A 142,868-nucleotide genomic window follows, 5' to 3' on the forward strand; every position below is an offset into this window, starting at 1 on the left:
TCTGTATGCTAGACTTTTTATTATGAAGCTTCACATTCATAATCCTTAAAGTGAGGCTTTATTCCAGCGTATAAGCAGTAAATATGCAACCAATAGTCTGCTCTTATAAATAATATCCCTTAGATTTATATTTCAGAAGCTTTGCTTTATCTTAAAGTTTGTTTGTTTTATCCATATAAGGAATACTTTTTTAGAGACCTGAACAGCATATAGTCTGCTGCTGTTGTTTTACCAACTGCATTTCTAGGATAATTTCTTTGTGTGCTCAGGTAGTGCTACCAGTGATGGAGAAGGTAAAAGTACCAAAACGGCTTCATAAAAGGGAACAGAAATCCTACAAATTCACTTTCAAAGTAAAATTAAAAGAGTGGCTTCAATAATCTGAAGTCTAAATGTGCATCCAGCTACTATATAGGTAGACTGTATGTGCATTTACATATAATGTAGCTGGGCAAAGTGGAGTGAATGTGGAAGAACATCAGTTATGGCTGCATCAGGTCAAACTGTCACTCTGCTCAGCTTTGTTCTGTGACCACATAGTTGCTAAGCTAATGGCATTTCCTTTCTAACAGCACCAGCTAAGATAATACACCTGCTGGATATTGTGCTGTGAACAGGTTATCATGGTGGTGTTAGATTTTTTTTTCCTCAGCTGCTGTGCCCAGGAATTTATCTTTTACTCACAGCTGTCAGGTAAATGCAGTGAAGTATGAAGCATGCTATCTCCTTGGACTGCAAGAAAAAAAAAGTTTTAGGCATGAAAATGAAAATAAAACTAAGCTGAAAATAGGCTAAAACTGACAGCGTGGCGACTTATTGGCGACTTTGTGCTGCTAGTCATTTAAACTCACCTCCCACTGGCAACAATAAATAATGACTAACTAATGTGAAATAATGTCTTAAACCATTTAAGACCTTTTTGGTAATGAAACAGGCAAATGAACAATAAAACGGGATAACTATGGATTACATGACTATGTGACACTGATGAACAGCGGGCTGTTGAGGGGATGCAATTCACAGCTTCAGTTAAGATAAATCAGGTAAGAGGAGGAATCTTGGCCGCACACACACAGAAAACATCTTTATGCAACAATTAATCAGAATCTTACATCAGGTGCTTTAGTCTTTTTCTTTTCTGGCACCAAATTACCCCCAAAGACCAAAGTGCGCCATGGAAAACGACTCCCTAATTCCAGATAATTAGGTAAAGTCGTTAATCACAGCAGCGAGTGAACCTTCTGAACCGACCTGTGAAACATCCATCGGGCTCACTAATTGACTGCCTGTTGTCTTGGAGCCATATTTAACTGCTCCATCTAGCGGTCTCTCGGCTGAACGTGACGTCGGAGCGCTGCTGCCTCTCTTCTCTCCCCCATTTATTAAATTATTTAATTTTTTTTGTCACCGTGAGAAATAAAGTGCCAGTGTAGGGCAGCAACATCAGTAGCGCTTTGAAACCGTGGCTGTTCGCCGCAGACGGAGCGCTCTCACTCACTGCGCCGATGAAAGTTGAGCGCAGCACGCTGATGACCTGCGAGCTTCCTCCGGGGAAACTGCATTTGACTGGCTTAACGAGCGCCTGTTCCCATCTCTACACTACACATCATTTGTTGCTGTCTTGAGCTCCGCTGTCCAGCAGGCTGAAGGCTGTGTGTTTGAACCCAGCGCACTCACGGATACGGACTCACTCCGAGGATCACAGGTGAATAAGGATGCATCAGTGTTCCTGTGTGGAGGTTTTTTCTTCTTCTTCTCTTATTTGCTTGTCTTAAATTGCTTGAACGCTCGGGCTTCAGATCAACTTAGTTGACTGTGAATAAGCTAATTTATGTTTTCTGCTCTAATGTTCTTTTGCATTTCCTTGATGTTCCCACTCTCTGTGTCACAGTAAAGCCACCGTGCATGCATTTAATTGCACCTATCACCTAATCCCATGCAAATTAGCTTGATTGGAGAAAACTAACGCAGATTGTCGCAACCTACTGTTGCACCTGTGGCTGTTATTGTAAGTTCATTATGTGTTTTTTTAAATATGTAATATAGGACTGAGGATTTTCTAAGAGAGGTTTCAGACTCTGCTCACACACTTAGGGGTGCACCATCCAGTCAGCACAGCCTTTACCAGCAGAGCCGAGCCGAGCAGGCAGCCGAAACCCACAATCCAATGTATTCATTATTTAATATATTCATAGTATCCAGAAAAGTAGGGGGTAGGGTCTCAGGATTCTATATGTTTTGTGATACTGTAGGCTTGTTGTTGTTATTATTATTATTTGGTAAATTCTGTTCTGATTTGTTCATTTTTTTATTGAAATGCTAGTTCCGTTTTGGGTGTGTTCCAGCTGCATACCCATCACTGTCATCATCATCATCATCATCATCATCATCATCACTTCTCTTTGTTCTTATTGAGAAACACACAAAAAACAGCTTTTTAAATTCTCTTTTCCTTAATATAATTCCAGCCTCAGACTTTCCCTAGTTGGCTTTGTTGCAAGAGCAAACCACTTACCTTCTTGCACTGCATATAACCTTAAAGCCTGTATGACAGTTTTGCAAGGGCTGTTGGTTTGCATGTTTAGGCAAACTTTCTTCTGATTTGGGTCACTAGTAAGATTTACAGTCAGAGGACAAAATTCAATTAGACAGCCCTGCAGCAATCTTTACTCACTGGCAGATGGCTTTATGCTCTTGGATCCTGCCTTAGGGTCCCTTATTGCTCTAATTGGATTTCATCATTTCACACTGTTTATCTGTATGAAAATGAATTTTAAAACGCAGCATCATTAATTCAATACTCTCTCAGCCCTGTCAGATCCAAGCCCACAAGTCACCACCGCCTAAGCATTTCACATCTCATCCCCTGCGATGGGCTTTGTCATAAATTGAAGCAGACCTCAGAGTAAATTGTTATGTTGATGGCATGTTGGGTTGTTGGAGGAGTCTAACTAGGAGAATCTGTAATCTGTGTGCAATAAATGAAGTGCATGCAGTGGCGAGGGCATATTTGTCTGTCTGAGTTTATTCTAGCCCTGAGGAGATGGTTTTCCTCTCAATGACATCCACTTTGATTTTACATAGGGACATTCGCAGGAGTTGCATTCCCCAAGACAATGTGAATATGATGTTTGCTTATCTGGTAGTGCTGCTTGTCAGACATACGTTGTGTACTATACCAGCCTTACACAGAGAAGGAAACAAAAAAGGGTGCTGATACTGTAGTCTCGCCACTGCTGCATCCCTTTCCCATCGCTTTCTGTCACCGTGAAGCGTTTCACTGGGATCAGATTTGCAAATTGTCCTATTTATTCTTTTAAATACCACTCCTATTAATTAAGATTAAATGCTAATTAGAAACAAACAGCTTAGTTGGGGTGTAGAAAATTTCTGGAGATGAGCGAGCTGCCTCAGTACATTTGACCCTATTTATAGCATTATTGCGAGACTGAACAGCCATCAACCGCCCTAACTGAGTGACATCTAAGAAGAAAGTAATAGGGAGGTCAGCCTTTACACAACTCAAGCGCCACGGTTTGTGTTATTGAAACCTTGCCAGTTCAATTTATATGAATAATAGTATCGTATTTGTCAAGGTGGAGCTAAAAATTGCACTCAGATCTCAGGTTGTTGTGGCAGGACTTATCGTCCATATTCGCTCTGCTGTGTAATGAAAACGACAATAATTTATGAGTCATGAATCAATGCGATGGTGAGCTTCACTGAAGCGTGAAGCTGCAGCTAGGCTGAATCCCGTCTTGATTAATCATTGTTGCTGCACCTCAGTGGTCAAACCTACTATGTTCGGTTGCCTGAGATGTAAACAAAACTCTGGCCTTTGACAGAGGGGATTTATAACTTCAGCGACGATAATGACTGAACTGGTGCTGGTGCCAAACACCGAGGCTGGATGTTGAGTCCGTTCACTCCGGCGCAGGAAGCCACAGAAATATTTAAATGTCAGATGGAAGTGGAAGCATGGTCGGTCCTCAAAAGTAATAGCACGGGGACCGGCAGGAGTTAGATTTGCAATTTTAATGGTTGGAGCAGAATAACAAAATGCAATTGTATTATCAAGGGATAATTATAGTGCCATGCAGAAGGTTGGTCCACATTTCTGCAACAGTGAACAGTTAAGTGAGTAGAAAATGAAGTGAACTCCAAAAAGGGAAAAACTATTTCAACATTTGGAGATAGATTTGTCTGTCATTTCTATTGTGTAGAACTGCAGAGTGTGAAAACAGGAAAGGTGCGTGCCTCATTCACACAAGCACCTTTTCCCCCTATGCTGAAATGCTTTCTATCTAATATGTACACACATTGGCAATATAATGAATGCATTGGCAGCAACTAGGGGTTCAGTATCTTGCCCCCGAGTATACTTTGCCATGCAGACTTGAGGACCCAGGGCTTGAACCATCAACCTTTCAATTTAATAGTTCTGCCACATGAGCCACAGCTACTACCCCCAGTCTTTCCTAACCTTGGATTATCTTTTCCAAGGCTTTTTCACACTTGTCATAATGAAACACCATATTGGAAGTTTCAAAGTTTTATAAATACTCCGACTTCTTCTTCAGCTTGTGTCAAAAAATCCTGCACCCAAACAGCACTCTACCTACAAAGCAAGGGACTGCTATGAGGGGAAGACATTCAGGGAGCTCTTTGCTCAGTTCGTTAGGAAGATGAAAGCTAACGGGAGTGGTGGAGATCAAGCTGAGGTCTGGAAGACCAAGACAATGTTCAGAGACAGCCGCCACCTGGATTGCAAGAAAGGCAAAACACAGATGTGTTTGAGGTAGATTTCACAGAAAAAAAAAAGAAGAATTCATGAAAAGAAGACTTCTTTAACTTCACAGAGGTGTATAGGTCGTGCTTTGGGCTTTTGTTGCAGCCAGCGGAATAGGGAGCATTTCACCGGCAGAGGGAAGAATAGATTCAATTAAATACCTGCAAACTCTAGAAGCATCACAGTTTGAGTCTGTAAAAAAAGATGAGAAGATGAGACGAGGCTGGCTTCTACATCGGGGCAATGATCCTGAACACACCTTAAAATTCAGAGTCAAATACGAAAAGAAACTAAAGGCTGTTTGTTTTTTTTCCCATGGCTCTGATAGTCTGTCGGCCTAAATACCATGAAAAATCTGTGGCCAAACCTCAAAAGAACACAGAAGTTGAAGCTTTTGCAAGAATATTTAACAAATTCAGAGTAAATAAATAAATGACTCTTAACTTCTACAGCAAGTTGTGTTACTTGCCAAAAGATTAGCTATTAAGCACTGACCATGCCGGGTGCCCAGCAGGGTGCCCAGCTGTTTCCTCGTTTCTTGATTTTCTCACTCTAACTTTATTCCTAGTGGAAATTAGGACATCTTTTATTCATTTAACTGTACTAACAGAAATTTTCAAGAGGGCAAGCTTTTGCATGTCCCTGTAAAATTCCCTTCAGTTAGATAGACACAAATCCAAGGTTACATCCTCTGTGTATATGGTAATTGTTGCTAACTGCATGCAGAGAATTGAAGGATAGAGCTACATGAAGGCATATCAGCTGAAGTTTGGGGTGGACGAGGGGAAAACAATCTGTAACATACAGTAAGGCAATTCCCATTCTTTTAATATGGACATGCTGATATGCATCCATCTCTTACATCTTCTTATTACCCTGGAATTAAATTTTGGGCTAGCACTTAGTATCTATAAATTTGATCTAATTTATCCAGAGAAAATCACATTATTTAGTATTTTTCCCAGGAAAAATATAGGTGGAAAAAACAACAGGCTGCTTTCGAAGGCACAGTCGAAACAAATAGCGTAATAAATAATAAATTATAATAAAAACGCGCAATATTTAATGGCAAGTTTCATGTACTGTGATGTAGCTATGATCAGTGAAAGTGCATTACAACAGGAGAACACTGTCAGTGCTTTTCTTCTTGACCTATGTATTGCCTGGTTACAGAATATTAATAATTGCATATGTTCTCCCTTAAATATGTTATTTGACCTTATTAAAAACCAATTTGCAGGAAAGTATTAAGGCAGAGCCCTTCCTCTGCTCTAAGCTGGGTATAATGAAGGTAACAAAACACAGGAATGTCCATAAAACAGTGTTGATATAGCAAGCAAGGAAATATTAAATAAGATATGAATATTTAATAGGTTACATCAGCCATGCAAACAGAAATAATTACATTTTATGTGCAGTGAAGTCATTTGCAGACAGTACATTAACCTACAAAGTGACATGAATAATGTTTGGGGATGGCTAAACCCATGAGACATCTAACTCCCTTAGACTTATATTAGCCAGTAAAACAAATCCAAAGACATTTATCTGGGATTTGGATGGTGTAGTGCAATATGAAATGTATTGACAAGACAGCCACATTTTTCTATAGTAGTGCATGATTTATAGCGCATGTGTTGCAGGAATTTAGAGACCCGAATCTGTTTTTATACTAATGAATGCGATGTTGTATTTCACGGGAAATCTGCTTCCTTTGCTGTCAGTTTCCAGCAGAGGTCTTCCTGCTGTTCAGCCTGTCAGGCCTGAGGTTTGAACCGACAACTTTCACATCGCTGTCTGAAAGCCGGCCGACCATAACCTGCTTTAAAGTCCCAGTCATTAAACTTTAATACAATATGACCACTCCAGAGACGTTTTAGTCTTATATTTGAGATATATATTGTATTCCCGGGGTGTGTGGTTTGTTCTCCTGGAGTCTGTTTGCATCATTATTTATTAATCAAAAATTGGACGACCGTCAGATCAAGTCTCAGCACAACAGCAAAGATAAGCTTCTGTTTTTTTATTGGCATTATTATGATGCATGTGTTAGTGTAACTGTTTTGGTCCAAGGCACTGTAATATAATACAAACTGCATGTCTGGGGATTTGAACTTTTCTCATACATATTTCTTGTTTAACTGACTTAAAAAAAAGTCTTTGCCTAGACCTTAATCTCATTTTAGCACCTTATGTCACTTAATAATTGCTTGCACCACTTCACTTGGCACAGTACAGAATCCTGCCACTTGCCAAAGCGATTTAAAAAAAAAAGGGGGGGGGAAATGTGCATCCACTAGACTCTGTGTGGTTCAAAAAGTGACTGCTCTCCCATAAAAACAAAAATATATACACATAAACACACCTAATTTTCCATCAAGTGTTTGTTTTCCAGCGATAAGTATTTGCTGTTAATTGGAGAGTTGCTTTTCCACTTACAAAACTGAATTTCCTTCTTTATTTTGCTCAGAAGTGGGTGTTCTGAAGTGTCACACGTGTGAATGAACTCACTGATACCAGCTTATATAATCTCTGGTATGCTTTTGATTGATGGCTGCAGCCGGTAGTTAGCATAAATCTGAGATGTGCTTTGAGGTCACACCTGTGCAGGGTTTGTGACCGAGCGCAAGAGCGCTGTTGTTACCTCGGCAGGCAAAAACACAGACTTGCTACATCACAATTAGGTCCCTAAAGAGACTATGGTTGCAGCGTGAAAGACACTAGGTGATTAATGCAAATAATTTATGTAATATTCAATGCTGTATTCTGCAGCGACATGTAGACTGACACTGTATTGTATGTTCATGTCACTTCTTAGTTGTGTTTTTTCTCTTCCTGCCAGCACGTCTTAGCGAGCACTGAAGATAGAGCAGTGAAGCAAAAAACCCAGAATTCTTTGCAGAGCTGTAGGCCAAAGATAAATCCATGACCTTTCAGCAAATAGCTTATATGCAACATTATAAATATAAAAAACGCTTGCCATCACTTGAACCTGAGGAGTGGTAATGAAGAAGTATCCACAAAGGCATCTTGAACAGTGAAAATATTTTCAGTGTTTTCAATCCAGTGTGTAAATCTTCCTGACATTTGGTACACATTATGCTGTGTGCTGGAGAATTAATTAGATAGACATTTGGAAAAGATGTGATCTGTATGAAAATGGCAAGATGGCATAAGGATAAGGCTAATGGATGTAGGCAACAACTTGATTTGCCGATGCTGGGAATCTGCATAATTTTGTAAAGAGTTTGTTGTCAAGAGATAAAAAAGATGCTACTGTTTCCTTTTCTTACCTTTAACAAATCCAATAAGAAAAATAAATAAATAAATAAAACCAGAACCAAAACCTGTCTGCGGCTTTTAGTAGCTATCCCATTGATTCCTGAAGTAATTAAATGGGTCTTAGATGTAATAGTTTTTATTTTATTTTATCAGGAGTATGTGTTTTCATAAAAACAGCAGGGAACTGTGGCTTGAAGTAGAAGTTATACAAAAGCAAGTAAATGGTACATTTGTTTAGGACTATTTTCAGCCATGGGTACACATGTAGTTCTGTAGTGAGCACTCACGTCACCAGTGTATATCATCTCTGTAAGTGGATAGTTAGCAACCCTTTGACTGTGTTGTATGTTGGAGGAAGAATGGAAAAGAGACTTAAGTGTGTTCAGTGCTTATTATTGTCTGAATAGGAAGAGAATAAATGTACTGGTTATGGCACCACAGAGAAGCCAGTGAGGATGGATCTTAAAGCTGGTCTGAAAAGCTTGAAATTAATAAACACAAATTGTTTTTTAGTTTGTGAGGATTTTTCATCTATCAACCAAGAAATGTCTTAAACCTTCATTCTTTCTAATGGCCAGCAGGGGGCGACTCCTGTAGTTACATAGTGTTGTATATTAGTCTGTGGGGAAATGGCTCATCTATGATCTTCAAAACGTTTTTAAACGTGTTTATGGTCTAAATATCTAACTTGAAGTGTTACTGGATGGAAAAAGATCTAAATCGTGTTTATGCTGATTACATTCAGTGGCATGTGCCAATATTTTTGTGACTCGTGGTCATGCACCTCTTGATTTTTGTAATCTGGTCCATTAACCCTAAAATGCAGCTGTGTTGAATGCACAAATGTACCATTGTATTGGTTTTTATGGCTGTTTTAATGGTATATCAGTACAGAATCTCAGAGATATATAGATATACTGAAGAAGATACTGCAACAATTTGAAAAGATGAGACTTTGTGGAAAACATTTAAAAAACAAAACCCAAACACTTTGCAATGTCTTTGCTTCCAGTTTTGACTTCTTCGCTTCCTATATCAGCGCTGATGTGGCGGCACTGTCTGAGTGGTGACCTCTATCGTACAGGAGAATAATGCACCTTAACAGCAAGCATAAATAGAAGTGACTGTGTGATGATGTAAAGCATGCAAAGCACAGTCGGCAGTCCAAAGATCTGCATGGGGTTAGGTTAATTGGTGATTCTAAATCAGTCATAGGTGTGAGCATGAACGATTGTCTCTCACTCTGTGTTGGCCCCGTGAGAGAGTAGCGACCTGCCCAGGCTGTGCCCGACCTTTTACCCTATGACAGCTGGGACAGGCTCCAGCCCCACCGTGATCCTAAACTGGCTAACCGGAAACGGATGGATGGGAAAGACATGATGTTTTTGTACATATTGGTCCCAATTAGAGTCATGTTGTGTCTGGTGTTAAAACACCAAGATGCTGACGGCTGAAAAGCACTCAGCTTGAGGCTTCACAGACGTCACAGTGGTTACGGTTGTCTTACATCTACAGCCTATTCACAGGACACAAACACAAACTGTTATTTCATGGCACTTAACCAAGTGCACCTTTTCGCATTGCGTGCCCGCTTAAAGGTTATAAAATGCACCGCATCTTCTTGTTACGCTGCACAGATGAAGTTTAGTAAGTCACAACGCTGACGTTTTCATTACAAATTTGCCACATTTGTGCGAAGTGACAGTGAGAGTTACACAAACTCGAGCAACTTTTACGTAATGAGAAAAGAGAGAACGCCCGCGAGACACGACACCCACATGACTCATTACCAGCTTGTTCACACACCGTACCGACCGCGTTACCTTTGGAATTAACTTGTTGCCGGTTATCCGTGGGAGCTGTTGACAGTGAAGGGCAAATATAGATCTATTGGCATCCTTGTGTCCTTTAACATGATGTTATGGATGAGGTTCTGCTCCCGAATGCCAGCAAAGCCTGAGGGCCACCCAGAGCTCAGTCTGGATGGAGAGCACAACAGCAAAAACCAGCAGCGGTGTTAATGTGACAGCCAGTAGCAGCTGTTAAGGTGGAGAGGTGAGACTGAAAAAAGCCAAATGAGGTCCTTTTTGCTAATGAGGCCTAGGCATTTCTCTCTCTCTCTCTCTCTCTCTTTCAGCTGCAACAGTGTTATCGGTATGCACCTCGTTCTGCTTCCTCTCAGTTCCACAGCAGCTCCAAGGATTCAGCCTCAAACATAGCAATTCAGCTAAAACACTACTCAAATACCACTGGTGTGCCAGCAGTCAATTCCAGCATTTTTTTTCCTTCAGAATGGAGCAGAATTAATGAATATCAAAATGCGTGGCTTAAAACATGCAGACTTTGTTTTCCTCGCAGTAGAATTAATGCGGCTGCTATCTCTGCTGTATGTGTTACCATTTCAGCTCTTCACCTGCTGTTTAGGGCTCCTAAACACTCTGTTGGAAATTAGTTGTGTTCATTGACGCTGACAAACCAATCAATATGGTGAACTATTTCTTAAACAAACGCGGACAGGTCTTAAGTTAATTGTCGAGTCAATCGATGAGGGGTAATCTCACCTTTTCTGTTTAACGAAATAGGCCGCGGATGTCAACTCTTAGACAAGCCTGTCAGACGGAGCTCGGCGTCGAGCTAAGCCGAGCATTTGGTGGGAGTAGGGAAATGAATGGAAGTAGGCCACTGAATGCAGAAAAGCATCGTAGCGGGCATTTGAATTTCAAGGCGGTGCGGTAAATCAAGTTAAGCAGGAGACAAAAACAAAAACATTGACTACAGCTTTTCAGAAATTTGCAGTGTGTGCAGCGTCAGCAGTTGATCCTGGGATTTTCCTTAACTTCAGCTATTGACTCCTGGCAGTGCTGAAAACTATAAGGAAAGAGATGTGCTTCTACTTCTGATTTAAAAACAAAAAACAGAGAGACAGAGCTTTAGAGGGAAACTTTTAATACTCCTCTTTGCAAAAGCTGGCCACTGCAGTCAGCTCTAGCAAAGGAAATTTGTCTTTCCAGACTGATATTATGTTCTATTTTCAAATCAAATCTTCCCTTTGTACAGCTGACTGGGATTCATTTAAGAAAAAAAATCTAGACATTGATCCTGATTCTCCCTAAGAGCTTACGAGCTTACGAGATTCAAGTTGTTGGAGGTTTTTTTGAATCATTTTTCTTTTACTTTATCACCGCTGAGCCCGATTGATGCAGGGAAGTGTTACAGTATGAAGCAGCATCGATTTCCTACAACGGCCCCATGAATGCTCCCTGTCCTGATGATCCAATTCACTGATCCTGCAGGCTTGCATCACACTCAGCGGGGTGTTCGACAGACATGATGAAGCAGTGCTCTGAAGTGAATTTCTTGCCCTGTTCTCGAGGCTAAATGAGACAAAAGCCACACCTTGGATAAAAAGTGACAAAATGCCGAGCACATAACCCCAGTTTAATTTTCTCTTTCCAGATGGACTGGCTCACACCTGAGATGTGAAGTGTGTTATGTGAGCCAAGGTGTTTTCCCACCTCGCTGGTGGTGGGGAGAGATGCTGCACTCCGTTGCCATGACAGCAGAAGTTCTCTTTGTTCTTGGGTTCCTGATGATGAGCGGCGCTCTGTGTAATCCTATCGCGACCTTACCGGTGAGCCAAGAGCGTCTGGAAAGGGTGTTGACCCAAGCTAGGGAGGACAAACATCAGGACAAGCAGACTGCAGAGGAGCCGCTGGGATACATGGCCCAGGAACAGCCGCAGGAAATCAATGCTGTAGGGCCCAACAGGACTGCCAGGTCAAACCTCAGCTCTCAGGCGCGAGGATCTAAAGGCGAGAATTCCCAGGAGCTGTGGAGCGAACAGGACAGCCTGAACCAAATAGACGAAGCTCCGACCAGTGACGTCACCCTCTCCCTGGACGCCATCGATGAGTACGCGTACCCAGACTACAGGGGGAAAGGCTGCATGGATGAGAGCGGCTTTGTTTTTGCCATCGGCGAGCAGTTCACCCCGGGCCCTTCAACGTGCCCTTGCCTCTGCACAGATGAAGGCCCTCTGTGCTCCAAGCCAGAATGTCCCAAGGTCCACCCTCGCTGCATCAAAGTGGACACTAGCCAGTGCTGCCCGCAGTGCAAGGAGAAAAAGAACTACTGTGAGTTTCGGGGCAAGATCTATGCTTCGCTAGAAGAGTTTAAGGTGAGCCCATTAACTGCATTCACTCATTTTTGACATGCTCCAACTTGAAAGAAGTGCTGACAGAACACTCCCTCGCCATGAGTGGAGTTTATCACAGGCACTACACAGGAGCTAGTTACCTCGCCTTGCAGCATGCAAGCAGGCAGGCAAATTTATAATGGCAAAGGTCAGCACTTGTCTTTTATTTCCCTTTTTTTCTCCTCTGCACAATGTTACTGGAGGCTGAATTTAGCAGTGCAGCTTCAGCAGAGTGTTTCCATATTTAGTTTGTTGATACACATGATAAAAGTTACAGTTATAGTAGTGTTACAACAGCACAGCGCAGCACACTGCTGCATGTGGGTGTTTGAGGAAGAAGAAATACACTGGTGAGATGGTTGTTTTATCTTCTGACACCACTTTGAAAGGTTCAGCTCAGGACTGCACCACAGTCTCAGCGTTAGGTCTCATTTATCAGCGCCTAATGCTCCTATTTATAATGGATAGTGTCTCACCAGGTGGTTGGGGCTAATATGGGATGTCTTCCTCTAACTCATGTTGTTGCCGACAGCTCTCTGCTGAGCCAAATCTACAGAAAGCCTCTACTGCCACTAGCCGCATACATCAGCCTTTCTGCTGTGTGAAGAGGGGGTGCTTTGAAACTAAGCAACAGGCAGGTTTTAATGCTTGATTGCTGCATTCTGGGGCATTGTGCTAAGTGCTACCTCACTCCATTTTCACAGTGGAGTGCCATGCGGAGGTGCAAGCCTCTGCAATCTACAGCAATGCTGGAATTAACCTTTGCTCTCTTGTTAAGACTACATGTATATGACTTTATACATGCAGCTGCTAAACTGAGCTTTGCATGGACACTGTAGGCTGCAGGCTAAATGTAATTCAAAGTGCGCTCTGCCTTTGTGCTACATTTTCTGTACTTTGAGATATACAGGAACGCTCGGATAACTCAGTAATTCCTGACTCTGATCACGCGGCGAGAAAATTGGAAGCATCTTCCTTCTTGTTTCCCATTCCTATTGATTTCTCCATATCCCCCTGATTCGATTGTGAAGTTCAATTCTCGACTCAGCCCTTTCTAAAATGAGGCATTCATTGGCAATGAAGTTGAGAAAGATGGGGCTTCCCTATAGATGTGGCTTTGTGACACTGAGTGCACACAGTCTTTAAAGGAGGCAGACAGGCAGGCGTGTTTTGTGTGTGCAGGTTGTGTGTGTTTGAGAGACAGAGAGAGCTGCAGAAAGGCAGACAATTGGCTAAACAGACATGAAATAAATGAATCTTAGACAAAGATGGCAAGAAATCAATTAATATGGGAGGAGTTTATGTCACCTGTGTTTACTTGTGCATGTGATGAACTGTTTGTAAGAGCGTTAATTGATGTTTTTTTTCTCTGCTATCAGGTGTCTCCGTGTGAGAAGTGCAGGTGTGAGCCGAGCGGAGAGGTGCTGTGCTCTGTGGCAGCCTGCCCACAGACGGAGTGCGTGGACCCGGAGTACGAGCCGGATCAGTGCTGTCCCATCTGCAAGGGTGGTGAGTGGAGATGATGATTTCTTTCAACAAGCCAGTTCATTCCAGTGCAGTTGGTATCCCAGTGGCATTGGCATGAAAGCCCCACTAGTGCCAGTTTTTGCTCAAGGGCACCACAACAGGAGTAGCGAGGTAGCAAAGCATCATTTCGCTGACGCAAAGCAGGCAGCATGCTGCACTGCAGTGTGTGCAGTATCTTGCCACATCGGATCAAATCTGTTTAAATGAAGTCACGGCAAAAAAATATGGCTAATTAGCTCTGAGTCGTGGCCTGTTTTTGTGTAAATATTACTTTTTTCTCTGCGTCATTCTTAATGTCATTTCGAGAGTCGTTTGATTGATTCTGTAGCATATGTTCCAAATCCGTCTACTGTCTGGTACTGAGATTTGAGATACGCTTGCATTTTTTGCTGCTTCTGCTGCTGTTGGGGGGGCGGGGGGTGGAGTTTATGATCCCGTTGGTTTGAGAGCTTCGGCCTGCCTGAGAAGAAGGAATTCTGCAGCTCAGAGTCGATTATATGAAGTTGTTTCCGATGATTCCAGACAGCATGTCCTAGATTATGCCCCCTTGTTTTCTTGGCGTGACTCTAATGCAACATGGCAATGTCAGCAACATTGCTTCCTTCAGCAAAAAGAATGATGACTTGCGATATGTATCTCTGACTTGGAATCTTAAAGCGGCGCAGGCTGTCTGCTATAAACAAGAGCAAACAATCTGCATGTGGAAAACAGAACCCGCTGCATGTGAAAGTGCTTCGTCTGTATGAACCGCTTACAAGGTGACAAGCGCTGCTGGTAGTGTCTCTTTTTTTTTCCGGGTAAAACTGCAAGTGAGATATTTTGATTTTCCGGGCGTCTGTTGGAACTTTTTACACATTAAATGCCAAATGGGAAAATTAGAAGTCGATTTGAAACAGATGATCAGATGATGATGAATGAATTTGGCTTAAATGAACAAAACACACACACGCACAAAAACACCTCTTCTTCAGCATATGTCTGCCATCGGTTCATTATCATTGCACCCAGAATATCACATTAGCATTAGTCATGTATCATTTTAAACTCTGGAAGTATTATAGACATTAGAATTTGCATGTAATGAATGTTCATGACTAGTCATCAATCAGAGATCGTCCCGCTCAAATGAGAAGCCTGTCTCACAACCTTCCAGTGGTAGCAAGTTGAAAAAGATTGGTAGTCATAGAGCGTCGCTCGCTTTATTAATATTTGGCTGCTGTAATCTTGGGGAGTACATGTTGGTTCTTTGTTCTTCCATATTTATTTATTTATTTATTTATTTTTGCTGTACACCCACATTTTATATATATGCACATATTGATCATGCTGAGAGTGCTTTTTGGGCAGTTTTGGGCAGTGCTCCATAATTTCCCCCCTGTGAAATGCCCAGTGGATTAGCTGGGCCACATTTGTAGGCACGGCAGTCCAGGAGACGAATGTAGATCCCGTACAGTATGCACAGAGATGTGGCAGATTGAAGAGAGCGGGCATTTGTATTCTCAAGTATCCCCAAATCCACGTGCTCGTTCACCCGATAAGGATTTTCAGTTTTAGGTTGACGTCAGTCCCTATTACCATAAGATTACCACACATTACCTTTCAATGAATGCGGCTTGCTATGCAAGGGATGACACGTTATCTGGCCACAGCTAATACCGTCGCGAGGAATACTGTAGCCCATGGGGATTGTGTGGTTAAAAGTGTTAACTACTCAGCCTGCAAAAACAGTAGGGCACGTCTTCTGTGGCGTTGTTAGAGCTTCCTAAATTGATGACCCTAATAACATCATCAAGTTAATCTCAGCTTGAGCTGGGAGATTTTATATTTTAGCCAACTGACACCCTCTAGAGCTGAAAAATGAAGCCAGTGTAGAAGTTTCGCTCTTTGTCAGGGGCAAGGCTGATGCTGTTTCCTCAATGCAGCCATTGCCGGAAATTATAGAGGGTACAAGAAGGACTGGGAATCCTTTTTTATGGGGGAAAACAAACTTGTCCTGCTCAATACATCATTGTCAATATTGAATAACAAAATGCAATAAAAGTGCTAATAATAGAGGTGATATAACAGGTTTTTTTTAATGGCTGCCCGTTGTTTCCTGATGTGAGATTATTTTTTCTTCTACCCAACAATGAAATAAAACATATTTATGATTGTAACCAGACTGCATTTGGTTTGCAGTTGTGCTCTTTTCTTATGGACAGCTGCATCTCCTCATGCATGTTTATGGAGGCAGGAGGTCTGCTCACAGTTATTTGCATATTGTGATTTATGTCTTGTTCGTAACCCCGTGACACACCATTTTAAAAAGTCCAGGAAACACCCATGCTCCTTAAAGTTAATGCTATCAGCTCAAATGTCTAACTTTGATAGTTATATATGTTTAAAGGCGTGACTGATTTGAGTGGCACGTGTGCGCGGACCCACGCACACGCAGTGTTGCTGCTAGACATCACCTCGGCTAATTGGAGGCACTCTACTGGACCTCTTGATCTGTAATTATCTGACAAATAATACGGCTTGTTGTGTGGTTAATTATACCAACAGACCGTCCAAGATGTCTGTGCTCCAGTTTTTTTGGTTTGTTTTTTTGACTGTGATTCTGTACTGATGTATTTCACATGTACAATTATGCATGCAGCTTGCAAACCAAGCTAAATGGTGTTAAAGAACACCTTTTTCACTTATAACTTCCAAAAGAAAGTGATATCTTTGAAACACTAGTCTAATCTGCAAACAGTGATTGATTGGCAGCTAAGTGCATCTTTTATGTGTAGTCTGTTGCCCTTTAACTTGGGGAAAATTTGTTTTTTTTAACCATATTTAAGAGTTTTCCAGTGGGGGAGTACCTGCTGGTTCTGGAAGCATTATTTCTCCACTCTTAAAAACGTTAATGAAGCCCTCCGTGTGCTTCCACAGAGAAACACAGGAGCCTGCTGCTTGATTTAACATTACAATTATTTGTGTGCTCAGCTGGAAATCTGGTTACACTTGTGCACCATATATTCTGAATTACACCCAAATTGGCCAAAAGTTCAGAGCGATCTGTTTTTACCAAACACTGTTATGTTTAGCTCTGACGATGATGATGCTCAATTTTCAGCTTAGTGACTGGATGTTTCGTCTCGAAATGCGACCAGTGATTTCTCCCACCAGTCGTTTTACGATCAAAGGTCGTTGCTTTTGTACCGATGATTCAGTGATTCATTCATCATGAATGTCCAAACCATTTGTCGGCTGCGTAAAGCCACTCGTTATGTTGTTTAACTAGAAACTGAATTGAATCTGCGAAGAAACATGAGAACCCAAAATTGCTTCCTCCACTTTTGGGCGCAATGAGACTCTGCTCAGTTCCATTATGGAAATCTGGACTTTCCTGTCTGTGTTCCTTAATATAGTGAAGTGAAGGACTAAATGACCAGAGTGCTCTTTTAAACTTGTCTCAAATACTTGTTTCCATGCATATACCTTTATGACATTTAGCTAAAAGTAGAAGCCTCGTCATCGTCATGCAGCGTCTGTCAGCCTGCTCTCAAACTCCTTTAGGGAGCATAATCTACAGGAGCACAGTGATATTTATGAGAATACAGAAATAGGCTTTGGCAACATTTACGCCTCATTTGTGCAGCAGTCGGGCTGCTGTGCTTTTTTTGTTTTTAACTCTAGCAGGTACACTTTTTTATGTATTTTTAGGATCGTGCCAATAATTTACACTTCCTTCCTCACTTTTGCTCTGCCTCCTGCTGGTGTTTTCGCATGTTCACGATAGCTGTGAACATTAGAGCCCAAAGTGTTAATTGACACAGAATCGAGAGTCTGGTATCAGTGTGTGTTTAACAACTTCTTATTGGACGGGGAATCATTTTTGGCTCGTGATTTTGCGACCACGGCTGACGGGGTTGCGGCTGTGCAAACAGGAGGCGTGAGCACTCGACAAACAAACACCAGATATCTTTTGTGAAAGTCTGACTCTGCGCGCTACGCCATCCGCTCCCAGAAAATTAAGATCTCTGTCAGGAACTAATACAAAAATACCCCCAAAAGATGCATCTCTTTGTGGACTTAATTGGACTTGACAACAAAGAACAATAAAAATGTGAAAAATTAACTGGGGGACATCTTATTAAATAATTGGAGGCTATACTAATTAGATGTAAACAGAAGTAAATGAGACATCACTCCAAATGACACCACTGATCTTCCCTTCAGCTCCTCTCAATATCAAAACGATTATCCATCGGATTTCACTTTGTCTTTTATTCATGATGCTTCTTAGCCAGGTATTGCAGGCACCATCATTTAGATGACGAGGATCATCGATTGTCAGCTCCCATCTTGTCGCTGTTGATCATGCAGCACTCGATATGAGACAGCGCCGAAGAGGTGGCTCCGTGATAAAATACAGATGATGTAAAAAGGAAGAAAAAAAAAAGAAGGGGGCGGCGGGGGGGAGGGGGATGGTAGAGGTCGTCGACGGAGAGTTCCTCCTCTGGTTCTGTTGTTTGTCTTGTCTACAGATGTTGTTTGAGTTGTGGGCAGATGTTAAGACCTCCCAGGTTCCGCGGTGCATCCGATGTGTCACATCAAAGCTCGGGCTCATTAATGAGAAAGAATTAAACACTCACCCAGATGACACCAAACGGGGAAGGAGGCTGGTAGTGTGCACAGGAAAGTTTTTTTGTTTTTTTTAAAAAAAGCACCGAAGAGAAGTGAAAATGAAAGAAAGATTAAAATCTGTAGAGATAAAAACACCCTCAGATGTGGTTTCTCGTTCAACAAGTAATCCCTCCTGTCTTTTACCTTCATTCCCCAGCAAACAGCCACTTCGCCTCTTTACCATTTTCCTCACTATTGATAAAAATACAACGAGGTATTTCAATGTTTGATAAGTTCATCAATTATGCACAGGCATTATCTTGGCCTTTTCAGGCATGCAAAATCAATGCTTATGGCAGAGCACCCTGCCTCAGATGTGTTATTCACCCTGTATGCTAGGAGACACTCGGGGAAGAGCCAGGGGAGGAAGATGAAAGTAAGAGGTATCACTAACATCCACCCCAGACATTTGTTCATGAATATCAAAGAACAGCTGTGAATGGGGGCAGGTTCTCATCATTTTTCACTCATTATCTTAAAGCAGTGGAACATATTGCAATTAAATGGTCTCATAGCCCTCAAAAGTTTGTGACCATCATTCGCTCTATGCCATAAAGTTTAATTAAACAGCATCGATTCATGCAAAGAACATCTAGTCAATGCGAGCTGAAGGGGGAAAACATGTTTTCTATACTCTAAGCTGGAGTCTGTCTTTTTTCTCCCTTTTTTAGTTTTTTTCCTCCTGCCAATATGTTTTGACGTGTTGCTTTCCTTTTCTTGGACATATTGGTAAAGACGTGGCGCTTTCCGTTCTTGCAGATTCTGAGCCAAGTTTTCTCTCACTGCATCTGCTTTTGAAGAACGCTTAGAGGAAAAAAAAAATCAATGCAGGAGAAGTCGCTCTCATCTGCACCTCAGCCGTGGCTCCCCTCCCTCTTGTCCTTTGCTCTTGCAGGGTATTGCCTTGGCAACGCACGAGGAAACAAGTGGTGCTCTCCAAGACTCAGACATTAGGGTCAACACTAATCTGGAAGGGGGGGTGTGATAAACAGTATGAACCGGAGCCAAAATCACTTCAAATAGAGCAGCACGAGACACGGTAGCCTGGTTGCCAAGAGGGATACAGGCTCATTTAAACTAAGAAAGGCATGATTCATAGACGGGCCTTTTAAAAAAACAGACATCAAAAAACACATGAGTCAAAAGGGAAATTGTTTGTATGGATATAAAATGGTCTAGTTTGTCCATTTAAAGCATCCCCCATTTCACCCTGATGCCACAGATAGGGACCAGTGCAGCTGACAGAGCTAGTTTCAGTCAATGAATGCAAAAATAATGCTGCTTCATTACTGACTGTTTGCTAAGCCCCTTAGGCTAATGTTGGTACACTTATCAAACACTTCTCACACCATAATGTAGCTTACAGTAATAACTGTGACTAATTTATCATTGAAATTCCAGTAGCATTTCAGCATGTACAGCGATGGATTTCTCGCGGAAGAAAGTAAAAGCAGGCTCTTGGAGAAAGCTACTGTAAGTGTATGAAATATGCACACACATCATATGAGGGTAAAAAAAAATAAGTGAGGCTGAAACTGTTCATCCAAGATTTTTTTTTTATTTTGAAAAAAGGGAAAAGTAAATTAAACCGTAATGAGAAACTTATCGGTCGATGTTTCCTTTTTTCTGTTACATGAGAAAGAATTTAAAAAATGGGGAATACCTGATGAGTTGGAGTATCTAACACCAATCTAGCTGCACTTGCTGGAGTGTGAACTTTCCCAAACCGAATGACGAGCATGAGAACATTATTCTAATTTCACACATTGGCTCCCACGCTGTGGCTGTTCCAGATAATTTTCTAACGTAACCTGTAACCTCACATGATAATAAAGCTAATGGCATACTCCTCACGTTTGGAAAGGACACAAGACTACTACCGATACCAGTCTAACATACACACTAACGCTTATGTTTTTAGTCTTGGCAAGGCTACTTGGAAGGTAGCAGTGACCTCTAAGTTTTACCCTACAGAGTGTGGCATTTATTAGAGCCTCGTATGTGCAGAGGAATCCAAAGCTTTCCTTATTACACGACAAACAAAATGACATCCAGCAACAGACTTTATGGGTAGTATTTGTTGTTATAAATAATGTCATGAGGAAATCAAGATTAATGCATGCACTGGTTTAATTTTTTAGGCAAACGTGGAATTACATGCAGGGCATTTTGCATCTGCTCTAATAAGCTAATCAATTCACAAAAGGTTTAGTTTTTTCTTTCCCCCCCTTTTTGTTTAATTTTTTTTGCTGGACCACAACATTTTTATTATTTAAAGGCCATTTTCTTTCCCATTACTGGACTTTGAGTTATTACAATAGCGAAAGGTCGCAATAATGACGATAATAGTTAGTCGCATTATAGTACTACTGGGTCACTGAATGCTTTTCAGCTTTGGTCTGCTTGTTAAGTGTTATTTTCTACATTTTCTCCTGAATAAAAGTCCATTTTAATGTGACTTGAAAATACATTCTCAGTACAGGAAAAAACCCCATAGAGGAACAAAACGATACAAAAACATGTTCTAGGCCTGATGCCAGACCTTTAAACACGCTGTTTTTTTTTTAAAGGATTATGTAAATGAAGGTCTTGCAGCAAAGACTGTCACCTGGACACTGCTGTGATGGCTCTCGAGGCTCCTTTCTTTAAAGGACATTGGTCACGACAGTCGAGCTGCTCGAGTGCAGCTGCATAGCTTGGCTGCAAAGATCATCTGTGCGCGTACGCGAACCTTCACGCAAGGTGCCACTCCCACAAAACCAAAGAGTCAGCGGCTCTCTAAGCGAGGCGGTTACTTAGAAAACCAGTCTCACCGAGCATCTCTGAAAGAAATTATTCATATTGTTGTGAAATCCCTGCAAAGTCCCCCCTCTTTCTGCCCTTACAAAGCAGCCTCGTTTTTATTCTGCATTTATAATGCAAATGTACCCAAGAAATGCATTAAGATGAGTGATTTCGGCTATTCTTCTCTTTCCATTACCTTATAATGCGGCTGTTTTTAACATGTCAGAATTAAGGGGTGCGATCATCAGGATGTGTCCTCGTTTCTCCATCCATTATCTGGCGCAGTTACAGAGCCAAAAGCCACAGGTGCTAATGGCTATCTCTTTCACATGCTTCCCATGCCAACTTCTAACACGCTGCACTGACAGTTTGGGTCCAACTGTTCATGCACATGCACAGTCCATTTGTCTCTGCCTCTTCGGGTGTTTTTCAAAAGCTCTTGTGAAGCCTGATGTGCCCATAAAACCCTTTTTTTTTGCCACAGTGAGTGACGGAGAGATGGGGATATATTATATTATATTAATGAAACAATGACAAAAAGGTGGTGTGATATGAATGGCAGAATAATAGGGTGAGAGGAATGAGTAAGCACAGCAGGGCTAAATCCATGCATTAATTAACACAAATGAGTGTCATGCAACTGTCAATGACGGGCTTTAATCCCGGCTCCACGAAGGAAGTGCTTTTGATTAATGCCACGAAGTGGGAGATTATTTTTCGCATTTTCCCCCCTCTCTCCTAGTACACCCTTGACATATGCATCCCCTTACTGGAGACTCAGTGCTTTAAATGCAACTAATGATGATGAATCAGTAGCGACAGCAGCCCGGGCCACAGGATGAGTTGTTATTCAGATAGCGTGCGCGCACGCGCGTACATGTACAGACTTATAAACGTGTTGGGGTTGACATTTTGACAGGCCTCGGCAAACTGTTCACATTGATTGATGCGCAGGCTCGCTCCTTCTGGGCGCTGCGTCCAATCAAACGCGGTGGCTGCAGCTGAAAGACTCCCCATTTATCAGCATCTTAATTATACAACAGAGTGGCTCAAGACCTTGTTAGTGTAAGGGAAATAGCCATTGTTATGCTACACCTGTTGTTGTGGAAGCAATTCCCGCAGTGTTTATATTTTGCCGTGCGGCTGGAGAGATAATGGATGATTTATGAGCACTTTTTCTGCAGCCACTAGTCGAGGACGCGGGCACATTCACTAGACAAAAACATTCCCATTACACTTTAGGACCAAAAGAAGGTAATTCTTTCCGATAGGAGGAGGACACTTGTGTTTTTGTATTGTAAGCATGGCAAGTAGATTTCTTTGTACACTCCAGTGTTGCCAGATGGGAAGAAGCACCAAAATGAGTTGGACTACAGCTTTTATTTCCTCTGTCGACTCTCTCGGCTAGTTGTTCAGGTCTTAACAACCACTACCTAACATCAAAATTTCCATTAGCGAGAGCCAATTTCCTGCAAAATAGTTTAAAAAAAGAAGAAAAAAAAGATGCAGTCCCTTGGGGTGCACTTCAAAAACCATATTAAACCACTGTGTAACAGTGCTTAATTTGTTTTTATGCACAATTCACAGTCCAGCCTTGAAGTTGCAGAGGAGAGCAGCTGCCTTCAGCCAGACATATGCTTTACAGTGCTTGTGGTTTAGCCAATCTAAGGAGCGTGGAAAGAAATGTAATTGAATACCTCTCATGTGCAAACCATACAAAAATAAAAGACAGGATTCAGTTGAATGCCTTAATTTCAGAATATGACAGTGGATGAGATAATCGTTTGATTCAGGTTGTTGAGAATTCAGTGTAATCTTTATCCTGATGGGAGCTGGGTCTGAATCAAAGGGCTGTTCTGCTTAAACCATAAGTGGTCAATCAGTAGTCTGAAGAACATTGTAATGATTTCCCAGGAATGTGTATTTTAAGTGGATTCAAAGCCGGTTGAGGATAGATGGCAGAGTGGAAGCTGCATAAATTCCACCTTTAAGAGAAGCGCAAGCCTGAGATCATAAAGGTAAATGTGAAAAGCCTTTCATTTCCTTGCCATCAGAAACGACTCTAGAAAGGGTGTTAGCAAATTCTTGATGCTTCTGTAGCCATTATTTTTTTCCGGGCCTCTTATATTCCCATAACAGAACACTATTTTGGGAAACAGTCAATGAAAAGCCCAGACGAGAGAGCCCATTTTCCACTGAGAGAAATGAACTGATGAGCAGCAAATTCATTCTTTTCTTTGACTGACTGCTTTCAGCTTCTCCTGGATGTCACAAAACTGTCTTAAAGCAAAATAAAAAAAAAAAAAAAAAAAAAAAAACAACCCAAAAAACCAAAAGACAACCAACTGCACTGAACTCCATCTGGTCAATGCAACAGATATAACATCTAAAATTAGCAGTTTAACAATAACTGAAGTCCTGCCCCACTTTCAAACTGGCATGTGTCCCACTGGCCTTCATTGCACAATGTACTTTTGCACAAAAGGTTTTCTGTCACCAGCCTTTGTGAAAAGCTGAATTATATGGCCAAACAATTCTGCCAGTCCTCCTTTATGACTAATTTATATTTATTCCCATCCAAATAATTATTTGTACATGATACTGAAACTTTGCCCTCCATAATAGCAACCTACTTCAGCTTGAATTGCACACTGCATTAGAAACATTAGAAAACAATTAAAAAATATGAATGTTAAATGTATAAAATGCATTCAGATTGCATCAGCAAGAGTGACAGTATATCTGATGTATTGTAGAATAGCACCAGCTAAACCACAGTGGAAATAGAGCTGTTGCTCTGTCCTGAGTGGAACTCTGTGTTCTGTGTACTGGAAATAGCCGGGGTTAAATCAGTGCAATTGTTAAGCATGCACATTTGGCAGCGTCAGAATGCAGAGAACAAACTCCGGTGCTGTTGGTGGTTGATGCAGTCAGTGTATGGGATAATTGGTTGGTTGTAGCTGACTAGCTAACTGATGCATAGGTCTGGACTGCATCAGAGCACTGACTGTCTGGCATTAGGCTGTGTCCTCTCTAGTCTTTAGCCATTAACATTATGTTTTCATAATCCCCCTTACCAAAAACACTCAATGCTGGCATTAGCAAAAATATACTCTAAAACATACTCTCCTTTCAGTTCTTCAATGCAAATAATTCATCCGCCAATGAACAACTCAATGCATTAAGGCATATAGACATGGTCAAGACATCCTGCTGAGTGGCAAAGTCATGGTTGTTGGTGCCAGGTGGCCTGATGTAAGTATTTCACAAAGTGCTGATCTGCTGGGATTTTCCCATCTCAGCCATCTCTATGGTTTTCAGAGAATGCCCAGAGAAGAGACAATACACAGCGAGCTGCAGTTCTCTGGTTGAAATCGACTTTTTGGTGCCAGAGGACAATGGTCAGATGCTTCGAGCTGATAGGAAGACAACAGTGAGTCAAACAACCGCTTGTTACAACCGTAGTATGCAGAAGAACATCTCTGAACAGACAGCACATCAAAGTTTGTGGCTGATGGGCTACAGCAGCAAAGGTCCAGCCTGGTGGTGATGGTGGTGGTAATGGTGTCAGGGATATTTTCTTGGCTCACTTTGAGCATCATTTTAAGACATCGTCCTTCCTGAGTATTGTTGCTGACCCTATCCATCTCTTTACTTCACCACTGTCCATCTTCCGATAGCTCCTTCTGGCAGGACAAAGCTCAAATAATCTCAAACTGGTTTGTTTAACATCACAAATGAGTTCACTGTACTCAAATGGCCTCCACGGGCAGAGCACCTTGGGGATGTGGTAGAAAACGAGGTTCACGTTATGGATCTACAGCAACCGTGTGATGCTGTCATGTCAGCACTGAGCAAAATATCGGGGAAATTTTTGAATGTAGGGTTTTACATAAAGTAAATGTTCCCAGACGTGAGTGAAAACAATGAAAGTATCTTCATGTTGATGCTTAATGTCACTCACCAGATTCAGGAATTGAAATGAACTGGAGGTCAAGCACCAGTTTACCATCCTATTTCATAAATAGGCCGGCTGACACAGGTGTCTGCGAATTTGAGGAATTTATAACTGATTGAGATCCACTGAGAAGCACAAAAGAACATGACTTTCAGTCGTGTTCGGTCTTTGAACTGCGTGTTCCCCTCACACCGAGCAGAGCCCTTGGCCGCTCAAAAGGCAAAAAAGAACCGACAAGTGCAACCTTAAAATGACTTCTGCACGTACATGAAAGGAATTTTCAGAATTTTAACAATTAATCAATCCCCTTGACTATCATCAAGTTTGTATTCGTTTAATCTGACCACAGCACAGGTCCCACAGCATTGTAAATCAAAGGAACAAAGCAAATCACGCATTTTTCAGGGCTCTCAGTGTGAGTCTGACCTCGATAATGTGACACTGTGCCAACAACACAAAAAGAAACATATTAAAAATGGATGAGCTAAATTTGAAATTCCACTGTGAAAGATTTGAAAAAGCCCTGTTGTCTGTCGTGCCCTGTTTTCCTCTTTATTTATTTCTTTTATGTCTGTACCACCTACAGGGCCAAACTGCTACGCGGACACGGCGGTGATACCGGCTGGCCGAGAGGTGAAGATCGATGAGTGCACAATCTGCTACTGCACATACGAGGAAGGCACGTGGCAGATTGAGCGTCAAGCCACCTGCAGTAAGAACGAGTGCCAGCGGAGCTAGAGACTGGCACGGCGACGAGAGAGGGACATTGGCACGCAACACCAGTGCCGAGCCTCATGCACACTCTCAGCCTTTCACCCAGTCTACCGGGCATCAGGGTCGGACAGCACCCCTCAAGCATTTCAGCATTAATACTGTAGTCATTACTGAAACGATGCTTTTATGAAAGTTTATAATCCACACACAGAATATCTATTTATCTATGTATTAAATTATTTATGAATATATATATGAAATATAGGAGTCATTAATGCTGAAACAGTGGAAGACTATTTTTTATAGTATCTGTATTTTATTAAGCAATGTATTGGACCAGAGGTCAATAAAACAACAGAATGTATAGAACACACACAGCTGTCTTTGGAGGTGCAAGCCTCAACGTCTCTTAACCCGCGGTGTCATCCGACAAATCTCGACACCCGTCCCTCTACCACCAAAGTGCAGACTAGACTGTGCGCGATTCATTTTGCAGTGCTAGGGTGCAGACTTGCTGTGCAGGACAGCGCAGTGCAGAGTTACAGGCGAACAACAACGAAGAAAGACGAGTAAATTCACGAGGACTCGACTGTTTCCTGATTTCTTTTATCCTTTTTTTCTGGATGTTCAAATGTGCTTTGATTTGAAAGTGCTTTTTTTGTATTTCTCTCGGTACAGTGTGTTCATGTTTCAAATAAATGCCATTCTGTGCTCTGTAAATGCTCCGACGATACCTGTTTTTTTATAGCTGTGAGTTTTTATGTTGATGGTGATTTGCATTTACAGACTTGCTACCTGGAAAAAACAAAAAGCTCGCAGTTTCACTTGAATCAGCAAATGATTGTCGATGGTTTGTTGTTTGGAATAAATGATCAGAGTATCAGAGGAGCCTTTGAAAGTGACAAATCTTCCCTTTTTAGATGGGAACGTTTTTCGGTTTTGAAGTTCCTGGATGATATCTCTGTGAAAGCTACAAGTAAATATTTAATAAGTTGTCAAAGAGGATATTAAGTTCCTCAGTAATGCAGGGCTTTCATTTCCGGTAGTTATAAGCATCCCAATATAAACATGAGCCCTTGGAAGTGCAGACGCTCCGGAGTTGCCCCTGGATTTCCAACTCCATTAATAAAGCCCAGACTGGACAATTCGATCTCATTGATTCCAATTTGCTTCCAAAATTTGGAAACCGAAAGGTCATCCGACTTGCTGCATATATGCTTTTTTGTTTTTGCCTTCGTTATTTTAGTTTGAAGATTAATCAAACGAATGCAGAGGCGTAAGGGCCAATCAAGCAGCAGATCAAAATGAAGATGAATAATTTAGGTCCAGGTTATGAACACTGAAAGGCAGGCTGGCGTAAACGCGTGCATATGTTGTGTTCACGCTTTCGCCTGTCATCTTTTGCATTAGCAGCAAAGCTGTGTCACCCTCTGTGCAGCGTGCTGGCCCCGCTGCAAAACTTTGATCAAGAGGTTGCCAGACAACGATGTTGCATCTCCAGCGGTGAGACGTGCCTGTCAGACAGCCGAAGGGATCGAGGTAAATAAGCCTAAATGCATGTACATGCTACGTGACAGGCTTCTCTCAGAGCAGCGGGGGAGCAGTGGCACAGATCTATTAAGGTTTTCTGGGTGTCCTTAACTCCGCTATTCCTATGACTGTAAGTGTCCTCTCAAATCAGGCTCATTCATTCAAGGAAAGCTGGACTTGCTCTTGTGCATACAAGTGGTAAATGATTGTGGGATTTTTCTTTCCTATACACGAATCCCCCCCACAACACACACACACTCTCTCTTTTCTTCCATTTAGAGGGATTGCTGCCATTTTTATCTGTATAGTCTTTCATTTTACAAGATAATACTCCCTTATGTGTAATTTCCCAAGCAGCTTACCTGCTGTGACTCAGCCTGTAAAGTAATGGCTCCATCACAGGGCCTCTATCAGTTCCCTTGAGCGTCTCTGTCCAGGTCATTAACATTCAAGATTCTCTTTAAATCACTTCATATTTCAGCAGTTACTTAAGATCAGATCTGTGTATTGGACAAAAGAATTAGGACTGGGCATAAAGTCTGCTCATCAGAAACGAGGCTGGGTGTTTTACTTTGAAATAAAATTCCCAGAGAAGTAGCCATCTACATTTCTTCAAAGACAGGCCATTAATTGGATACATCTGTTAGAGAAACCCATAAGAGATTAAGCCCGGTCTTCCCAATGCTGTAGCTATGTAATTAGGCTTCTCCCCTGTTCTGGACAATGCACGCTGCAGCGCTGAGATGAAATGTGTTCATATTACAGTAAGTGATGAAATTCATTATTCATTTATAGCAATCGGCCGGCTCTGTCATTTGAAATGAAAGCATCGCGTATTTTGAGAAACCAACCAAAACTCTCGGTCAGCGAAAGAAAGTTGAAATCTTCATCGGTGTGAAGACGTGACTTTGAGCGCAGCAATGTGGCATAAAATCAAATGTCTTCCGGAGTTATTGGCTCTTCACAAGAGATTATGAAATATGTTGTAAACTTAATGGCAAATGACACAATCGCTGAGCTGCAGTGTCGGCTAATGAGTAAAATTCTGCAGCATAACACACACCTCTAATTCCTTTAGTCTATTTTATCAGTTAAGCCATCTCTGTAAATTTTTTTCCATGTTAGCTGTCTGTCCTGGTGGCCAGGAGGAATGCCCTCACTGAAATATGTCCCATTGGTGGCTACCAGCGGCTCATATTTTTCACTTATATTATTTTATTATTTATCTGATAGACTTTTGCCCATTTGTTTTTCCAAATCTCATCAGCCTCTGTTGTGCAGTTTTAGCACACCTGATATGCTAATACGTTAAAGACTACAACTGGTAAACGTCAGCATGCTCGTACTATGGTTGGTGAGCGTCAGCAGTTAGCCCCCCAGAGCTCTACCATGGCCATACAATAACACACTTTAATGCTTTGAAGATGGCAGATCTGCAGTAAACACACACTCTAGATCAAACCAAAGCCAGGGCTGGTCCTACCTGCACAGTACCTTACATCAGTGGCTCAGTCGCACTAGATTAAAAATAGCACTGCTTGCTATTGATCATTGCCAGGTGACTGCACTGATTTCTTTTTTTCTGAGAGAGACCAACTCCAAGTAGTCGCAGTGACCAACTGATTGCCCAGAGGTTGAATGTGCAAAACACTTTATATCTGGGCCACCATGTTTGGTTGCAAGGTGACTGCACAGGTTGCGTGGTGGGAGGCAACCTGTTTCCAAACAATCTGGTCTGATTGAGACTGACTGCAGTCACACTCTCAGACAAACTGCCGTCTAATTTATAAATGCAGACAGATCGCCATCAGGTTGGCTGGATGGGTATAATGGTAAATGGACTGGTTCTTATGTAGCGCTTTTCTACTCAACCTGAGTACTCAAAGCGCTTTATACAACTCGCCTCATTCATCACACATTCACACATATTCACACAAGTACTTTTTTCTGTGCCTAAGTGCTTTCTCACTGTGCATTGGAGAACAACTGGCGGTTCAGCATCTTGCCCAAGGACTCTTTGACATGCAGACTGAAGCAGCCAGGGATTCAACCTTTCGATTAGTAGATGACCTGCTCTATATGCTAAACTACAGCCAGTGGTCAAGCAGTTGTGTTTTAGTTATATTCCTATGTAAAAGGAAAGCTGCGGAGCATCTAAGCAATTTTGACTTAAATCACTTTCCCACAGCAACTGTGTTGCTATTTGTGGACGAATTTCTGAAATTCAAACCTGTTTTTTGGCTGGACTCTGAAACTAAGCACTCAACGTGAATTTCTGTGCATGCACTTAGCAACAGATTTGCAGCAAACAGCAACAGATTTGCAATTTTTTGCCAGTTTGTCACAGTTAATCACCATATCATCACAAACAGATTGCATGTAATTGCCGATTTGACCCCATTCCATTGCATACTGAAAGACTTACTCTGTCTTATTGCCATTTTATCGCTGTCTTAGCACGACAAAGTCACTTTGAAGATGGCAACTGGCTGTGACTGATCCCAGACGCAGTAGAAAACACATATTCTACTTCCTGTGATGCAAAAAACCCCCAAAAAATTCTTTAAATCTTTAAGAGAGCTTTAAAAAACCAAAACCAAAAAACCCCTAAAATATCATGATGGATGAGAAACAAAAAACAGGAGGAGCTGCAAGTTCTCCCAGAATAGGGTTATCATCACTGTAGTTATTACAGTGTTTAAAAATGATCAGCATATGTATTCAAATGGGATCCAATCCAGTCATTAGTAAGTATGGGGTATTAGTCTTGTTTAACTTGTCTCTGCTGTCAAACTGTCTTATGTATTTTTCTGCCTCAGAATCATTTTAAAAGATTTATTTTGCATATAGAGAGTCAGTGTAGTCCTAACATTAACCTTATGGTTCAGAATAGGGGCAAGCTGATTAATATGAGGTGATACGTTGATATTCACAAGTCACTAACACTCAGGAAGATTATATAGATTTTAAAAAGGTGTAATAAGATATGTGACATGTGTATGGCTGCATCACATCAAACTTGCAGAAAGACATTAAAAGACTATTTTTAGACCTGAGTCCAGTGTAACAGTGCACTCAACTTCAAAGAACTTTAGAAGACACACAAGGTGCCCGCCTGGGCTCAGAGAAAGTAAAAATGAAAAAGGATGTTGCTACTCTCTGAAAAAAATATTTCATTGTATTTATTAAAGAGTCCTTTAGGACAACATTTTTATTTTATTGTACTGTTTTTTAAACATTTGCTAGGACTGATTATGAGTGTGTAATTTGTCTTTAAATGTCATCATATTAAGAACATTATTTATTTATCTTATACAAAACCAATCCCTGGTACATAAGAGGCAAAGCACTAAAACGTGGCCATTAAGTGGCATTGGATTGTTTATTGTTTATTATGCTATGTTTTTAAAGGTCATGAGCAAATAATGTTATTAATTTCAGCTTTTGAAGTAGATCTACATTCGTCAAACACTTGTGCATTTAAGGGTTTATGACACTCGCTATACAGCAGGGGTCTCAAACTCCAGTCATCGAGGGCCAGTGTCCTGCAACTTTTCCATGTTACAACACACCTGAATAAAAATTTGTGGGTCATTAGCAAGAGTATAGAACTTGACTGCATGCTGAAGTGGTGACTCCTAACCCCACTCAAGTAAATTTAAGTAAATGTAAGTGTTTGGAAAATGATCTACTAAATGTACACTTTTTGCACCATGTTCATTCACTCATGAGCTGCTGTAACAGGAATCAAATGGCTGAATTGCCGCCACCTCAGCATGCAGTCAAGTTCTGGAGTCTTGCTAATGATCTACTAATTGTATTCAGGTGTGTTGCAGAAGGGACACATGGAGAAGTTACAGGACACTGGCCCTCAAGGACTGGAGTTTGAGACCCCTGCTATACAATATGTTGAGCCATTAAAAATTTTTTTTAACAGGGGCAACACATGTTACCGAACATCAGTATACCAAACATATGAAGTGTAAACATGGCAAAACTGCCAATTTACATTTACATTGCCAAGGTGGGTTATGTAAAAACATAAATGACATATTAGACAAGAAGGAGTTAAAGATGGTCACAGACCCGGTTTGCTGTTTAAGATATGCATCAAATGCCTTTAATAATGAAGATTACAGCTGTCCATTTTTTTGCCCACGACTAATGTGTATCCTCTATAGGTACTATTCTTAATTTAAAAACTGACAATAAGGCTCCTCCTGTTGCTTTGTGTAGAATCATTACGTCACATAGCAGAGCAAAACACGACATAAACACAGGTAGTTTCATTAATATGTCAAAACAATATGAATTTTTTTTCACAGGCTGGCGCTTCTTCAAAGCTCAGTATAAAAGTGCAGTTTGATTGAAGCTTTAGATAAAACCTTTTCAGCGCCATATTCCATCTAAAGTTTTAAAAGCACCGGTTTACTGTCATGATTTCTCTTAGACGCACATAAGCCTAAGTCAATGGGCCTATCTGTCTGCAATCTTATCAAAGGCATTAAAAGCTTTGGGAGACAACGATTAGACAGATGTGAAAATGTTCCGTGAGAAAGAGGGGGAAGAAAAAAAGGAAAGAAAAAGGAAGTTACCTGCCTGCATTCATGAAACTCAAGTGTTGGGAACTTTGATATAAGTGAGAAAAGCAGCTCATGATATCTCAGTTGGCTTTGCTTTCCCTTAACGCCCCACTCATCTACTTTCACACTTATTAGAAGTGCGTAATTACGCTGGATCATGTTTTTTGTTGCACGTTTGTCTTGAAACGGGGAAAAGCTAGATGACAGCTGAAGGTTATGAATATTTAATATCACATTTGCGGCATTTATTTCAATTTCAGAGGGAGCAGCGAGCTTTTAACTGGAATCGCCTTAAATAAAAGAAAGCTTGTTATCTGTAAGTGCATTTAGGCTTTCTGCTTAATGCGGGACTGTTATCAACAGTGCGGTTCATTAGCAGATTTCTAAATCTTCTTTCAGAGGGCCACGGCCCTTTGATTTTCTGCTGTGAGAATACTGAGTAAATTCCAGCCTTCTGTGTCTCTGACGGTGAATTTATTCCTCTGTTCTGCACATTAATTTCACCGGACAGCTGCTAAATGCCAGTAAAATGCTCTGAGGATTCTATTTGCACCTTCTGAAAGGATTTCTAAGCACATCACCTCAGATCCATTAAATCCAGTTTTGAATCTCTTGACACTTATGCGAGCCGTCTTTGGAGCCAAATGTAACATTCCCATGTGATTACAACGCTCCTTGATCAATCTGAGTGAATCACTTCATGATTGAGCGCCCGAGTCTCAAGAGTGGAGGGCCTCAAATTGTCCTTTATAGATCTGGTATTATATCTCCAGCTCCCTTCTGCCATTAGCTGGATATTCACATTTTCAATTTCAACTCACTGCCTTGTCTTGCCTCCAAATGAGGTCACCGTTGCAGCGTTGACTCGATTCCCATCCATACCCCTGTGCCACACAACTCAGCCGCTGACAAACACAGCACTTAAACGCTTTTTAAGAGCTGTTTTCTTTTTTTCTTGTGTGATTTTTCTAAGTCGCGTAGTGTATGGGAAGCAACCCATAGCTCGGTTTTGTTTAAGAGTCAAGAAGTAATCTAAGCCTAGGAGCAAGCAAATCTATTTTCTCTAAATGACATGGGTTGGACAGGAGACTGCAGGTTCAGTCTGGGCCTATCCATCACAGACTGTTATAGGCCAGGTAGGTGAGTGATAAGGCTTTAGAGTGTCTCGGAGCACAGTGTTTCAGCATTTTATCCACAACAGGCAGCCCACGCCAATGTGACCTGCTTGCTGAACAATTTCAAGGGGGTGGTGTGTGTGAGTGCGTGGGGGGGTGATCCTCAGTACAGCAGAGCACTCCTGAGCCGTGCACATCTGCATAAGCTGCTGTTAGACTGGAGATGGCACAGTGAATTGTTAGGTTATCATAAAAGAAGCCACTTTTGTCTCAGCCCTGCGGAATACTAAGTGTTTGTATTTGCAACACAACATTCATCCTGAGGTGTTCTCATTTTTTTTCTCAGGCCCTGCTATGGTAATTCATCATCCAGGTCTTGATACATACTGGGAGAGTGGCCGGTGAAAGTATTTGCCACCAGCTCACATGCTGCTTTTCACTCCCTTGGGATATTTTGATTATGAAAACTATAGGGATGTCAGACCTCAACAATGCATATTTTGTTTGCTGCCGCCCTAAAGAACACAAAAAGTCCTGCCGGGCAGTGAAGGCTGAGACTGTGGGTGACAACTCTGCGGCTCTTTTTCTTTCTTTTTATAATGCTTAAGGTTCAAAAGCAGGTAATTTCACCTTGGTCAGAAGGGATGGAAACTGTAGAGGTGGGCACTGTGCAGGTGGTTTAATAATGGAAACAGAGGTCTTGAGGGACAAGTCCATCTTACCGAGCAACAGAGGAAGTCCATTACCTTCCGTGTATCTTTGCCTAATGCAGTGTCTTATTTGTAATTGAAAATCACATGTGTTATTACGCAGAGATCAAAAGCAGAGATTCGGAGTGGTGTCTTCAGACACCTCGAGGCTGAGAAAAAAAATATCTCTAAAAGCAGAAATGATACGAAACAGCCCAGCATCCTTAACAGATGAGCTAAAGTACCTTTTCCTCAGTGTAACCTGTTATCTGTTCATTTCATTCTGAAGTCGATGTTAAGTAAAAGTGCATAAAGTGGATATTGTTACAATACCTTTACCATACGGTTCCTGTTTTTGTTTGGGAAGCTTTTAGCTAGTCATTTCACGTCTTTATTTTTCCTTTTTAACTATATTTTGATTTTAGTCTTAGCAATTGTGTCTTAAGTTGTTAACCTTCTGTATCTGGTAGGTCTGGAGACCTACAGTACGGTGCAAGTCTTGGGGAAATTTTATTTGTTTGTTTGTTAAGCCACTTAACCCTGACCTACGAATCCTTCAAGCATAAAAGGCAACTCGCTTAAGTGATGAACCAGTGTCTACACATAATAAACAAAGTAAGGAACTGGTTATAAATTATATTATTACAGCAAACCATAGTCTTAATTTTTCAGAATGACAATGATCCCAAACACCAGACATTCATTCCCAGTGTTAAAGTAATGCATTACTGTAATAACACAGTGATGTAATATGTTACTGTACTAAATTCAGTAATTACATTACAGTTACAAATATGTTGTTATTCCTGTTAGCATTTCCAACAATCAGCTGATTTCAATTCATGCTCGGGAGGAGAAAAATGGTGGCTCATGCAGCCATTTAAGGAGTGAAGATATAGACATCAATTTATTTTTATTTCACAAAAGGACAGTATGGTAAAGCACAAACAGCATCCAGGACAGGGACAACCGCATTATACTGCTAACACAACACCAGCTCTTTGCAAGCTCTCACATCTGCATAGACAGTTTGCTAACACGAAACTAGCCAACAGCCCAAAGGGATTTTAAAGCTGAGTGCACGCTGACCCCCCAGCCCAAGAGCCAGACCCTGCTCATCAACAAGTAACAAAGCAGTGATGAGCACTCAGACTTGCAGTCTCCATTAGAAGGACTGTGGCGATTGCTTTAAAGTGTCTTTGGACTGGTTTTTATCTTTGCTTTGTCCCCATACCTAAAAACTAAAAGAATTACCATGTGTATAGAGATGTGTGTTAGTGTGCACTGTAGCCTCAGATTTATATTGTTAACTATTTGTGACAGTACCTTTTAAGTAATTTCATAGAGTAACAAGAAAAGAATGTAACGCGTTGTGTAACTAATTACGTAATTAAGTAACATGCTGTGCTGATTTTTTTTAAAAGGTAAGGCAAGGAGCTTGGATAGCTACTCCTTAAGATTATTTAAAGACATGACAAGAAAGCTTGCCTAAGAGAGTTCAGGCTGCATTGAGGAATAAAGGTGGTCATCCTCGATATTGACTTTCAAGCTAATTAAATTAAAACTATGTGTTTGCCTTCTATACTCAATTTCTATGTCTGTTTTCACGTTTCCCATTTTCCTAACAAAATATAAAGAAATGAGGGGTGGCTCAAGACTTTTGCACAATACTGTATAAATGTACTGAAACATTCCACCAATTTGTATGTTTATTCCTAAACACAAATATGTGAATATGCCGTTTAAAAACAATTTCAATTGATTAAAATCTGTCACAGATTTGCATGATTTACACGATTCATTATAATCCTTATTTATTGCAAAGTGGGCCTTTGTGCAGCTCCCAAGTCCATCCACTGTCTGAAAGATGCCATTTTAACTCCTCCCCCTCCGTGTAAGCCATTTGATTCGTTGCCCCTCAAAAAGGCAGGTGGGTGAAGCATCACTCAGAAACAAACTATCTGAACCCTGAGCTTTTTGAAGCCACTGTTTGAAGCCACATTGTAATCTAAACATCCACATTGTAACAGTAGCACATGCCCTGTTTGTCCCTCAGTCAGCCCTCAGCATATATACAGCGCTGCCTTTCCTTTGTCCTTTGCCAAGACATCAGTTGTCCTTCCCTGTTTGCTCTTGTGTTTTCCCCGTATGGCTCTCTGCTCCCCTTGTGTATTTTGGATCTCAGCTTTTGTTCCCTTTTTCATTTGCTATTTGGACTTTGTTCATTTGGACTTCATGTATCAGCCAAATTAAAGGTTTGACTTTGTTATTTCTGTCTGCTTTGGTGTCAGCATTTGCATCCTCGTGTCTAACGCCTCTCCAGACAGAAATGTGAAAAAAGGAAAGATCTGTAGTCCTAATATAATTTATTTAGTTTGTATCAGGAGCAGTGATGTATCAGTAATAATGTTTGACTATTTAGATCTACTGCGTGGGTATTTGTTTTCTTGTACGTTAAATAATTTTAAATAGTTCATTTAAAATAATTGCAAACATGCCAAGCCGGAATCATTTGCCTAATTATTTACTTGTTGATTATTCCTTGTGTTTGTTTGCGTTTATCTTTGAATACTTAATAGCCCTCCATTTTTGGAAGCTTATGGTTGCGCTTCCTGATAAACTAATTCATTACTGTAATGATGTGCCTGAGTCACCCATTCAAGTGACAGAATTGGCCACCAGTTTTTTCCCCCCATGCAGCTAAAGCCTTCTCTCAAAGGAGGGCAGACGCCACCGTTATCCCAACTTAGTCATAATATACAGCTGCTTGTATGTCTGCTGCAGTCACCATATTCATCACTGAAAGTGACATTGCGTTATGCTTACTCTCCCCTGGGGAATGTTAACATTAAACCATCATGCTCATGCGTCTCCATGATAGCTCGGAGAGGGCTTTGCGGGGGGAAGAGGGTGTGTGAAAACTTCCATATTAAAAGCATTATAAGGAGCAGATTTTTCACTCCCACCTCCCTCATGAAAAATGTACAGCGGCATATTCATTACTTCATTGAGCTAACTGAGTGTGACAAGCGGAGAGCTGCAGCAACCGAGGGCCGGGAAGCAGCGCTACAATAAAGCCTTCGGCCACTCTCTGAGGACATGGCTACCCCTGCTGCTCGTGGGAGCTACATCTATGCGCTCTGTTTGGATTTTTCCAAATGGTTGAGGGTGCCACACACAGCATGACACAGACTACACTGCAGCCAATTTGCCCTCTAATCTAATGCATTCATGGTCAACGGGCAGTAATCAATTCAGTGCCTTTACAGTGTGATGAATTTGACCTACGAGTTATGACTTAGGGCCCTTGTGCTATAAATATGGTCATGCATTTTCAGCAGTTTACAAGACATACGGACGAAATCCCAGCCGCGGATGCTTTATGCAACAAACGTCGATGGGGCTCTGTTGTATGAACTCTATTGCATATCATGCATACAGAGATGGCTGGATAGAGGAATTGCTTTTATGAGCTGTGGCCCCAAAGGTATTGCTGCCTATATATCAAACCTTTATGCGGGACTGATACGAACACATGCAGACATTAATATCTGTCTTTCATCTCTTTGCGTTTATCTGTTTAATTTTCTTGCAGCTCCTTCTTCCAGTGATAAACGATGCTGTCTATCCCCATTCTAAAGCATCCTCTCCGCCCCGTGATGATACGCTCCCCACGTGCCAGGTGGCCGCCTCACCTCCTAGCCCTGCCTGTACGATTCTGAGGTGTCATACCGACTCACCCTCAACCCTCTAATTAACAAAAATACTGGCTCTGCTGCCCCGGAGCAGCATCGGCCTATATTGTCTTCAGAAAGCCGGCGCTACATTTGGGAGTTTGCTTTGATGACCCTCTGCAGCGACAGCATCATCGGAGACAACAGCGGCTCTTAATCCAGAGCAACAGTTATTTCTCAGATGAATGCAGACCGTGCAAATTAGTGGCTGCCGCACTATAGCATTGGACCTGGCACCACAGGCGAGATGTGAGATTTAAATTATTTCTGAGACTGTGGAGGAGTCTAGAGAATAGCAGACAAGCTGACTAATAACACAGGATTCAGTAACAAGGGCTGCTCCAATGGTAATGACTGCTTGCTCCAGAAATATCTGATTCCGTGCAAAAAAGGAAAAAAAATAATACAGTCATCTCAAGCCTAGTCTGGTATTTAAAATCCTGCAGCAACAAAAAAAACCCCTCTGAAATAATTGGTAGACAAAAGCATTGGAAGGAATACAGTGTGATGCAGTTATAACCTCTCATAAGGGAAGGATTAATGGAATCCAACTCCAGTAAGTCATGTGGACCTCTAGACCCACATATAACCGAATTCCTACAAAATACTTGAAAATCTGCACACTTCAAGCCACAAGACTGTTGTGACAATGGTGTGATATACCAGAAAAAAAGTAATTTCCAAAAAAAAAAAAAAGCCATAGAAGATTTCACAAGTGTCATTCCTGCTCTCCTTTTGTGGAGGAGCACTGTGTGGGAGTTGGGCATATTCACCAGTCGGTTATCAGAATAACTCTAATTAGGCTATTTTTAACACATCCTTTTCAACAGCTCTTGGGTGTTTACATTTCCTAATGACAGCCCGAGTAAAAATCATCTATCAGCAAGCATCACCATCATCACCACCACTGACACATTAGCATCAGTTCTTTCCCAAGAAAAAAAATGCCACTTAGCCAGGGTGCCTTCAGTATTCATTATAAAGCACGCACGCCCCATCGTGCCTGTAAATTTGTGGGGCATTTATTTACATTTGTACGTTAAATTTCAGACAACTCGAGGAGGCTAATTAATAGGCAGCGAGGCACATAGTATTCCTGTGCTTTTTGGCTTCAGTGAATATGAGACAGCTCTTTCAAAGCCTGCACATTCACCAGATTACAGCCTTTGTAAAAAACACTTTTTGCTTTGGCTGTGTGATTTACATAATTTTCATTTAGTTTACTGCCGGCTTTAAAAAAATTTTTAAAATAAAAACAAAACAGAGCCTACATTTGAAGTCTCTCTGTGCTAAAAGCACTTCAGGCTTGGAAAACAACTTGTTTAGCCTTCATGAGCAAAAATAAATAAATAAATAATTTAATTTAATAATATGTCTTCAGGGACTTCGGTCAAAGTCGGTGTTGGACTTGTGGTCACCTTGGTAGTTCTGAATTCATAGTGCATCATCATGACAGTACAGCTGAGACTTTTATTTTTTGCTGTGATATTTGTAGACTGTCATTGAATTCAAAAGGGACTGGGTTGCTCTGCTTCATCTTACGTCTAGGCTCTACTGCTCCATCTTGTGGTTTCTTGAGGGAAAAGCGGGCAACTTTTCAAAAGGAGGGGGTTTAAACGGCTCCTTACCAATCACGGGAAGTAATGTGGCGTTCTCGGAGGAGGAGACACACAGTTCACTAACCCTGATGCTGGGCCAAGTCTTCCCTTTATCATTTGCCACTAAAACAACATTTGTGTAGAGTATTTTTCCAGGGCATGGCTGACTAAATGTTTTTATGTGGTCAGAGTGATAAATTAGTAGGTGTAGCTTCCAAAAATATAGAAGCTCAGAGGGAACATTATTAGTTATGAAAGCTCCCCTGAAGTGAATCAGCGTGGTGTGGCATCCAGAATGGATACGATGGGATGTTTTTAGACCTTTGCTTTATTATATTATTACAAATACAGAATAATGTGCTCAGGTATGTGGAGCTGCACCTCCATGCTCAGCACACAGGTCTACATGTCAGTAATTTGATCCGAGCAGGAAACTAACCCAGTCTCTGGGCAACGAGCGCTCACTGCACAAACTCACAGGAGCCTTCGAGGAATTTCCTCCCAGGCAGTAATGACTGCAGTTTTGGATCCCTTCGAGCCTTTTTCCTCAGAGCTTCACGTCATCAGGCGGCTGAACTCCAGTTTGCACCGAGATGGTAGGAGAGATAGACCGAAAACTGGACACGTAGGCTCCCTTAGACTTCAGCCCCCCGCTGAGCGTGTCACCCTGGCTCCTTTGCGAGATGATGTCCCCCTGTTGGACCCCTGCTGTGGTCAGCTGAGTGCTGGAGCTGAGGTAGTCCTGGGCCTCAAAGGTCGAAAGAAATTCATAGATTTTGACCATGTCCCCTCTGCTCTGTGGGTCCCTCCCGGTTTCAGAGAGAGGCCTCAAACAACCCCAAATTTCTCAGTGGTATGTGTAGACCTGAGCGAGGACGAGGCCTGGAACTACAGGAGGATCCCCCATGCGGCTCTGAGAGCAAGACTGAGTGGTAAAAAACAAACAAACAGAAGCATATTTTAAATACTGTGCAAGTCAGAGCCTTGAAATTGGATAGTTAATCTATTGTTGAGTGATAAAGGCTTGATTGCTAACAGGGCAACTACCCCTAGAGGGAAAAAAACAAGCTGAAATTTTGTCAAATATGAAGACCTTTTGCTTTTCTTTATCTCATATGGGAGTAAATGCTCCTTTAAATTTGTGCTTCGATGTTTGGAATTACATAACGTTTGACTATATTATATATAGATATTATCTCAGTTGTTTTTTCACGATGCACCAAATGAATAACCAACAATTGAAAAAATTAAGTGTCAGTTTAATATATCGCTTGCCCCCCCAAAGGAAAATCTGCTGAGCTGTTGCATTGTGAATACAAATTAAAAAACTGTTTAAAGAGTAAATTATCCCTTGGCTGAAAAGCTGCAGTATCACCACGCTCTCTGGTCGAGTTTCAAGGTTGTTTCATCAATCTTCTTGTTTTCGTTGTAATGATTATGGATGATGGCTGCGGCAGGGTGACAGATCGAAACACTAGATATTTTATTCTCATAAAAACAATTCTAAAAATAAGTTAAATAATGAATAAATGTATAAAATCTTAATATATTAGGCTCTACAGAAACAGTAAGCAAACAAACAAAACATAAAGCACCCACAATGATTCAAATTATTCGCTGTAGCTACCTGCTGTTGGGTGCTGCAGTGCCCCCTTCTGGTCACTTCATATTAGTGGTCTTCATGCAGGTACAGCGTGAAGTTCAGCGTGGAAACCAATTTTACTCGAAAAATGTTAGACACCTGTTCAACGGCTCATTAATGTAAGTCTCTAATCAGCCAGTCAACACATTGATTATTGTGTAATTACATCTAAAAAACATAGAAGCGCATTTGTGTAGCTTTAAATTGAAACTGAGCATAGGAGAGAAAGGTGATTTATTGGTTGCGACAGGCTGGTATGAGTATTTCAGAAAAAAATTTGAAAGTTTTACAGCAAAACTGAAAAAATATATATATATATTGGAGTATTCTTAACAGAAATTTGTTGTTTAAGTTACAGTGTGTAAAATCTTACCATTAGATGGCAGTAGATTGCAGTCAACGGAATTTTGTTTTCTTTCTCCTCCCAATTCAAGCGCATAATCCAAACTATGGTGGCCACTGCAGAACAAATATGTTTTATTTCTTTAAACTATGTCTTTTTTAAATTATACCTTTCACAGTTTAGTCAGCCAAGAGTAATCAACAACATTATACTGCATCCTGTTACAACCATAGCCAGCTGGTGTGCATGACTGTTTGTGTAAAAGATATTTTTGGACACACTATATTATGGCACATTAAAACAATATAAACACTTAGCAATAAATTACTCATATAAAAAAGAAAGGGCTATGCATGAATATAATATTCAGTTTCACGTTTTTACCCCTGAGTTAACTACTGTTCATTTGTTGTGAGTGTTTGCTGTTAGTCCACTGTTTTCCTCAGCTGTCAGAGAAGTGTCTAATTTTATTTACTCTGGAGGAGGCTTTAACACTCTCTGAATGGGTCCAATGCCAACTGATGAGTGAGTGAAGCTTCTGTACAGTGATAGTGATACTGAGGTGAATTGTTGAGGATATCTTGACCTTTTCTGTCGATAAGAGCTGCTGTGTTTGCTGCCTTTGGTGAAATTTAACGTCAAAGTTGATCTAACTGTTGTCAGACTTGGACACTTAGTGAATAAGAACTCGGGGTAAATGCCATGAAAGCATGGATCCCTACATTTTGTATCAACAGCTCAGGCTGCTGGTGTTTCTTGGCAGACTTAGTGCCCCTTACCTGAGGATTGTTGCTGATCATGCTCATCTCTTTACAACTAATACGGACTCATCTTATGATGGCTGCTCTAGCAGGATAATGTGCCTTGTCCCACAGCTCAGGTAATCTTGAACTGGTTCTTTGAACATGACATTGAGTTTACTGTAGACCAGGGGTGCCCAATCCCGGTCCTCGAGAGCTACCGTCCTGCAGCTTTTAGATGCATCCTTGTTCCCACACACCTGAATCAAATGAATGGCTTGTTATCAGGCCTTTGCCAAACATGATGGCATGCTGAAGAGGTAATCAAACCATTTGATTCAGCTGTGTTGGAGTAGGGATGCATCTAAAAGCTGCAGGATGGTAGCTCTCGAGGACCGGGATTGGGCAGCCCTGCTGTAGACAAATGGTCTCAATAGTCACCAGATCTCAGGCGAATAGAGCACTTTTGGAGAGATTCACATCAGTGATGTGCAGCTAACAAATCTGCAGCAACTGTCAACATGGCCATCAATAATGTTCCCAGCACCTTGCTCAATCTGGACAAGGAACAATTTAGGCAGCTCTAAAGGCAGAAGTATCTATTGTTACCCTAAAAATTATTAGCTAGTAAGCTTTTTGTTTTATAAAATATTAAACATTACATTACTTTAAGCTAAATATTGCTGCTTTTTTTTTTTTTAGCTAGCATTGGCTAGCTCTAAACAAATATTGCTTGGCTCATCATTTTCTTAGCGCAGTACTTTCCACTGTAAGTTAAATTTGTTTTATTCACTCTCTCTCTCTCTTTGACATTTAAGCTCCCATTACATTTTTACAGTAAATATGCAAATATTAATGAAAGCCTTTTGTTTACTAACGGACTTAAAACTGCTAGCGGTGCTAACTGCCAGAGCTAGCTTTTGAAACAACAGCTCAGCTCATTTCATGTCATAATATGGTTTTATAACATATATAAAAGTTATTCTGCAATTAAATTATTACAACAACCCAAAGCATAAAATACCTGGAGCAGCTACTAAAGAGCATTGGTAATAGCTAGTTGGTATGTACATCTCCAGGCTAAATACTGTATAATTAAGCTTAAGCTGGCATTTGTAGTCTGTTGTGTGCTCTGTGCCTGATGGGTAATTAGAGGCACAACATCCATACACATCCAGACTGGGAGCTGGTCAGCAGGGACCATGGCTGTTTGTTGCTCCGGGGCCTTCTTGCAGGGTAATTTGACCTTGAGGGCAGATACTGCTGTGCATAGTTATAGTTCACAATTTGTCAGAGAATGTATTGTTGTTGTGTCATCCTAAGGTTCAAGTGATCTTGTTAAAATTCAACCTCAGTCACTGAGGACACCAGCAACAGTGATGATCAGTAACAATCTGCCTGATACACATCCTGGAAATCAGGTGAGTGATGACTGACTGAACTGGTTTCTGTACTGAAGTGCGACTGTGTGACATCTTCAATTTGCCTGTTTTTGCCCAAATGAGAAATGAAAGACTTCACACATTAACAATTCATCAGTTTTCCCTCTTCAGTTTTTCCTCTGAGCACATTAAAGTTTTGTTGATTTATATACTAAATCTTACTACAGTGCAGACGCTGGAAACATTTTGGTTGAACTAATGCTGTTGGCTTGCTTACTATCATTACACTTCATCACAACTGCTGTATTAATCACTTTCCTATCATAACACAAGCACATATTAAGTATTAAATCAGAAATGCGTACCTCACTTACAGTCTCATCACACCTCACATAATACTGCTTATTATGTGGGCAGGTTTTCACTTTGAGGACATAACCTTGCTTTATTATTTTGTTTCTGAAACTGCTAATTGAAACGTCCATAATTACCTTGACACACATTATTGTTGTTTAAGAGAGGTCTCGCAGTGCTCAGTTATTGCAGATAGGTATTTTGTTCAGTGAATAGAGACTTGATTAAAGCCTGTATTTAAGTAGTGTGAAGTTCAGGATTACAGTGGTGATAATACATTTTTAGTATGGAAGTTAACACATGCGCAGTGAAATCAATGGACCTTCTCAACTCTTTTCTGGCAGTGCAGTGATTGATGGCCAGAATATAAAAAGCTCCAGGGTGACAGATTCATGATGATAGTGTTTTATCAATGTTTTATTAAGTCATCTTCTTTTTTATGTATCTGCTAGCAGCAACGCTCAAGGTCACACATATTCAAATATCTTAGTTTTCAATACGATCCCTGATATCTACAACAAAATAATTGGAACAGCGCAGAAAATACTGCAGGATGAGTAAAAAAATAATTATATCAGACAGCAGATTCCATACAGCTGATGTTATCTGCTTAGATCGGCAAACAACTGATATTGGCTTATTAGTTATTTGGTGATCTAAGTCAGTTTACAGCAGACGATGATAGAAACACCCTGATGTCCACAAGAGGGCACGCTGCAACTTCTCTATTGGGAACACAGGCTTTTGCAACACTGCAGACATCCCAACCAGCTGATCAGCAGTCAGCCAGAGCTGAATCCACCACGATAAGCCTTTTAGTCTTCTTTCCTCTCCTGTACTGCATTGTGCTAGTTTTTTTCCTTTTGCAAATATAGTAATGTAACATCCTCCACATACTTCTACTAGCTAAAATGATATATATATATGCTATAATTAGTTCAAACAGTCCTTTATACTGGAAGCTGGGACTCACGAGAAAGTTCAAGATACAATATTATCAAAAGACTTCCCTCATTATACGATGTTATTGCATTTTTATTTATTTTTTACATTTTGTGATATGCTGAGTAGTACAACAGGTGTTGCAAGTTAGGTCCTCAGAGTTAAACTTTGTCAGTATCTGTTTTATCCAATAAGATAAACTTATCTCACTTCTGCCATATCACACTTTCCATAAATGTTGACATAAGATGAGCCAGTCCGTTATCAGTCTGTGATAGAGTGGGGTGACGTTGGCAGTTACATGCAGTCTGTTTCTGATAACACAGAAATTAAGTGTAATAAACTTTTGACATAACATAGCTTATAGTGTCTGCATAGAAATAAATACACAATGAACAGAAATTTATATTTAACTGTTATATTTGCAACCTTCCTGTTCAAGAGGAAGATAACCAGAATACAACTAGCCGGCAGCCAGTTGAGTCGAGTCCCCTGGAGTTGTGCTCGTGCAGACTGATAACAGAGGTTGCCTTCTGTCTGGTGATCTTCGCAATCGCCTTGCAATCAAAAGTTGTCATGAGTGTGCAACGGCCTCAAGCTCTGAGCAATCATTTGATCACCGCAAGTTGCATGTAAAACAATTTAATGTGGTCACCAGGCAGCCACCATTCTTTGTAGAAAGAAGGATGTTGTCCTATTTCTACACATGTGACCGAAATTAGTTGGCTCTGAATTAGGTGGTAGCTAGAATGTTTTTTTGGTGGAGTCTACGTTATACTCTTATTTCATCTCCCTCTTTAACTAAAGGAGGAAAAGCCAGTTTACTTTTGCTTTGCATTTGCTATTCCTCTGGTTTTGCTGTGTTTTCAGCATTGTGTCAACACGCCTTGTTCTTTTATGCACAAAGCTGCAAAACCAATAGAATCTGAATGCTGCCCGCTGATGTGTAAAAACGTCAAATACTGCGATTGACTCGCTCGGATGCACTTTGGAGTGAATATAGGAATTTGTGTGTCTTTGTTTTGCATTAGTCATTAAGAGAACATCCTGATATTTTGTGCTTTTAGGCACACTCAGCTTTAGGGGTGGTAATTACAGCCTGTTTGTTGGTCACGACTGAAAGATCTCGAGCACTACTGGATGGATTTCCATAAATTTTGATTCAGACGTCATTGACCCCCGTAGGATGAGCCTCATTATCCATTTATGTTTACTTGATGAATCTGAGCTCAGATGAATTTTCACAGATTGTATCAGATTTTCTGCATTTATCAGAGGTAATTTGAAAGATCATTTGGCTGGTGCCATCGCTAATTAATGGTCTAATGCCAGGTGAGAATTTAAGTGAGAAATTATGGTTTTTAATAGCGTTTTTTAAAATAATGGTTTTCAATACTGTTGAGTATAATTATATTAATAATAACAGGTAAAAAAATAAAACCTACACTCATCATTAGATGTGTTAAAAATACATACGTGAGCCTCATGATTTCCAGTTGAACACGACACTGATAAATCTTCTGATATTGCTTTTTAAGGATCCAGGAGTCGGGCCAGATATCTCACCGGCAGTTCGACACTTCAGATACACTTCTGCAACACAGAGGTCAGAACACAGGCACCTTTAATTGGCTCCTTTCAATAACAATAACATTGAACAAAGCTTACCTCCTGATTACTGATATGCGAAGTCCACACACGATGTGGTTGCTTTGAGGGTTATCGGGAGGGAATAGGTTTGATTTTGTGCTCCGTTGATGTCATCAGGGAACAATGCGTCCTCTTGTTGTGTTAATTACTCTTTAATGAAATCATGCAGATGAACTGTAGCCTTGCTTAAAGCCTCGGGGAAGAATCGGCTCCCCAGTTAATAAGCTGTCTAATATATTTTCTGCAACGAAGGAGGCTGGTTAAGAATTCAAATGAAAGCAAATAACTTTCGGGAATCAAGTTAATCAATTGCACTCAAGGCACTCGGTCCACGTGTCTAATGGGCAGAAGTCCTAATTTCTCTGCAGGAGTTATGAGGACGCTGGATGGATTGCAAAGGTACCGCGGCACTTGAAGGCACCAGAAGCAACCCTGGAGAAACTGGCAGACCCAGTGAGTGAGCGTGCCTCACTGAGGCGCTACAACAGCCGACCTCAGCTGTGGCAGGTGAGCCATGGAGAGTGTTTGCATGTTGGCAAACACTGCCGAGGCATGAGCTCTGTTTTCTTGGCCCCAGCAGAGGGCTTCTGGGGGTTTAGATCATTCACACAACTGAGGGAAATTGGATTTTTGGATGGTTATTGTTTCTCAAAGGCAATTTTCATAATAACCCATGCATAGGTGTGCTAATATTTTGTATTTGGTTTTAATAAAAGTGATAAATGTGATTGCAGTTCATTACCTGTCAGTCTTGACCTTTTGGCATACAGTGTGTGCAGCAGGGAGACTGAAAGAAGCAGATATGCAGCTTAATATTTCTTTATTTCTGTAGTTCTCTCCTTTATGTGAAAAGGCCAAAATAAATCTGGTTCTCCTGTCTGGCATTGATGCCGTGGATGCTGCTACATCCAGGAGCTACTTGAACTAACAAATTAATTTTATAGCATGCCCCAAATTTCTGACATTTCAGTTTTTTTTACATCCTATTAAACATGACATCCAAAGGAACAGAAAAACTCCCTCGCTGTGTCTCACTTTCTCTGCAGTGTTTTGACTGTGTATATATATGTGTGTGTGTGCATTTTTCCCACCGCATTGATCCAGTTTGTGTAGCACCCCGCCAGCAAACATGACTGAACACACCCTGGTGAGCCACACTGTAGCACTGGGGTAACATGTTCCTTCATTACAGTGAACACATGCACTCCAGTTTATTTTTGAGCCAGTCTCACATTGGACTGCTGTTTCACAGTAGCTGAAAACCCCATCGTTAGTCTTTTTGTGGGATCAGTTAGAATAAGAAAAATACTCGCAGGCCTATCCTTGCTTCACATGAGTGCGGTAAAGATTTTAGTGTTTGATGCTTTAGTTTAGGGGTTAAAACATAAACACTGCTGCACATGTGTTGTACCTATAGTGTTAAAATAAAGGTGATCTGTAGATCGGTAAATTGTGATGAAGCGGTGATTGTTTCCGTTCTTTCTAAGTCTGTAGGAGCTGAGTGGAACAGGCGACAGCTTCGACTGAGGAATGATGCCAAAAAACCAATATCTTTGTAAGATTTCGTTCATCAGTGGGAGCTCATTTTCTCTTTTAGTCCCTTTTATGATGCAAATTTGTCACACACCTTCCTGTTTTTTTTGGTTTGTTCAGCTGCAGTACATATCCAAGATCAGGTCAGATCCCTCTGTACACGTGAGTATTTTATGTTTGAGCTGCCACCACACAGAGTACTGTACAAAATCTTGGGGTCCTTTAGCTCTTTAATACCTGCCACATTTATTCTGCTGCATGATGTCTTTAACCTGCTGCTACCATGAAACACTGAGCAACTTTAAACAGAAAATGTTTTAGGTGATCATGTTTTGATTCTGCTATTTTCTTAGCGGCGCAGTATTTTGTTTGAATCCAGCTACTCTGCATATTTTCTCTGAGCACTGACCTTCGCGTTCATTACTGAGTGGGCTCTCGTGTATGTGCAGTGGCACCGTCGGCTCTGAGAACATGGATAACATTGACAACATAGATGAAGACTTCCAGCCACTGACAGTAAAGAGGAGCGTCGTTCCTCCATGCATGCCGACAGCACGGTGAGACTCACTGTCATTGTATACATAAAAAGCAGAGGTTTTTTTAATGGTAATTATTCTTAAAACAAAGTGGACTTAGACTGTGAAGCCTGTTAGTGTGTTTCTTATTTATTGATGGACCGGTATGACACTTTTAGAATAATTATGAACTTCATCTAAACAAGTCTGAAGCTTCAACAAATAACCACTAGAGCATTTTAATTGGTTTATTTCAAACATAGTTAGTCAATTTGCACAAGTGTATTCCTATTGGCCAGGCTGAAAAAAATGTCCACCTTGTTGACAGGTGTTTGCTTTGTTCTCTGCTTTCCTGTGAGCGAGTCATCTGCAGCACTCTGCCCGTCTTTAGCCATCATCTGTTAAAATGTCCGCACAGACAGGGAGGAGAGCAAGTCCTAACTTGTTATTCATGCTGTGCATGTCAAGTTAGGATTGATTTTTTTTTCCAAGTCTAAGTGTGGCTCCTCTGTGGAATCGTTGCTGCACCATCAGTTGGAAAGCCAACAAGCAGGGAGCGTCACATTTTTTGCAGGCTGCAGTTCAACAAGTGGAAATAAGACATTCCAGATCTCACCAGATTTCACCTTGTAGGGAATTCTAATCTAAATGATCAGTCATGTCCATGGTGCTGACATTTAGAAGTGTCTACGGTTTTATTTTTTTTATCTGCTGCTCTGAATGCTTTTATTTTGCTCTTTTTTTAGCTTCCTGTATTGTTTCCAGGCTGAAAAAGCCTGTTGGGGCTTTGTACAGTGCTGAAAAGTGATGCAAGGATCAAGGTAGCTTGGAAACAGGACCGAGATACTGTCATGCTGTCAGTCTGTTTTCTGATTTTGTTGTTGAAATCTCAACTTTAAGCACTAAAGATCAGTATGGCGAGGTGGCAGGTGGTGGTCGTCCTCATTCAGGATAAAACAAAAATAAACCAGAAGCAAAAATATGCAGACCTGATGGGTTGAATGCCTTCTATCCCTCTCAGAAAACTGCACCCAGTACACACACACACACACACACACACACACACACTTACATTCATTGTGGTTTTTCTAGAACTGTTTGTTAAGCACAAAGTATTTTTCACAATTTTTTTACATGTCAGGTGTAAAAAATTGTGTGTTTTTTTGTCTCACTGTGTCTCATTTACAAGTTACAGTGTCTGTAACATCTTTTCCTTGTGCCAGCCGAACCACCATCCCTGGCTACACAGGCATGGCTGCCTATGCTGACTCTGCTGCTCCTGCAACTTCTGCAAGCTCATCTGGGTGAGTCTGAATGAAACTCTGATAACAGACTTCCGTTGTTATTGCTAACTGATTATGTCCTATAAAATATGACATTTAAAAAGTATATAATATATCGTCTGTATTGTTTATCTTGTCATCTTGTGAAATAAGTAAGTCATAAATTTGTGGGTTGATTGAGTTTATCATTTTACTATTTTGCACACCTTGATATTTCTTTCTCCCAGCATTTTATCCAGTTAGACAAAAAAAGCAAACATCACAATTCTCCACTAGAGGGCAGTCTAATGCAATCCATAGACATGAGGTTGCACTCTTAACTTCACCATACAGGTGCCCATTATTTACTGGTGTCTATGAAAATGTGACTACAACTCGCCACAGTGGCAGAAATACACACAAATGACAATACTTTCAGCTTACCTTATATATCAAAGTGTAGCCAGAGACTGGCACTGGGCGCACACTAACTCCTGAGGTTAAGTTTGTATCACCCCTAAGAGTCAAACTGGGGACCTTTTAGATGTGGGGTGCACGTGTTAACCACTACACCACAGAGCCAAGAAAAATGCAAAAAATATGCATAAACATGCGTGCAGTCTGGAGAAAAATAAACCAAAGAGCATGAAATTAGTAAAACTAAAAGAGCGGACACTGTTTTAGGGAAATGGGCAGACAAGATAAAAACAGTGTCAACAAAACAGCTAAGAGAAATAATATAAATCCTGAATAATCACTGTTTTCTCATGCTCCTACTTTTTAATTTGATTTGTTGTTGAACTTTATCTTTTTTTGGGTGCTGTACATATTTGAGTGGCATTGCTTAAAAGCTTAGTATACCTTATTTTTTGCATGAGTGGGCAGGTGAGGTGCAGGTTAATGGTCAGCTGGAAAAGGCTTCAGTAATTGGAAATGTTAAAAAACAGATTAAAAACAACGGCCGTCATTCCTAAAGACAGACAGGTAGGAATTTGAGAGATGTTATATGTGTTGTAGGGGAGGATTTCACCGATGATTTTCTAAAATTGAGCAAATTTCATCAAAAGAACCTGAAAAGGTTTATTTAAAAAGGAAATCTTAAGGTGTTTAATTCCCAGTGCAACACTGAAAATATGTGCGTTGACACGAGTGAGCCCCTTAACTGTGCAGAGCAAACATGGCTCCACTCTGGGAGTGTTGGCTGTCTGTTAAGGATGTGCAAACCTGTTTCCTAGTTGGGCCCCAGTTTAGCGAACTTTACCGGCTTTTGGAGCAGGCATCTCCAGATGGCTGAATCCAGAGCAGCTCGTGGTAATGGTGGTTTTTCACAACCCAGATCCATTTTCCTGGTGCCTGACACCCCCCTGCGATCTGTTTCCTCTGCTGATTAGGCTTGGCCTCCCATTTTTTTTCCCCAAAACAGAAAAAAAAGACAAGCTTGGATTGATTAACTGTCTGCTACAACGGTCAGACATCCCCGGGATTTTTGCTTACTAACGCTCACTCATAACAGAAGTGCCTGAGGGTTTTTTTTTTTCTGTCAGTCTGTGTTTCACTACAAAGATTAGCTTTAGGTTCTTAGATTTTTGCGTCATCTAAAACAACGTGTAATTCAGTGACTCACAGATATCATTACATCTTTTCACAGAGCATTCGAAGAATTTGGAACTTCTGTTTTCAGGCACACAGCGCCCCTGTCCAGAACGGTGACCGCCGTGGCTCCCTGCAACCCCTTCATGAGACCCGTGCTTCCTGTCTGGTGCACGAGCGCCACAGCAAGACTTTAGACAAACGAGATGAGAGAGGGCTCGAAGGTGTCAGCTTCCTATTCACGCCATCCAATCTGTTTATATGAATACATCTACGATGATGTGATGTCAGTGAGTTATTCAGAGTGAGTTAAAGAATAATGAGATGCCCCATTATCATAATTTCCCTGATTTAGATGAGTGGTTTTCTAACTCTGGGTAGTGAGTGCGTTGCATTGTCCTCTTAAATATTTGCTCTCTCTCACTGACTCGCTTGCTTGCTCGTTTACTCTATGTGTGTGTGTGCGTCTGTCATGAAGGGCAAAGAGAGGGGCGAAATATTGAGGAAAGTCAGGATTTTTAGCGCTATCATTACGTTTTTAAAAGTATACAAATTACGGCAGCTTTACAGATCCATTATGACTAAACAGGCTAATCTGCATTCAAAATGCTGTCTGTGGGCTTCAGTATATACATCGCTTAGATTTCTGTAGATGCGACTGTAACGCACATTGACATTATTATGATGTGCCTGGCAGCAATAGCTTTATGTCTGCGGTTAGTGCAGCTTGACGCTTAGACAGGAAATAGGGATGAGATGGTTTTCCTGTTTCTCTTCATCTATACTTTGTTTAGATTTACATTTCATGAGGATTTTGTACTTAAGCACAAAGTTGATACACGTGAGGACTTTGGGTTGTGTGATCACTAATACATGCATCTTTTCTTTTTAATTATTGTATATTTAACGTCATTTGTGTTTTATTTAGCTATTTATTGTTGCACTTCTAAAAGTGAGGGCACTCAAAAGAGATTTAAATTAAAAATAATCCAAAAAAAAAAAAAACGTTTTTAAACTGAGAAGCCTAGAAAGTCCTAATTTTTGACATGAAGACTTTGGAGGCAAAAGTTACTTATTGCTTTAATGCTGCTAACCTCACCACAGAACACCAGCAGCTCGCTGGCCCAAGCGAAAGCATGAAAAAAACGTCACCCTCACACGTAGGCCACTGACCTCTGGACAGACACTTTTGACTCCCAAATATAGACTGAAAAGAAATGTAGGCAAGTCTGCAAATATCATCCATTGTGTCTTGTTTAATGACCCTAAACTGCCTTTGAATTCCATTGGTCCTGTTTCATGCTGATATTTGTCCAAAGCAGTCTTTACACAGCGAGAAATATGATATCAGCTCTCCATCAAACCCATCACATACGAAGAACTGCACAACTTCCACCATAGTTGTCAAAGTAACAGAGCATTATTAAGTGCAGTAAGTGCAATCTCTCTCTCTTTTTAAAAGATGTTACCAGTTAATGCATCGCTGAGAAAATTGGTAAGTAAAGTGAATTATGTGCATGGAAAGGTTAAGATTTATCCCTTTTCCTTTATGCTGCTGCGACTCCAGTGAATCTAGAGGCAGCACCCTTCCTTTTGGCACGGTATCAGCTCACGGCTCTGTTGGTGATTGATGTCTAACAGCCACAGATTATTATGCTAAACAACTTATGCTAAAAAAACAGCTGTTAGTTTTGTTAAAGCGAGCCTTTTCAGTTGTAATTACTGTTGTTTTGCATTAATTTTATGACTTTTGAAAGACACTAGAAAGTTGAGGAACATGTTAGGCAATTAACTCCTTGGCTTTCTTGCACAGTTAGATAGCAGGACTCTCTTAACTGCTTAGCTTAGCGTACAAATGCATGAAATTGCAGAGGACAACGGCACCTTTTAAAGCTCACTATTTAACCCCTAATAATGTGGCTGTCTGCAGCCATGTTTCCAGTATTTATTTCACCTGGTGGTACAATACATATTCAGTGTACAACACGACAGTGGTAATAATCTTGAGAGTGAGACGGCCTCTCTGTATAGCACCCAATTTACTTTGTGTTTAAGACCAACAGGACTACGTAAGACTTCTCATAGCAATCATAACTCTATTTGCTAAAAACCTCCTCCTCCTCCTCCAGCTTAGATTTTCCAGCCTGTGGTCTGAATCTCATCACCGGCTCCTTTTCAAAACAGGCTCACAAACACCATGATTGATTCAGCCACTATCCTCCAGGATCTCTCAATGCTTGCCCGGGCTGCAGATTAATTTCCTTTTCCTCATCTTAATTTTTACTCATCGCCGCTCCATAAAAAGGCTAAATGTCAAGCATGCCTGACTCCTTCTAGTGACACGTCTATTCCAGCAGATAATTACCATAAGGAAATTGATGCTTTAGTGTGCAGAGGGGAATTTAATTTACTCTGACATCCTCGCAGCATAATGCATTCCTAAAGAAAGAGAGTTTTTCACTTTGCAATTGACTTTTTAGATAAATTGGACTATTTAATGTGATTATCGGTCTTGAACGTCTTTGACTTATTAAGGTGTTGAAACCAATTAAGGGTTACATGCTGCTCATGCTTCCAAATGTGAAACAGTGAATACTGCTTAAAGATCCATGAAATAAGAACCGTCCGCAGCCTATTGTATGTTAGTCAGCCGGCTACATTGCCTGATGATGTTTTGAGGCTTGCTAGATAATGATATTAATTACAACAACATGGCTTGCTTCAGATTGTGGATTAACCTGAGAGAGCAAAGGGTTCTGTGCAGTTTGAGTCACACTCCATGCATGTCGCATGTGTCATTTTCGATGCTACAGAGTTATAATAACCTTATAAAACCTTGAAGTTTGAGAGCATTTCCAAACGACCAGTAAGAATTGAACAAGTCAGGCATTAGAGGGAAGATCTGAATATTGATCCCACTTCTGTTGGTACTTCTCTAAAATTTTGGCTGAAGTGAAGCTGCTTTGTCACTGAACGGGACAGCATCTCTTATCACAGGCGATCACAGCCATGAACCAACATCTTCGAGGTCGCCAGTAGCGCTGAGTCACATTTTCTGTCCCAGCCTTCCCTTTGCGCGACTTCTGGAGTTAACCCATCCTGCAGCGTGTTCACACCTTTGCATGTCATGCGTTAAAACGGACCTTACAGAAGAAAAAAAGCAGCACCGACTGTGAGGCTATGAGGAAGTCAGCGAGCATTGCTGCAATCCATATTATGGCCATGAAGACACAGCAGGCCGCATTGCTCCTGCCCAAAGTTCCTCCTTTTGCAACCAACTGAATGCTGTGTTTCTTAGGAGATAAGGGCAGCCTCCCGCAAAAGGTGACTCAGCAATCCAGCCACACGGCCTCTCCTGAGATAAGAGCCCTCTTTGGGGCTTGTGGGACACTGGGAAAAAACAGCCACAAGGAGAAAGAGAAAATAGTGGAGTATAAACTATCACATATTCTGTAAAATGAAGTGCAAACTTGTCCAACCTAATCCGTTAGGTTCATTTATATATGTAAACACAGCTGATCAAGCAGGGGTTCAAACTGAACTACATTACAAGCTCCACCGTGAGATACTAGTGACGGGACATATCTCAAATTGAGTTTTAAAGTTGACGGTGGTGTGCAATTCCTGTTTTATTTGGAATTTTCTTCATTTTCAGTCCAAAATGTATATTTATTTGAACAAATTCAGACTCCATATGTGGGCAGTCCGCTCAGGAGTCACCTATAGGGCTGCTTTAGAAGCTGCCACACAGGTTAGCAATAAAACAAACTGTAGGCCAGAAAGCCTCTTAGAAGTACAGTGTTGTATAATGGTGTGTGCGGCTGTCACCGGGCAGCAGTTGCGTGTGTGTTATCGCCGTACTGTAAGATGTGATAGCTCGACTTTGAGAGCATGTGAGCTGTCGCCGCGTTGGAACTGAGATGATTGACTTTAATGTGAATGCTGGCAGCAGTGGCAGCATCTGAAACTAACACATCTGATACACTTGGAGCCGGTGGCCCAGTGTTGGTTTGTAGATTCCTGCTCATGAAACCAGAGGGAAAACCACATTTCAGTAAATTAATGCATATCTGAATGATGATCTGCTGCAGGACTGAGAGAGGATGCACTTACTGTACACGTATTTTAAAACAGGAAGTAATAAAGGAGGCTAATGTTAAGAGATGCAACTGTTTGCTCAGGCTCAGACGTAATCCTGATTGTGTACGCTTCATTCGTGCTGTGTTAAGGTACAGGACAGGAGGCTATGACGCTAGAGGTAACACAGAGAGGTGGGGGTGGGGGGATGGGGGAAGCAAACTGGATGAAACATTAAATAGAAGAAGAAGTAAAGCTCATTATATGGGAAACACTTGTGTTATTTTCATGGACTGCTTCAGAGTGCCAGAACAGGTGACAGAAGGGGAGCTGTCCAATATGCAAGTGAGGAGTAACCCCCCCTCCCCCTCTCTCCAGCCCACACTACCCCCCCCCCCCCCACCTCCCCCAACCCCAATCAGCTTCTTCGGTGTGAATGAAATAAATAAACAATGAATGGTCCACTCTCCTCGCTCGCCTCATCCCATCTCATGCATGGCTGCCAGTGATGGTCTACTGGGTGTCAGCTTTTATTGGCACGGCACAAAGCAAGTGCCAGGGGTTCGGTGGCCCGACTCCCCACTGCAGACTGTGGATAAAAGCAAGCAAAATGCCTCAGCCGAGCTGAGAGACATAGTCATGTTGGGCTGGAACGAGGAAGTGCAGTGGAGAGGGGAGGGACTCAGGGCGCAGCTCCATGGGGCCGCCGCGGCGCTGCGACCTTCTGCACATGGAGCCGGGGAGAGTTGGAAGAACTTCATACTGCAAACTCAAGGAATAGCAGGTAAAGTGACTTCAACCGCACATTTCAGCTCGGTTCTCACCTCAAAGGCTAGGCCAATACCTCTAAAGTGATTTCGATGGCAGTGAAATGGTTTAGGAGACATTTGCGCCTGACTGGAAAAGACTCTCCTTATAGTTTCGGTGCAGGTGCGCCTCAGCATCAAGGTCCCGTTTGATGCGCGTAATTTTCTACTGCCACAGAGTTTATAACGGATTAAATAACAAGACTGTATTTCAGTAATATATCGGGGAAAATATATTGTTTTTAAAGCGTTGTCTGTGTCTGTAAGCTACGTGCAGCAATTTAAGGGAAGTAGAGGGAAATGTTCCCCATTTTCCTTGCGTCTTTTTTTCTCTCTCTCTCTTTTGGGAAATATGGATAAATTATTTTCCAATTAATTCGACTTCTATAAAAATCCGAATCACATTTTCTTTAAGAATTCATACAGATCGGCTCGGGGCTCGTTATCATTTTAACTCGTTTAACTGTTTTTCCCTCTTCGGCTACGGCACCTGTTGCAACAGATGTGCGCACTCTGTAAACTTTAGGGCCCTTTTTTTAAAAAGTGCCTCAAGTTTATTAAGATATTTAAAATGAACTTTTTTTTCAGGAAATAATTTTCTTTAAATTGTTGAAAGCGCAAAATTGACCGGGGCCTAAACTAATGCGAACATGTTTTTGCTTAAACAGGAAATCAGTACGCACCGACTAAACGCGCTCTCAAGCGGCTCGAGTTTACACACAAATCAGTCGCTCTGAGCATTTCTCGTTCCGTTAATCTTTGTGTCGGCCTGTTCAGAATCGAACCGCAGTCTCGGTTAGCCGGTAAGGCGTCTGTGTGGAGGGAAGAAAACAGGCAGGACTGATGAAACTTTTCACGCTGCTGACGCTCAAAGGTGAAAAAGTTGCTCATCAACGCCCAGGCAGAAAACTGAAAGATTCACCGCCGAAGAGATGGGGGGGGGGGGGGGGGGAATGATCGGGTTTTTTTTTTCTTTTTAAACGCGATAAAAAAACAGAAGTCCAAGAAAGCTGAGTTTCCTCAAATATATATATTTAACCCTTCTCTACATTATTATTCATTAACTATAATTAACCGTGTGTTTAAAAGTGGCGTTTGTGGGACGTAAAATAAGTTGGCATTAATTAAATTTTTTTAAACTTGGAAAGCATCTTTCTCTGATGTGTCCTATTTTTTTTTATTAACACATTTCAAGTTTACGGTCAAGCAGAAAAAAATATATTTCTCCGCAAATGTAAAGCAGTTATCTACTTTAACAATAAATGTAAGATAATAAATAAACTACGCGAAAAGTCAAATAAAATAGCAGAAAACTCATTTTTGATTTCTGAACTTGTAAACGGAGCTCAGTACCTGCGCACATAGGGCTTTTTTCATAGCTCAGTTGGAAAGAGAAGTGCTGAAAGTGCTGCAAATCTGTCTGCGGATACATCATCTTTCTTGTCAGTAGAAACAGAAGTAGGAGGGGGTGTGAAAGGGGGAGGGGGGTGGAGGGGTTAGAGGAAGACAGACAGTTATTAAAATGATTGTACTGTCTGAATAGCAGAGTAGTGAAGTGTGTCAGATGCAAATGAAGGAAACTTCTTCTTCAGCGCACCTTTGCTCTCCCACCACCACCACCACCACCCCCCTCCTCCAATGATAGACTCCCAGAACACATCTGCTAACACTATCTGCCCACTTCCACCCATACATTTCATGAATTACTGATGAGCATCTCTGCGTGCACACACGAACAGAGGTGTCCGCGCGCCACGTTGCTTGGCAGTGTGGGATCATCTCTTTTCCTCGTTATTGATAAGAAGGCGCCCACGGTGGTGTTACTTATTGCAAAACTCACAGGACGGATCGTTATTATTTGAGATGTTTTTCGATAATTGTCACTCAGACTGTTCAGTTAAAAGTGGAAAGTCTGAGTGGAGCGTATGAGTAGGAAATCACTCAAAGTGGGGCTCCTGATGTGAGGCGAAGTGTGATGAAGCTGCATTCACATAGCCGTGTCACAGCACTGCTGTTTATCTGCAGATATAGTTTAATTTATTTAAAATATTTAATTGCTGCCAAAACCTATAAGTATAAACTTGTTTTAAAAATACTGGAAAGTTCCAAGTGAAACTCTCAAGAAGTGTCACTTTAAAAAAAAATCCTTCATATTTTCAGTTTGTTTTAACTGTGCATTAATCTAAACACACACAGACACGCCACTGTGTCAGCTTTCTCCAGGGTATCCAGACTTTGCTGGTGTGGTCCTCAGTATCTGTTAACGGTTTCGTGTGTTTCTCATCTCCACCCTGCTCCCTGGTGTAGCTTTGCACCTCGCTACCCCCACCCCCAGCGACACACCGCCACAACCATCCACCAAACACACACACACACACACACGCACGCACGCACACGCACGTGCAAACACACAGGAGGAGGACCGAAAATTCTGTCAACCCACAAGCCTCTTCCTGCCTCTCCTCAGTTGACGTACTCCGACCAAAACTGTTCCAGTCCCCCCTTTGCGCTCTGTGTTAGAAGTCTTTTCTCTGACTCCTATTTCACCGCCTGAAAGATTCCACCTGCCCCCAGTTCGTACACTCATACACTTTGACACTCATACGCCAACGCGCGCACACACACACACACACACACACACACACACACACACACACACACACACACAATAATTTCACTCTGATTTGAGAAGGAGAATCATTAATAAGTCTGGATAGTTAGATGGAAATGTTTTAGTCGTGCTCCGGCTTTTATCAAAAAGTTCTACTTTCAGTCTGAGTCTTAACTTGATGATCACCAAATGCCAAAAGTATGTTAAAGTAGAAGCACTAAAAGTAAAAACAGAGCTGTCGGTAAACACAAGGAAAAAGTGCCATGAGTGTTCTGAACAAAAGAAAAAAGAATTTCCTGAATATTCTACATGCACTTTACTTTCCACATGCCTACGCAAGTGGGTTGTGGCTGAATGTAGGAACTCTCTCTCCTTTTTCTAAACTTCTGTCAAAGCCCCCCCGCCAACACATCCGTGTTTCCCCTCTCACCATCTGCCCAGAAAAAAAGGGCACATGAGAATACACCTCCCTCTGCCCCCGACCTGCAAACTCCAGATGCTGAGGAACGGCGCTGCCGAGTCGTCGCTCGGCGCAGTAACACGCAACACCACCGTGTTATGCTGAACAAATCATCTGCACCAGTGACCTATGCCCCCCCCCGCGCCACCCTTTCTCCCTCCTCTCGCACTTGCATCCTGAGTGTCTTGCAGGCCTTTGAGCTCCTGACTTGACTCCGCAGAATCTTGTGCGTTGCGACAGAGCGGCCCCGTTGCTTCCCACTATTTGTTCCAAATGTGTGGAGCCATCTGTCAGTAAAACAGGAAGGGCTAGGTTCCCCTTCTCCCCTGGGTTTGTTTCGCTATTTTCGGGAGCTTCACTTCTCCCTGTGTGGCTGCTTGGACTGGGCAGCGGCCCCACCAAGGGCTTCTTGAAGTGGCGGAGCTGGGGCTGAGGCTGTCGGGCCCATCTGCTGCAGGCTTGAGGGCCATCCATTATTAATGGGGCCACGAGCATTGGTGACTCCTCAGATATGCAGCCCTGGCCGGAGGAGCGCTTCTGGACTCGATTGCCTCTTCTTGCTAAAAAAAAAGGTGGGGGGGAGTGTAAAAATAAATAAATAAAGAGAAGTTCTCGGTCCTTCTGCCTGCTTTTCTGTCTCTTTTCTTTTTCTGCACCTTCCTCTGACTTTTTGCCCTTTCACAGACATCTACTTCTCTCCATGCACGTCTCGCAGCCTTTCTCTCATCTCCTTCTTCTTCTCTCTCTTTTCCCTCCCTCTCTTTGTTTCTGATTGTGGCTTGCGTGTGTCTGCACTCAGGCCGCGGGCTCAGCGATGCATGCTCAGTAAATTAGAGAGAACACGAACGCCGATCAGCTGGGCACGGCAAACACCCGCATCCCCGGTGACCTGGGGCCAGTTAATTTTCTGCTTAATTTTGCGGCAGTCAGTTTGCATTTTGGGATGATTATGTGGCAGGAAATTAACAATAAATAACAAATGTGGTCTGAAAGCCTATTCCCGGCAACCCCGCGCTACCGTCAGGGCCCCCATCAGCCGGGGCCCGAGCTGCTCTCCGTGCTCCGTCTTTCTGTCAGACTTGTAATGAAAATGTCTGTAATTCTTTGTAATGTAATGTGAGGAAGAGTGGTGTATCTGCGGCTGTGACAAGAGCGATCTCAGTGAGGTTATGGAGTCACGCCGAGAAGTACACCCTTTTACTCCACTCTAGATTTTTATAATGTTGTTTCCTGCGCCTGCACTTGATTAAACTTACACGCACCTACATCTCTATCTTTCTCCCATTAGAGTACTTGCACCGCATGGAGACAGAGGAGGCCCAGGAAATAGCCCAGATGCCAGGTAAAAGCTCGCCTACTGCATGATTGAGCTGTAGAATGCACAAAGTAGATACAATAGGCCCACAAACAGGCTCTTACAGGACGGAGAGGTAATTTTGCTACCCCTGAATGAGTCATGTCGCGGGGGTTGCGTAGTGAGTGATGGGTGTTTGCTGGTGTGTGTCTCTACCCCAGACAGGGACAGTCCCCCTGCCAATGAAGCGTCCGAGGAGGCAGAAGAGCCCATGGCTGTCCCTGAAGACCTGTCAGCCGGCTCCACCCAGCAGCAGAACAACCGAGGGGACAAAGGTAACTCAAGCGCAGCCTGACCGTCACCGCTGCTTCTGTGAATTAAAATGAAAGTAAAAAAATCAGTGTGTGATAGCAAAATTATGTTGATGTATTGAATATATCCCATGAAGCGGCAATCAAAAACAAGCCTAAACGACTGCAGTGCCCTTCCCAGCAGTAGTCAGACGTATCATTCCCAAAGCATCCAAATCAGAGTAAAGCGATAAGTGAAAGTAATGTAAGGATCAAAAGTGTGACATATATGTTAAAAAAAAAGCATAAAATTAATCAAATGAACATCCAGTGGGAGATATTTGCTGTTCCAAATCCCTTGGAAAAATTAATTTAAAGCTGCAAAGAGACACATTTAGGTCATTGGCAGGAAAGGTAAAAAAAAATTCCTTTGATCCATGGCACGTCATTAATAAGCTGAATCTTAAGGAATAGCTAATGTGGCCTTGATTTGAGTTTGCACACAGCAAGCCAGGGAATCTCATGGTGAAAATCAGGATGGAGAATGCAAGGGGGAATCACATCAGTGACATATGTTTATCTCAAGTCTCCTAACATGGGCGGTTTGTGAAACAGGAAATGTTTACTGGTCATTAAAGGCTGATCGGTTTTATATGACAGCAAGATAACCGGACATAGCATTCACCTTTCATAGGACAAACAGCATAGTTGTTTTGTGTGTATTGTGCCTTTTTAATGTCCAAAACATACTTTCACCTATTGAATGAATCACTTGAAATCTTCACATATCACATATAGGAGTTAGAATGCAAAAAAAAAAAAAAGACAAAATGGAATGGCTCAAAATTGACCATCTTATCAGTATTTTTCCACTTACATCCAGATAACGGCAAAGATTAGCAGCGCACAGTCAAAAATAAGATGTGAGAGGAAACTGAAATAGGATGTGTAAGAGTTTCCTAAGAAGAACTTGCCATCAGGCAGTTTCAACACTCCTGGAGATAAAGAGTTCAGGAACGGGGCCAAGCTCGGAGAGCGCATCACCGCACCACATAGGTCGCACACCTGCTTACTCACAAAGGCTCTCTCTTTCCTACTTTTGAGCTGTCAGGTGCTGAACCCGACACAGGCAGGAATCTGTGAGTCTAAACAATCAACACGTGTTCAGCCGAGTAACGGAGGATGTGTGTGGAACCACGTTTTACATCACACATGCACGTCTTAGTCAACCGAAAAAAATGGGAAATGGTCGTCGTGAGCATTATCTAAATGTTTGACTTTCATTGGCAGCCTGTAAAGAAGGGAAAGAAGGTGCAGCTGGGTGTATGACTTTATGTTCTGCGTGCGAGTTTCTTTTCAATCCTTTTGCACGAGTGTGTGTCTATATAAGGGACAGAAAGAAAGAAGGGAAGTGCAAGTATCTGGTACATCTATGCATCACTGCCTCAGTGATAAGAGCCCAAATGAGTTATAATTATCGCCCAGGATCATGTGCTGCTCAGTTCTCTTTAGTGAAAAAAGAGGGGACTATATGTGGGACATGGGACCTCAAAGTATCGAAAGCTTAAAACCTCGAAACCCAGGTTATTTCCTGTTGCAAGTGAGTCTTTATAGCCTGGGAACGTCATTGTTGGCGCACATTCGCTGTGGTACAAGCTACACATGTATGACTACACGCACGAGGGAGGTTAATATGTGACGCCTATTTAACCATTTCGTGAAAGAAACGTTTTTACCGCCTTGTGTTTCTTACACCGAACATAAGCCCAGAGACTCTGTTAAAGTCACAAGACTGTAAGATGACCTTCACAACATCCCAGTGAAATGATTTCGCTTTCATTTTCAGTGATTCAGATAGGTCCTCGGCTATGTCAGAGACATGAGACTGAGAAGGAGACTGAGCGGTTTAGTTCCCGAAAGCATGGAGGCGAGTTGAAAAAAAACCCCAAAAAACGAAAAAAAAACAAAAAAACGTGTGAGGGCAAAAAGCAGGCTGTTTTTGGTGTTCCTGCAAGTTGTGTTCAGTGTGTTGCTGGCGTGGTTTAACACTTGTGGTTCCACTACTTTGCACACAGGGTTATTTTCAGGCAGTGAGAGCAGCACAACTCAGTAACAGGAACCTCCAGTGGCTCCTTGTGTTTCCACGCTGCAGAGCACAGTGCTGTGTTGCTTCCTACCCGCTATGCATCCTTGTCAATGCAGCTAGTTTATTTTTTCTTTTTATGCCTTTCTAAAGCTCTAGCATTTTACTTGTTAATTATTTTTCCAGTCACTGCTCCAGGGCGTGCTGTTTCTTTACCTGTAGTGTGAGGAGTAGATCCGTATCAGGTTATAACCATTTTATTGAGACCTGTTTTGTTTGTCTACTGTGATCTGACACTTGCTTCCCAAAATGAGTAAATCAGGATGTGTGATGTTCATGACAAACAAGATGTATAGCAAAAGCTTTCTTCCTATTCCCAATTTAGTCACAACTTCCCCATATCCATGAGAAGTGGGTGTCAGCCCAGTGTTCATGGTTCCCTTCTGCTCCAGCTAGTTGATAATCTCAAAGCTTCACTGGTGTATTAGATGATAATAGATAAACACATTTTTTTCCACCCGCTCTGTATCAACCATTTCCTGAAATTGTACACCTGCCTCACTGTGAAAAGGCGTTATTCTTGGATCAGTTCTGTATTTTTTGGGGGGGTAGAGAATTCTTTCAAAAGCTAATGTGCACGTAATTTATGTACTTTTTACAATGTCTATCGACATTTAAAAACAGTGTAATTATCCTACGCTGTGGCAGTTGAAGGTTTTGCGGCTAAAACCATAAATTAAATTAGCAGGATTGAAGTGGTATAGCCACTTATGGAGTTTTGCTTTCGAGTTCTGTGATATGCAAATGCAAATTCATAACTCAAAAAAATCCCTACAGCTAAGCTACACTAACACATAGTCATGTAAATGTTTTGTTTCAATGAGAAAAAAACCCTCAGTGGTTAAAGTGAGAACCTCATAGATGTACACTTTGCAATAAATGAAACGTAAAATCTTCAAAAAAGATGACTATGGCTTCATAGCTTGTGATTTCTGTTTGTATCTGTAAAGACAGTTAGCAACAACATTCCATAAATCGGTGACGAGTTAACTTTACCAGGGGAACTGCTGGATTGCTGCATTTGCATTCATGAAATTCAAACATTTTTCCAGTAGCAGAAGCAGATTATTTTTATTTTTATCTCACTGATTTTTTAAATTTAATTAATTGTATCACATTGTATAACCTAAACATGACTTGCTGAGAGTGTACATAAATTGGAACTGCTACACAGTTAGCTGTCACAGAAAGGTTAGCTTAAAAAGTAACAGAATCATTATTAGGAACGCCATAACCAACAGATAAACCAAAATTTGTGGTAGTGGTTAATTGTTCAATTAGTTACCTAAATGTAATAGATAAATTATAGAACTACATAGTGTTATCCAAAAGTAACAGATAAATGATCAAAAGTGCTAGCTAAAATTAAGGGACAAATGATTATAGTTAAAAGTAGCCAGAAGGCGACCTTAAAGCTAATGCTAAATATAATGGTTAACAGTTTGATGGATAAAAACAAGGGAGAAATGTCTTATATAATTTTGATAAAAACCCACAAATAAATGGTTCTAATAGATCAAGTTTGAGCAGGCTAATGGCTAAATGCCTAGCTAATAGCTAGTGGATAGCAGCAATGTTAAGCTACTTAAACAAGGACAGTTGTTATTTTAACTGATATAATGTGAAACAGCTGATTCTTGAAAACTCAGAAAGATAGCAACAAGTAACAGATAAATGGTTGACATATTTGACTGAAGCTAATTTAAGTCACTGATCAAACTGAGGGTGAAACAGATTTTATAGTTTTTCTTTAATGTCTGTAAATAGTCGTTAAAATAAGTCGTAAACGTCTGTAAAAACAGAGAGCTCCTAACTGAAACTAAACACAATAACAGAACAATCCCCACTTACATGCCATGCTCATCTGTGGTGCATTGTAAGGACATTTTGAATGCTGTGTAGCCCCTAATTCCTACTTGGTTATGTAACATAAATGATGGCCAGTTTAGCATTCTAACCACACTTTTGTTTTTTATAGACAGCAAAACGGTTTCTTTCCTTTCTTTGCATGTTGGTGTGTCTTTTATCTTATCTCCCCAGCAAAATACAAGTCTGTCCAATAAACCCAGCAGTTTAACAGATGAGATTACTTCTCATGTGACATAAAATAAATAAATAAATAAACACATTGTTTTCAAAAGTGTGGGTATGGACTGTCAGATTATGAGAAAAGGGATGATCACCAACATCTCGTGATCCTACTCAGTTCTCATGTTTCACTCTTCCCTCTGTGGAAAATGTACATTAGGGGATTTATGCCCCCTCAGTGACTCTCGGTGAAAACAACACTCCTGCATTAGAAAAAAAAAACTGTTTCAGTTACAGGCTGTTTTACAATTCCTTTCCCATGCTTCCCTTTCTGTCACTTCTCCATAATTCTTGGTATTTCAGTTAGACAGGCCCTCTTTGTGAAGCTTCCCCTTTTCCATGGATTCCTATATTTCATGATTTCCACTTCTTCCTCTTCAGTTGTACAAACAGAGGTAGAGGCATGGGGAAATCAGGCTGTCACTGTGACATGCAAACCACAGGTTGGTAGCTGCGGGACTTACATGATCTGTCAGTTCTCTTAAATATTTCTTAAGTCCATTGGTGGGAAAATGAAGCGGCTGAGAGTTAATCGCACAGGGCACTTCTATTTTCCTTGGAACACTGGACATCAAATACACGCTACAGTGTGTATTGGTTTTTTTAAAGCTTTTCTACAGATAAGATAAGAGCAGGCGCTGATCGCTCGGGTATAATTTTCTTTCGGCACTTTAAAAAGCTAGAAATGTACAAAATGACACGAAGACCTTTGCAAATGAATACGAGTGTGAAGAGGCCACATGGCTGTATATCTGTGTTGTTCGCTCGGTTGCTATGATAGATACCGCGCGTGTCCCTAGTTTCGCACTGCTTCCTGTGTCTCTGTTTCCTGTTTATCTTGCTGTCATTTGCTTCACCAAAGTGTGATGGTGTGAGATGATCGGCACGTTTCTTCATCTCCTCACTGACATCCTCAAAGAGTAGACATGCTGTCCACCTGTGTGCCCTTATGAAGAGCTTTGCCTTTTAATGTGAATTCAGAAAAAAAATGTCTGAAATAGGAGGGAAAGTTTCTGAAGGGCTGATGCAGCATCCCTCTTCACAAGAAAACGTGCACTAAAGGAAGTTGCTATTACAAAGCTGTTGGTGCCCTAGTTAGGGCAGTTGCAGTTTCTGTGTTACAGCTTACGGTGCTTATTCCAACAGGAGTAAACACAGAATGTGCAGAGCTCCACTGAAAAAAATATCTCTATATATATGAATAAATTCAAATAAAGCCAGGTATATTTTGTCACAAATTAAAAAATCAGTAAAGTTCAGTTTAATAGCTGGAAATCCCAGTATGAGTTCAGCATCATGGTTCTTTATACAAAAAGCAAAAAACAAAAAAAGTAGGAATATTAAAACACAGTGTTGGGATAAACATCTCTCTAACTTCTCATGCCACAGTATCAATATCACACTGATAAATTGCCCATCTTTAGTATTTAACATCATGCAAGAAACAAAAATGCTCGTATTCTAAACCGTGGCCCCCCCTTGCCCTCTTTTCCAGCCTGTAACATTAAAGTTGAGGCTCGCAGTGATGAGGAGAATGGGCTGGCCTGTGACATGAACGGTGTGGAGGAGGAGGAGTGCGCGGAAGACTTGCGCGTGATCGATGCCTCCGGGGCCAAGGTGAACGGCTCACAGCCGAGCCCCGAAGCCAAGGCCTTCTCCTCGGCCGGCGGTATCCGGCTGCCCAACGGGAAGCTCAAGTGCGATATCTGTGGGATAGTTTGCATTGGCCCCAATGTGTTGATGGTGCACAAGCGAAGCCACACTGGTAAGCCACGCCGTCTGCAACACTTCTTGCCCTTCCTTTGCACCCATGTTCACTGTTAGTATAAAGGAGATGGATATAGGGGTAGAGAGGTGTGCGCTGTGGCTCCTCCGCCTGTTTAGCCAAACATAAATTCTTTTCAGAAACACAAGCAATGTCACCATGCACACATACACACTCTCTGAGAGTAAATTCTTTTGCAGTCCTCCTCACACTCACTTGTAGCATGCTTGCATCTGGCTGTGTGCGTGCAGAGCCTAATATCGTGCATGAAATAGACTTCAAGATGTAGCATTAGCATTCGTGATTGTTTATCTAACAGTCTCTGAATTGCCACGTGACAAGCAACTGATCAGGTTATTGTGTGATAAAGTAGCAGAGACAAACTTGGTCCAAAGAAAACATACCCTCAGTTGAGAAACAGGATATCTGCAGCAATTAAATGGGATCTCTGCAAAGTGACAATTATCTGGCTATTAAAAGTTTTTCAGAATTCAAAATTGATATTCTATTGTAATGGAGCCAAACCAGTGGTGGGGAACATTTGTGAAAAAGGCACTTAACTGTCAGGCTTTAGAAACTAATGAAACTCAAAATGGAAGAAAGGAACAGTAGACTAATGTAAATGCAAAAGAAAGTACAATAAAAGATATAATGAAGTGCCTCCTATTTAAATAGAAAATATTCTGTGGTGAGTCTTTGCTCCTGAAATGCATTTTTAATGAATTTCCTTTTTTATATATTTTTGCTGCTTCACTGGTGACTCTTATTTTACGGGGGGGGGGGGGGGCTTTGAAAAAAAAAGAAAGCCATATTAAAACGTTCTCACAGAATGCCACAACACTCGGAGAGGATGGATATTGGTTTATTCCAGAAGCGCTGATCAGGAAGACTGGCTCTCAACACAAAGTGTTTCCTTCGCTTTATTCAAATGAGGCTGAATTTGCATTGTGATGTGCCGCTCTTATTTTAGAGACGAAGAAGAGGAAAAAATGAGATTTTCAGATCAAATTGACCTAGGCAATGGTGCATTACGGAGCTGGCAGGCTGAGTCTGAAAGGCTCTTGTTCGATCAGAGCGCCAGAAGTCTGTGGGGCAGGGGGAGCATGGAGAGATGGAGTGTCACTCTGCTGTGAAACCCTCCCCACAGGCTGCTGGATCGCTCTCCGCCCCGGAGACGCTGCATCATCCGGCTTGTAGTGCGGCGACCTCCCGCGTCCCCGCAGCTTTTCCATCCGCACAGAAAAGACAAAGACTTTTATCGCTGTCAGTGGAGGGAGGGAACAAACACAGTCAGATTAGTGCACTCAAGGAAAAGCTTAAAAATGAAACAAACTGTCTGATCCGATCCATAAAATCCGAAAATTAGAAGCCAATAAAACATACAAGTTATTCTGTCCCACCCCCCTGCCCTTTCTTTCCTTGTGTTTACATCTTTGCAGTAACGTGTGTCTGCTCTGTCTGTTCTCGTCCTCAGGAGAACGTCCATTCCAGTGCACCCAGTGCGGCGCCTCCTTCACCCAGAAGGGCAACCTGCTGCGTCACATCAAGCTCCACTCAGGGGAGAAGCCCTTCAAGTGTCACCTGTGCAGCTACGCCTGTCGCAGGAGGGACGCCCTCACCGGCCACCTACGCACACACTCGGGTGAGCAAGGTCACCCCCGCTGAAAACTTCTGCACTTTTATGTTGGACGATTTTTACAAAAGGCACAGCAACTTCTGCAGCACATGCAGCATGAGCTCGGGACTATGTAAAGGGAAGTTGACAGGGTGTAGATATGGTGTCACTTTTTTTTTTTCAAATGCTTTGCAGAAGTACGTGTTAGTGTAATTTGGGTGTAAACAGAATTCTCCTTCTGAAGGGTTTGTCAGAAAAATGGAGGGATAACAATCACGATTGTGTCATTTTACAACGTAAATGTAACAGCGCCTACAAAAAAATAAGTGAGAAAGATTAAAGCATCTGATATATGTTGGTTATTGAGCTGAATTGTAATCATATAAATTCAGCCTGGAGAGCTTTCAAACTGGAGACAACTGGACTTATAATATTAAAGACATAGAATACTGTTATCATAGTAATGTAACTCCTAATATGTAAAAGGAATGTATTTAAATATAAATATATGTTAAAAAAAAAGGCTTATTATTTTCCTTAAAAAACCAAAAACGCTAGTCACTTATTTTTAGCATGCAAAAATAAAAAGTGCATGCATTAAACTAATTTCAGCTGTTTTTATGAGCATTCACAAAACAAGTATGAATGGGTGGATGAGGGTCCTTAGGGACTAGTAAAGCGCTATACAAGTACAGGCCATTTACCATTTACAGGCCATTTGAGTTTGTTTTGTTTGTCTGTCCAGGTATGGGCAGAAAAATCCTCCCCTTCCTCAGATTTTTTCATATTTTGGATTTAATTTTCAGCACTTTTTAATTTAGGTTTATGGCTTTTTTTTCTCTGTATTTAAAAATATAGCAAAAATCATCAGTATTTGTCAGCATATATTTTCTTAGTGAAAAATAAAAAATGTTGCTCTCCATCATAAGGTTTCAGTTTGCACTGTGTTCACTCTACACTAAGTTGCTACCTGAGTTACCCATAAATACAGAGGACATGAGCTCAGCACTATCTGCAGCAGCAGAGCTTATGGCATCCTAAGACATAAACTTCTACTTGTGAGTTCTTCCACAGGGCCTCCCAGAAATTGTTTTGGTTTTTGTTTGTCATTTACATTTTTGTAGGTGGTGCTCTTTTCTTCCCCCTTTACCACTGGTTGTGCCAGATCCCTAATCAGCCCTTATCTTGTTCTTAATCTGCTCAAAATGCATTCGTTACATCAATTCCTTCCTGTGTTCTTTCAAGAAGGAACCAAATGGCCATTTAACTTACTTTAGTGTTAATTATTTATAAAAAAAGTTTTGCACTGCTCTGCTTTCACTGATGTAATTTTTTTTTTGCAGTTGGAAAACCCCACAAGTGTGCTTACTGTGGGCGGAGCTATAAGCAGCGCAGCTCTCTAGAAGAGCACAAAGAGAGGTGTCACAACTACCTCCAGTGTATGGGACTGCAAAACACCATCTACACAGGTTGGTGCCTCACGAGGCGTGCGCTTTAACTTTCACCCAGATCTAATGACCTACTTTATCCTAAGCACGGGATGCAGGAAACTGTGCACAGAACAGCAGCCTATCACAGTCACTGTCTTTGTTGCTAAAAAACAAGACAGGCTACATTTCCATTTAAATATAGGCTCGTGTAGGTATCCGAGCTAATTAAGTCAGTTTCTTTTTCTATATAAATTTAGACACTTCATACTTAGTGTTCTGTACAGCTCTACATTAAAACCTGAAAACAGATCATTATGAGCAAATGTTATATTCGTAAACCAAGTGCTTCACGTGTGTCAGAATAGTCCGCTCTGTGCTCTGTGAGAAAACCACCATCAGGCTTGTGCCAGCAGGACAAACTCCAGTTACTTTGACGCTAAAATCTACTTCTCTGTCTTGCTTTCCAGTAGTAAAGGAAGAAAGCAACCAGAATGAGCAGAGGGAAGACTTGAGCCAGATGGGATCTGACAGAGCCTTGGTGCTAGACAGACTAGCTAATAATGTAGCTAAACGTAAGAGCACTATGCCACAGAAGTTTGTGGGTAAGGGCTGAAATCTGCTTCTTTTGTGTCAATACAATTTCGCTGTTTTTTGCTGAAAGAAAAAAAAAGTGTAACTGTGACTGTTTGTGTTCATTGGGGTTGCATTTTTCTCTGCAAGCCTGGTTCTATGCAGTGCAGCCTAATCACAGACTGCACCTTTTATTTGCTTAATCGTCACTGGAAAAGACTACATTGAAATATTACCTTGATTCTGCATAGACATGTTACATTTAAGCGATTCATATCCACACAAAAAGCAAAAAACAATCAAAAGAGGGAGAATAATAGAACATCAAAAGGTAGACTGAAGTGACTCATTTTAAGACTCAGTGGCTCAGTGTCAAGATGGTGAGATGATAGGATGCAGGTGAAAGTGTGTAAGCGTAGTACGAACCTCACCCTGCCCTTCTGTCTCTCCTTCTCTTCAGGTGACAAACGTCTGTCGGACCTCTCTTATGATGGAGGAGCAAGCGAGCTGATCCAGCCCCACGTCATCGACCAGGCCATCAACAGCGCCATCAGCTACCTAGGCGCCGAGTCGCTCCGGCCTCTGGTCCAGACCTCCTCTTCCGATGTGGGCCTCGGCTCCATCTACCCCCTCCACAAGCCGGCGACGGAGGCCCACGCGGGGACGGGCTTGTCAGCCAAAGACAGTGCGGCCGAGAACCTGCTGCTGCTCTCCAACTCCAAGTCTGCCTCCAGCGAGAAGGACGGCTCGCCCAGCCACAGCGGCCAGGATTCCACGGACACCGAGAGCAACAACGAGGATCGCCCGACCGGAGCAGCCCCCGGCCTCATCTACCTGACCAACCACATCACCCAGGGGGTTAGGAATGGCGTGCTTCCCCTGGTGAAGGAGGAACAACAGAGGCAGTTCGACACCATCCGGGCCATGGAGATGGCCTCCGAGGGCTTCAAAGTAGTGACAGCGGACGGGGAGCAGGTGAGGGCGTACAGGTGCGAACACTGCCGCGTCCTCTTCCTGGACCACGTCATGTACACCATTCACATGGGCTGCCACGGCTTCAGAGACCCCTTCGAGTGCAACCTCTGCGGTCACCGGAGTCAAGATCGATACGAGTTCTCCTCTCACATAACACGAGGAGAGCATCGCTACTGAGCCACATCGACCAGAGAACACACATACACACTTTCACAGGATAGAACAGACACACACACAGACAGACAGACAGACACACACACACACACACACACACACAGGCAAGCACATGCAATAAATTAATATAAATACATCATGTAAAATACATTGTTAATGTCTGTGTGTTTTTTATAAGGTATGCATGTTTGTTGACACACAAATAAATATACAACTATTAAAAACATTGATCTTCATCTCTGATACGAACTATTCTGTTTTTTTAGGGTTTTTTTTTTAAAGAAAACAAAGTAAAGAAGTACTGTTCTTCATTCCTCACAGGAATGAAGAACAGTACTTCATAAATACACATCACCTGTGTATGTAAATATATATAAAAAAAAAGGTCTTATTTTTCCTCCTTTTTTTCAAGATTTAAAGTAATAGGATTTACATCCTTTTTGCTTTGACACCTTTCTGTGTTGAATAACAGAAAAAATGTCAATTCCTTCTGCGGCTGTTTCCAGTGCAGGCAAACCCAGTGTAACATAAATACAATCAGTAACGTAACAATCAGTGTAGATAGACCCACAGCTCCCCTGTAAGGTTTTAACCTGCTCTTGTGTTTGTAATAACCTTCACGTTATTTATACATTTACATGCCTGTCTGTTTTTTGTATTTATTACAGTGATCGATGTTTGTTTCTTAGAGTAGTCAAAGCTGCATTTTTTTTTCTTTTTCAGTTCGGCTGTACTAAATGTGTATGATGTTATCTGATCCATGACTGCTGCTGGAAGCTATTTTTAGTGTTATCAGAGGGAAATGTTTTCCTGGACTTTTCTGTTTTATACCTGATGGCTAAGAATTGTTTGACCCGTGAGACGAAAACGAAGTTGACCTCAGTTGAAGGGAGCTTAATGCTTGCAAAAATATCAATAAAGGATATTTTATATATGCAAATAGTGTGGGAAGAGTGTTTCTGTTTTTTTTTTCTGTTTTTAAAGATGGCTGTAGAAGTAAGGAGAAAGCAGACCTCCTGGATATCCGTGTGCCAAAGGAAATGTGAAAATCTACAAATTGGGGTCGGGCTCGGCAAAATTAACTCGGGAGTTAACGGAAAGTTTCCCTCAGATTCGTTCCCACATTTCGCTCTCTTCACACGCTCCTCAAAGTCTGTGAAATAATTACGTTTACATGTCATTCATGCTGCCAGCTCTAGCTGTCAAAGAAAAGGGTAGCAAACAGTGAATGACTGGCATTTGTGCAAAGAAACAAACACAAAAAAAGCAGACGGTGAGAAAATTAAGAGGGAGTGAAGAGTAAACAAACACAACCACACTGTAGACTTGTTTTTCAGGGGAAAAAGGCAAATACTAACTCAATTAAAATTTAATTTTGCCACATTAGATAATAAATCACCAAAGGGACAATATGAGACTGAAATATTGGAAGGTACATACTCCACACACACACATACAAAAGCATGTCGACGTGTGCCGTGCGTCCAAGACCTGAAGAGTCTGGATGGTCCTCTGAGCGGCAGAGAGCTGGGACAGGGAGGATCAGCCACCGGAGCAGAAGGCAGGGGCCAGGGCTCTGAGGGCCAGGTCTGTCTGGAGATGCTCATTCGGGCCGGCAGAGGAGCTCAGCAGCGCCGCGCACTGAGACAGCCTTGTCCAGATGGCTGCTGTGTGATTTAGCTGAAACGGGAAGCAGCTGTGGCCAGCGCTGAGCCCCCCTACGCTTGACTAGGACCCAACAGGGGAGGGAGGGCATTTGCATGAGAGGGATAATCTGGCCAACCAACTCTGGCCCTGCCAGAATCCCAGATCTCACTTCCCCTTTCAGCCCTGGACAGAAATACTCCTTCAAGAAGCAGACTAAACCAGAGTGGTGGCTTTAACATGTTCCAACAAGAAGTTTGAAATTACTATTTTTCACACTTTTGCCGGGCTGCGGTTCATTAGTGGAAGACCATAATAGAACATTTACTGCAAACTTCGCAAATGGGAGCGCTGTGTTTACCGGTGTTTCTGAACATGTGCAGATTACATTTGATTGCCTGTCTTGGCATTTCGTCACATGGATTTCACTACTTAGGAATGCAGTTTGATCATGTAAAGATATGTCTCACTAAATGAGCAACGGGGACATTAAGTGCATGTTTGCATGTTCTGCAGAAAGAGAATACTCAGCAGCAGAAATTAACTCATATTATAAAACATATTATGTTCTTTTACTCTCACATGTATCTACCTTTCAGACTGAGAATTTTATATTGAATTGTTACAATGTAAACAGTGCTGCAAGCTGGACAATAAGCAAAAAAAGTGTGGTTAGAGAAATCATCATAATTAAACAGACAGATTCATATATAGCTAATTAGTGCTAACTAACAGACTACTAAAATTCTACCGTTTCACTCAGCACAAACTTGTTAGATAGTCTGTCTCACACAGCACGCCATAGTATTACTCAGATAACCTATTAAAATACTGTAAAAGGCCCAGCAGACCCAGATCATCTCTGGCTGCTTGCATCAATACACCTGTCAATGAATATGACCTCAACCGAAGTCAGACAATCCAGGTGAATTAATTATTTTTTTAAAAGTTCACCCAGCTCACTGTTACGAGCAGTAAAACTACCCATAGAGGCCAGACTGCTTTATTAGCAGGCTGTAAATATGTTATTTAACATTGTAAAGTTGGACATTATAACACGGGAGTCTTTGTGAACTGATGCTTTTGGAGCCAGCCTCAAGTGGCCATTAGTGGAACTGCAGTTTTTGCGGGACTCGATTTTTCCACTCTGGAGACTGCACTGTGGTAAAACAGAGTAAAGAAACCCCCTTTTTCAGTAATAGCCAGCAAACACAGTCTAATTTCATGGTTGGTGGCACAGAATGTTTTTCTTTAAATAAAATATTTGTGACATACAACAGCATGATGTACTCTTTCCTATTAGCCAATCTGAAGGCAGTATGGAATTACCGGACCCTGCATCAAACAATGCAGACGGTAACTGCACAATATGGATACATTGCAGAAAGAAATGTTGACTAAAACCATTGTATGCTTTCACAAGAACTCTAAATAAATATAGTAATAAATTTACCTGTAATGTTTCTATATTACAAATGACATGAGATTTGATTTTAAATACTGGAATTTTATTCCTATAACTTATTACATTTAAACTTCTACTTGAGCACAGCTTGTGTAGTTCTTCCACAACTGCATATACGTGAACACAGGGAAAAAAGCAATACCAAGTGCTTATACTTATTTCTACCTCAGCTTGAATCCGTATTAAGGATAAAATGATTCAGTAAAATGACCTTATTTTCTTCTCTGTAAATGTACTGTGTGATGTGTTTGTTTGTGACTACACTGCCCCAGATGTGACCACTTGCTTCACAGCCACAGTCAAATTGAGCTACAAGCTTACACCATATGGCACAGTTTTCAGTCCATACTCAATGGGCTCTATAGATCCCGTCAGCACCAGAGGAATTCTGCGCATCTGTCCTGGTCCAGCTGTGAGGAGTCCCCGCGATCGGAGAAGCCCACCCGTTGGGGGGGAAGGGTGCGTGTGTGACTACTTTCACTGCTGGCTAATTCAACAAAGTTTCTATACAGTGGCCAACAACACAAGTGTGAAATATTTATCAGGGACCTGACAAAAAAGATGAAAAATAAATGAAAGCCCCGTTTTCATGGTCTTCCAGATTCTCAAAGATTTCTTGATGAAATTTACATGAGATTTTGTTTCATGTGTGCACAATCTCTAATGGCCCCCTTCAGTGGTAGTGCATGTGTGACCAGTGAGGCATTCAACTTGAAAAACATAATGTTAAAAATCCTCACACCGCTTGCGTGAGGGATGTCTTCACTGAGAAAGCAGTTGCAAACACTTTGACCGGGCACAAACTCCATGGATCAGAACTAACACAGAGGCCCTGCAAAAGGGATGTATTGCAGTAACACTGCTGTCTTAATCACTAACAGGAAGACAGGCAAAGTTTTTCTTTTTTTTCTCTTTTTAAACACAAGACCCAGGATACTCTCCGTGTTGCCCAACTTCCGCGGATATGATTAATACATCCAGCCTCAGGAACATTTCAGGACAGTGAGACTTCAGGCAAACCGTGGTTGTGGTGCTCAAACGTGATCACACTGCCCTCTGTGGATCGCATGGGATCGGATATGTCACTGCAGCCTAGAGATAAACTTATTGCTTACTGTCACACTCTGAGACAAAAACTTGTGGAGATGTGTGTGTGTGATATATACATTTATTAGGGACAAAAACAATTTCGATGCAGTTAACTGAAAAAGACCAAACAGATGACAAGCATTAAGTCATAATTCGACTGTGAATGTGTATCCTTGATGTGAAATACTAGAATTTAAATGGAAAACAGGGCTTCAACTGGAAAATGGTTTGTGTATAATACACACTACCTAACACTGGATCACAAAGCAACAGAACAAAATCAGCCTGACCGGCACAAACACCTGAAAATGACCAAAAAGCTGAACGCAGATGGCAAATTCTCTCAGTACAAAGTGGGAACGAGGTAAGGTTTTCTTCATTTTTTCTTCATGTTACGACACCCTGACCTTTACAAGTAGTGTTGAAAAACCTCAAAACAACAGACCACTAGCACAGAGACTAACACTTACACCCATAAAAGAGGCACCTGTTCACCTGTGCAATCCAATATGACTGAACTAAGCTGATACAGAGGGTTAAAATAACTATTTAACTGGTAGCCAATAAAAAGGTCCTTTTCTCTTCTTTAATTCTGTTTTCCTTGTCATTTATGGAAGCCCTGTTTTTCGTAGGCAAACAAATACAACTGAATTCAGCTCTTCATCACACAGATAAGGCCAACTTCCCATCATAGGGATATTTGGCAATATATGGGGAAAAAACAGAAAGACTGCATTAAAGAGACCCGTCTTATAGTTTTCAGCTTTTTCACGAGACTGTCATTCTTTGTTTTTAGTCCTGGGTCCTCCCACTTTGTCGGGTTTGTGCAGAACAAAGAAAGCATTTAACGTCTTTACATTTTCCATTTCTTTCAACACCCAGAACCTGAACGGAGACAAAGAAAAGTTTAACGCCCACATCCAAAGGTTTTATTCCACTCTTCATACAGCTCCAAGTCCTTTGATGACACACTGGGACGTACAGTCTTCAGGGCGTCGTGGAAGTCACTGTAGATGATGGGTCGCACCTGATCCGCGGTGATGGTGGCGATGTCACTGAGCTGGATGCTGCGTATGGGCCCCAGTGCTGCCTCTCGACACAGCTGAGTCATATCGGCTCCGGAGAAGCCCTCCGTGGCTGTCACCACCCTCTCCACCTCGCTTTCTCCCAGCTGGTTTTTCTCCTGAGCCATGAGGTTTGTCACTATCTGGCGTCGGGCAGTCGCTTCGGGCAGGGGGATGTATAACCGCTTTGCCAGGCGTCGTCGTGCTGCCTCGTCGATCTCCTGGGGCCGGTTGGTGGCACCCACCACCAGGATTCGGTCCTCTGCTGCAGTGGCCGCTCCATCTAGCTGGACCAGAAACTCTGTTTTTATCCTGCGCGAGGAGTCGTGCTCACCGTCCGTCCGCTGGGACAGCAGGGAGTCGATTTCATCGATGAAAATAACAGCAGGCTGGTGGCAGCGGGCAATGGCAAACAGAGCTCGCACCATTTTCTCTCCTTCACCCACCCACTTGGATGTGAGTGATGAGGCGCTGATGCTAAAGAAAGTGGCACCTGATTGACAGGCAATACATTTACCTATCAGAGTTTTTCCAGTTCCTGGCGGTCCAAACAGCAGGATGCCTTTGGGTGGGCCACGGAGGCCAGTAAAGATGTCAGGTCGCAGCATGGGCCAAACCACAATTTCCTTTATGGTAGTCTTGGCGAACTCCAGACCTGCTATGTCGTCCCAGCCCACCGGAGGCCCGTGGTCCATGATCTCACTCATGATCAGCTCGATTATCTTTGGCTCAAAGTTTTTCAGACGCTCGTCCAGGATTTGAGGTTCCTGATTGGAATTACGGCTCGCCACACTTCCCTCCTCTTCCTGTCGTGGAATGGGAGACACAAATTTTGAAAATGCACCTCGAGGCCTGTTGGCGCCCAGAGATTTCTTCACAGTTGCCGCCATCCCAGGGGCCTGACCTCTCTGAGGCTGATGGGAGTGCTTTCGCTGCTGGTCAACAACAAACTGCTCACGAGCTGTTTTGAAGGTGGTAACAGCCCGTGGGTCTGATGACACCTGACTGCCATTTTGCTCCCTGCCAACATCACCTCCGTCTGTGTTGTAAAAATGTTTCCGCTTCGATGTGTTGGAGGTGGGAAAGAAGGAGGACTGATAGTGCTGCGTGACCCCTGCGGGGCCAGGGTTTACATGTGGGAGAGCTGGAGAAGGGCAACTAAACACAGACTGTGGCTGAGCTGGAGGTCGGGAGAATGAGGGTGGATTGACTGAAATCCCTTCGTGACTGCTGGGCCTTTCCACAGAAACATTAGCAGGGATACTGGCTGCGATTTTAACCTCTGATTTAAGCTGCGGTGGTTGCACAGTTTTAAAGGGAGGAGTGAGAGAGCTACCTTTACCCTCTTGCCCCACAGTTATGTTAATGTCAGCTGGTGCCACCACAAAGCTCTCACCTCCTGTCTTTGCCTGAATTGTTTTCTGAACACTGGGCAACTCCAGCACGCTCTCTGCAGTGAGGGATGACTCCCATTTGTCGCTGTAGTTCTTCTGACTGCGGGCCAGATGGAGCGCGCTTTCTGCATAGTTGTTGAGCCCTGTGCGCGGGTCGTCCGAGTCCAACACTGCAGCGTAGTGCCCCGAGTAGGTCCTGAGCAGGCTGGCCATGCCGGCCTGAGAGAGCTGGGAGCTTGCCCATGCATACTGAATGGAGAGGATGTGGGCCCGGTAGGCATCGGCCGTCTGTTCAGGTGTACAGCTGCCAGATGAAATGTCAAAGGACCTCTTCTGCCATTCGTCCAGGTGTGCGCCACTCATGCCTGGCCTGCTCCAGCCTGGTGAAGACGAAGGGACAAGAGTTATTAAAAATACATGACCCCAGTAAATGCCAAGGCACAAATCTCCCCAAAACCCATACAGAGAAAAAGCTGCCACTTAATTACGTTACATAAATAACCATGTATGCAGTAACACTGAGTTATAGTGATTTTGATATAAATGAAAGGAATTAAAAAACAAATAAACACGTGATTTGAATCCAGCTTTAAAAATGGTAGGCCACACTCATTAGCATTGAAACTGAACAGCCTTCATCCTTCGCCCATGTCTTTAATACTCCACATGTCCCAGCTGAGATAAACTCTAAATACAACATTTCGTTTTCTCAGACTTAAATAAAACTCCTTCATCCCCACATAAAGCAACATACAACTGCCTCCCTGAGCATTATCTCCAACGATGAATAGTCAGTGACAAGGCTAAAAGTAATCTGAATCTCTGTATATGTAGCTGAACCACGGAGAGCTGCAGTAAAAACAGGTTATCAGTCTCGATGCACCCAACTTGTCTGAACTGTTATCTGAAAATGCGCCACAACAAACAACAGTATTCATAATGGACGTCACTTACTATTACTGATATCTTGTCAAAAAATTATAAAAAATATATGAATACACTCGTAACAACTTTTGTAATGCACTTTAACTCGATGTTTACAGTAGCGGTAATTCCCGCCTCTAGTTTGTTCTCCCTCCCGAAACTAGGACTTCCTGTCTCGTTCCAATTCGCTCTCAAAAAATCTACAACTGTGGCCGTCGCATAACTTTTCACCTAATACAGGGAACCAGCGCAAAGAAGCAACGATCTTAGTTTTTGAATACATAAAACATTGAATAATGATGACGAGACTGGGACATTAAAGTAAACGAAATGAAGCAACTAAGTTTTTTACATGTTGGAACGAGACCCATAAGTTGTCACAAGTAGGGAGTGCTCCATTTATCCTCCAGTTCCGCCCAGTCCAGGCTACAAAAGCTAATACACCTCGTTATCAAATTTCACGAAAAGTTTCGTGATTGATGTTAGTTATTTTAAGAATTAAGAGGAACTTAATATAAAACGTGGAGCGATTTTTCTTCAGTTTCAAGACTTTTTTCTGCGGACTATGTTGCCAACAGTACACAGGTCTGCTAATTTTAGTGAGGTCTACGACGCCATCTCCTGGCTACAATACGCATATGGCATTGCCGCTTTAGAGTCTTTCATTCTGGGAAATGTAGTTCTCCTGTCATTGAACTTCATCCAGACTTTGAATTAAATCAAAATCGAGTTTAAGTGAAGTAGATTTTTTTATACATATCGAATTCATTTTGTGTTAAATTGCTTTAAAAATATAAAATAAACATTTAAACAGATATTATCCTGGACATCACTCTGTTAATAAACTACACTAACCACAACGGTTGCGCGGTGGTGTTTATGCTGTCGACGGTGGATGACAGGGTTTGCTGCTGATTTTCAGAGAATAAAGCGCACGCCGGCGGTGGGAGAATAGCCCGTGTTTGTGATATTGTGCAGCAAACTATCCACTTAGTTAATGTTTCCGCTCCTTGTGACTTTTTCCTTTGCATTTGAGGACAAATACCGGAAGTGTCTCGTAGATAACTGTTAGCAATTGTCGCAGACCGTTAGCTATAACGTTAGCTAATCCGGAGACGGGATGTAAATTTATCCAGACGGGACCAGCCCCAGTAGCCGGTATCAGCAGTCAGTCACTCCCTTGTGTGGGGCTTCTGAAATAACCCTGTGCCGACTTATGTGAAATTGCTTTACGTGGCATGGTGTTTTATATATAATACATATTAGCCACGGAGTGCTGAAATTAATCTTCCGAGCACCAGTTTGAGTTAACTGGGAAGTGTGGAGGGGATATGACTGACTCATCATCATGGCACGGACAGAGGAGATAACCCCAACCGTTCTGTCTGCTGCAGTGCCAACCCGGCAGCCGCACAACTAGCCAGACAGCTAAGTTACTCACACACTAAACCGTTTTGATTAAACCTCTGACCCCCTGTCGCAGCGGCATTATGAACGCCCCTATGTACACCTTTGTTTCCCGTGACGACAACAGTACTGTTTATGCTGAAGTTTCCAAAATCCTCCTCTCAACCGGGCAATGGAAGAGGCTGAAAAGAGACAATCCCAGATTCAACTTGATGCTGGGTGAGCGGAACAGATTACCCTTTGGGCGTTTAGGTAAGTCAGACTTTCTTTCTTGTTTCTTAAGAATTGTTTTCGGGCTATTTTTGGTGTCCACCCTTTCTGGATGAGAAAGCAGCTGTGACTGTGCAGGGCTGCATCCTGTGGAAAGATTGTCTCTCTTATTGAGAGTTTCTGTGCACTGTGCATGCGGATTTATGAACAGACGGTAAAGCATCTTCACTGTGACCTTACAGGCCATGAACCCGGACTGATGCAGCTGGTGAATTACTACAGGGGGGCAGACAAGCTTTGCAGAAAGGCATCCTTGGTCAAGTGTGTGCAAATCTGTCATTCCTGCCATCATTCATGTTACTGACACTGCAGTTTATTACATGACCACTTTCCTTCTGACCCCTTTCTTAAACACTAGGCTAATAAAGACCAGCCCAGAGCTGTCTGACTCCAGTAACTGGTTTCCAGAGTCCTACATCATCTATCCCACTAACCTCAACACACCTGTTGCTCCTGCTATGAATGGCATCAGCCATCTGAAGAGCAATCCGAAGACAGATGAGCGGGAAGTTTTCTTGGCCTCCTATAACGCTAAGAAAGAAAGAGCAGAGGGTACAGTGTGGATAGCCAAGTCCTCTGCTGGAGCTAAAGGTGATATCTATATTTAGTATTTAATTGGTTAAAAACAAGACACTAGTTGGAAGCTTCATATATATATATATATATATATATATATATATATATATATATATATATATATATATATATATCTGTAAATGTGTGTGTGTTTTTCTTCTTGTTTTCTATTACTACAGGTGCTGGTATTTTGATATCCCACGATGCTAATGAGTTGCTGGACTATATTGACAATCAGGGACAGGTTCATGTTATTCAGAAGTACTTGGAGAAGCCTCTGCTTCTTGAGCCGGGACATCGGAAATTTGACATCAGGCAGGTTTTTTTTTTTCTTTTTCTTTTTTTTGCCAAACTTAAAGCCACAGAGAAAGCACTGCTATGTCCCAACTTAACAGCTTAGCTTTATGTTTATGCTATTGCTAGGAGCTGGGTGCTAGTGGACCATCAGTATAACATCTACTTATACCGCGAGGGCGTGCTGCGGACCTCCTCGGAGCCCTACAACAGCTCAGACCTGCAGGACATGACCAGCCACCTGACTAACCACTGCATCCAGAAAGAGCACTCCCAGAACTACGGCCGATACGAGGAGGGGAACGAAATGTTCTTCGACGAGTTCAGGCTGTACCTGCTGAACACTCACAACGTCACGCTGGAGACCACCATATTACCTCAGATAAAGCAGACCATAAAGTAGGCAACTATTTTGCTATTGTTTTTATTATTAGTTCTTAGATAAAAAGCTGAGCTTAGCTTTTTTTATGCCACACTAAAAGGCAAAATATTATTATTTTTTTTAAAATTAGAAATCAGACATAATGCCTCTCCGTGAATCGCTACCTTATCGTGGTGAAGGGGTTTGTGTGTCCCAGGGATCCCAGGGGCTATGTTGTCTGGGGGCTTTTGCCCCCTGGTAGGGTCTCCCATGGCAAATTGGTCCTGGGTGAGGGACCAGACAAAGAGCGATTCAGAAGACCCTTATGAAGAAAACATCGAGGGAACAGTTTACACTGCCCGGGATAGGGTTACCGGGGCCCCGCCCTGGAGCCAGGCCCGGGGAGGGTGCCCGAGGGAAATTGGGTTAAGGCTGCCAGCCGTGCCAGCGCCATCTTACCCTTCCGACCATACATACATATTCCCGTTTTCCTCCTGAATCCTGCTGGTTTTTACCTCTTTAACACATAAAACTTCCAAAACATCACCTGACCAAGCTACAATTTAAGTTAAAGCACACTCTATCAGCTCGGTAATATGATGATTGAGTCCATGTGAGAGTAATTGTCCAGAGAATTCATAGAGAGGGTGGGTATCATGTGTCCTACCTCTTTAGTGCTCCAGTCTGAGAGCTCTCTTGTCCAAACTGCACAGAGTATTCCTAGCTGAGAACATGTCTGATGTGGACTTTCGCTTGTTGTGCTACAACATGCAAAATAGGAACTTTGAACAATTCCTGGACCTGATCCTCCCAACATTATAATAGGGGTTCATGTTTTCACTCTCGCTTATCTACTCCTTGCTTGCTTGTAGTTACCCTTCTTGCGTCCTGTGTGAATAAAAACACAGCTTTAAACCTATGCTGTGGTTTTGTACAGGAAAAGGAAGATTGTGGTTTTTAGCAGAACCTCTTTTTGTAACTGTTTTTTAACAGATATATGAGTGGTTTTACACCACTTTGCATATAATTATTGGTGATTATTAATTTGTGAATCTCTTCCAAAGCATGTCTTTGTTCTTTCTTCATCCACTCGCCCCCAACCGGTTGCAGCAGATGGCCGCCCCTCCCCGAGCCTGGTTCTGCTGGAGGTTTCTTTCTGTTAAAAGGGAGTTTTTCCTTCCCACTTTTGCCACGTGCTTGCTCATAGGGGGTCATCTGATTGGTCGGGTTTTCTTTGTATTATTGAAAGGCCATATAGTGCCCAATCACAACTCCTAAAAACTGTCGGTGTGCGATTAAACCTCATATACTGGTGTTAATAACAGCAGTATACAACCATTACTGTTGTGAAAACGTGACTGATGTTTGGCAAATGCTGGTTGCTCTCATCACTCAAAGAGACTTTGTTATAAAAGGATGATCGGTGAAGATTTTGGATGTCTGGTTTCACAGGAGCTGTCTGACATGCATCGAGTCCGCAATCAGCACCAAGCACCTGTCCTACCAGAGCTTCCAGCTTTTTGGATTTGATTTCATGGTGGACGAGAACTTCAAAGTGTGGCTCATTGAAATCAACGGCGCTCCAGCCTGTGCACAGTCAGTACCTTCCATGTTACGTGTCCTTTAGCAATGTTTTTCCATCTAAAATATAACAAATTTCACATCTGTTTAAAATTTGAAATGTTTATTATTATTTTTATTATTGTTATTATTTATCCTTTCCTAATGCAGGAAACTATATCCAGAGTTATGTCAAGGCATTGTGGACGTGGCCATTTCCAGTGTCTTCACCCTAAATAGCGGCGACTCCTCATCTGCGTCCTCTTCTCCTTACTCGTCCTCCCCATCTTCCTCCTCCCTGTTCACCACCAACTCCTGTTCCTCTCCCAAACTGAGAGCACCTCTCCACGTGGGTCCTTTCACTCGCCTGTAAGCACAAATATGCCCCCTCCCTTTTTCTTCTGTGCTAGAAGCTTCTTCCATCTCCCCCATCCTCATTGGTCGCACGTGCCGCCTCTCTGCACCCTGAGATGCTACACATGCGAGCAAGCTGCCGAGCCGCTCCTTCGTACTTTTGCACACGTTGGCCCAAGGGAGACTTTCTCTTTAGGGACTTCTCTGAACTGCAGGAAAGATCCGTGCGCTCCTGATTATGCATATTTTGAATGCGAGGATGGCAATGAACTGGTCAGTAAATGTTCTCAGAGTTTCTGAACGATGACGGGCATCCCCAAGCAGATTGGTCGAAGTGGTGAAAGTCGCAGAGACGCTCCAACTGAGACTGTAGTGCCTTACATTTCCAACCACTCTCCCTTAAAAAAAAACCTGCCAGTTAGCTTGCTCTGTTACAGTAACCTGTACTCGTTCTTTAAGCTTTTGCACTGTTGCTCACTGAAGTCATGTTAAGTCCACAAGAAAATAGCATAAAACAAGGCATTTGACATTTTAGTGAGCTTATGGAGGTTTGAGTGCTGTTTAATCATCAGACACTTCTTGTTTTTCTGTTTTTGTTTTTAATCACTTTTTATAACTGACTTACAAACAAGTTTGTTTGAAAAATATTAGACATGATCAAGAAGCTCTAGAGACTGAAGGATGAAGGCTCTGGTGTGTTACGCTAACACTACTTGTCTGATTGAGCTAAAGGATGGCCTTGAAACTGAACATTCCTCCTGACTTGACCATGTGGACACTACATCAGGGCAGCTGGGTGGCATAAGTGAGCAGGGAGACTGTGCTTCGGCTGTAAACCCGGGAGCGAGTCTGCTACAGGGACCTCTCAGTGGCGAAAAGGGAAAAATCCTCGTCAGTTATTCTGTAATCAATTTGTTTTATGTGATCTGAAGAGAGCATATTTGTGTGAAAGCATGTAGCATACAAGCCCTAACCCACAGCTCTGTTTGCTGTAAAGAACTCTGTGTTTTCTCTCTGATAGACTGTTATTGTAAAGTGTAAAGTAGGTCTTTGTTATTGAGCTGGTGAAGTGAGCGTAGAGTAGCTTGTACAGAGTGTCTTACTGCTTCTTAAACATGTTTAACGACCCCATTAAAGGACACTTGGAAAAGATAGCAAAGCTGATAAAATGCTTGTTTCCCGGTGTGTTGAAAAACACACTGTGGTGAGCATTACCACATCGTCATTACCAAAGAAAAGTCAGCGGTGTTAAGGAAGTCCCAATACAGTGGTTAATTTCATAATAACTTGGACTTGTTTCGCTTTGTGGGGTCTTTAAATATTTGACCTTTTCATTCGAACGAAATCTTTGTGAGTAGACAAGATTTTAGAGGTGTTCCCGTCCAAGACGACTTGTGTCAAATCTGTTTTGTGTTACTGCTCGTTAGAAATGATTGTCAGATTGTTCAGTTGTTGTCTTTTATTAGATTGAAATAGTTGACAGTTGCACATTCATGTGTTTCTAGGGGCTCGTTTGATTCCCTTAAAAAAAGGAAAAGAAACAAAAACACCCTTTTGTTGAAATATGTGAGGTTTTGTGTCCCAATAATTAAGGTGAATCATCAAAACATTTCATTCTTTCTTTTTTTTTTTTACTCTGTGTTTACAAGAAGACTCGAGAATGAAGGATGTGTAAGAGACTGAAGTTAATACGAAGAGAAAACAAAATCTTAGTATTGTTTTTAAATCTGTAGGGACATTTCCATCAAAGGGAAGGGTTCCTTAGAGGGAACTGTATATTGTTTTTTTTTGTAGTTGTTTTTTTAAAAGGCGTTTAAATGCACCTTTATTTTTTTTTTTGTACCGGGGTAAATTTGCCTCTTTCATTAGAAAACCTCATTGATGTCATTTCCTCTTACTTAGAGTGTTTTTGTACATGTGACTCATTTTCTCATGTTTTTCCTTGTGTGTTTTATATCTCTACTTTCTCATCTTTACCAAAGATTATCCTGCTGCATTTTCAGTGTTACACCTTTTGTAGTGAACAGATTGTCACAGACCTGACTCGAAAGCAAGCATCATGATCAGAGGAATGTGTGCTGTTTTTTTTGTTTTCTTGTTTTTTGTTGTTGTTGTTGTTGGGTTATGATTTATTGGAAATCTGCATGAACGTTTGTCTTTATCAGAGACAATATTATTAGAATAAAACATGTTACTGCTTCTGTCATGCAAACATTTCTGCACATCCACGTGTTGGGCTGCATTTCTGATGTGCATTTCAGGCTTCTGAGCAACACTGAAGAAGATGAGGGAAGCAGAGTGGTCTGTGAACGCAGCTCGCAGACGAGCTACAGAACGTTCAGAAATGACCCAGACCTTTGGTAGGTGGATGGTGAAATAATACGACACTAATAAAAGTTCAGTTTTTGTTTCTAAATTTTGCCTCTCTGCTGTGAGACTGGTTATTAACTAATGTTTTTTTGATTTGTCTTTGAACGCCTCGCAGATTAGTTAAAAAGAGAAAATGTGTCTAATCCATTTGTTAGGTGTGACTTCTTTTATCATGGGAAAAGTCCACATGAGTAGGTTATCATGCAGATGAACCACACACCCGCACATAGTTATCTTATATTTCTTCCTTCTTTTATTACTCATGGTTTTCTTCTGAAATTTGGCTTCTCTCTGACATAAGTTGACCTCATTTGCCCCCAGGAGGTGTACCCACATGATCTTAAACAGGGACATTCAACCAGCTTTGCGTGAAGAAATTCCTTTTAAACTAGTTAACCAGGAAATGAAACAAATTATTAAAATTTTATCTAATAATCTTAGCCAAGATAGCAGTGAAAGAACTGATATGTGGCACAGCTGCATCATCTGTCCGTTGTTTTGTTCTAACCCACTGAGATATATGTAGGGTCATGTGATCTTAGATGCTATATAAACATACAATACATACATACAAACACAAACTTATGTGGGGTTGCTTTTACTAAAAAATCACTATCCACGATGTGAAAAAACACGAGGGAAATAATTATTTGATCCACTGATTGAATTTGCAAGATTGCTTACTTCTTTGGAAGTGAGCAATCTTTTAGACTAGTTTCATTTTGATGGAGAGAGACAGAATATCAACCAAACTTCCAAGGAAAGAGATGACATGAATGTTATAAATTGGTCTGCATGTCACAGAACATGACTTGGTGGCGAAAACTTTGTTGGCAACTACCAACAGCGCCAAGCAGTAAGACATTTCTTGTAGTTGGTCACCAGGTTTGGCCACATCAGGAGGGATTTTGGGCCACTCTTCTTCAGAGAAACTCAGAATCATTTTGGTTTCTTGGCTGCTGCTTCGCAACTCAAAGCTTCAGCTCCCTCCACAAATTCTCTCTAGGACTGAGGTCTGAAGACAACTCCATGATCAGAGAGAAAGGAGGAGCTCTGCACACCTTTACTTGTATGTGTTGATATATACGTATTTTTATGATTTAACATAAAACCACTGAAACATCCTGTAGTCTGTTGCACATCTGTAGTCATAGAAATCACAGCCTCAGTATTTACACTCTGTTTCGACCACAAACCTTGGTCCAAACCTTCTCCTGGACATCCAGCTGAGGTGAAATTGGAGCCCACATTAATTCCTTTTATGTGAACATTTCTGAGATCCTGCATTCACCATCCCACGAGCTTCCTTCCAAGGATGTTGAATGTGAAAAATGCTAACAGTTCACTTAATTATCCAAATTTCACACAAACTAGCACTTTAACTGCTCTTAAAAAACAAGTCAATGTCCTTGTCCAGTTTAGAGCTGGGGCTTTGTAACAAACAGAAAGAGTGGGACAGACTGGATTGTCCCATGACTGAGACATCAGCCAGCAAAGACGGGCATGGAGAAGACACCTAGAAACAGAGCTGCAATCACTCATTTTATGGTGTGTTCTTAATGCATAGGTGGGCTTCGGACTCACAGATGGGTCAGCCTATTATTCACGTTTCAACTGAAGGAGGAAGAAGGACACCAAACCAGGGAGTTTCCAGATGTTGTGATGGCCTTTTCTTTCGTTTCTGCAGTACAGAAAGGTAACTTACAGGCCAGTCAGGCAAGCAGGCCATCGCATTGCCACATGTTCTCAAGTTGTAACTTGAGATCTCTCTGAAGGAATTTTCCCTCTTTTTTTTTTAAATCTTGTACGTATATCAAAGTTTATTACATGGGAAGGCAATGAAGTCACTGCCTGTATCAGATATACAAAAAAGACTTGTCACATAAGTAATGTCGTCAGAGCGAGGTGTGGAGAGGATTACTTGTATGGATTGTGTATGTAAAAGGAAAGAGTAACATCAGAATCACAATGACATCATTGCGTGTGTTTTGAATCTCTACCTGTTTCATCTGGGTCTTCTTCCTGCACAGTCATCTCAACAAAATTACACAAAAACCCCCAAATGTGCACTCTGCCACAGGCTCCCAGATGACTGATTGATTCCCCTATTAAAAGCAATATTAAAACATCACATATTTATGTGTGTGATCTTTTACCGTTATTAAAAAAATGGTATTGCTTACCGAACCAGCAGTAACACTAGAGACAGCTTTGACCACGAAGCACTGTATGTGACTCATAAGCTGCTTTTCAGCAGTTTCCAATAAAAAAAAAAAAACTTTCCATAATTACAGGTTTATTCTTCAGTAACTGAATGACGTTGTGAGGGGGAACACAAACTCCACAACAAAACACTTTATTTAGTGTTAAACGTGTTAACCTGTGGCGTTTTTACTGTCACTAATGTCAGGTCATTATTGCTGAAAGATAATGTTGTTAACGGCTTTCTAAACTGGTTCCAGATGACGTCACGTGTGTACTTAATGCTTAATGCTCATAAAGTTCCCCCATGTATATATTCACTTTATGTATATAATGTTCTTCTCTCCCCTTTTGCAGTTCAAGAGCGTGTCAGGATACATTTCACTGCGTGTTGTACTTGTATAACTATGCATGTGACGAATAAAGAATCTTGAATCCTGAATCGTGAATCTTCAGTATAATAAACATCACAGTGTTACATTGAAAAGCAGCTGAATTTGTCAGATGACCTATTATAGTGTCTAAGAATAATTTGGAGTGAATAATCATAGATTTTAATATAATCCACCTGTTTTAAAGTGAAGACTTTGGTCATCAAACCAGAGGCAAAGGCTCAGTCATTAAAGAACCCCCAAAAGTTGATTCTGTTCATCTGGACGTAGCGTTTTGTGGGAGAAATGTTTCGTCACTCTTCCAAATGACTTCTTCAGTCTCAGCTGACTGCAGGTTTCCCCAATCTTATAAACAGTACATTTGCATAATGACTGAAACCAGCCCACTGAAGGAACAATGGGCTGAGAGATCAGTTCCTTCATCATAATTATGCAATTTCTCATGACCAATGACCAAAACCCACTGATCAAAGACCACTGATCAATGGCCATGAGTACCATTCACAGAGAGTTGGGGAATGGCTGCAATCACAGCATTGTAAGATGGCGAAAGATGTACCCTTAGACCCCCTCCTCGATTCAGAGATGGTCTTTCCCTTTTCACGTAAATGGCCTCCTTGACTCCGCACTCAAACCGGAGTTCCTCCCTGTCCAGGATGTGTACATCCTCATTATTGAAAGAGTGTCCACTGGCCTGTAGGTGTAAATAGACTGCAGAGTCCTGGCCTGAAGAGGTAGCTCTTCTGTGTTTTGCCATCCGCTTCGCCAGAGGTTGTTTGGTTTCCCAAATGTATGAATCATAACAACCCTCCTGGCACTTAGCAGCGTACACTATGTTACTCTGCTTCTGTCGGGGTCCAGCGTGCTTTGGGGTTTAAAAGCAGATGAGACGTGGTGATCACATAGAGGCAGTCCACCAAATCATCAAGCACTTAAAGCAGCATCATTCAGTACAGACACTGGATAATCAAACTGCCACTCCCTGTACCCGAAGCAAACTGGTAATAGAGTTGTTTTATATGAAAGTTTTTGCATTCATACAAACCCTCCTGTCATTAAGCAGACTCAGCACAGAGCAGTTTTATTAACAACTCCTCAGCTCAAGGAGACTGTTGTTGTTTTTCTTTACCAAATGTTGTAGTGTAAAATGATTGCTGCAAGCAAAGTGTAATAAGTGGAGTTGTGGATTATGTGTCAAGATAACCAGTACTGAATGATTTTAGAAACTGGAGCTGACAAAGGTCAGGAAGACAAAGAATTGGAGGAGAAATGTTTTTCAGTTTGATCTGTGGATGTGTCCTATTAAGATTTAGCCTTGAAAAATAAAATGGTTGAAGTTGGTGTGACTTTGAATCGTGTTTTCAATGCACTTTTATTACATTACAATATGCCATTTTCTTGTAATCTTCTATTATTGTAGCATCTTTACCTTACAATATGAAGCGCCTTGAGACAGTGTTGGGTTGTTACAGTGTGGCGCTATATAATGAAATGAAATTGACTATGTAATGTGAAACATTAAGATTTAATCTTTACCTTTAGCTTTTTTTTTTTATTTCTGGAATAATAATAATGTTATTTTAAATGAGCAGGTGCCGCGAGGGCAGAGCGTCCCTCTCGGATGACGTCACGTGTAGACACCTTAAAGCCTGCATGAACGAGAGCACTTCTCGCCGGGTGCGGTGGCGCGCGCCTGTAATCCAAGCTACCGGGAGGCTGAGGCTGGCGGATCGTTTGAGCTCAGGAGCTCTGAGCTGCAGCGGACTATGCCGATCGGGTGTCCGCACTAAGTTCGGTATCGATATGGTGCTCCTGGGGGAGCTCGGGACCACCAGGTCGCCTAAGGAGGGGTGCACCGGCCCAGGTCGGAAACGGAGCAGGTCAAAGCCCCCGTGCCGCTCAGTAGTGGGATCGCGCCTGTGAATAGACGCTGTAGTGCAGCCTGAGTAATACAGCGGGACCCAGTCTTTTTACGCTCTTTCTCCTCTCCACAGAAATATACACACAGCACACACACTCACACATCACGTTTTGTACAGCTTATAACACCGTCAACACAGCTTCTCTCTCCTTTCTTTCCATTGAAAAAGACTGCTGTTTGTTGGTCCCACAGCGCCTCCAACTTGAGGAAGAAGAAATTACCAACACATTGCAACTTCACTAATAATAATTTTTTAATAATAATTCATAATAACTGTAAAAATTATACAAATAACCATTTTTCTTTCTTCGGTGACTGTATTCAATGAACACAAAAATAAACAAAAGCAGCCTAAAGCAAAGCTCTACTTTCTCTTTTTTAAATAAATGAAGCATGAATACTTTCAGCTATTATGTCATCCAGAGCTTCAATGTGTAATCTTTTGCTTGGCAGTTGTAATATCCACAGTCTCCCTGTGGTTTACAGTTTAATGCTACAGTGCATCAGGAGTATAAGAGAACCTGTAATGCCTGTTGCAGGCAAACTGATGTCTGAAGATTTGAAAGATATTAATTTACTAAATAAAATCAAAATGCTGGACTGTAAACAGCACAGAACAACAGCTTGAATTTATGTTGTGTTTTTTTCTGCTCATAGAAAAAAATATTTGAAATGCACTTCAAATAGGTAAGCACTCACCGCAAGTAATAGGTAATGCAATTAAATATGAGAAACTACAACTGTGATAGGCTACAACTTTAGCTGGCTAAGAGAAATGGATGGATGTGGATGGATTTTTCCACATTTGTCCAAAATAATGGAATGGGAGTTTGTTCCTCTTTGAACTAATTTTTTTTTTAAAAAAACTGGAAAAATCCTCAGCACTCTATATAAAGACGTGTGGACGTATCCTATAAAGATTTAGCCTTGAAAAGTAAAATAGTTGAACTTGGTGTGACTTTGAATCTTATTTTCAATCCACTTTTATTACATTACAATAATTTTGTCTGCTATTTAAGATGTAGCAGGGCTTTATGGGCTATCAAACAGAAATCTCTTAAAAGTGAGGAAACATTAGCCAAATAGAATGAATATGGCACATTCCTCTACATGACTAGAAATGAAGATCAGAAGCAGGGGCCACTCTGGGTTCAAACCTTTAGGGGGGCTCAGCTGTTAAATCATAGTGTCATGCATACAGTGCCTTGTAATTAATATTAATGGAATATGCTGTTTAAAAGTGTAATTTAAACTTTTAAAATTTGCAAACCTCAATTCAGTATATTAAACATCACAATGTTACATTGAAAAGCAGCCTAATTGGATGATCTATTATTGTGTCTAAGAATATTTTGGAGTGAATAATCATAGATTTTAATATAATCCACCCATTTTAGTCATCAAACCTGAGGCAAAGGCTCAGTCGTTAAAGATGTTTTAAGGAATCATTTGTTGCCAAGCAGATAAGATGAGAAACATGCACAACATTATTTCAGTCTCTTAATCACATAGAGGCAGTCCACCAAATCATCAAGCACTTAAAGTAGCATCATTCAGTACAGACACTGGATAATCAAACTGCCACTCCCTGTACCCGAAGCAAACTGGTAACAGAGTTGTTTTATATGAAAGTTTCTGCATTCATACAAACCCTCCTGTCATTAAGCAGACTCAGCACAGAGCAGTTTTATTAACAACTCCTCAGCTCAAGGAGACTGTTGTTGTTTTTCTTTACTAAATGTTGTAGTGTAAAATGATTGCTGCAAGCAAAGTGTAATAAGTGGAGTTGTGGATTATGTGTCAAGATAACCAGTACTGAATGATTTTAGAAACTGGAGCTGACAAAGGTCAGGAAGACAAAGAATTGGAGGAGAAATGTTTTTCAGTTTGATCTGTGGATGTGTCCTATTAAGATTTAGCCTTGAAAAATAAAATGGTTGAAGTTGGTGTGACTTTGAATCGTGTTTTCAATGCACTTTTATTACATTACAATATGCCATTTTCTTGTAATCTTCTATTATTGTAGCATCTTTACCTTACAATATGAAGCGCCTTGAGACAGTGTTGGGTTGTTACAGTGTGGCGCTATATAATGAAATGAAATTGACTATGTAATGTGAAACATTAAGATTTAATCTTTACCTTTAGCTTTTTTTTTTTATTTCTGGAATAATAATAATGTTATTTTAAATGAGCAGGTGCCGCGAGGGCAGAGCGTCCCTCTCGGATGACGTCACGTGTAGACACCTTAAAGCCTGCATGAACGAGAGCACTTCTCGCCGGGTGCGGTGGCGCGCGCCTGTAATCCAAGCTACCGGGAGGCTGAGGCTGGCGGATCGTTTGAGCTCAGGAGCTCTGAGCTGCAGCGGACTATGCCGATCGGGTGTCCGCACTAAGTTCGGTATCGATATGGTGCTCCTGGGGGAGCTCGGGACCACCAGGTCGCCTAAGGAGGGGTGCACCGGCCCAGGTCGGAAACGGAGCAGGTCAAAGCCCCCGTGCCGCTCAGTAGTGGGATCGCGCCTGTGAATAGACGCTGTAGTGCAGCCTGAGTAATACAGCGGGACCCAGTCTTTTTATACTCTTTCCCCTCTCCACAGAAATATACACACAGCACACACACTTAAATATCATGTTTTTACAGTTTATAAAAGCGTCAACGCAGTTTCTCTCTCCTTTCTTTCCATTGAAAACCACCGCTGTTTGTCGGTTGCACAGCGCCTCCAACTGGAGGAGCGGCGCAATGACCACCACTCGCGTCATTTTAGCTAAACGAAATTTTATGCATAACTACGCCCACAAGATGGCGCTAAGCTAGCAGTGTGCGAGTCTAGTTACACCCAAAAAACTTAAGCGAAGAAGAAAACGCTTCTCTTCCTGTGTAGGGCATGTGCTTCCTGTGTCAACCATGCACATGTGGTAAACAAGCGCAAGCATGGATTTTTCAAGTAAGTGGAGTGATCTTCCCAAAGGTCCGAGTCTGAAAAATCTGACAGATGGAAGCTTTGGCCACATGAAGGACACCCAGCATGCTGCCATTCAGGATCTGACCAAAGCTCACATCGAGTCGTTTGACCAGGCAGTCACAGACGGACTCAACCGCGTTGTGCAGGTCAGCAAATATTTCTTCAAAGTTCTCAACAATGTGATGAATCACTTCATTAAGACCAGCGATTAACCCCAACTAGTTAAAACTACGATTAATAGCGTACACTGTGTGACTCGGAGTTGTGTAAGCTTGTCTTGAGCACGCAGTGCAGTGATATGCAGTGAGTTACTGTAGGCCAGTGAAAGCCACCATAACAACGATGAAATGAGTGAGTGAAGAATTTGGTTTCCTGCTGGTCGACTAGCTGCTGGTATCATTTCCAGCAGTATTTTCTCTGAAAGCTGCTCAACCTGCTGTGAACATCCCTCTTGCAGTTGCTTCCCATAATCTTTGCCTTTCTTACGTTTCTCACTTTTCCGTCACCTTTCCCAGTCCATCCCCCCCTTAGAGTTCATGTTCAAAAATGAACGGATCAGCCTTGGTTTCGTTGAAGCTGCCATCCAAAACCCAGTGGTTGCCAAAGGGAACATCTGCAAGGAAATGAAGGTGTTCCCAGCAGAGTGCCGGGGAAGAAGATGCTCGTACAAAGGGAAAATAGTGGTAAGCCTGAGTCGTGTTTATATTCCCACAGCAACGTTTTAAAATAATCCATGTTGACTGGGTGAGTGTTGACTCATTTCAGGCAGACGTCAGCTGGTCGATCAATGGAGTTCCCAAAGGCATCATCAAGCAGTCTCTGGGTCATGTGCCCATCATGGTGAAGTCCAAGCTGTGTAACCTGCATGGCATGTCCCCCAAAGAGCTTGTAGAGCATCACGAAGAAGCCGAGGTAGGATATGGCAACTGTACTTTTAAACTGAGCCAGGATGGGTTTAAATATTGTCCTATAATACCAGCATCAACTTTGACAGGAAATGGGAGGTTATTTCATTGTGAATGGAATTGAGAAGGTTATCCGCATGCTGATAATGCCAAGGAGGAACTATCCTATCGCCATGTCAAGACCCAAGTGGAAGAACAGGGGTCAGGGTTACACTCAGTACGGTAAGTATTACTTCTAAAGAAAACAGTGCAGCAATGAGTCCACGCCTGCATGTTTTCACCGGCTTTTTCTTCACTCAGGTATTTCTATGCGTTGCGTGAGGGAGGAGCACACAGCCATCAACATGAACCTGCATTATCTGGAAAATGGAACTGTGATGCTGAACTTCATCTACCAGAAAGAGCTCTTCTTCCTCCCACTAGGCTTTGCATTAAAGGTGAGCAAGCCTGCAGCTTTCATTACAGAACAGTTAATGATAAAAATCCTTTAGGCTCATTGTGTGCTCATTTGCTCTCATGTTCCTCAGGCTCTGGTGGACTTCACAGACTTCCAGATCTACCAGGAGCTGATCAAAGGCCGCGAGGACAATTCTTTCTACAAGACCTGTGTGTCCGAGATGCTGCGCATCGTCATGGAGGAGAACTGCACCACCCGCAGCAAGGTGCTCAATTACCTCGGAGAGCGCTTCAGGGTTAAGATGAACCTCCCTGAGTGGTACACAAATGAACAGTGTGCCAACTTCCTGTTAAAGTAAGTTCTGGGGATGGATACGGTTGACACCCGTTCTGCTTTATGTTTGGTGGTATGTTTATTTAAAAAAAGGGGCTTACTCTGTTTTGATCAGTGAGTGTATCTGCATCCACCTGAAGTCAGACGTGGAGAAGTTCTACTTGCTCTGTCTGATGACGAGGAAGCTCTTCACTTTTGCCAAGCAGGAGTGCATGGAAGAAAACCCCGACAGTATCGTGTGCCAGGAAGTGCTCACTCCTGGTCAGCTCTACCTCATGTTTCTGAAGGCAAGAATCTTCAATATTTTTCTTAGTTTTTTTTGTCTTTGTCCTTTCTCCTTTGCTGAGCAGGACTGTAGTAGCATTTCAGCTGCTCCTCTTAGGCAGATCATTTGCCTCCATCTCACCCGATTGCTAACATCTTTCACAGCAGCCCTCTGCATGTCCTCCTTCACTACATTCATGTTTCTTTTCTGTGGACTACTTCTTGTCTTTTTACCTGACTGCTCCATGTCCACAGTCAGTGTTGGGTAGTAATGGAATACATGTACAGTGGTCCCTCGCTGTAACCTTTCACGTCCTCGCTGTTTCGCGGATTTTTTTGGTGCAATTTTTCATGTTTTTTTTGTTTTGTTTTTCCAGCACATTGTGTTCTGCATCCTGATTGGCTGTAGACCATTGTCAGTCAATCTCGTGCCGTGTCTCCTTTACAGTACAGAATGCGTTCAGCTTGTTAAATTTACATAAATCTTCGATCGCTAGCAGTGTGCTGTACTGTATGTTTGTAACTTTTCTCCCCAACAAACACAATGTCGACGAGACGTTTTGCACCGTCAAAGGCAACCGCGGGTGCCTTTGCCTTCATTTTGTAATACTGGACTTATTTTTCTACGAAGGTTTGAACTTTGAGAGCGTTTAAGAGAGAAAAGTGTTGTGCCTGTCTGCGAAAAGTGTATAAAGTGTGTAGTAAGGGGTTTTACAGCCTTAAAACATCTATAGTAATTGTAAAAAATAAAGTTGGCTACTTTGCGGATTTCACCTATCGCGGGTTATTTTTGGGACATAACTCCCGCAGTAAACGAGGGACCACTGTACCGGCATTATGTATTTAAAATAACTGTATTCTATTACAGTTACCGTTTAAAAAGGTGGTATTCAGAATACAGTTACTTTGTTGAAATAAATGGATTACACGGCGGTCTTTTCCTGATTCATATGTTAGACTGTGCTCTCTTTTGGTATTTCCACGCCGGTGGAAAGCCATTATGGCGAGTAGCCTTCAGTAATAGTAATAAATCACACAGCAGTAGTACATTCATGTAGTTGTAAAAAGCATGATAATATATTAACTAATCCAAAGTATTTGGAATACGTTACTGTCATTGAGTAACGTAACGGAATACCTTACAAAATACATTTTGGGGCATGTATTCTGTAATCTGTAGTGGAATACATTTTAAAAGTAACCTTCCCAACACTTTCCACAGTGCTCACACAAAGTGTCTTCTTCCACTTAAGCCTTCAGTTGTGTGATTTAACCACTCAAACGTTTTCGCAGGAGAGACTGACTGCATGGCTGGTGTCTGTGAAGCTGTCCTTTGACAAGAGAGGCAGCAAAGTGACCGGAGGATGGAGCTCTGAAATGATGATAAAGATGCTCAACATGGGAACTGACTTGACCAGACCATTTGAATATCTGCTGGCCACTGGAAACCTCCAGTCTAAGACAGGTCCTGTCCAAGACTAATACATGGCCAGCTTTGAAAATTCACTAAAACATTCATTCATTCATCTAAAAATGTGCTCCCTCCTCCCACAGGTCTGGGCATGCTGCAGAACACCGGGCTGTGCGTTGTAGCTGACAAGCTCAACTTCATTCGCTACCTGTCTCACTTCCGCTGCGTGCACAGAGGAGCAGCGTTCGCTAAGATGAGGACCACCTCTGTGCGTAAGCTGCTGCCCGAGTCCTGGGGCTTCCTGTGTCCTGTCCACACTCCAGACGGCGAGCCTTGTGGACTCATGAACCACATGACAGCCAGCTGTGAAATTGTGGCATTGACCTTGTCCACCACGTCACTGCCTGCTCTGCTCTGTTCGCTTGGTGAGGACTGACTTCAGGCAGTTGTTGTACAATCTTACCCAGGACCAAAAGCTAGTCCATTGTCTACCACAGAACTAGACTCTATAGATTTGTGACAATTAGGGAGGAGAGGTCGGCGCGTGTGCTTGCAAATGAGAGACATAGCAATACTTTCATGAATCAATTGTTAAATAATACTTTTTGTAAGGTATTCCAATAACAGTGACCTGCCTGTGGGGAAACGTCATTAAAGTAATGCTGAAATAAAAGATTAACTCAGGCAGTCATTGATATACTTCGTAGGCCTGGCCAGGTAAAGTCTCTGCACGTGGCACTGGGTTGAAATGCGTTTGCTGTATCTGCTCGTTTAGGTGTCACTCCTGTGGATGGAACTCCTGGTCGGGCCTTTGCAGACTGCTACCCTGTGGTCTTGGACGGTGCTGTTGTTGGCTGGGTGGAGGCTGACTTGGCTCCAGTTGTGGTTGAATCACTGCGCAGGTTCAAGGTATTGTCTTCTGTTAGCTGCTCCCTTTAGCTGCACCACAGTGGATCATCTGCCTCCATCCCTAGCATCCTCCCCTGTCACATCGGCCCTCTGCATGTCCATCCATGAATCTTTTCTTGCTCTTTTTCTCCTGCCTGGCAGCTTTATCTTCAACATCCTTTGTCCGGTATATCCACTGTCCCTCCTCTGCACATCCAAACCATCTCAGCTTTGCCTCTCTTCGTTTATATTAATTTCTTATTGCCTCCATCCTGGTCTCTCCCAATGAAAAGCTATGATAACATAAGCTCCACCTCTTTTTGTCAGTTCATCAGAGCAGGTCTTGCTACCTACTTAAATCCCTTTTGCTCTTGTTGCTATCACCTCTGACACTGGTCTCCATCCACTCTACCCTGCCTACACTCTCTTCTTCACTTCACTTGTGCACTGTCTGTTGCAGGTAGGGCTGCCACAAACGATTATTTTGATAGTCGACTAGTCACCGATTATTTTTGCGATTAGTCGACTAATCAGATCATCATCCATTGGACGTACAGCGTACAGCTTATTGCACCAGCAGCATCTGGTCTTATATAACTATCATTAGCTTACAGCTTGAAGTGTTTGTGCTAACTAAAAATAAAGACAAGATGGTAGTTTATTAATTTTTAATGAAATTTGCAGATTGTTTCGGTGAAGTTTAATAAACTCCTTGCTTTCTAAAATATAACAGGACACCGGAGTATATTATCCAGCGTCTCACACTTCTGATGATCAGCTGTCTGCTTGAAGTTTATTTAGCTGTGCAAAAACTATAACTTTAATCTTAGCCAAACCGATTTACTCAGGAACAAATAAAATACTAAAGAAAGCCAAACAATAACATTTTAAGTTATCTAAGTGACTTATATATCATGTTTAACCTGAGTAGCGAAAGACAGTGGTGGGTTTGAAAACGATTTGCCGGGAGTCCGGTGTTCTCACGGCTCTAGTTAGCCTTGCCCCCGCCTAGCTAACGAGCTAGTGGGTAACAGACGTCTCCGAAAACGTCGGAGCGCTTTTGAAAATATGTGGTGTCTTGATAAACTGAGCCGATATTTGAGGTTTACACAGCTACATTCTCGCCTGAAAATATGTTAAACGTTTATTTTGTGACCCAGAAAGAATAATAGGAGTAAAGTTAAAACTAACTAGCTGCCGCCATTGTTGACAGCTGCGCTATGAATTCTGGGACACAGCTTCTTCTTCTTCGGGGTTTAACGGCAGCTGGCATCCTTGTACATGCAGTGCTGCCATCTTCTGTTTCAGTCCGTTATTACACCCTTAAATCCTACTACTCATTCCTGCGTCCTTTGTGACCTTACAAAGCTTCAAACGATGCGTCGACTATTAAATTAGTCGTCGACGATTTTAATAGTCGACATAATCGTGACTAGTCGACTAATCGTGGCAGCCCTAGTTGCAGGTTCACGGTATACTAACTCCTGCTTGGTGTCACCTGTGTATACTGTGCAGAAAACTGATCTTTAAAACTTATACCTCCAGGTGTTAAGAGAGAAGAAGATTCCTCCCTGGACAGAGATTGTCCTGGTTCCCAAAACAGGCAAGGCCAGCTTATATCCAGGCCTGTTCCTCTTCACAACACCTTGTCGCATGGTGCGGCCTGTACAGAACTTGGCTTTTGGCAAGCAAGAGTTGATTGGCACCTTTGAACAGGTAATGTGTTAAAAGTGGAGGGTTTTTTTGTAGCTGTAAGAGCACCGTTTTAGTCCGAGCACCTTTTCTCCTTTGCCTGCAGCTTTACATCAATGTCGGAATCTTGGAGAATGAGATTGAACCAAGAGTAACCACACACCAGGAGCTCTTCCCTCACAGTATGCTCAGTGTGGTGGCAAACTTCATCCCATACTCTGACCACAACCAGAGTCCCAGGAACATGTACCAGTGTCAGATGGGTAGGTTATTTGAATCTTTTCTTTGACAGTTTTGAGCAAACCTACATTTTCCATGAACCACTGTGCTCATTCCCCTTATTTCAGGTAAGCAGACTATGGGCTTCCCGCTACACTCTTTCATGGATCGCTCTGATAACAAGCTGTACCGGCTCCAGACCCCACAGAGCCCACTAGTCAGGCCTTATATGTACGACCACTACGGCCTCGACAACTACCCCAGCGGCACCAACGCCATCGTGGCCGTCATATCCTACACAGGCTACGACATGGAAGATGCCATGGTGAGTTAAATGAAACTGTTCTCTATTTTTAATCGGGATAGGGTTGAACTCTTGACACATGTTGTTTTCATCAGATTGTGAACAAGTCGTCATGGGAGAGAGGCTTTGCCCATGGAAGTATCTACAAGACGGAGCTGGTGGACCTGGCAGAGAAGGTGAAGGGAGAAGACGGCGTGGTGTTTGGAACCAAGCCAGGCGACCCCAAAGTGAAAGAAAAACTAGACGCTGATGGACTGCCCTTCATCGGATCGGTGCTTCAGTATGGAGACCCTTTCTACAGCTACATCAACCTCAACACTGGGCAGACCTTTATCTCCTACTACAAGTACGCGATAACATTTTTGTAGCAGTGTGATCATTTTTCATCAGCTCAGTTGTAAAATACCTCTGTTATTCACATTTTATGGTTTCTCTTCTCTGTTTGCAGGAGTCAGGAGGCCTGTATTGTTGACAACATAAAGGTCTGCAGTAATGACGGCGGCTCAGGCCGCTTCAAGCGCGTGTGCATCACTGTACGAATGCCCCGAAATCCCACCATCGGTGACAAGTTTGCCAGCCGCCACGGACAGAAGGGCATCCTGAGCCGCCTGTGGCCGACGGAGGACATGCCCTTCACCGAGAGCGGCATGACTCCGGATATCCTGTTCAACCCCCACGGCTTCCCCTCCCGTATGACAATTGGGATGCTCATCGAGAGCATGGCCGGCAAGTCGGGCGCCCTGCACGGCCTCGGCCACGACGCCACACCCTTCACCTTTTCCGAGGAGAACTCGGCGCTCGATTACTTTGGCGAGCTGCTTCGGGCGGGCGGCTACAACTACTACGGTACGGAGCGGCTGTACAGCGGACTGAGCGGTCAGGAGCTAGAGGCAGACATCTTCATCGGTGTGGTCTACTACCAGCGGCTACGTCACATGGTCTCCGACAAGTTCCAAGTTAGGACGACAGGAGCACGAGACAAAGTGACCAACCAGCCCGTAGGAGGAAGGAACGTGCAGGGAGGCATCCGTTTCGGGGAGATGGAGCGAGACGCCCTGCTGGCTCACGGCTCTTCATTCTTACTTCACGATCGCCTCTTCAACTGCTCAGACCGCTCAGTGGCTCAGGTGTGCGTTGACTGTGGCAGCCTTCTCTCCCCTTTGTTGGAGAAACCGCCGCCCTACTGGTCATCCATGCGCCACCGTAAGACTGTCTGCACCCTGTGTGGCAAAAGTGACTCTGTTGACTCGGTGTCTGTTCCTTATGTCTTCCGCTACTTTGTAGCTGAGCTTGCTGCAATGAACATCAAAGTCAAATTAGAAGTCAAGTGAATTTTATAGGATGTAAAGATTCATGCCTTAAAGCGCCAACCCTGCACACTTTGTTCAGACGGGTCTCAATAAAGCTGCTCAAATCATGCGTGCCAACAGAAGACGATAAACGCATAACATGATGTCCATGAAAAGTTTTATTAGCCCCAAAAACATGACCAAGTATCAGTGTATGATGGGATGCACGGGTTGACAATCTTCTGCGATGAATAAAAATGTTCAGTATCAGGTTAATTTGTCATTGCTACAGTAGAAGTCAAGACTACTCAGATCCATTAAGAGAAATTATGAAATATTAAAAGTGCCACATTGGACTAAAATTTCACACATGACCACAAAATGCACTGGAAATATAAAGTGTCCTGAAAATGTCCCCTTGGGGAAAGTGTGTGCTTAATACTTTACTGAGGTGCTACTAACAGTAAATTAGTGTAAAAGTGATCAGGATGAAGTAAAGGCACTGAGCCCGTTTCCCACAAAATCGTATTTTCTTCAAACAAAACTGTTTCAAGCTTGATTAAATAAGAATAAATTAAAACTGTCTAAAACTATTTCATCACAACAATGGAAAAGAGGGAGGGGTGAGCAGCTCTGGGTGAAAGGTGAGTTGCCTACAGTGCTGGGATCATTACTTTTTTTTTTTTTTTTAATTAATGCGTTACATTACTCACTGGAGAAAGTAATTTGTTATACCACTCATGATATTAAATACATTAGCAGCCTCTTATATAAACCTTACCGGGATTTATGCTTCAGTGAGAATGCTGTGACCACTGGTGTAACCTGTAAATACACGTTTGCTCAAAGTAGTCGACAAACACTGTCGACCAGTTCAGTACGTCATTTCCTCTTGTGCATTTCCAGCTACTGCTTTGTTGAGGTTTTTGGATTTATTAGTAAGAGAATAATCGTCTCAGTATTATGGACAAATAATAATAGCGTCAATATAAGGACTAGCAAATGTCAGGAAATTCCTGGAGGGAGATTACTCAAACTATTGGAATCACCACAATGAAGACCTGGATGCAGGAGGAAAAGAAGGCCCAGTGTCTTGACTGATACAGCATGTAAAACATAACCACATGGTAATTAACACATACTGCGCCGGCACAAGTATAAACGCTAGCAATGAAGACAGCCCCTTGCGTAGTTTATGTCGTAGGCTCTACAAAGCAGAAGTCTAAATCAAGCCTTAGGCTGCACTCCCACAAATCCCAGCCTATTGAGGACATAAATATTCTCTTATTTTAGTTTTAAGTGTGACTGCAGAGCAAAGTTTAAACAAAAAGACTTTGAATGGGTCAGCACTGTGATTCTACTGTAGAAATGGAGGATACAATGCTGACTGCTCATTACTGCCTTTGTTACCTACTAAAGAGCAGGCTTTGGCTGCTCAGCTTTAACATCTGCTTGGCTTCCTGAATGCTAGTTTGTGTGGGCGTGCTGTATGTGCTGATGCTCGCAATGAGACGATGTTGTCTTAGCAGTATGATGCAGTTGTTTCTGTCCTGGACACAGTTTGCACTTTACCTGTACACTCTTGTACTTTTGTGCAATAAAACAAAAATAATGTCCATATTCTCCAATTTTCAAAAGTCTAAAGAGCAGGTAACCTAGTAATAGGACGGCTGGTGATTCAGTCCCCATCTGCTCCAGTCTGCACGCCTTGGGCAAGATACTAACCCCAAGTTGCCAATCCATCGGTGTATGACACTGTGAATGTTAGATAGAAAGCACTTACATAGGTAAGGAATGGAAAAACAGTGCTCGTATGAATGGGTGAATGAGGCAAGTTTTATAAAAGCACTTTAGTTCAGTCCATTTAACTCCTCCCAGCACACAAGCTGAAATTAGCTGATTATATACACGTGTTTTTATTTCATCATGCAGGTAACTTTGTGTAACTGAAGAATAAATTATAACTAATGTGATTACTGAATTGAATACAGAAATGCATGTGCTATGGAAAAATTTAACGTGATTACAATAGGGCATCAGTCTGAAATGCCTTGAACCCAACAGTGCCAATGTCAAAAACATGCTTAATAATCTCGTACAAGTATCTTAACTGTACTCGAGTTTTTAACTAAATGCAATTACTTTGACTGCCTCATGTGTATAATAGTGAAGCTTCAACACACATTTTCTTACAGACTCTATGTTCAAAATTACGGTGTCTAAAATCCCAACCAGAAACCTCAAATTAAAATGCACCTCGTTGAACACTGGAAAACTAATAGGAGTAGTCATATCTAAATCAATTATATCAATAGGTAAAAATTCCCACAACATCTCAAGTAAAACTCATTCACTCTTCACCAGTTGTTCTTATTGCAGCTGTGCCAGAATATCTGGTAATTCCAGAACAGTAGTGATAGTGTAGTCTGGCTTCTCTGACGCGCCCCCCCCTGCACTATTAATCCAAACTGTGGCCCGAACTCCGGCATTCAAGCCCCCCTGAATGTCTGTGTCCAGAGAATCTCCCACCATCACACAGTCCAGAGCCTCTACCTCCAGCATGCTGAAACACAACCTGAAGATGGAGGGGAATGGTTTCTGCTCTTTGTGTTCTCCTGCGATCACAATGGCATCGAAGAACTCCTCACATCCAGCCGTCGCCACTTTCTCTCTCTGGGTCTGGGCTACGCCGTTGGTCAGCAGCAGCAGCTTGTATCTGCTGCGCAGCTGTTTCAGGAGGTTGCATACTTGAGGAGAAAGAGTGAGAAGCTCCAGACGACTGCTTTTCCACATGTTATAACACTGAGCTGGCAAAGAAGGCGTAGAGCAATTCCCTACAGTCTCCTTGATGCTTTCCTCCCAGTGATGCGCACGGACATCATCTATGGTTTGACCAGCTGAGCAGTCAAAATTCTCATGGAACAGCTTCTGCTTGAACTTGTCACAAATGGTGCAGACGGTGCTGTCATCAAGGCCCAGCGTGGTCTTCAAAAATTCACTGGTCTGTATGAAATTCAGAAATTCACCACAAGATGTTAGCCTCCAAAATCCTTTTTTTCATTTTATGCAAATGCAAATGCAAAAAATAAAAATAGTCATCTGTGGCTGAAGAACAACCAAAGATACAAAGAAGGGCATTTATTTAGGTGGTTGTAGGGGCTTTAGTATTCTCGTACTCTAAACAAGCAATTTTGAGGTGCGACAGGATTTTAGTTCCTCACATGTATTATGTGCTTTTTTTTCCTGATTTTTCCATGCTTTAGTGGCATTTGGAATTGTTGTAGCAAAAAAGATATATATAAAACAACTTTTTTTTTTCTAATCTCCCTTTCTTTATTCTCTTGTACAGTGTGAGTGTCGGGGATGGTCATCTCAGACGCACTGCTCTGTCTGTGAGCACACCCATCCACTAGCTGTTCAAAACTTTGGTTTGCAAGGATTAGCCAATCCGAAAGTTTTAGAAAGAAGGACAAACGGAGCCCCTGCCTGTTTAGTGATTAGCTGAATAGTGGCCCCTTCCGGACTCCGTATGCGGTCCTGCCAATCGGACAATAAAAGTGAAAACTAGGCAGCAACAGCAGCGCAAACGTCCATAACAGCCACTCAGTTAGTTAAAATAGACAATAAAGAGCCCCGAACTGAAGACAGTAAAATAAATGTATCATTGGGTTGACTGAAAGACGTCACTAGTCTACGCACTTCCATGTAAAACTTACAAAAACCGACTTTAATTAGCTGACGGAAATAACTTAAATTCTAGGCGAATTATTTCTTTATTTTATTACCTTTTTTAGCGCCACTTCACCTGCTCGACTCGTTTCAATGAGCGTGTTGTCCAAATCAAACAAAATCGCTTTCACAGCCATGTCGTCAGCGGTAGAGGAGTGCTCTATCATTCTACGCCAAAACGCTGGTCGTTTGCGGAAGTGCTGCCGAGTGAAACGATTCATGGGAGTTGTAGTTCTAATTAACATCAATCCATTGCTATGTAGCTGTTGGATGGAGAGAGACTTCACATACTTAATTCAACTTCTGCTTCTCCTGAATTTGAATATTTGAATGAAATGCAAATGAATGAAGTTTTATTATTATTATTATTATTATTATTATATTCCTCCCTAGTTATTCCCTCTTATGTATCCCCGGTATTAATTGTTAATTAATTTTTTGAGAAAACTAAAAAGAACATGATCGTCACGTGAATCGAATAGCCTTCAGATAGTTCCCGGAAGTGCTTAGCGGGTAATTACAATATATAAATACAGAACTTCAAAATTGCCTTTCCTACTGTAGTTTGTATTATACAAAAAGTGTAGTTAAATCTGTGGATAGTTTAACTTGCAAGCCTTACCCTCATATATTTTAAACTTGGTCTTTTTTTTTCTTTTTTCTTTTTTTTAAAGAATGCTAAATAACCACAGTCAAATAATAATATAATTACTATATTTTCTTGGAACAAAATAAACATTTTTAAGTTAATCATTTTCTGACAGTTGTTCTTCCTTGTTCTTTCAGTCATGTCGTGATAACTCTGACCGCTAATCTCTGACTAAGACTTTCGGGAAACGACATAATGGGACTGTAAGGTGACTATAAATGATGATTAAGTGCACTAGCATGAGGATAAGTGCTCTTTCTTATTAAATACAATGCACACTTAGTATTTCGAATGACTTACTCAAAGAGCTCTGGGCATTGTGATGTTTTTCCTCGCGATGGCGCCATTAAAACGAGGTATTGCATTCTTGCGTCCAGCATTATGTTGCAGATGAGATTCCTCGCTTTTTGTAATGACAATAATTTTAGTTCTTGTTTCCCCGATTAATAGTTACTAATACCTTTGATTATAACTTTATTCACAATTTGTCAAAATATAAATACAAATATTTGCAAGCAGTACAATAGTACAAGTGATATTTACTTGAAATGAAATACATCAAATCAATCAAGAATCTGATCACAGTGACTCAACAAAACACAAAACATTTACACAGTTTTTGGAACTCAGCATCTATAGTGCATTGGTCTTCATGATTTAAACAACTTGATGAGATGTATTCTATAGTTCATGACATAAATTCTCATTTATATTTTTTAAACTGGAGTTTTTATTTTAATCCTTTAACTATTAAAAAATAATAAATTAAATGTTACTGTCCATATATAGGTTTTAATTTGTAAGATTTTTTTTTGCTATATCGTGCAATGTATTGGTTTAAAAAGTCACTGTAAAATTTGTTCAGGTTTCTCAGAAAAAGAAAAAAAATCACACTGAAAGGTCCCAAAAACTCATGTATCAAATATAATAGTTTTGGCTTTACAGCTTTAATTTATATTTCTAAAGCCCAAATATAGCAGCTTTCCTAAACGTATCCATTGACTCATTGTGATTTAGACTCTGTGCACTATTTTCCACAGCCCTAGTTCCCTTTTAATGCGTGCACTTTGTCTGTGTCCTGCTTATCTTAACCACCAGAAGGTGATGATAGAGCAGGAAACCATCAGTGTCATCGCTTGTCTACATAAATTGCCTACGTGACTCTTGACCAGGCATATTTCTAATTTAAACCATATTCCGTGACACACACTCTTTCAAAATAAAAACATACCTCAGTTCTTATGCAACCTGTCCTTAACGCTGTCTCATCTGGCAGTGAGCCAGAGGTTCACACGCAACAGTGTGCAAGCCTGTTGTACTCTCGTACCAAACCTGATCAGAAATCACAACAATCCTTTCTCATGTTACTTCAGAGGACTCTGTCTGCAGCTCGAGCGATTGTGCCTTTTTACAGAAACTGGGGCAAAAATAGTGTGGGAGGCTTAACCTGTTTTTATCTGCCAGACCAAACAGCACTTGATGCTTGCATGCGAAGGATACGCTTATTCAAATTACAGACGTGCATTAAATGAATCCAAAACCTCTTTTTTTTTTACTCCTAAACTTAAAAGGGGAAACGAAACATAAACAGTGAATGAGTGAAGAGCACACTTACAAGTGTAAAGATGGAATTTCCCCTCTCATGTGAGGGGGGTGGGGGGTACAAATAACTTCCCTAATACTTGTCACTCTTTCCAAGAAAGTGCAGGCATCTGAATGACCGATGAGACCTGGTGTCTTTGTGTGCACGACAGCCATCCTCCTTTATCTGTATGAGTAACCGTGGCTGCACAGTCACACGCTATCTCTCAGCTGGTCACGAATCTCCTGCAAAAGACGGTTATTAAGGGTGCAATTCCTCTTTGTAACCTTTTCATAACAGGAATATGATATCAGGGTATTTTTGATCTATTTTTCCCTCTCCACTAGTTTAAAGATATTATCATCACCTGTTTTTCTTGTGACCCTCACTCGGCTCTTTAGATCCGAGGGGCTCATCTGTGTTTCTGATCTCTTTATGTGTGTGTGTGTGTGTTTGTGCTTTTGGCGTGTCTTCTGCTCTCTCTGGACTAATTCTGGGTCAGGCCTACAAGTCATTGGGACAGGTGAGTGTAGGATATCAAAAGAAGGTGGTGATCATTTGTTATTAAATGGATTTTGCTGCTCCGCCTCATTATTAACAGCAGGTGAATATGGTTACCTGAACTTTACAGGCATGTTCTGAGTGCTACGTGACACCAGGCATGAATCATAGGAATTGTGCAGGTCAAAAGATATGAGGATCCCCTCATGTAGATAGTACTTCATCTGCACTTCTCATAACCAGGTGACACAACGTTTCATTAAATCATTGAAATATCTAAATGCTCTTCAGTTCTGAAAGATTTGGATCTGTCATGCACGCTGCGTTAGGAAGGATAACTGAAACCTAGTTGTCCCTACTTTGTAAAGTTGCCTCCAACAAACCTCCCTCTGATATAGAGACAAACTGCCACACACACATATACACGTACAAGTGAGATTTAATCGAGTGTAGGGGAATGCATGAACTACAGTCTAAATAGAGAAACACTGGTGTGTCAAATGGCACTTGTTATGGAAGCAATGGGATGAGTTTTAAGCTGCACGTACACACAAACAAAATCAACACAATCCGGGGCAGGGTGGTGCCTCCTCGGGCGGTTATGAAATGCTCTCTGTGATCAAGGAGCGATACGCCTTTCTGCACAGCTTATATAAATTGTGTGACCTATAGAAGTGTCTCCTCTACAAGCAGCAAATCTCAATAGTCAAATCTTAAGCTTCATGCGTCTCTTGGGTACTAAAAAATCCAAATGCACATAAACTGTCCACTTTCTTAGTGTTTTTTTTTTTGTGGCTGATTATCATCTGAAATGTGGCTACTATGAATGTTCCTGTGTAGGAGAATATAGGACCTCCCATAGTAGTCTGGCTGGTTGCCAGTTCTTCCACTAGCCTCGGTTTCTGTGCTGATGCACCTGAGCTCTCCTGACCAGCCACTGAACCAGCGCACCAGCAGGGAGGCAGGCAAACTATGTGTGGGCAGTGGAGTATAGCACCGAGAGCATCAGAGCCATCAACACAGCAATCGAAAGCCAGTATCCAGAGGGCCATGTGTGAATGTATACTGTGCACATTGTCAGTGCTTTTTTTTGTATTTGAAATCATAAAGTTGCACACTGCATCAGATAAATGAAACTTCTATGATAAAAAAAGACAAATTTGAGGTTAATAATTGCTGCTGTTGTCTTGAATATATATCTTTCAACCTAAACAAATGCTTAAACAACTATCTAGTCAAAATTGGTGTCAAATATATTTAGTTTATTATGCAATTTTCATAAAACAATCTTTATTTAAATTCACCCTCCTAAGTGTTTACTTTTAAATCCCACATCTCCAGTTTGTAAAGCACTTTTTTACTGCAAATTAATACAAATACAAAGGAAAGACACAGACCAAACCAACAGGCTCAACGTATTAAAGTCCCAAAGAAAATTTCCCAATAAAATTATTTCATTTTGTTAATTTTCCAGCTCATCGAGTTTTCATTTCCATGAGCTGAAAGTGATGTCATTTCCCTAACACCTATAAGGATGTTGTATTTTATTATTACGGGCCTATTAAATCAGAGACGCTTGTTTTTTTTGTATTTGTTCCGGCAGGCCTACAAAAAAAAAAAAAAAAAAAAAAAGAAATTCCACCTAACGAATAATTCACAGATTTCAGAAGAGGTGCGTTCATCTTAACAGTAAGCCCTGGACGGTGACTCCCTTCCTCGTTTCTATTTAGGCAGGAACAAAGTCGCACGAATGACTCAGGATGTTAAAAATACACAGAAATGCTGCGTAACCGTGACTTGAGATAATCTGTGACTGCTGGTTTCACGAGAACGGCCAAGAAGTTGCAACAAGCTGAAAAGTTCCCCCGCACTGCTCTGCTGGCATGTCGCTGACATTAATTATAATGTCACATTTTTACAAGAGAGCAAAATAAACTTCCAGCAGAGTGAACCAGCTGACATATGTTTCCATGCATCCAATTACTTTTGCTTTTCAAAATGTACATTTATGTCTCTTTAGGTGTGGTCAAAATATGGCTTTTTGTCCCATTTTTAATTATTGGAAAATTCTGATATATTTTGAGGTGACTGAGTGAGATTCAGACTCACAATACACTAAACCAACCTCAAAATACACAATAGGAAATCCCTGTTATACATTCATGTTGTGAATATAATGAATATCGTGGATATCGTGTGTGTGATGACACAGCAGCGATGCTGAATGATTCTACGTCGTGTCACTGTATGCCAGTGGTGCAGTTTTTCAGGCTGACTGGATGAAGACGAGATGGGGGAGGTTGGGACAGATGACTGGATGAAGTGGATCCGACGCTCTGATGGTTCCTTCTCACACGTGCAAGGAAAAACACAACACACATGAAACCATAGCCAGTCGCTTGTACTGCAGCTCCTGAAAAGCAATTTAATCTCTTATCAAATTATTTTTTTTCTATCTAGGACTCTTTCAGTCTTATTTAGAGTTTTAAAATCTTGGTCAATACAAATTAAAAGAAGGCAGAAACAGATTTTTATAGCACTGCTTCCAGTAAGAATGAAAGGAAAGGCTGAAAATGTAATACAACACTGGAAACAGAGTCGACTTTGTAGCCAAAAATCTGTCAACTTTAGCAGGTGATTTGCAACTCCTACTTTCCCATGTAATCTTGAAACTCTGACATCATGGGTTGTCGCACGCCATTTGCCTTGGAAAAACCCCCAGTGGGACATTTAGAAAGTTCCAATCAACTGACAGCAGGTGATTGGTGAAGTCCCATGACTTATCACAGGTTTCCGACCCATTAAAGATGATGATAAAATCTTAAAAAAATCTAATGGCCCCTATCATGACTGAGGGGTTAGGATAAGATATGTTGTGCGTTTCAAGATTCTGTTTCTTTTTGAGGTTTTCCCCAATTAGTTTTCATTTCTGGGAATATAATATTTTTTTAAAGTAAAAGTTCAAGTTCTAGTTTATTTTGCACCAGGGTATTTCCTCATTTTCTTCTTGTTTTGTTCTTTTTTTCTGTAAAATGTTTACTAGACATAGCTTTGCAATATTATTTTCACTAATTCTAAAAAGAAATTGACACGTTTGTGGAATTTGTTTGTTTGTTTTTTGTTGACTTTTAAAACAGATTTACAAAGCAGCACACAGAAATTGCTCCATTTCAGACAGTCGGTTACTTTTACATGGACATTAAAAACCCCATTATGAGTCCTCTCCTGACTGGGAGTCATATTTGGGATCTGGCATTTACACTGAACCTGGTAAAGCAGTTTTCTGATTGTGTGACTGCCCTCAGTGTCATAACTGTAGCACGCCAGGCTGTTCCAAACCAGGATCCGGCCTTATCCAGGTTTTCTGAAACCAGCAAGCATATGGCAACACATTTTAGGATCCTACATTATCCTTCTCTTTTAAAAGGCCACTGTGGGTAAACTGAAAGCTCAGCTCAGCATCTAGTAAATGATAAATGGCTTTTTTCTAGTCTTATTGCCCAATCAAAGCACTTTAACGCTGCCAAATTAATAACTTCTCTTATCGACAGCTGGAAAGCTTACAGATTAGCAAGTTATGTCACGTTTGTTTTATCTGTAAAAACCACTGAGTAAGAATTACAACATGTGGTGTTATAAGTGTTAATTATGACACACTGTAACTTTATAAAAACTTTGTGTTTTGATTTTATGGATGCTGAGAAGACAAGTAAAGTGGCCAAATGCCCTCAAAACAACCTAAATAATTATTATTGTACATGAATTTTTAAAATAAATAAAAATGTTTCAACAGAATTGCGGGCGAAACATTACTTCATGTATACACACACCACAGTGCGGTGTGTGTATAATGTGCAGGGCTCTTCTCTGATATGACAAAAAACCCGCCCCCGATCAAATCTCCCTTTCCGTGCGCTCTCAAACTGGATCATCAGCTCGAAAAAAAACCCCGGAGGTGGAGAGAACAGATGGCGTTTAGCTGCTTGACACTTTCCATCTGATGTTTTTTTTTCCTTCATCGGGGAGGAGTGTTGCCCCAGTGTCGTTGCAGAGGTTTTAAAAGAGGCTTCCAGATGGAGGCTCTGGCACTGACGTGGAGGAGACATGACTCTGTATGGATTTTGTGTGTCATTCCTGCCTGTCCCTGTCTATGGGCTCACTATGAGATCACCCACCAGTCGCCTCCAAACGTATGACTTTAGAGCCATGACAAATAAGCGTGTCCTCTTTCAGTATGGAATAAAAGCGTGATCATTTAAAGGAAAAGTCACAGTCTTTTTCTGGTCATTATGACTCTGTGTGTAAACTTGCTTCAATGTGTAAACTGAAATGAATGTAATAATCAGTGCATCAGATTGAAATAACTCATTTTGCATGTCTATGCCATGTCACAGTGAGTTGCAGAAACCTTTGTAGGTAAAATGAAAAATAAACAAATGAATTGTGGGATAATATTTTGTATAATGTGTCCCCAAATGGCACACATGATCCAAAAACAGGTTGCTGTAATTTGGATTGTGCATGGAGTTGTGTTTCTTGTGCATCCTGTGCCTCGGGGATTTGGAAAAGTCTTCTTTTAGCAGGGACTATATGGCTTATGTCATTACATAATTGGATCAAGTGGGTTTTGTTACCTGGGCAATGAAATCAAGCATGCTCCAAACTATACTAACCAGTTCCCATTAACACACCCCTGAAAATGCTGCTGGCAGATAATATGTGATTTATTTCAAACTTAAATCTAAAGTACATATCGGAAGAGAAACCGTTTGCGTTTTAAAGATGCTTTTTTTGACTCGTTGGCATTAACCAAAGGTTCGGAAATGCTGGTGGGTTACATTCCACGCTCAACATCCTGTGGGTCTTTTGACAGAGCTCTCTCGTGAAGTAGGACACCAGATCTGGATAAGGGTGGTGACGGATGGCCCCCAGGAAGACTGTTAGCTGGACCCTCCTTTTATCTCACCTGGCTGGGAAGAACGAGGCCTCTGACCTTGGATGCAGAAGCTGAAGGGAGCCTTTGTTGTCAGTGTGGCATGGGAATAACGTTGGATAACAAAGAGGCCCTCTCTGCCGGGCAGCAAACTCCTCTTTTCATCTGTAACTTCTACACTGGTGAGAGTTACACCTGTGCCTTTGTGCAGGCTGTCAATGAGGTTATACAGCAGCACTGTTTATCTGCTGTTGGCTAAAACGATTCCAGCATGTGGAGCAGAGGGATGCGGAGTCTTAAAAGAAAAAAAAGGAAATATAAAAATAAGAGATAGGAAACATGAAGCTGTGACAACAAACAAAAAGCAGCCTAGGCCTATTGCAGTGTAACAAACTGAGGACCTTATCCAGCACTAACTACATGCTTTATCAAAAAAGGAAAATTGAAACCTAATTTTAAAAGCAGGAAGGGCGTCTGTCTCCAGAGTCGAAACTGGGAGCTGGTTCCACAGAAGAGGGCCCTGAAAGCTGAAGGCTCTGCCTCCCATTCTACTTTTGATATCCAATTATAAGCCCATAGTGTGAAAGCAATGTGCTCTGTTGGGGTGATGTGGTGTTATGAGGTCTTTGTGAGGTCTTTACCAAGACCATGGTGCATTCATGATAAGCAAGTGGGTGTAATGTGTCCTGCCAGCCAAGAGAGAAATGGATCTCCTACTTTATGTTACATGTAAACAATATTGCAACATGAATTTCCCAACACGGTCTGGAGTTCATGCGTGAACTTTAGTGGGGCGTTTTTTTCTTTCTTTCTTGATGAGGCACAAAGATAAGTCTAAATAAATCCTAATGTTGCACCATGTGTGCTGGATCTGTCAGCACAGGTGATTCTGTGCTAACGTGAGAAAAAGTAAAAGCAAAAGAAAAAGTAATAGAAACGAGTAATATCCCACCTTTTTTTGGTAATCATTCGGTTTTTATCTGCCTTTAAGTGCTTCATGTTCATATTCCAGATAGGAACTGTGAACCAGCTGAAAAGCATAAGGAGTGTCTATTGGTCAAGTGGCCACAACCAATTCAGGCTTGGTAGGAATGACAGTAGGACAGAGAGGCCAAAAGACATCAGTCACTATTTGAAATGAAAGCCAGTGCAGAAGTACTTTGAAATGCTTTACACATGGGCTGCCCCCACAAAATCTTTGGCTCTATGTTAGTAATTTTTTCCCCCCCACAAGTCAATGTGACATTATTATGTAAATGTACTCTTCAGATCAATGTGCTTGTCACACAGTGGAAATTTGTATTTATCTTGTATATTGTTTTTATTCTGATTTTTAGTGTTTATGAGTGTCGTTTTATTTGCATGGTTTTATTCTGTTTCTGTTGCATGGTTTTTAGTGTTTTATGTGACATGGTTTTTATCCACTGTGGACTGGCTGCACATGGGACAAATTAGCTGATAGGGACCACCTGCTGAGGCAGGGGTGTGTCCAGAGGTGGCCTATCAGCTGTGTAAAGACCTTTTAAAAACAGGCTAGCTGAGCACTGAAGGGGAGAGGCCCCAGACTGGAAGGTTAACGTGAGATGGCCAGCGTGACGCGGCGACCCAGTCCTGCCCTCATGGAACGGCAACAGTAAGAGACAACGCGTGTGATCGGCAGCAGGGCAGAGGTTTACCTCTGCCTGCATTTGTGAGTAGGGTCTCTACTGTTGTTTACTGGGTGCAGCTGGATTGGGAGAGGGTCGCCAGGGCCGCTTCTGGCCCCTATTTGTCATTTTACAGGACACCGATGCAAGGGGAGCTGTGGCGATGGTCGCATGATGGATTCGGGTGCAGAACACAAGCCGGGCTGGGAAGTGATGGGCCAGCGGAAGGACAAGAAGATGGGAGGCTCTTTCTTGTCTGTCGAAGACGAGGCTGGCGTGGCCTCTGCTCTAAAGGAGGAATTCCTGGCCTGCTGATGGACCCATAATGAACATGTGGCATAATTATAGCAGGGTGGGTTTTAGTGAATGTAGAAAATGGTAGTTTTACGGGTTTTAGAATTGTTTTATTTAGTTTTAGTAGATTGACAACATTTTATTACGTACATTTTAAGGGTGTTTTTATTTGTGCTCCCTGGCCTAGTAATAAACTGTTTCTGATCAGACCTGCTTCCTCTCTGTGCCCGTGGTATCTGACTCGCTTGCTCCCCCTTGTATTTTAAAGAATCTTTCTTTTTAGCGTGACATTCTGGCGCGACCGCTTTAGTGTCGTTGCGTGTTACATGCTGGTATTCATTTTGAAAATAATCCCATAATTAGGAAGGTTTTAAATGTTTGGGGATGTGATTGGCTTCACTGACGTGCTTGGTCTGAAGCGACTGACTGGGCATAGCAGGTCAGGAGGCTTGTTCACGGGTAAATCCAAGTCACATTCAAACAGTTTCAATTGCAGTGTAATGTAAAGCCTGCAAACATAGGTCATCTGTTGGTGAAGTAGCCAGGAGTTTTTCCACAAACAGCTTTGCTGTTCCTTAGCAATCATTCGAATCAGTTTTCCATTCACTGTTATTACAGCTTCTTCTGTTAATTGTACAAACAGTCCCTCAATGAAGTCTAATATTCATTTTTGTTTCAGTAAGTAAATGTTTGTGCATCTTCCTTTATGGTTTACACTTTATCTACCTCAATCCCACTAACCAGAAAAGATGGCCTGACCATAAAGCTATTTTTCGAACTTTATTTGTCTCCAATGTGTGAACCAATGCGTGCCACCATCAGACAGCTGAGATCACAGCACTTCACTTCAGAGTTTAGAAAATGAAGTGTAACCAAGTTCTTGTTTTTCAGCTTAAAGAACACGAGGAGTGTCTGCTGTGTACATGGCACATTCAGCCTGTACCTGCTTTAGCGGTGACTATGCTTTGGAGAATTTTTGTATTTGTTCTCAATGATTGATGCATATCCTGAAGGTACATAAAGTACAAGCTGCAAAAGCACTTAGATCATTTTCCGTGACTAAGAAACGGTGAGTGAGCTGATAGTGATGTGTTGGGGCTTGGGTTTGTAAGGGCAGCTATCTTTGCTAGTAAGCTACTGATGACCCAGACTATGGTTACATTCCAGGAGGGATGTTAGTGACTCAAACGCCTCTGAACAGGAACACAGTGTTTGGAGCAGAGATAATTGGTGGGTCGTTAAAAACGTAATCCTGTTACTGGATTATGTTTCTCATGACATGAGAGTTATACTGTAAATGTGTACATTTTATCAGATTTCATTGTACCTGCATTGCCAAAAGCACTCATACATTACACGTTTATAACTGACTAGTGCATCTATAAAATAACAGAAAGTGTCCCAGTGGACGTTTGGTCTTTTCCTTTCCCTCTCTTTATGTTATTATCACTTCACTTCTCTTTTGCTAACCTGGCCTTCACCCCCTGTCAGCTCCGGTATAATAAGCGCAGAGATAATCATAATGAATAATAGATAAAATAAATAAATAGAATAAAAAGAGAAGCCTATAGAGAGTCTATAGTGCTGCTATGAACTCCCTTTAGAAGCAATGAACCCTTAAGAAACAGCCCAAAGAGACCACATGGGACCACCCTCCTGTAGGCCCACCACCTGCCAGAGGCGCCGTAGGGGACGGGTGCACTGTCAGGGGCAGAGCCTCTGGATGGCCAATCCCTGGCTATCTAGGCTGGCTATTTAATAATTTAAATCATGGAATGTTGATTTGAATTTGTAAAAATAAATATTGTAAAAAAAAAATCTTTCAAAATTTAATTCACAAGGATATTTTTAAACATTTTATATTAATTACACACAAAGCTAAATATTTCAAGGCTTTTTTTTTGAGAGATGATAATGGCTTATAGTTTATGGAAATCCCAAATCCAGTCCAGGGTCTCAAATTACTAAAGATCCAATGTAGATTTTGGACATTTCTCATTTACAATACAGAAAAGTCCAACTTGTGCATTGACTTTGGACATGATCAAACACTGGACCAACAATGCAAGAAGATGAGATGGCACAGACTGCAAAAACTTCACATGGGATTGCAAACACTTTGGATTCAGTGTCTCTCCAATCTTTCTCTGAAAGACTAGTCCAGAGAAGAAGCCTCCGACGCTCTAACTGGTTTAGGAGTTGGTTGACTCTTAAAACAGATATGGTTTTTGTTGCAGAGCCATTAGCCTTTCAGAACAGCTCTGAAAGGCTAATGTTTCCCAAAAAACACCTTTTTCTTAATTTGCAGTGCGTTTGACCTCTCACCATAGAAAAGACTTACTGTGCCTTTCCCTACTCATGGAGAGTGTTTATGACCGCCTGGAAAACTTTCAAGTGTTCTCCATGATCAGGGTTTTATGTATGGAATTAGACTGAGGGATGCACCATGTTTATGCCTTTTGAATAGTTAGAAGCTGATACTCAAAATGTTTTTCAATAATGTGAGATACTGGATTTATAACTACAACAAATAAAGGCATGAAATATTTTACTTGAGAAAGGTTTATGGAATATACAGTCCAGACCAAAAGTTTGCGACCACTTGAAAAATGGCAAAAAACCATAATTTGCATGGCTGGATCTTAACAAGGTTCCAAGTAGAGCTTCAACATGCAACAAAAAGAAATGAGCATGCAAATTATTGAAAACTTTTTTTTGATATTCTACATTGTTGAGATGCACAAGTATTTGTGGATGAATCTTAACCCCTTACAAAATTGTATATTTTTTTTACTTAATTACTTTTAACATTTTTTGTGCTAATTTTTAAATAATTAATTAAAAATGCCCAAGGCTGAAGGTTCCTTCCATCTTCATGGTCAGTCACAGATATACAAAAAACACCTTAATGCATTTGCCTTCATCAGAAAAAAAAAATATGCAAGAGTGGGTAAGAAATGTGGTGTAGAAGATATTTTCCCATCCCTCCCCAAATCCAAAACCAGGAAGCTGTAAATTGTTTGATAAAAAGACTCAGACAAAATGGCACCACATTGTTGTTTACTGTACCTGCCTGACGGTTATTTTCCGACTAAACACCAGAGCAACAAAACTGAGCCAACTGTGCAAACACAATGGCAGCCAACAGTGAATACAAGGCAGCGATAAAAATAGAAATGTGGATATATCACGTACTGCACAGGTAGACAATCCATTTTTAGGAAATATGTCAAGTGATGCATGGGGGTAGGCGGGATATGCAGGCTGTGACACACACTGAATTTTATTCCATTATCCTCTGCCACCAGGGTTCTTCTCTCTCTTTCACAGAGAGTTCCAGTTGAGGTGCATTGCTTTCTTTCTCAGGGTGGGACAGCAGTTGCCTTAACACAGTTAAGTGCTTGTAAAAACATACAGACCATAGTGACTGCCTTGTTGTGTGAAGGTGAAATCACGCCATACAGTATTTAAATGAGGTCCACTCAAACCCTCTGGTTTACAACACAATGGATCCACAAAGAAACAAACATACTGAGCACGTAGCGTTCCCATCAACACCCTAATCACACGATTCTTGGATCATTACTGGGTTTCGATTTCATATGTTGCGTGTTCCTGCGTTCCCATGAATTACACTTACACTACAGCTGAGGGATTGCAGCAGATGTTGACATCAATTAGCAACGAACAAACATGCGAAAACAAAGGTGTGTCACAAAGTTCTGAGGAAAGTGTTAAATTCAGCAGGCGCATGTACTGTACACTGAGACTTTACACACCACGGTGGGAAGCTGTCAGTGCCACTCTCAGCAGCCTGATAATTACCAAACACTATTTTAGTTGCACTGGCAGGAGACACCTGGCTCCACTGTCACTAAAAAGGCCTCGATGCCCAAGTGAGGCAGGGTACGTTTGAACATTTGGTAAAGATATGCAGCTGGTTTATTTGTAAGAGTTACTTTAACCAAGTAGAGTAACAGTAGCAATAACAGATATTACTATTCTCTGGCAGGTATCTGCAAATTAAAGCATAAATGCACATTTTTTTAAATAATTGCATAGGAGGCCTGCCTGACCTACTGGTTCAGGGGGCTCAGGGAACTTTAAAAAAAACAAAAAAGAGTGGTGCCAACAAGAAACATTGATTAACTCCTTGGACATGCAAAACTGACAAAAAACGAGAGGAAGATGCCAAACAACTACTAAGAGATGAAAACAAATCCTCTGACTGAAATACACATTTACAATTATTCAAACAGGAAATTAACCTCTTAAGCCCCAACGGCCCCTGAAATGGGGGTTAACTATAAATGATGGATGTGACTAAAAAGACATTCTGTGCCTTTGTGTGTGCATGCATGCTGTTCTCTCTCCAGCTGTAGGACTGAGAGCCACTCGAATTGTGCTTCAATCTTTTTTCTTCCATGGAGCAGCAGCTTTCCGAGTTCCTGTTTCAACTGGACTGATGGCTTGAATGCCTCAAGCTATACAATTGGATTCAAGTGTTGCACTTGAGTCTAGTTTTGAGGTACTTCTTCAATTTTCAGACTCCAATACATTTCAAAAGGACTTGTTCCTCTGCATTTACAGGGCACCTGCAGTGCTTTAAAATAAAAGTCTAATGAATATTAAGTCAAACACTGAGAAAACTTACATGCTGGCTGATTTTTAAACACTACTGACAGACATTAGCCTTATAAAAGTTTATTATTTAAGCAGCACCTGTGTCCCAGCTGTGTCCGGTAATCATTTTGCAATCAATTTTTTCTGTGTTGGGGCAATGAGGTGACTAACTTGAACTCAGGACGACAGCAAGTAGGTCCTGCTGCCTTTAAGAAGAATAAAATAGAGTAAATAATAATCAGAACCATAATCATGTGTTACTGTGCTCTCTCTTGTTTAAGCTGACATGTTTAATGGACCTGAATATCACTACTGATGATAAGTATTAAAAAAGTTTTATGAAAGAGCAGCTTAACAACAAGAAAAAAAAATGCTAAAGAAAATCACATATTTACATAAACAAGAACAGGAACATGAACAACTAGATGTGACATTACATATCTCAATGCATATTGACTTTACTCACTATTTTAAATAACATTGCATTGTATGTTCCTTTAATGCACTTGTTTTATACAAGTGTATACATAATATATATAATATATTATATATATATAATATATATATATATATATATATATATATATATATTATATATATATATATATATATATATATATATATGACATATGAAATCGAAACCCAGGCCTGAACCCCCTCAGTGAGATCATTAACAAGACTGGCTACGGATACCGACTACGGAACGGAGCAGTTGTCAGCCACCTCCTGTACATGGATGACATCAAGCTGTATGCCAAGAGTGAACGAGACATCGATTCACTGATCCACACTACCAGGCTATACAGCAATGACATTGGAATGTCGTTCGGACTGGAGAAGTGTAGTCGGATGGTAACAAAGAGAGGGAAGGTAGTCAGAACTGAGGGGATTGAACTACCAGAAGGCAACATTGCAGACATAGAGGACAGTTACAAGTACTTGGGGATCCCGCAGGCAAATGGGAACCATGAAGAGGCCGCTAGAAAAGCTGCAACCACCAAGTACCTGCAGAGGGTCAGGCAAGTCCTGAGGAGTCAGCTGAATGGTAAGAACAAGATCCGGGCCATCAACACGTACGCCTTGCCCGTGATCAGGTACCCTTCTGGGGTAATAGGCTGGCCAAAGGAGGAGATAGAAGCCACTGACATAAAGACAAGAAAGCTCCTTACCATGCATGGAGGGTTTCACCCCAAGTCCAGCACCCTGAGGCTGTACGCTAAGCGGAAGGAAGGGGGCCGGGGACTGGTGAGTGTCAGCACCACAGTCCAGGATGAGACAAGGAACATCCAAGAATACATTAGGAAGATGGCCCCAACTGACCGAGTGCTCAGTGAATACCTCAGGCAGCAGAAACCCAAGAAAGAGGAGGGAGACGAGGAACCATCATGGAAGGACAGGCCCCTGCACGGTATGTACCACCGGCAGATAGAGGAGGTGGCTGATATCCAGAAATCCTACCAGTGGCTGGACAAAGCTGGACTGAAAGACAGCACAGAGGCACTAATCATGGCAGCACAAGAACAAGCTCTGAGCACAAGGTCCATAGAGGCTGGGGTCTATCACACCAGGCAAGACCCCAGGTGCAGGCTGTGTAAAGATGCCCCAGAGACAATCCAGCACATAACAGCAGGGTGCAAGATGCTAGCAGGCAAGGCATACATGGAACGCCATAACCAAGTGGCCGGCATAGTGTACAGGAACATCTGTGCCGAGTACAACCTGGAAGTCCCGAGGTCAAAATGGGAGATGCCCCCAAGGGTGGTGGAGAATGACCGAGCTAAGATCCTGTGGGACTTCCAGATACAGACGGACAAAATGGTGGTGGCTAACCAACCGGACATAGTGGTGGTAGACAAACAGAAGAAGACGGCCGTAGTGATCGATGTAGCGGTTCCGAATGACAGCAATATCAGGAAGAAGGAACACGAGAAGCTGGAGAAATACCAAGGGCTCAGAGAAGAGCTCGAGAGGATGTGGAGGGTGAAGGTAACGGTGGTCCCCGTGGTAATCGGAGCACTAGGTGCGGTGACTCCCAAGCTAGGCGAGTGGCTCCAGCAGATCCCGGGAATAACATCGGAGATCTCTGTCCAGAAGAGCGCAGTCCTGGGAACAGCTAAGATACTGCACAGGACCCTCAAGCTCCCAGGCCTCTGGTAGAGGACCCGAGCTTGAAGGATGGATATATATATATATATATATATATATATATATATATATATATATATATATATATATATCTGCTACCCTATAACAGCAGGTTGCAACTAGCCTTGATCTTGATTGCAACACAATTGGCATTTAAATCTAGTGGAGATTTTATTGTTCTTTCAAAACTCTTTTTATTTTGTACCTGTTTTTATGTGTTAGGACTGACTCATTATATTCTGTGCACTACAGCGGGTCTCTGCTCTGTGCACTGTCCCTGCCAAGTACACTAGCTGAATTTTAAAAATAGATTTTATATATAATGCTTCTTAATATTTACTTTTTTGTGGATTCGCAAGCTACCATGCAGGGAGGTAATCCCTTTTGGTTAAGCAGATAATTAGAGCAGTAATAAGTTCAAACTATGCTTCACCATTCTGCAGATACACACACATATAATGGTTTGTCATCTGCGAGTCTCCTTAATAATGTTTTTTTGCTCAGTTTTTATTCTAAACGTTTTATAACTCAATATAAACTCAGTATCGCACGTCATTTTAAAACACAGAAACCACCCGAGTACAAGAACAAAAGACTGTTGAATCTGCTTTGTGTTGTTGCCTTCAGATAACAGATGACAAATATTCGAACCGAGCCTACACCCATGAAACTCGGTGTTTGCATACCTTTAGGGAGCACGCAAAACCTCGATAAGTTCATATTTAGGCCAACCAAGAAAATATTACTTGGCCACTCATTGATTGTGCTGATCTCAGCCTCCTGTTGTCCTGTTACCCTCCTGAGGCTCACACAGACATTCCTCTGACTCTGCCCCACTGAGGTAAGCTCTTCTAAGGCTTTTAACTAAAATCTTGATATGCATGCAAGCAGCATTCATCTGATGTCGTGGAGTCTTAATAGCTGCTTCTGAAAGATTCCTCATTAGATATCGCACCGCCCTGCAAATCCTCCCCTCCCTCGCTCGATCTTTTCGTGAGAAGAAGGCGCAACAGAGAGCTGTCCGGGCAGAGCTCCACACGTGATGGTTGCAGTGTAACAATAACTCTCCGACAGCTCATCTTACCATCTTACCTGCTCCTGTCTAGTGAGCATAAATCAGACACAGGCTACAAGCATTTGCAAAACAGGGAGTTTGTGCTGTTAAAAGGGAATGAATGCATTTAAATATATTTTAAAAAATCCTGATGCAAATTTCAAAAGCCCTTCGAAAGTATTTGTGGCTGCAGAGCAAATGTCTCAGCAGGCGTGTTTGCGTGCATACATGAAAGCAGGAGTTGAAGATTACAGAGCATTGCGTGCTGCTGCAACCTTGTCCATCCAGTTTGGTATGTTTCATTCAGCCTGACACACACACTCAATTACCTGGTTATAAACAGGAATGTAAACTACAAGGAATGTCGACGAAAAAAACCCCTACAGGACAGAACACAGGGACTTTTATGAATGGGAAAAAAAGCTGTTCTCACATACCATTCATAAATTTGCTTCGATGCACTCGCAAGACAATCCAAGCCTGCAGAGAGAGGCTAATACAATAAGCTGTATTGTTGTGATATTAAAATTACTCAGTGTCAGTTTTGGGGGAAATTACATCTTACAATCTAAAACAAGTAAAAATAACCCGAAGTTGCGACAGATATTTTTCATCTGCTGATCAAGTTGCTTGTGTGCTGTAAATGCACTCATTTGAATGTTCTTCCTGCTTGTAAAAGTTATCTGAGGCTGTCACAGCACATCGAAGTCTCACTGAGACGGAGTTAATCCAGAGTGACAGGCCAGATTTTCACCTCTCTGCCAGAGTACCATGACAACATTTTCTCTTTTTTTTTTTTGTTCCACCGAGACAAAAGTCAAACAAACAAACAGTCCCATACAATCCTAGTGGTGCTTTATGCTCCTTGACAACCAACCGGCAGAGGTTTCGATGGGAGTTGATGCAGCAGCACAGGAAGTTATGTCACAAAGGCTCTGAAAAAGATGCTTCTGCTCAACCTATTACAATTCACATGATTTTGTAAATGGAGGATTGCCAGACCTGCTTTAAGGTCTCAGTGGGAACACAACAGAAAGAAATTCTCAGTGTTCTCAGTGGATGTGCTGCAGCGCACTACAACCAGGCACTTATTGAATAAAATGGCAGTTAGAGGTCCTTCTGCCAATCCAGACAAGAGGAGAAGATTCAGTTCAACTAAATGAGTACCCAACAACGCCACTAATTAGAGTTCAGTCTGAATTAGTAGAGCATGTCGAGAAACACTCAAACAATGTTTGACATATATATACATCAATTAGACCAATCAATCAACAGCAGTATTGTAAGTTCACCCCCGCAGTCACGAAGGCTTTACACAAAATTACGTGAACGTGTAAACTTGGTTTTTTGAGAATAAAGGATGTTAAATGTTGAGAAGTGGTGTCTTAGAAAAACAAAACTAAGCTTGTGGTTTTACTCCAGCCTGCTCTCAGACAGGAACTAAACATCAAAGGATATTACAAGCATAAGACTGTGTTACAGTGAATTTAACTTTTTAGGTAAAAAAGCAACACTGGGGGCAACAAAGCAAACACTGATAGTCATCTTGCGATGATAAGGTTGTTTTTGTTCACAAACTCTTGTCTGTCGGCACATCCAGAAGACGTGTAGTAACCCAGACACCTGACAAATGTGCTACAGACTCTCACTCGAGCCATATTCTGGCCTCCTCCACCTCTGAGGAACATCCTGTATTTTGGCTAACTGCTGTTAAACCAACAGAATCCAGCAGTTTATTTGGGATTTCCCTCAAAAACGAGCGTGTTTTTGAAAATAACACTGATGAGCACTGTGAGACTGAACCAAACTCTATGAAGCACAGAGCATGTGGGTTATAGAACCAACACAACATGCTGAAAGATGCCAAAATGTCTTGTAGAGCTAAAGGTACAGCTGCAGTCATTTCATAATTATTACACATAATCATCTGATTATTTGTTAACAGACAATAATATATTCACTCAAATAAAGTAAAGCACGCACGCACACACACACACACACACACACACACACACACACACACACACACACACACACACACACACACACACATGCACAATGCTGATTCTGGCCCCCTCCACCCTCCACATGCTGAGGAGCTCTGGTAGTTTTGACAATGTTGTGACAACACGATGAGGACATTATGCTTGAGAGCACTGTCACTGCTGTCTCACAGTCAGTTTGGATCTTTTCACCGTGTGTGTGGTTGTGTGTACATGTAAAAATGTTTCCTCCTAACACAACAGGTTCCTTTGTGGTACAGGGGCCAAATCCCCACTATTCTCTTATTGCTTTGACTCTCAAAGATCCGGGGTCGTGACTCTTAGTTTCAACTTTGGCTTTATTTCTACAACTTTGCTTCCCATATGGAAAAGATATATATATATAAATCTTATAAAGTTTTTATCTGTCTTGTATGAAACTTGTATGAAAAGCATACAAGAGTGAAAACACATATAAGATCCCTTGAAAAATTATATAATGAAACTTGTATGTTTTGTATACTTACTAAAAAAATATATGAAAGTAATGAGAAAGTGGCCACTTTCATGAGTAAATCGTATATGTTTTTACTATTTCTTTTCCATATGGATTTCCTTCTATTTAACTCCATTTACCTCATCTGCCGTTAGTGAAAATACACAACAGCTAAAATGAACACAGACCTTTTTGGATAACTAAACAAAAAGATAACTTTATAGTCATTCAGTGGCGTCTGGGCTTAACTTCTCTAGCCAATTAACTTCCTTAGAGACTCTTACTTCCTGCCACTTAAGTAAAGAGTTTTATGTTATACAGAAATTTATTAGACCACCTGTAATAAAAACAAGAAAATACAAATATTTGAGAAATCTGTCAAAACTTCTTTCTTAAATTTATTTTTTACTAAATTCACTGAACTGATTTCCCTTTTTTATACCCAAAGTTAAGCCGACACACAAACAGCTTTCAACCACTAAACCTAATTTTTCTGGTCAAGAATGCAAGTAATTAAATGTAATTTTGCATGTTAATTAAAGAAAAAATACTGGTAGATTAACCATTTCAGAAACATTAAAAATGATTTTGGTAAATTAACAATACCGTTAATTTAAGACAGATGGGCTGCACACTTTGTATATATTACAATATATTGAGTGGTGGGCAAATAAATCTGTTAAGCACGGTAGTAGCTTAACAGATTAACTCAAATTAGTAGCTCACAGTAGCTGTGAGGCTTTTGAATGATGAATTGAAGTTATCCAAACAGTGAATTTACATGTATTAAAATAATTAAATAATGATGGCTTGATTAAGAGCTCCTTTTGTTAAATTGACCACATTACACATACAAAAAGAGAATGTGCATACGTGAACTCAGATGATGTGTTTTGCTGTGTTGCTCTTTCTGTATTCCTCCACCCTTCCTTCTCTCAATAGAATCAGATCCACTGGGACTCTATTATATTTCTGTCAGGGGGTTTTTCAGTCTAAGGGGTAGGGTGTGGGTGGAGAGGAAGTAGTTTCCAGCTTAGGAAACAAACTACTTATTGCACGGTGGTATTTATTGCTCTTTGTAGGACTTTTTTAAAACTTGATGTACCACCCTCATCTATAAATGTTTGTCTAGATTCTTTATGTATTTGTTATACATCAATAATTCATGACATTTCATAGGGAAGAATATAAAAATGCTGCGATCAATTGAATGAAAGTGTAAACAGTTAATATCAGTAAAAGGATTTAGGATATAGGATATATTTCCCAGCAATAAAAAACATTAAACAAAAGTTAAATAAAGTAAAATAATTATAGTAGACTAAAGCGGACAGTGAAACAAAACCAAAAACCATTTAACAGAACAAATGGGCAATGAATGTACATACATGTTTCCATATACAGTACACAGGATTATATGTTAATGCTCACTGAAACATTTGTAACTGCACAACTTCACATATATGCCAGTAATTACTTGGACACTATTCTGTGATATTAAAAAATCTACATAAAAGAGCTGTGTTGCCTTTTTTATTTACCGTGCTGGACTTTTCTAGATTGACAGCATCTCCTGTGTTATCATGACGCCTGGATGAAAAGCTCACACATTTTAAATGAAGCGAATAAAGTGAAGTTTCAGACACAAAGAATCTGATGAGGAAAGCAGTTATAGACAGTTCAAACACTGCACAAGCTGATGAGGGAGGCGTCTGTGCATGATCCCCTTTTTACTTTGCCCAAATTCTTTTCTTTCTTTTCTGTTTGCTCGGTTGTTCTTCTAAATCTGCAAAAACGTTCTGCGCTGCGTGGACAGACACCTTAACAGAAACTAAGAATCAGTCAATAATTATTAACTCATGAAACAAAATTCAGAGACAGAATGGCTGTTACTTAATTTTGTTTGAGCACACAAAAAGCAAATCCTTTCTGACTTCTAAAATTTGTATTTACTTCATTATGCATTATGCCCATGCCTGTGCTGAAGTACAGTTTGTAAGTGATGATATTCTTTGTTTTTCTCAACTGCCTGATGCCAGCAAAAAAAAAAAACCTGAACTACTTCCATATGACTCCGTCTGATAGACTGTGAGTGCTGCATCAGCAGGAACTGCGGGCCCAAAGGAAATACCAATCCCCTAATGAAACAATAAGCTAAGAATATACAGTTCAGAGCTTGAGTTCAGTATAATAGAGGATCTCATGTGGCTTCTTCCTGCTAGCCTCATGGCCTGGCACTGTCCTTGATGAACTGCACACAACTGTCTTTCGCATCAGCTGATTTACAGAAAATGCAACACGATCTGTAAAATAACCTAAATTATGATCACACCAAATATTCAACATGCTCCTCACTACAAATCAATTCATGTCACTTTTATATTTACTTGCTCGAAGCATTTCAGAGTTTTGAATGTACATATTTCAGCCGTTCACTGGTTCCATTCATAATTCTGCCAAACAGCCCAAGCAAGTTTCAGGTCTACTTTACATGGTGTAATCATACATGTTCCCACTTTAACCGTTGTGTGATTAATACAAGTGATGTAATGATGTTGCTAATGCCCCAAAACAAAAATCCAGCCCTACTTCTGTAAGTATTGTTCCAGTACAATCAGTGCTTGATTTGTTCCAAGCGTCATCGCAATTACGAGCTAATACTTGTTCCGGGGTGTAATAATTTCCAGCATCTTCGCCATGATTGTGTAGAACCAAACTACAGAAGGGTAGAGTCACTATTTTTCAGCTATTGGTATCCAGCCATTAGAAAGACATCGAGAATCCCAGATAAAAGTAGCAGAAGGGTGTCCGTGGATGTCATAATACAGCCGAGCAGGCGACCTGTGAGACGACCTTCTGATTACATTTCTCAAAATGAACCCAGGATGTTCATCTAAAAGCACAGTTTCTGTGAAACTTAAAAGCAGCTTTAAACACCAAAAAGTTTAAAAGAAGGAAGAAAAAGACAATCATTTCCACGGAAACCAATGTTCTGTCCGCACCATCCACCTTCTTGGGCAACAGATCATTTCAGTGTTGTGGCTGGGCATTTTATACACCCTTTGTTTTCACATGACTGGCAAAATATGTCACAGTTTAATGCTTCAGAGGACTGATGCTGGATTTGTTCGGGGTTTACCAGCCATGAAGACACAAACATAAGACAACAATGTAATGTGATACAAAGAATGAGAGCGTTTGCATAGCTTTGGTATGCTGCATTTGTCCTTTCAAAAACCATGTTGTTAAATTGATAGGATGGAAATAAAAACCAGAAAGCATGCCATTTTCTTTTTTTTAAAGCTTGAATTTGATGTCAGCAACACTTTTGAAAAATGTTGGGATAGGGACAAGTTCATACTGTGTTACACAACTTCTTCATGGCTGCAGGCATCAGAGACGAGTAGGGCAAATTCAGTAGTTTTGAAAAGCCATTGTTGCTTCATACGGGATTTCAGCTTGTTTGCAGAAGCTCTGTGGCTGCTGGATGTGATAAAGTAAATGTAGAGGAACAGATGAAATGAAAGTATGAATCAGCTCATTATTGTCACAGTAAACAATCCAAATATTAGACTGGCACATCCTTCATTTCCATGACAGAATCATATCTATTTCCATTTTCACCCAAGTCACTTGGATGAGTGACGAAATGTTTCTCCCACTGAAAACGCTACGTCCAGATGAACAGAATCAACCTTTGGAGATCTATTTTCATTATTGCTTAGTTTGACGATCAAGGCTATTCACTGCTTGTCCCTTCTCTACAGAGATTACCTGAATCTTTTATCACATTATGTTCTGTATATAATGATTTTTAATTTAAGAAGCTTTTTTTTTTAAATTGTTCATCTCTTGCAGGTTTTTTTCCCAATGCATTTCCTGTCCTAGCATTTCTAAAATGATGGCACAATTTTTTTTTCAGATAAGTAAATTAATAAATGCATTTTACACTTTAACCTTATGTTATCTAGATAAATATGGGATTTTAAATGATCTAGAAATCAATTTGCTTTCCATTTTCAGCTATTATGCACACAGACTGTATATAAAAGATGGACAAATCTTTGGGGTCTAAAAAGTGTAGCTAATGCAAAACAGGCAAAAAGCATGACGTTTACAGAAAATTTCCCTTTTCCTCACTTTATTTATGACATCGATAATAATAATTTCTATCATGTCAGTGGTAAGTGACTGACTTCACATAACAATAAGTGACGTCAAGGTGGCCACATCAAGCTTTTAGATACCGTCTATAATTACAAAGCGCCCGCTACTTTCATAAACCAATGCTATTCTAAATGCAACTCCAGTTTTTGCTTTGCATTTCTGAAAGTAACCCCTCATGATGACATTATTATGATCTCAAAGCTATGCTAAATTACAGCATTTACTGGGAAATTGGGTTTGAAAGAAACTGGTATTAGTGAGAAGGGAAGCTAAAGTGAACAGCTGATTTATGTTTTTGAAATGTAGGGTCAGCTTTTGGTTTTGGAGCCAGATATGTGTGTGGCCATTTGTCCTTTAGGAGCTTTCTGCTTGGCTACTTACAGCCAACCACAGCTGCCTATTTTCTCCTCCATCAAATATCCCTGGTCTGGTTCTTATGGTAAATAGGAGCTCTGTGTGGGACAAGAGGCCACACTTCGTGTGACTTCCTCCTCTGCGGGTAACAGCCTATCGTCATCTGTCCGTCATCATTAATTTCTTGTAAAAACACCAAAGACAGGACCCGGGAGGGGGTCGTAGAGAAGCGGGTTAGCTTCCCTTTGAGTGCTGCTTCACCTTTCACCTTGCACAGGGAGGAAAAGATAAACACAAGGGGGGAGACAAGTAAGCTTCAGTGACTTTTAATGACAGAGCCGGTTTGGGTTAGAATAGCAACTCTGTAATCCTGCAGAGACTAGATAAGATTAGGCCTCATCAAGCAAGTAGGAAGAAATGGCAGCTTCTCGTGTTCTGTTTTCCTCTGCATTTGTCTGTATGTATTTGCACAGATTTGTGTTTTGTGCATGAGGTGGATTTAGATATACACACTGTGCACAAACATCAGAGGTCATGTGGTTCATCACTTCCTGAAGGATGCAGTCGTTTGTAACAACAGCTCTACTTGGAGCAGCACTCGGTAAATGAGCAAAAGCATGTCTTCACCAATTTTCATATCAGAGGTCTTGATCAAACTTGTCGTCAAAATGAATTTTCACATAATCCTCACCCCATTCCATTCACACAGTAATCTGCAAAAACAAAACACCTCCACATTCATTAAAAACTATTCACTGGTTATTTTCCATGGGCTTCTTGTCAGTCTCTTCAATTAAGCCAATAAAAACAACGACTGACAACAGTTGCGAGGATGGAGGCAGGCAAGGCTGTTTTTAGTTGGCGTGGATTTGAAAAGCGCAGTCATGCGGCTGAACACGTAATAAGCTTCCCATTCTTCCCAAAGAAACACCAACAGTTCAGTCGGACTCCGCAAACCCTTGAAAAGGTTTCCACCACCAGTAACACAAAAAATCCGACATGGACGCCGATTCAGAATTCAGGGGGAAAATGCCCTTTCAGTGTGAGAATGGAGAAGAGACGCCTTCACGGGCTGCTGATTACACTTTGGCAAGGGCCTCCTTAGAACTTGGCCAGACAAGAAAAGACCGTACAGATAGAAGTACCTCAATGAGCGCTCAGTTAATCCGCAAGGTCATTAGGATACTTGAAGCACTCATTAGCATCATTCTCATGCTTTTACATGGAAAGCTGGTGCTTTTTTTTTCACCGTCAGTTAAGAGAAGATAAACATGGGATTTGTGGACTTCTGGGAATTATTGGGGTGAGAGTTGGGGGGGAAGGTTATTGTGGGACAGTTTGACATTTGGAGTCACTGAGGTCGCTCTGTTGTAATGAGGCGCTCGCGGGCGGACCAAAGTAAAGGGTTTGCCCTGGCGCTCAACTCTCCCTGTCTCATCGCCAAGCCAGATGACAGTTTCGTTTGGTGTAGGAGTAGTTAGACCAATCACACGGCGGCGGGCCGATTCATCTCTAATGGAAAGTAATTAACAAGACAGGGCCATACAGACAATCCTAATGTGTGTTTTTTCTGTGTTTCTGTTAGTGTGTGTATCTGCACTTCTTGAACTTACTTTTATTTCCTCTACTAAAATCTTGCACCAACTTAGCAATAGAGAGAGTAAAGAATAGAGCTCAATAGAGCTCAACAGTGATGCTGAAAAATGCCATTTATATTCTCCATGGAAACTGTAAAATCTAAAGTAGATTTACTATGTGTGACACTGTGAGTTTCGTACTCCATTAGAAACCACAAGTCTTTATGACATCAGACTTTAAAAAAAAAAAGGACATTGTATTTGCGAAGTCGTGGAAAAAATCCTATCCATCCTGATTTGAAACAATGATGTCGTTGATTTGCAGAGGCTGCTGTAAAGTGTGTGAAACTTCAGGAAAAAACAAAGCATTGTACCATATTGCTAACTGGACTGTACTGCTATTAGTTACAATACACACTCTTCTTTATTTTCCTTTATTTATTTTTTTTTTTTTTAACTAAGTCCAATCCTGTTGTGTCATGACAACTTGTAGCTGGTTGGCTCTTTATGTAAGGATTTCTAAAATATAAAAAGTAAATAATAAATATGAAAATAAATGTGGAAATTCACTTGTGGAAATGGAGTGTTCACAGTTTTGTCCTATGGAGGCTAATGTCAGCTAAATGCTAAATGCTTAGCATAGTAGAAGATTATAACTATTTTTGGGAATTTATTGTTACTGTTGTTAGACATATTAACCTGGTAATAACTTAAATCAAAATCTTTATATTTACTTTTGGCTATTTGGAAGAATTAAAATAAAGTGATTGTGCCTTTAGCTGTTAGCATGATCATATAGCTTATTTAGTAAAACATGCTAACATCTGCTCCTTAGAGGAATCTGTAAATATAGTTTTTATGTTTTAGATTATACTTTTGGTCTCTTTGGGGCTGTAGAGTAATGTGTAAAAGCAACTTTAATGATGTAATTGAATAATGCCATTAACAACAGTGCTAAACAAAAGCAGTTAGCGCAATACTGACCTTAATTTTGAGCATTTTTTCAATCCCTCATATATATTCATTTTCCTTTTTCTTTTTCCTCTGGGCTGGTCTTTACCAACTCCTTGGAGGAAATATCTAGCAGTAAGATGTTTCATTATGTTCATGATATAGCTGCTTACTATGCCTCAGCATATATACAGTTCCTAAGAGCGTTTTCACTTATATTAGCGGCTTGCTATTCAAAGGTTTGTAAAAGTGCTAAGACTGAATCAAAATGGTAACAGGAAGTTATACTGCAAGAACAATGATGTTAAAATGCTTTATGCAGCTTAAGTCATTTTACATGAATACTTTACAAAGTATTCACCTGATCCACTGTCTACACAAAAATATTGACTTGTGCAGCTTTTAAATAACTTTGCATACAGCTCTGAGCAAACAGTGTTGTTCTTTTGAAGCTGTTTTCTTGCTGCACTGAAAACTCAGAACAAAGTGCTGACTCAGGTAGAGTTTCTGTGGGGTTATTTTCAAGTCCACTTCCAAGAACTGCATTGTGTTCTAGTCCTTGTAGATGCCAAAGCCCCTATTGTGTTATAAATCACAGAAAACTGGCCAGTGACACAATGAATTACTGCCTTTTGAATTACTTTCAGGGTTTAATAATCAGCATAACTAATCCATCTGTTCATTTTTATGAGAATATCTCAAAGATAACATTTATCTTCATACCATAAATCTGATGATGTTTTAATTCAAGCATGACTTGTAAACTCTCATGAGCATGCCAAGATTGGAATAAAATATCTTTATATATTTACCAAGCCTCAGTTATATATTTACCAGCTTAGCAGCTCTTTTCTGTGCCTATCCATGACAGGCAGATGGAGGGAGACCTGTGTTTAGTGAAGCTGTCAGCAGCTTTCCCTTCAGTTGTCACCCCTGTGATGAAGCACATGTGCGTGACTGCACGGCACCTTTAGAATAGCCTTGGGCAGTCCCCTCTATTCACAGCACTGATTCACAGAACATGATAAGGCCCACAAGTGCTCTAAAAGGCATTCTTTTCGTCCAAGGTCGTGCATTGCTCCACAAATAACAGACATAAATCAGTGTAATGGCCTAGTTTATTAATTATTTGTGTTTGCAGGTTATGCAATTTCCTGGTATGTCTTACCTTGATTTTCCTTGCACAAAACTATGCTCTGAATGTGAAAAATGTTGCTGGAAGTAGAACTGTGCTGTGCTGTGCTAGGCTGGAACTTTACAGTGCAACTGTACCTTTACCGTCTAAGCAAATCATCACCTGCACACACCTTTGTGAGCTCCTCCCCGAGCTCCATGCTCACTCACACGCGATGAGCAATTGAGCTGTCAGTCAAACAGGAAGGGAAACTGGTATCAGAGCTGCTAGCAAGGAGAAGCTTCAATGAAACGCTTGCAGAGTTGTGTAGGCCTGTATTTCCTTTTGCAGCTTTGAAAGGATTAACTTAAATGCCATGCACTGGTAAATTTCAGGTTTAAGGACTTTGTAACTCAGAGTTTATACAATATATTTGAAAATGCAGTGATACTAATAAAGATTAAAGGTTGCTTACTAAAAATATAGACTTCAAATACTGGCAACATGATGTGTTAATGAGATAGATCATTGATGAATAACTTTTTTTTAGACAAATAAAGATTATAAAGGATGTTTCTTGATATATACTGTAATTGAAAGGCATGTTGAGTGACTGACTTGGACACTTAGGAATATTTGATTTCTTTTGCTTAAGAAGAACTTGGCTTGTTTTTCAATATGTTTGAACTCATTGTCATTGCATTGTGAAGCAGTCTCAAGAGTTTTTATTTTAGGATTTGACTAAAAATGTAGCGCTAAACACTACAGGATTATTCTGTACATTTTCACCTTGCTTTTTTTTTTAAAAGATGTTTAGCCTGGCTTTTTAGTTTGGTTTGAATCTTAAAGTAAACAAATAAACTGTCTGTATTTAGATTCATGACGGCAACTTTACGCTTAAACTGTTGATTTGGCCTCCTAAAGTTCCTACTGTCTCTGTAATAGGTCCTTCTGTCTTTTTTAAAAAAAAATCTCCAATAGGCTTTGATTTAGTAATGTTGGTAAATTCCCTTCACTTGAAGCTGAAACCGTCACTCTTCAAAAAGGGATTCGACTCGAATATAGGCTTCAGAAGAAGGAAGTGGTAACTATGATACCCCATTTAATCCCATTTGCCTCAATCTTTCGTGGCAGAAAGAAGCGGTAACATTTTTTATCATTTTGTATACTAACAGCAACAGGAAATACCTACAAGAGCAGATAAATGAGTCCACATTTCCTCTCACCATTCAGTGGTACAGAGTTAAACCTATAACCTGCTGAGTAAAAGAAGTCAGCAGTTCCAGTTTTTTGTATTAACTGTGCGTTTTAAAGGGTATATTGTGTTTAGAATGATTATGATGAGGTCACGTTTGGGATTATTTACACTCTGGAATAAAAGGCGGATGGACGTGCTTGGTCTAACAGCCGGGTCCTGCCAGCCAAGGAGAGGGGCCAGGCACTTCACTGACTTGTCCCCACCCTCGTGTATCGGTTCCTTATTGGAATAAAAGAAGATCACACACTGTCACCTTATGAGAAGTTTTTCAAGCAGCAGCAACAGCAGCAGTGGAGGGTCTCGTCTCAGTAAGTCTCTACGCCCTTTACATTCATTTCATCTGAATACATTAACATTACATTAACAACCTGCTTTTACACACTTTATTTATAATGAGAAAATGTGTGTTTTAATTAAAACACACCATATGGACTAAAGTGATTGAAATACTTTTTTTAAAGGTCGTCAGACCCTTTTCTAGATATCATGTTAGGCCACAGACAAAGTATACGCTTAATTAACGCAGAATTTTCAAGGAAATTTGAAGTGTTATTGACCCGTAATTTTCTATCCTAATGAAATTTGTATAAATGTGGTTTTGCGTGTACTTCTATAACATAGTTTAGACATGTAAATATATACGAAAAGTATTGTAAAATCCTTTTTCTGGTCCTTAATAATTTGGATTACATTTCGTCAAAGGAAAAAAGGGGGAAAGAGATGGAGTTAAACTGGCCGTATTTGATGGAGTTGGATATTTCTGAATTTAATTTGAAGATACAACAAACAGTTCAAATTTGCGCCTGCAGCTTCTCTGTGAAAGTTTTGGGTCACGGGACACGAGCCATCGTCTGAGCCGCTGTCCGCGGTGCTGAAGCGGGTTTCCCGAATCACATCATTTCAAAACCAGACCAGATGTTAGCAGGAAGGCTCGAGCGGGGCTCTGACACTTGAACAATACTTGCAGATTCAAGAAAACTGAAACAGATTGAAACTAAATCTACACAGAATTTAATAGAAGAGCTATAAAATCAACCCGAACTCCGGATTCTATTTTTTAGATTAAATCATAGAGGGGAACAAATATTTCTGTCATTTAAGACTTGACCAGAATCAGCTAAATATCTGGACAGTAGATCTAAAGTTCCCGTTCGTCCACACGTGTTTGTCATTTGAAGATCTGAGAGAGAAACGAGGGTGTATAACCTGCCGCTAGAGCAGCTCCGATGCCCGGCATGGCTGTTAATTGGGGGGAATTAATGAGTCACAACACGGGGTTCGCCTCCTCCTGGTGGCTCGAACGAAAAGCGCACCCTCACACCGTCACCCTCGAGCATCAAGAGAAGTACTCCGCCAACACACCGAGCCCTGCGCCACGGACATGTGAGCCGGGAGTTTGTAGAAACAAGAATTTGTATTCTCAAAGCCGAAACACCAAAACGAGTAAAGGAGCAGCAAACATGGATTCTAGATCCCTTTAGCATTTTAAAGCGTCCCCATCACCCCGACTGCGTTTCTACATTTGCAACATACAGGCTGTTTGATCACACGCGACCAGTTTCCAAAACTAAATATATTATATCATTTGATTTGATCAATATATTTATATAATATATATTAATGTATATATATTTTAAATACAATATAAAATATTTTTTTAAAACTATGTTTTCATAAAAAAGTAAAGCAGTTAACAGTTAGCGGGTCCGGACTATATAAATTATTTGAAAAGATTGAGACTGTGTCGGGTGTTACATAATTCCCTCAGGCAGACTCGCACGTCGTTACAAGCACTTTGACTTGAAGCCATATTATTTAATACCGCATAGAAAGACTACTTATTCTACTTATTCCTTGTATTATTATTATTATTATTATTACTACTACTACTACTACTACTACTACTACTACTACTACTAATAATAATAATAATAATAATAAGATGGCAAACTATATTTAGGACTTGCAACTGGCAGTCCTGCTTTTATATTTTCTTAGAAGAATATCCAGTCATATAATTAACGTATTGTTTAGGTCCCGTTGCCTGGGCGTGAGCTATCATAAGAAAGAGAGTAAAAGAAAAAGAGTCAGTGAGAGAGAGAGATGTGTTGGTGGTGGGGGTGACACCCTTTTGCAACAAACCTGCCCACTGTAACAAAGCCGTGATGTTGCGCTGTGTGGGGATAAATTACTTCGCCTGGTGTTGTGGGGCTTCAAAGCATGAGCAGGCTGCGGACAGAGAGGACGGATCTCCCACACAAGCTGCTGCACTGCCTGTGGATGCACAGTAGGCTGCTCACAGTCTGTTACTTTAAATCAGGCTGTGTGTGAGAGATACGCGCTAACCGGACTCTCTTTTTTTTGGAATGATTATTTTATTTGTCGAGGTTCTAGTGCTGTCCTTCGGCTCACAGAGAAACGTGTTTGATTATTATTTTTTTTTATTTTAAAGAATATATTTTTTTATTTTTTGGATCAGGCGCATTCAATATTTTGGAAAAATTCTAAAATATAATATTTTGCCATGAGGGAAAATACTAGGTATTTAATTATGCATTTTTTTCTACCCCATTTAATTGGGGTATCATATTTCAAGCCTTTAATCTGCAAACATATGCATTTAACAATGATTTTATGTCTTGCCTGCAGCATGTCTATCATGGATGTGACAGTGGAGGGAGTGAGCCCAGCAACTCCGAGGGCTCTGTTAGTGACATGCATGACTCTGCTGGTGTCCCTGCACCTGTTTCGGTGGCTGTGTCGGCAGCGGTCCCATTCCTGGCCGCCCGGCCCCCTCGCCTGGCCGGTCATCGGGAACGCACCGCAGCTTGGTAACGCACCGCACTTGTATTTTACGCGCATGGTGAAAAAATACGGCGACGTCTTCCAGATCAAGCTCGGCAGTCGGACGGTGGTGGTGCTGAACGGGGGGTCAATCAAACAGGCGCTGGTCAAGCAGGGCTCCCACTTCTCCGGCAGACCGGACTTCACCTCCTTCCAGTACATCTCCAATGGGAACAGCATGGCGTTTGGCAACTCCACGGGCTGGTGGAAGATGCACCGCAAAGTGGCCCAGTCCACAGTCCGGATGTTTTCCACAGGAAACCCCCAAACTAAGAAGACATTTGAAAATCACGTGCTCAGCGAGGGCAAAGAGCTGCTGCGGCTGTTTCTGAGGAAAACGAAGGAGGACAAATACTTCCAGCCCCTGACCTACGTCGTGGTGTCCACTGCCAATATAATGAGCGCGGTTTGCTTTGGGAAGAGGTACTCCCATGAAGATGAGGAGTTTCAGCAGGTGGTGGGCAGGAACGACCAGTTCACCAAGACTGTAGGCGCAGGGAGCATAGTGGACGTTATGCCCTGGCTGCAGTACTTCCCCAACCCCATCAAAACCATCTTTGAAAATTTTAAGAAGCTCAACCTGGAGTTTAGTGAATTCATTCGAGATAAAGTTGTGGAGCACAGAAAAACAATCGATTCAAGCACCATCAGAGACATGACTGATGCCTTTATAGTGACGCTGGACCAAATACGAGATAAGATGGGACTTTCTGAGAAAGACTATGTGTCCTCCACAGTCGGGGATGTGTTTGGAGCAAGTCAAGACACACTGTCGACTGCCCTACAGTGGATCATCCTCATTCTCGTCAAGTAAGATTTTTTTTAATCATTTTAAAAAATGACTTTATAGAAGGAGTTATTTATATGGATAAATAACTGCATGATAAATGACAGTTTATCTTCAACTTGTTGCTAAGGCTCTGCAGAATTGATGAAGTTTAGCTGCATTTGAGTTATGTAACAGCCCACTGGAGGTGTGTGTGTGTATGTGTGTGTACGTGTACTGGCAGTAATAAGCTGAAACTTCACACCACAATGAAAGAGAACAAAATGCCCAGTCAGCGTTTTAAAATCTTTAGTGCCATTTAATCTGTCCTGTGCCTGATACCTTTATCAGTGGATGGATTACAGAGCCACTATTTTTTTTCTGCTTGAGTTGTGGCAAGGACTACTCGTGTCTATGGACTATCTAACATGATCCATTTAAGCTGTTAACATCCTACAGGTCACCAGTCATGCATCTAGGTGTAGGCAGTTAAATTAAACCTCATTTTATTTGGAGGTGGGGGCAGGTGGGGGGGGGGGGGGGGGGGGTGTTAACGGCAGAAACCATTTTCTAACGAAAAAGATTCTTCATTCCACTTTGTTCACCAGCAAGAGTGTTTAACTTCTATCCTGGCAGTAGTCACCTTAAATGTGTGTTCACCTGTGATTGCAGGTATCCAGAGATACAGGTGCGTCTCCAGCAGGAGGTGGACAAAGTGGTGGACCGGAGCCGTGTCCCTGCTATCGAGGACCAGCAGCAGCTGCCTTATGTCATGTCCTTCATCTACGAGGTGATGCGCTTCACAAGTTTCGTCCCTCTCACCATCCCCCACTCCACCACCACAGACACATCCATCATGGGCTACACCATACCAAAGAACACAGTCATCTTCATCAACCAGTGGTCCGTCAACCATGACCCAAGCAATTGGTCCCAACCAGATATCTTTGACCCAGAGCGCTTCCTGGACCAGAGCGGAATGCTGAATAAAGACTTGACCAGCAACGTGCTCCTCTTCTCCCTGGGCAAGCGGCGGTGCATCGGCGAGGAGCTGTCCAAGATGCAGCTGTTCCTGCTCACAGCTCTCATAGCGCACCAGTGCAACATCACAGCCGACCCTGCAGTGCCGGTGAAACTGGGCTACAGCTATGGCCTGACTCTGAAGCCTCACCCTTTCTCTGTAGCCGTGTCTGTGCGCGATGATATGAAGTTGCTGGAAGCAGCTACCAGTCAGCCCTCATCAGACTCACAAACAAAAGAATAAATTAGATTCAAACTATAAGGTGCTAAAAGACATGAAGGCAGAGGAAAACGTAGAAACTTTTGTTTGAGGCTGAGCTCCATATTTAATGTCTGGAAATCTCAGGCCACTGCTTTTGCTTTTTGATCTCATATACACTGTTTAAAATGTTTCATGTACCAGAGTCGAGACTGATTTAACAGCCTTTGATTACTGACTTATTCTAATCAGGGCCAGAAAGAAATAGCCTTGGTATCCAAATCAAAGAAGATGTACATCTTGTAGACGCCATCTCACCTGGATCAATCTCACATCTAACTTCAAAAACAGTCTCACATGCCAGCCAGCAATTAGGCACACTCCTTTGATTCATGAGATTAGAGGACTGCAGCACATCGCCAGCTGTGAACGGGACTTTCAAAGCAAGTCACACTGTGGTTACCTGAGTTCCAATTTACTGAAAAGCAGAAAGTTAAAGCTGTCAGTTAATTTGTTTTATTGTTGTTTTTTTGCTGTTCTTTTGTGACGTCAGTTAAAAGAAAACAAACCCCCCCCCCCCAAAAAAAAACAAAAAAAACAACAAAAAACAAAATATGATTTTCAGGAAGCTCTTAAATTCTCTTTCTCTCTGTATTCTTTGTCTTTGTGTTTATTTTCCTAATTAGGGCTCCAAACCCTTTCCAGTGCAATATCGAACTTGTAAAAGCAAAAATACGTGACATTTGAAGGTAAGCACTAAAGATTGGAGTTAATCCATTTTTGTGTGACGAAACAGAAAGTGCCAAGGTCAGACATCTTGCCAATAAATAAGCTAATAGCGGAGCCTAAAGCTTCATATCTGCTAACATTAAATACCTGACTAACACGCAGTTGTTGTTGTTTTAATATAAGGTATATATGTGTAGATACTCAGGAATAAGGCTGATAAAAGCCAAATAGTACCTTTTAAGTGCTAATGTGATACATCTATATTCTGAAACCTGTTGTAGATGCTGTTTTAAAGAACGAGGCAGAGGAAAACAAGGAGTACCCCGAGCAGACATGCTGAAGGGAACACTTGTCTCTTCTTGCTGCCCAGTTCATGTATGAGAAAGTTAATAAAGCTAATATTCGATCAGTGTTGAATTAGGGATTTGCTTCTCCTTTTGTTTAAATTTCAGTAATGAACCGAACCAGTTATGTCCTCTTTTGATTTCCACACTCATGTTGCCAGTAAAATTTCTTTTACCTTTTACTTTTTTTTAATCCTATTTTTCTGTTACAGAAATGCTGATGAAATTGGCTTTGAGACAATACAAGTACTTTGTTAATTTTGTTTATAGACTCATCTAATTGCTGTGTGAGCACTGGAGACTAATAGACTGACTGTAAAGTCTTGGATTTGAGCATTTGTTGGCTTGCTGCTGATGCATTTGAATGAAATTCTGGCTAAAAAACCAACCGATTTTAGGTGTTAATGCATTTACAGCAGGCGGAAAAGCCCGATGTCTGTGGACTTGTTCCACTGATGCTGTATTGTATTGAAGATTAAAGCCGAAAGCATGACGAAAGTCAAGAAATACCTCAAATCCAACAATTTACATTACCTTTACCTCAAATGCGTTTTTTAATAGAAATATATACATTTGTGTAGATTTTTGGCACAAACAAGACATTTAACTCTGCTTAATGTAACAATACAGTGCTTTATGCTTCTGAGTACACAATGCTGCAGCTGTGATGTTATCTTGAGTGTTTCTTTAGTCTGTAATGAGATTGTACAGTTGTATAATAAAAAGATTTCTTTTTGTTTTTCACATTTGTAGTTGGCTCTGTTGTAATCAACTTAAAGGGAGAAATGATTACATTTAAAAATCTGTATTTAAAGCTCATAAATCCGACCTGATTAATAAATCACTCTGAAAGTGAAGGACCCTTCGCCGGGTATCATGTCAGGTGGGAACAAAGGAGAAGTGTTGGCGAGGTGCCTTTCCCTTCTCAGCATTTTATCTCACTCTGTCAGAACATCCTGTTCTTGATCAGCTGGATGATTATAGAAAGCTAGCCAGTGCACGGCCAGTTCAGACAGTAGTTGATTACTGATATGCCGTTCTCCACGCAACCCTTTGTCCATTTCTAATAATACAAAGTGAAATCTGAAGACTAAATAGTGCCAGTGAAGTCATGTGTGGCAATGCTCCAAGCATAATCTTTATGAATGGGAAGGAAAACCGTGGGCTTTCTTCAGCTGAAATGAGAAGACAGATGATAAATGAGTTAAAAAAGAGCAAAGAAGCGGACAATATTGTGGTTAATGCACCCAGTGCAGCTGCACAGCAACTTCAGGTATAACTGCAGGGATGGGACAAAAGCAGTAACCCACTGAAGGTTGATATCGTCTGTCGCCTTGCATTTCAGGAAGCTGCAGAAGGAAGCAAATATTCTTCTGTACAGTAACAGAGAGTGAAACATACAGACAAAGTGCATGGTGACTGAATGAAGGTGACGAGAAATATCATGCCTTGCACAGATGGGCGCGTGCTCTATACAAGCTTGGTGTGCATAAGAAGGGCTGTGGTGGTTTTATCCTGCTAAGAAATTCAAAATATTGCAAGAAGTGGCGCTAAGACGCATCCTATGTCATTACAGCTTAGACCTGTCAAGGCTGCATTAACAAGATTAGCATGAAAGCTTGTATCCTTCATTGGCTGAAGATAAAGCACGTACACATGTGGCCCATTCACACAAGATCCATCTGCTGTTGACTGCAAGTTGTGTAACTTAGACATAGCTGAGCTTAGATTGTGAATGGAGGGATATACGGAGATCTGAATGAATGTGAGTGAGATTAAAACAGATGTGGTATTCAGACAGAAGGCAGCCAAACTGTTGAAGCCCGCTGCTAGGAATGGTGTGATAGAACTGTAATGACACTGCACGGTTAAGTTAAAATGATCTTAACCGTTAAAAGTTAAAATGATCTTAACCGAGCAAGTTATCAGCAGGCTGTGAGCAGCAGGGGTCAAAACCTTCATAAAGGGGTTAAGTTGAGATCAAGACAAGATCAGATTGGTCAAGATATAAAGACACGAACAGAGATCAGTAGGAAGTATGAAAACAATTTTGAAAATTTTGAAGGTGATACCTGCAGTGTTATATAAATGCGGTCCTCTCTTGTGGAGGGACAGCTGATTTGAAGACTAATTTATGTAGGTCAAATATGGACCTATAGCTCTAAAGTACCTGGGCCTACAACAGGGTTAAAAGAACTTACTGTAAGTTTGTTTGACTCTCTAATCAACTTCAAAATGGCATAGGTACCATTTAATGAAGATAATGAAGAGCTGGGAATGTCATACAATCACTCTGTTACTGAATGATTAAACGGACTATGTAGCTCATAACCTACAGAGGAAACATAAATGTACCACATGAATTGGTACATTTCATGTAGCTAAAATCTTTTTAGCTCTATGAATACATCCAGGATTCAATAGCTTGCAGAACCACCTTTAGCAGCAATGACTTAAGCAATTGTTTTCAGTCTCTATCAGTTTCTCACATAGTTGTGGTGGAATTTTGGCCCACTCTTCTTCACAGTGTTGTTTCAGTTTATCGAGGCTCGCA

At 41.3% G+C, this 142,868-nt stretch overlaps 8 protein-coding genes, 1 long non-coding RNA gene and 2 other non-coding genes across 19 annotated transcripts; 8 read left to right on the forward strand and 3 right to left on the reverse strand.

Annotated features, from left to right (window-relative positions):
* The first annotated feature begins 1,420 nt into the window (after positions 1-1,420).
* vwc2 (von Willebrand factor C domain containing 2) lies at positions 1,421-26,649 on the forward strand. 2 transcript variants are annotated; one of them, XM_085297505.1, is made up of 4 exons: positions 1,421-1,705; positions 11,528-12,248; positions 13,646-13,775; positions 25,775-26,649. In XM_085297505.1, exons 2-4 carry the CDS (start codon positions 11,607-11,609, stop codon positions 25,924-25,926), a joined length of 924 nt encoding a protein of 307 aa, XP_085153631.1. In that variant the 5' UTR covers positions 1,421-1,705; positions 11,528-11,606; the 3' UTR covers positions 25,927-26,649. The 2 variants fall into 2 exon arrangements, with proteins under 2 accessions (XP_085153631.1, XP_085153632.1); XM_085297506.1 differs by lacking the exon at positions 1,421-1,705 and having other exon boundaries at positions 11,225-12,248.
* Positions 26,650-39,461: 12,812 nt separating this feature from the next.
* Positions 39,462-42,110, reverse strand: LOC146561420 (uncharacterized). Its single transcript, XR_014894887.1, has 4 exons — positions 41,916-42,110; positions 41,167-41,252; positions 40,779-40,892; positions 39,462-40,076 (listed from the first exon to the last, which is right to left on the reverse strand). It is a non-coding gene; the product is annotated as an uncharacterized LOC146561420 (long non-coding RNA).
* spmip7 (sperm microtubule inner protein 7) lies at positions 39,658-52,210 on the forward strand. Its single transcript, XM_085297507.1, is given in 10 exon segments — positions 39,658-40,083; positions 43,200-43,297; positions 46,093-46,160; positions 46,573-46,711; positions 47,692-47,759; positions 47,858-47,899; positions 48,187-48,294; positions 49,476-49,556; positions 51,163-51,286; positions 51,288-52,210. Coding segments are annotated over 10 exon segments (1,176 nt in total). The 5' UTR covers positions 39,658-39,662; the 3' UTR covers positions 51,315-52,210.
* A 3,427-nt stretch (positions 52,211-55,637) lies between these two features.
* ikzf1 (IKAROS family zinc finger 1 (Ikaros)) lies at positions 55,638-72,342 on the forward strand. Of its 5 annotated transcripts, none has more exons than XM_085297509.1 (8): positions 55,638-55,965; positions 60,347-60,400; positions 60,574-60,687; positions 66,369-66,638; positions 68,113-68,280; positions 69,597-69,722; positions 70,151-70,285; positions 70,714-72,342. In XM_085297509.1, the coding sequence occupies exons 1-8, from the start codon at positions 55,638-55,640 to the stop codon at positions 71,403-71,405; spliced, it is 1,887 nt and encodes a 628-aa protein (XP_085153635.1). In that variant the 3' UTR covers positions 71,406-72,342. The 5 variants fall into 5 exon arrangements, with proteins under 5 accessions (XP_085153635.1, XP_085153636.1, XP_085153637.1 ...); XM_085297510.1 differs by having other exon boundaries at positions 55,677-55,965; positions 70,154-70,285; XM_085297511.1 differs by lacking the exon at positions 70,151-70,285 and having other exon boundaries at positions 55,677-55,965.
* Positions 72,343-75,663: 3,321 nt separating this feature from the next.
* fignl1 (fidgetin-like 1) lies at positions 75,664-79,594 on the reverse strand. Of its 3 annotated transcripts, none has more exons than XM_085297514.1 (2): positions 79,335-79,594; positions 75,664-78,438 (listed from the first exon to the last, which is right to left on the reverse strand). In XM_085297514.1, exons 1-2 carry the CDS (start codon positions 79,351-79,353, stop codon positions 76,508-76,510), a joined length of 1,950 nt encoding a protein of 649 aa, XP_085153640.1. In that variant the 5' UTR covers positions 79,354-79,594; the 3' UTR covers positions 75,664-76,507. The 3 variants fall into 3 exon arrangements, with proteins under 3 accessions (XP_085153640.1, XP_085153641.1, XP_085153642.1); XM_085297515.1 differs by lacking the exon at positions 79,335-79,594 and adding an exon at positions 79,013-79,280; XM_085297516.1 differs by lacking the exon at positions 79,335-79,594 and adding an exon at positions 78,813-78,873.
* A 275-nt stretch (positions 79,595-79,869) lies between these two features.
* Positions 79,870-86,220, forward strand: ttl (tubulin tyrosine ligase). The gene is made up of 7 exons (XM_085297517.1): positions 79,870-80,641; positions 80,842-80,920; positions 81,018-81,250; positions 81,415-81,550; positions 81,659-81,928; positions 83,343-83,486; positions 83,622-86,220. The coding sequence occupies exons 1-7, from the start codon at positions 80,473-80,475 to the stop codon at positions 83,821-83,823; spliced, it is 1,233 nt and encodes a 410-aa protein (XP_085153643.1). The 5' UTR covers positions 79,870-80,472; the 3' UTR covers positions 83,824-86,220.
* Positions 86,221-90,440: 4,220 nt separating this feature from the next.
* On the forward strand, positions 90,441-90,739 carry LOC146561425 (signal recognition particle RNA). The gene has a single exon (XR_014888049.1).
* A 2,213-nt stretch (positions 90,740-92,952) lies between these two features.
* On the forward strand, positions 92,953-102,936 carry polr1b (RNA polymerase I subunit B). Its single transcript, XM_085297518.1, has 15 exons — positions 92,953-93,801; positions 94,171-94,338; positions 94,421-94,567; positions 94,650-94,782; positions 94,861-94,997; positions 95,088-95,311; positions 95,406-95,577; positions 96,848-97,019; positions 97,109-97,390; positions 97,741-97,874; positions 99,399-99,569; positions 99,652-99,808; positions 99,893-100,089; positions 100,164-100,414; positions 100,517-102,936. The coding sequence occupies exons 1-15, from the start codon at positions 93,625-93,627 to the stop codon at positions 101,397-101,399; spliced, it is 3,405 nt and encodes a 1,134-aa protein (XP_085153644.1). The 5' UTR covers positions 92,953-93,624; the 3' UTR covers positions 101,400-102,936.
* Positions 92,968-93,266, forward strand: LOC146561427 (signal recognition particle RNA). Its single transcript, XR_014888050.1, has one exon.
* Positions 102,937-103,173: 237 nt separating the features above from the next.
* On the reverse strand, positions 103,174-105,288 carry nanp (N-acetylneuraminic acid phosphatase). The gene is made up of 2 exons (XM_085297519.1): positions 105,143-105,288; positions 103,174-104,360 (listed from the first exon to the last, which is right to left on the reverse strand). Exons 1-2 carry the CDS (start codon positions 105,251-105,253, stop codon positions 103,728-103,730), a joined length of 744 nt encoding a protein of 247 aa, XP_085153645.1. The 5' UTR covers positions 105,254-105,288; the 3' UTR covers positions 103,174-103,727.
* A 29,341-nt stretch (positions 105,289-134,629) lies between these two features.
* cyp1b1 (cytochrome P450, family 1, subfamily B, polypeptide 1) lies at positions 134,630-141,060 on the forward strand. 2 transcript variants are annotated; one of them, XM_085297521.1, is made up of 3 exons: positions 134,630-134,720; positions 137,062-138,066; positions 138,695-141,060. In XM_085297521.1, exons 2-3 carry the CDS (start codon positions 137,063-137,065, stop codon positions 139,284-139,286), a joined length of 1,596 nt encoding a protein of 531 aa, XP_085153647.1. In that variant the 5' UTR covers positions 134,630-134,720; position 137,062; the 3' UTR covers positions 139,287-141,060. The 2 variants fall into 2 exon arrangements, with proteins under 2 accessions (XP_085153647.1, XP_085153646.1); XM_085297520.1 differs by lacking the exon at positions 134,630-134,720 and adding an exon at positions 136,521-136,953.
* The last annotated feature ends 1,808 nt before the right edge of the window (positions 141,061-142,868 follow it).

This window comes from Mchenga conophoros, linkage group LG13 (assembly GCF_057382185.1).
Source record: "Mchenga conophoros isolate Kocher_MC1m ecotype Shallow Benthic linkage group LG13, M_conophoros_male_GT1.1, whole genome shotgun sequence".
Lineage (NCBI taxonomy): Eukaryota > Metazoa > Chordata > Actinopteri > Cichliformes > Cichlidae > Mchenga > Mchenga conophoros.

Bases quoted from the DNA above. Each gene is read 5' to 3' on its own strand.
- vwc2 (XM_085297505.1), top strand. From the start codon at position 11,607: ATGCTGCACTCCGTTGCCATGACAGCAGAAGTTCTCTTTGTTCTTGGG. The intron at 12,249-13,645 runs GTGAGCCCATTA...CTCTGCTATCAG, and splicing joins CTTCGCTAGAAGAGTTTAAG to GTGTCTCCGTGTGAGAAGTG. The intron at 13,776-25,774 runs GTGAGTGGAGAT...TACCACCTACAG, and splicing joins CTGTCCCATCTGCAAGGGTG to GGCCAAACTGCTACGCGGAC.
- ikzf1 (XM_085297509.1), top strand. From the start codon at position 55,638: ATGGTCCACTCTCCTCGCTCGCCTCATCCCATCTCATGCATGGCTGCC. The intron at 60,401-60,573 runs GTAAAAGCTCGC...TCTCTACCCCAG, and splicing joins GGAAATAGCCCAGATGCCAG to ACAGGGACAGTCCCCCTGCC. The intron at 69,723-70,150 runs GTTGGTGCCTCA...CTTGCTTTCCAG, and splicing joins GCAAAACACCATCTACACAG to TAGTAAAGGAAGAAAGCAAC.
- ttl (XM_085297517.1), top strand. From the start codon at position 80,473: ATGAACGCCCCTATGTACACCTTTGTTTCCCGTGACGACAACAGTACT. The intron at 80,642-80,841 runs GTAAGTCAGACT...GTGACCTTACAG, and splicing joins ATTACCCTTTGGGCGTTTAG to GCCATGAACCCGGACTGATG. The intron at 81,929-83,342 runs GTAGGCAACTAT...CTGGTTTCACAG, and splicing joins CAGATAAAGCAGACCATAAA to GAGCTGTCTGACATGCATCG.
- polr1b (XM_085297518.1), top strand. From the start codon at position 93,625: ATGGATTTTTCAAGTAAGTGGAGTGATCTTCCCAAAGGTCCGAGTCTG. The intron at 97,391-97,740 runs GTGAGGACTGAC...CTGCTCGTTTAG, and splicing joins TGCTCTGCTCTGTTCGCTTG to GTGTCACTCCTGTGGATGGA. The intron at 97,875-99,398 runs GTATTGTCTTCT...TTATACCTCCAG, and splicing joins AATCACTGCGCAGGTTCAAG to GTGTTAAGAGAGAAGAAGAT.
- nanp (XM_085297519.1), bottom strand. From the start codon at position 105,253: ATGATAGAGCACTCCTCTACCGCTGACGACATGGCTGTGAAAGCGATT. The intron at 104,361-105,142 runs GTAATAAAATAA...AATTTCATACAG, and splicing joins GTGAAGTGGCGCTAAAAAAG to ACCAGTGAATTTTTGAAGAC.
- cyp1b1 (XM_085297520.1), top strand. The intron at 138,067-138,694 runs GTAAGATTTTTT...CTGTGATTGCAG, and splicing joins ATCATCCTCATTCTCGTCAA to GTATCCAGAGATACAGGTGC.